At 37.7% G+C, this 144,179-nt stretch overlaps 3 protein-coding genes across 3 annotated transcripts; 2 read left to right on the top strand and 1 right to left on the bottom strand.

Annotated features, from left to right (window-relative positions):
* The first annotated feature begins 32,052 nt into the window (after positions 1-32,052).
* Positions 32,053-104,629, top strand: LOC149933224 (kin of IRRE-like protein 3). The gene is made up of 12 exons (XM_090155295.1): positions 32,053-32,618; positions 74,415-74,762; positions 76,710-76,820; positions 87,137-87,343; positions 93,626-93,922; positions 95,314-95,604; positions 101,676-101,963; positions 102,085-102,393; positions 102,458-102,586; positions 103,745-103,772; positions 103,843-103,931; positions 104,080-104,629. Exons 1-12 carry the CDS (start codon positions 32,546-32,548, stop codon positions 104,100-104,102), a joined length of 2,193 nt encoding a protein of 730 aa, XP_090011421.1. The 5' UTR covers positions 32,053-32,545; the 3' UTR covers positions 104,103-104,629.
* A 15,856-nt stretch (positions 104,630-120,485) lies between these two features.
* On the bottom strand, positions 120,486-121,778 carry LOC149933223 (uncharacterized protein F54H12.2-like). The gene has a single exon (XM_090157243.1). The coding sequence runs from the start codon at positions 121,776-121,778 to the stop codon at positions 120,486-120,488; it is 1,293 nt and encodes a 430-aa protein (XP_090013369.1).
* Positions 121,779-133,131: 11,353 nt separating this feature from the next.
* LOC149933222 (uncharacterized) lies at positions 133,132-133,953 on the top strand. The gene is made up of 4 exons (XM_090157242.1): positions 133,132-133,148; positions 133,209-133,706; positions 133,768-133,845; positions 133,908-133,953. Exons 2-4 carry the CDS (start codon positions 133,525-133,527, stop codon positions 133,951-133,953), a joined length of 306 nt encoding a protein of 101 aa, XP_090013368.1. The 5' UTR covers positions 133,132-133,148; positions 133,209-133,524.
* Positions 133,954-144,179: the final 10,226 nt, after the last annotated feature.

Here is a 144,179-nt window from a genome sequence, read left to right as displayed (position 1 = left end):
AACGATTACGGCGGTTATACGAAACGATTACAGCTATTTTAAAACGATTACGGAACGAATACGGCGGTTATACGAAACGATTACAGCTATTTTAAAAAGATTACGGAACGATTACAGCGGTTATACGAAACGATTACAGCGGTTATACGAAACGATTAGAGCTATTTTAAAACGATTACGGAACGATTACGGCGGTTATACGAAACGACTACAGCTATTTTAAAACGATTACGGAACAATTACGGCGGTTATACGAAACGATTACAGCTATTTTAAAACGATTACGGAACGTTTATGGCGGTTATACGAAACGATTACAGCTATTTTAAAACGATTACGGCGGTTATACGAAACGATTACAGCTATTTTAAAACGATTACGGAACGATTACTGCGGTTATACGAAACGATCACAGCTATTTTAAAACGATTACTGTGGTTCCGAAACGATTAAAGCTATTTTAAAGCGATTAAAGAGATTACGGAAAATTTACGGATGTAAGTGATTAAGAGCGAGTACAGCGAGTGCAGTGTTTACAGACCTATTTCTTAAATGATTAAGGTGCAATTTCGGGGAATACAGAGTGATAAAAAAGCGATTACAGAACGACTAGAGCAGTTACAAAATGATTACGGTGAGTATAGCTGACAATTGTGAGTTCACTAAACAAATACAAGTGATTACCTTAATTACTTTAGCCATAGTAGGACATCCCCTGAGAAAAGTGTATTTTCTTGAAATTTCTGATAGTTGAAATTGTAACAGAATAGGGTACAGTTTGGATGCCAGTGGTCGACACGCAACAGCGGTGTTAAGAGCGCATACCTGGAACTTGGTGGTTGGGGCTCAAATAAAACATTATCCCTCTTAGATTTCCCAAACGCCACTGATATATAAAGTGCCCATCAAAACCATTTTACGCAGTAAAGGTAGATCTAAATTACACCACTGTATTTTTGGCTCCTCGTGACTCCGATTAAGTATTGAAATTGATGAATTTGTGAACTCCTTTGGAAATACACAGTTGCTGCTCCGACGGTTTAACTCCTGTTTTGATTAAAATCGGTGGTGCCGTTTAAGCTCTGTTTAGAGCGGGATCTAAAGAGCACTATAAAAAATAACCACTTAACTTGAGATATAGTCTTCGGGTAACTCTAGCCGCAGCTACAATTCCTTCGGGAAATTTGTCCGCCAATCGTGGTGGCAGACAATGTAGCCGACGAATTTCCCAAAGGAATTGTAGTTAGCGCAACCATCATTAGGTGGCCTCGTTACTACCAGCTGAAAAAAAAAGTCAGGATTTAGTGCCGGGAGTTTTTCCGACACTCGGCTTTGAATATTTCATTTCGTTTGTTGAAGTTTCCTTTTTGGCTAATTTATTTTACTTTGAACTCTCCTTTTGCGAACCTAGCTCGAGGAAAGTTTCGGGCTCTCTCGCGTAAAGCATTCCGTGTTGGTTTCGAAGATCCTTCGAGGAATTATCGGCGGGAGGAGGCGGTTAGTATTTGGGAAAACGAGTTTATTATTAACCCAGATATTGTCAGGCGGCCTTACTCTTTTATACCGGAGCTATAAAAGTCAATTTTCTTCGCAACCAAACGTTAGACGCGCGCCAAGGAAGCACGGGGGGTTGAGGAGGGAGCCGGGGGAGCCTTATCATTATCACTTCAGCGGACTCTCTTGGCCCAACGAAGCGTGGCCCCGCGCGTTCAAAAGGGAAAACCCCGCCATTCGGAGCGGCCCACCGGAGAGAGAGAGGGGGCTTTAATGCCAATAATGGGCTTTTCCGAAAAGGGGTTCCTACGTGTTCGAGGCTGGGAAACTTTAATGATCACATCAGAAAAGTCTTTATGAACGAGCCAAGCGTAACAGTGGCCGATAAGGGCCCCAACGCGGCTCCTCTTCCTCCCGGGCCCCCGTGTACCCTCCGCAAAGATCAAAGACTGCAGCTGGAAAAGAAATAAGGTCGCTATCGACTCTATCGATAAGTATCAATACGAATCGTATCTTCGCTGACTGATCGTGTGCTGAGTACCTACATGAGCTTTCCGTGGCTATGGTGTATTTTCTCGCTAATAGAAAATATAATCACCAGCCGACGGATTCGTAGATACATTCAAAGTGACAAAACTCACTGTCCATCACGTGACGATAGCCTGACCCTCAAAGTTAAAACCATTCTGTGACACTTTAAGTCCTAGGGATTTGTGTGTATTGGTTTCACCAAAAGTGGCATAATTACCAAAAGTGTGACAATCCCTGTACTTTCGTATGCTAAAGGTTTAATGAACGCTCGACTCGAGATCGACCACATAAAAGACTATTTATTGTCGCCTTTCTGGATCTTTTTTTAGTCTATGGTATTATATCGTAGGTAGATGGCGATAGCATCTCCACAGAACGACGAAAAATCAAAAGTACACTAACTTTGACCAGTGCTACTTAGTTCCTCCGTTCCTCACTACGAGGCGTTATTGGTTGGTTTTAACTTCCTTCCCTCCCCAAGGCATGCTTTCCCTTCTCCCCTCCCAACTTGTATTTCGCTCGTAACATTCATTCAGAAATAGGTCTGATTGACACACTTTTGGTAGTTATGTCACTTTTGGTTTCACGTACAGTGCTGCCGATGCCGCCGATGCCGTACATAACTCTATACCAGTTAGGGTTATAAATTTCAATTACATTTACCGGCCTCGGTATCCCAATAATTTTATTTTTTTAAATCTGAGCCCAAGAAATTAATAAATTTCCCATTTAAGTGGTTTTCGCGATTTTCGACTTTAAATCTACACCCTTTTTAAATTAAGATCGACTTGGTTGAAAATTAAATTTTTAGTTTTCGGTTTCATTTAGAAATTTTAATTTTAAGTGAGATTTCTGGCCAATTCGCGGGACCTCATAACCCGCGTACGCACTACTGTGATATATGAATTTTGTAACAATTGATACTGGCGCCATCTAATTCCACAGCTAAGGTGGTGCCTTGGGTATTAGCCTAGCTGATTATTATTTATTTATTTATTTATTAATTTTCGATAAAGTTCCTTTGGGGATTATTAAGTTGGTGTACAAGATGATTGAAAATTTGTTTAAATTTGTATTTAATATTTAAAATAAAGTTCTAACATCGGGGGGATTGTGTACTTAAATGTTAGTGATATCTTGTTATCTTTTGTTTTAGTTAGCTTACTAAGTTTTCTTATTTCGCATCACACTCAGTTTGAATAGACTTTTCTTTAAAGCCTGTAAGAAATCTTTCCTTAGAACGAATTTTAGGTCAATTTTTGCCGTCCATAATAATAACATTACAGTAACGTCGTTAGATTTATCACCTTTATTTTTGGCAATCTTATAACGGGTCTTATACTCTCTCAGTTTTCGGTTCTCCCTGCCTCTTACATTTCTGCCAGAAAAGCATATTTTAACTATCGAATTTCCGATTTGTGGCGCCCTTCGAAATACAATACCCCTAGGAATATAAAACCCCCACAATGGCAGTATATCCTCGGAAAATCCCTGTCGGCCCTCTTTTCAACTTTGGTGTGTGACCACCCAACTGCGAGAGTTAGGGGGAGGGGAATAAATACATATTAACCCACTTCCTTTCCCCCCAAGCGCCTCTCCCCCCTGGAAGATCTATCGACCATTTCTATTTCTCATATCTCCACAATACTCTCGGCTTGGTCGTTTTGGAAAAAGTCAAAATCGCGGGGCCTAAAAGTGAGAGTGGCTCGTGTTCTTTTTGGTTTTCCCGGGTGGTCGAAGCGGGTGCCGTTAATTCATTTAAGGCTAATTGCGGCGGAGAGAGCTCCGTTTAGGAATTGAGTCCCCCTCCGCCGTTTCGCGATTAAACTGGACTATGATCGTCTTTCTGTAGGCATATAATCCAAAACAGGCGCGGTGATGGTTTTTTAATTAAATTAAGCGGAACAATACATTATCGCGAGTGCGCTGGACGCGAAAGGCACCACTGATGTCTATCGTGATCATTAAATTACCCTTAAACGTCGCTCCTCCCAGCAGGGCTCTCAAGAATTAGTCTTCCTACAACGACGGACACACCGCCACAGTCCGCCGCCCAAATTCGTATCTACTCGCAGTTTTGCTTTTCGAGACGATGCTTGCCTTAAAAAGGCCACTCGTTTTGTCCATTAGCTCCCCCAGAATTAGGCTCTACCGTTATTATTTTCTGTTTTGATCTTTGGTCTGACGTAACGTAAAGAAGAGACACACCGTTGATCTGACTTTAAGTTAAATAAGCCTTAATGCGTGCCCAACTGGTTTCTATTTATGGCTTGAAATAATGCGGCGAAAGCTACGGATTAATTCAAACGCTTTTTGGTGGGAGGACTGGTAGAAACGCTGAAGAAGTGGGCCCCAAATTTAAAACAAGAAGGTTACGTTACTTTGGCCAATTGTAACCTGCCTATATGGTAAAGCAGAGAGCTTAAGCTGCCTACGCTCGAACGCGAAAGTCTAAGCTTTGACAGCGCATTGGATACGTTTCATAAGTGTTACCTCGGCAAGGGTATCAATGCTTTTTGAAATTACAATTTAAAATTTAGAATTACTTTGCTTAACCTCTCCATTTCCAAATTCTAAAATCGTCTAATTTTACAAATTACTCAACACGATAAGGGAAGTGAGGGGGGTTGTATAAGCGTTATTAAATATTACAGGGAGGAAGTGGTTCATTGTTATGTAACGTAACATATCCTAGTTTTATACCTTAAACTTAAATTATCAATTAGTTGTTGAAATTGCGATGTAATACTTTAAAAGAGTATTATATAAAATTTTGGTTGTTAAGCTTTGTGTTATAATAGGCCTTCTATAAAGTAACATTGGCCTTCTGGTTTTGCTGGTGCTGCTGCGTCACGGGTGACGTATGTGTTACGGGTGAAGCATCGATGACGTTTCACTACGAAAAGCACTGGACATAAGAGTAAATTCGACGAGGTACCCTGTTTTTAAGCATAAACTGAACTGAACTATTACGTATTTCGTGATGAATGAGCTACTTAAAAACCAGTTCAGCAAGCGTAGCTTATTCAATAGAAAGGCCTATTTTGAAATATAATTACGAGATCGTAGTTATCACTAAACTTATCATTGTATCGTCACTTTTGTTAGGCCTTTGAAGCATAAAAATTAAAGTCGTAACCGAGAGGCCTAACCACTTCCTAAAAATGTGTACACCCATTACAGGAATATTGAACTGAGTGCTAAATTTGTAATCCAATACGGCAGCAACAAAATTAACTGTAAGTGCGATGTACTTTATCGCTGTAGCTATAACTCCTAACAACTTTAAGGGGCTGACCTAATACCCTGTAGTGTGGTTCTTTGAATCTACCGTCAGGTGATTGTCTGAGTCTACAACGAGTGCCACGAACGACGTATATATTGGTAGATTCTTCGATTACTAGGTGTTTTTGGTTAATGAAGATACAAGACGAAAATATTTCTCGTTTGAATATGTCTTAAGTTAAATTAAAGTTAAATTTTGTGCAACTTTCCAATTAAAAAGTGGGTTGGCGCCGTGGTAGGAACTTTTGCCTCGCAGCCAAAGGAGCCAGGTTCGATCCCTGTTTGTGGCACTGGGTGAGGACTCGGAAAAATTCCTTCTGGGTTGAGTTTGCAAGTTATCTCCCCACTGGTTAAAGGGGGTATTCCCTCGAGTCCTAACTTTAATAGTCAGTGTAGGGAGCTGTTGGCTCCCGTGGCACGAAGGGCTTGCTATACCACCCTCCTACGCAGTATAACCCTGCCACCTGAATTAATATCAATAAACGTCACTAGGAGGCTTGGGCCTAAGGTACACTCTACAAATCACCCTGTTCAGTAACATAAGCCAGATTGATAGATCACCCTGTTCTTTAATATACTCCAGTTTTATAAATCACCCTGTCCATTAACAAACAGCAAGCTTTATAAAGTCACCCTGTCTATTAATAAACGCCCATTCTATTGGAGTAAAATCATTTATAACGCTTTCTGGCTTCAGCCTTCGACCGCCGTAAAAAACAATTTTTGTCAACATACTTAATGAAATGGCATTAGAGAAAAGTCGCATGATGACTTAGGCCTAAGGTGGTGCCTTGGGTATTAGCCTAGCTGATTATTATTATTATTATTATTATTATCTTCTCGTCATAATTGTGCGACTCACGAAGCCAAGAAACTCGGGAAACTTTTGGAGGTTCAGGATACAATTAACGCGCTAAAAACGATACCTAAAGTTAAATTAAATAAATGTGTGTCTTTTCAAACAGTTGGTTTATTGTCTGTGAAAATAAATGTTGTAAATTATGTAGCACAAAATAAATTTTTATTTATGTAATTGGCCTTTGATGAAACACGTGAAACTAGCGATTTAACCAACCAGGTCTTTGAATCCATTTTGCGGCGACAACTTCACTTTAAAGGGAAATACCTAATCAGTCAATTCAATTTCTGTAGAGCAACGGTCTTTCAATTTACCGACTCTCATTCAAACCCGTGAGGAACGTGTTAAAACAAGTGGCGTCTCTAGGACCTGGATGGTACGATAGATGTCGTTTTCGGCAGCTCCTCCAACCGATTGGTTTAGAGTTCCAATAACTTAATAACTTAAGTATATTTGCGTCGCTTTATAGTCCTATTAGCTCGGATTTAACACGTTCACCGTTTTATGACCGAGGCTTGGCGTAAAATTTTAATCGTAAATTGTAATAATTATCTTTTCGATGGGATAAAAAAGCTTTAAATATGAAAAGTTACACACCTAAATTAAATTTGTAAACAGAAATTTTAATACATTAAGTATTTTGAAAGATTTAAGAGTAATTTTTTCAACGTTTAAATCAAGATAAACTTAAAATATTTCGATCTGCAGCTACGATAGAGGGCGATACTTTTAGTAGACTTTGTGTATGAGTTTTTGTAGTCACCACGTTTACAAATGTAAACGTTTTGGGTAAAATTTTGGAATGGCTGCTATTAGCAATAAATAAATGAGAGCCAAAACATAATAGAATATATATTTTCAGGAGCTCGAGTGAACATTAATGTCGTTTATGAACTAGTTGTTGAATAAAATATATAAATATCAGTAATAAAAAATAAAAGTTAGCGTTTTAATTATAAACCCCAAAATATTTTTCTAATATTACTTTTGTTAATTTAAAATATGGTGCTGGTTATAAATAACTTTACTTTCTTTGTTTTTATTATGTTAAAATACATCCGAATATATTTCCTCTTGAAACTATTTATTATCCTCTCAAATACCGGTCCCTTCATATGTCTTGGACCTTGGCTGGTGCTTTGGGTATTAGCTTACCTAATTATTATTATTATTATTAAATCACTAAGCATTAACAACCTAAGAGTAATTTACCACTAACAAGGAGACGACCCGAGGTGTAACCCACCGATTTCGTTCAAACTCGGGGGATTGGTAGACCTTCATGTAACTTGAAAAATCCTAAAGGGAATTTATTCAATGGGTAAGGGTTTTGCCATGGCAACGAAAAATGTTTTTGACAACATAAAATTGAAATTTTTCCTATTTAAGCCATATCGGTTCATTTTCACCCATTTGGTTCAAATTGATCAAAATGTGATCAATTTTGATTTTTTTCGTCAATTTTTAATTTTTTTTTTAATTTTGGTATTTTAAAACTTTTCAATTTTTTTAAATCTTTCACAGGGGTTGGGACCCTTGGAATTGGTCCAAATCCCATGTTATTTTCAATGGGAAAATTTCCATTTTATGTTGTCAAAACATTTTTCGTTGCCATAGTAAAACCGTTGCCATTGAATAAATTCCCTTTAGGATTTTTCAAGTTCCATGAAGGTCTACCAATCCCCCGAGTTTGAACAAAATCGGTGTGTAACACCTCAGGTCGTCTCCTTGTAAGAAAAACCCATTACAACGCTTTATTAATAGCTCTGTCCATTAATTATGAAAAATATATCAACCACCCAATAAAATAATTCAATCACCCTGTCCTTTACCATAATTAGTGCACTAAGCCTTAAAAAACGAAGAATAATTCTACCACAAAGAATAATTAGCTACAACGCTTCCTAAATCGCCCATCTATTGGGAACAATATTCTAATATCGCTGTACATTAACTTGATAAGCAGACAATAACTACCTAAGGTACATTTTTACCCAAAGCAGTGCTTTCTCAACAACCTGAAGAATTAAAAACAATCTCGAACACCCCGTCATTCATCCTGTGAAAAATCAATTTTGTCAAGCACCAAAAGTAACACTTAAGAGCTAATAGAAAAATAAATTACAACGTTTTCTTAATAAACACGTCCGTTGATAGCAGCACATCATTAAAGCCATCAAGTTCTAAACTTCTACCTCCGATGAAAAAAATAGTTCAAATACGCAGTAAACGCCAATAATAGTGAAATGGCGTTAGATATACTGTATTTGATTAATAAATCAGGAAATTGGAGGTACCGTAGCTAGCTAGTATTTGCTACCCGATCGCGGAAATATTCGGGCAGCTTACTGGCAAACGTCTAAGCCCTTGATCGCCAAATTAAAAAAACCATGTTGGAAAAACGAAAATGGCAAGTGTTCACGTTTTGATAAAATGGCAGCAAGGAGGGGGGGAGTTTCTATCACCCATTTCACCATTTGACCCTATCGGGTAAGGAGTTTAGTATATAATTCGGCGAAAACATAAATGTAAACACTGCCAAAGTCCTCCCACCACCACCAATCAATATTGCACTATCGATTGACGTATAATTTACCATTTTAACCGTAACGGTTGAATAGTTAAGCGAAGTACGCCGCTAGTAATAGCAAAATCGGAGAAAATTACAATAAAGTGGGCAACTGTCCAACTTCTGGTCCCTAAAATGAATATATCGAGAGTCTGAAATGCTCTATCGATTTCCATTTTAACCCTTACGGTTGAAGATTTATTTCACATACGGCGGCGGTGGCTAGGTAGTAGGTACCATATGAAAATAGTACAACAAATCCCTATGGGATTTTGTTTGTTGGAAGACATAATTTTGATACTCAGTTTTGGGTTTATTTTTATTGAATAACAGGTTTTTGGAATTTTTACTTTTGAAGACTTTTAATCACATTTTTTTATGAAATAAGTCTCTTGTACTCGTTTTCATGAAGTTATGAATTTCGGCGGCGGAGTGGTTAGCACTTTCGCCTCGCAGAAAAAGAGCCGGGTTCAATCACCACTTGTGGCACTGGCTGAAAACGCAGAATAAGCCCTTCTGCGTTAAGTTTGCAAGTTATCAACCACTGCTTAAAGGGGTTCTCCCTCGAGTTCTTCGGTTTCCCCTTTCCATAAATAATTGTTGTGGTTAACTGTAATAGCAGAAGTTCATAATAAACCCCTTCGGGGGGAAGTATTCCATTTCTCATTGAACCCATGTTATTTTGATGATACATCATTCCGCGGGCGCATTCCATTGGTTCTTAGTATTATGACGTATTTTGAAGAAAAAAAAGTAGTACCGGCTCACCGGGCGGCCTTGGGGTTTTTGGACTTTAAAATTAAAATGGCGTCTTTAGACGGAGCTGGAGGCAACAATTATAAATTGATTTACTGTTTTTCCATATAAATTAAATTGACAAGGTACCAACACAGCAAAAATTGGTCGGACCGACAGTTGGCGAAGAGTGCATCGCCGACTTTTCCTTTTTGCTATCCACTGGAGAGTCGCGAATGTCACAGTCCCCCGACTGCCCAGAACGACGTCGGCCCGACGGCATTGAGTAAATGTTGGGGCGACTTTTTCCAATAAAAAGTTGTCTCGACGATTTAGCGTAATTAATTATGGGTTGACTTTTTTAACGCTGATTAATTTATTCAACTGCAAAAATGAATGACAATTTCTTAGTTCTTTAGGCATACACACGAGAAAATCTTAAATTATTACAATTTTTTTAAAGAAACATTTTCTATAGACACTAGGCCGTATAATAAAAGGCAAATTAATGTAATCAACGTATAATTGGTTAATATTTTCATTAAGCAGTTAGTTATATTGGGTACGTCACGAATGTGTTGGAATTTCGTCACCGGTGCTTTTTCCTTGGTTATATAAACTTCCATATCTCTCTGGGAAATACAGGTTACCCTAGCTATTCTTAAATAAATTTAGATTTATTTGTTATGTTAAACCGAAAATTAATGATTTAATTGCAAAGGATATGGCAAAGTGAAATTCTCTTTACCATGTCATACGCATTTAAAGTCATTAATTTTTGCAGTTGAATAAATGAATCAGCGTTAAAAAAGTCAACCCATTAATTACGCTAAATCGTCGGGACAACTTTTTTTTTGGAAAAAGTCGCCCCAACATTTACAGTAAGCCGTCGGGCCAACCATTGATTAGGTTTACATTACAATTACACTAAACTGCCGGACCGACCAATTTGTGGGTAGGCCCAACTAAAACACACAGACGTCAGGCAGACTCATTTCTGGAAGGTTGGCCCAAATTTTACTCAATGCCGTCGGGCCAACGTCTTTCTGGGCAGTCGGGCGACTCTCCAGTGGATAGCAAAAAGGAAAAGTCGGTCGGACCAATTTTTGTTGTGTGGGATATCTATCGACTTTTAATGCTTTTATCCCAGGTGGCCGAGATGCGTAGGAGGATGGTGGCAAGCCCTTCATGCCACGTGAGCCAACAGCTCCCTACACTGACTATTACTGCTAACCTCTACAAATTTTTATGGAACGGGGAAACCAAATAACTAGTGGAAAAACCGCTCTAACCAGTGGGGAGAGATATGGTTTTTAATATTTTATTTTATATTTAATATTTAATAAGATAACACTCATTTTCGACCAAATTCTTCTATCGTTAATATAGTGTGCTTATTAACTTAATGTACAAAGTAATTCAAAATTTGTTCAAATTTAAATTTAATAACAAGATATACTTACTACATCGGTCACCGGTGTGGTAGTGTACTCAAATGCCCATGGCAATTTGTTCTTGTTTCATGAGATATGCAACGAATCATACAACCCCCATACAATGTATCGAGATAATGATATTTTTTATTTGTTTTAAGTCATAAATCAGAAAGGTTATAGCTAGATATGGTCAAAAAGGTGACGAGACAACGATGACATATTTCACCTAAATGGCAATTATGATTCTTGTTTCACAGCTTCCCTAATGAAGAAACAAGACTGTGCCCAACTATAAAAAAATATCAAAGACGGTTCATCCATACAACGGCCCGGGTGGCTCTTTAACGGTACAAGTACCATCAGGTGTTTGGATCGCGACAAGTACATACCATTATAGGTGTTTAACCGTGTTTTCATCGCGACAAGTACCATCAGGTGTTTGGATCGAGACAAGTTCCATCATATGTTTTTAAAGGTACAAGTATCATCAAGTGTTTTGAACTGTCATGGCTAGGCATACACTGTTAAAAAAAAAAGGTTTTTAGAAGGTACGGAAAAAAACCACTTGGTTTGTTTGGGTACCTTTTTGGGATTTTGGCCCTTTCCGTTTTATCGGGGGGTTCCGACAGTTCCTAATAAGGTGCTTTCGCTAGAAAAGGTGTTTAATGAAGCTTTTTTGTTGGTTTTCTGGTCAAAAGAGTTCCAAAAAATACCTTTCAACGTTATGTAGGGGTAAAACACCAAGGGGGAACGAGATATTCACTGGGGACGAACATCGGACTCTGCTGATGCCTTATTGTTTCGGGGAATGTCCACGCGTAACTTGTAGATGCACCGCTAAGAAGGTCGTTTATTTTCGCACTTTGTTCGCCAAACGCCCATTTCATTTGAGCTCGTTTGAATTCGGAAAACTAAGACTCAACGTAACTTAAAGTAATTTTTTTTAAATTAAATCTGCCACATTATTTCTGTTATACTTTTAATGTGTCTTACAGTTTATGATAAATTGAACGTTATCGCCATCAAAGGCAAATTTACATTTAATGGTAAGTTTGTGGAATGGAAGGCTATTAATGAATTTGTTTTTATGTTTTCCTACAATATGTATTGTTTCCGAGGGGTGAAATAAACAAGCTGACCATGTGGTACTATACATTTTTAAAATTCGAAACTAGAAATGTGCTAGAGCTAACATTGAACGAGTTTTCTATGATTGTCTGTCAGAAAACATTAATGAAAAACAAACAATTACTTACTTTTTACCGATTAGTAGACGAAATATAGCTACCAAAAATTATTTTCAACATTTAAAGTCGATTAAACTAAATCATTATTGAGTATTTGCTTCCTATGTACTACAAATAAATGAATTTGATGTCAACAATCTACACACCGTTTATATACACCCTGGATAGGCCCCTTGGTACCCGCGACGTCTTGTTTGTCAAAATTAACGCCTCAAAAACAATGCGGCCAGCGAAAATAAGTAAAACATGGAGCTTCATAGAACCTTCCAGTCTAATTATATTTTATCTATGGGGTATGCTTCGAACAACTTGGGTGGAATAGGACGGTTAGGCGAAAACAATAATTAAGTGGAATAATAATATGGAACCCGAATTGTCCCGCAATGGATTGGGCGGGGGATTCTAGTGAAATGTTAAAAGGGTCATTATGCTAATCGTAGGTGGCGCTTTTTGAAAATTTCAGTTGGTGCTTCGCAAGGATTTTGGGCAGTGATCTTTTTCCAGAAAAGAAAATATTCGAGTATATTTTACCATTGAGATCAAAAATCTTTAAACTTACAGAAAAATCGCAGCTTTTGAAGTATTAAATATACAGCTAGATGCAAAAAAAAGATTTCGTTTCAGAGGAGAAGTTAGCTGGTAAATACATCATTTTTGTATTTATTTTTGATAACCTCTACTTAGTTTAGAAAACCGGTACGTTGACTTAAGTGTAATTAGTAATGAAAATGCCAATAAGCTTTATAAGTTATGCCGTATTTTAATTAAAAGGCATGAATATGTAAATCAATATGTAAATATGGTTTTTACTCAAAATGAATTTCTTTAAGTACTAGTATCTGACTTTGGAACTATGGTTGTGAACTGTTTTCCTGATAAAATCAAAGCAGTAGTAGTCTGATTTCTATACGGTTTTACAGTTGGTAGAAAATAGGCCTGCCATATATTCTTTGCCGGAAATAACAGACTTGGAAAAGGGTTTAATATATAATTTTGAAATTCCTTTCAACCTTTTTTTGTGAATTTTCATTTCCCATTTAATTAGGGATGTTATGATATTTTATCGGTTTAGAAATGGACGTCAGTGCCTACTTGCTTCTTCTACCATTCTTTTTCAAGGAAGATCCAACCTTTCTCTTTATTTTCAGCGTAAGCTGTTCAATTAATTGCATTTAACAGTTAGAAGTTAACATACTTCTTATATAGGAACCAACTGAAGATCATGAGAATTCAGTTTTGTTTTGCAAGGAGAAGAATATTTGGAAAAACCAACAAAAATGTTGTTGGAAAGAGAGATTTTCAACGCCGGAAGTGTAGTTAAAGGCTTTGTTGTTATTTTCATTTCATTTTATGTTTTCGGGATTGTGTATAGCCCCAAACTACGAAAAACATTCACATTTGTTCAAAAAGTGATTTTGAAAAATCAGCCTTCGCTTTATAAAATTACAGTACCTGTAAAAAATGTCGTAAACAAGCTTTTTGTTTAGTTGTTTGGTATTTACCTGGAAATAAATTCAATTTATAAGCATTTGGTGTTTTTTGGATTTCGATATAGTTTTTAGGTCTTATCCTGGGTAAGAAAGGGAAAAAAAAGGTTTATTTTACCCCAAAAATGGTTCTAATAAATACCTTATGGTATGAAAGTATATCATAATAAGTAAACTAAAATGCCTTGTGAAGGATTAAATGTTCCTATAGAGGTTTAATTTAACTAAAAAGGAGATATATAAACCTTAAAATGGTATTTAAATACCATAAATGGTTCGCCGGAAACCATTTAAGGAACTAATATATTACCCAGGAGGTTAATTTTAATCCCGAAAGAGTCCCAATAAATACCCAAAAGTAGTATGGGCAAGAACCATAAGTAGGAAATATAAAAACCTCTTGAGGCACTATGAAGGTCTCAAGAAGGTTCTTTAATCCTCCAAAAAGGATCTAATAAATACCTTATGGTATGGAAATATATCATAATAAGTAAACTAAAATGCCTTGTGTAGGATTACATAGTTCCTAAAAAGGTTTAATTTAACTCTGAAAAAGGAGCGATATAAAACCTTAAAATTGTATTTAAAGACCATAAATGGTTCGCCTGAAAACCGTTTTAGGAACTGAAATATTACCCAGGAGGTTAATTTTAATCCCGAAAATATACTAATAAATACCTACAAATAGTATGGAAAAGCACCATAAATAGGAAATATAAAAACCTCTTTATGTACTAAGAAGGTCCCAAGAAGGTTTTTTAACTCTCCAAATGTGGGATTATTTAATACCACGAGGTATACCAAAATACCTTACCAATGAGGTGTTTTTCAGTACCAATATCAAAAAGTATGCAAAAGTACCTTACCAATGAGGTATTTTCCAGTACCAATATAAAAAGGTTTATTTTCATACTCTAAAAGGTAGCTATGTGGATGCATTCGAAAATACCTTTGTGGGTATGAAAAGCTACTTTTATTTTTAACAGTGTAATGATTAGTTTGCTAGTGGTAAAACAAGTAAATAGGGTTAATTAAATTAATTTTCAATGTAATTTAATCATTTTAATGTTAACGGTACTATTATTATTGTGGTGGTGGTTGAGTATTTGATACGTGACTTCGGAGGTGGAGATCTTTCGAATTGTTACTCTTTTTTCCGAGGAGGCGGTATCGATAAAGTCATTTTTTACGTAAAGTAATTTGCGATTGACCCCTTAAGCGTAGTTTTCGCTGAGTATAACGCAAGAGCGAGTGCTAGAAATTAAGAATTTTGTTTTGCGGGAAATCCGCTATCGAACACGGAAACTTCCTGGTAGGTGTCCTATTCTTATGGATTTGCATGGGGTGCGACATTTCTTTAATCATTTTTAATTTCTTGCTAATGACTTTACTCAGCACCGTAACCAGGATTGGATTTCAGGGTGGGCACGCAATGGAAAAAAATAAAAAATAAATAAAAAATTGTACATACAACCATACGGTTCAGGGTGGGCACGGCCCGACCGCCCCCCCCCCCCTGGTTACGGCCCTTTACTTCGAAAATACTTTTAACGAAAAAGCTTCTCTTTTTCGCAACTCAACTAAATTTTAATGAGCTTTTTTAGACAATTTTGTAGCCACGTGGTGTCTGACAAAAATCTTTTATTGGTCACTGCTCAAAATTTATTGTTAGTGTTGTTGAAAAATACAAAACGCAAAAGGTGTCAAAGTGCGGCAACACGGAAGAGACAAGCGGTAGTAACCCAAAGCGAACAAAACTTTGGCTTGGTGAAAACGGCCTATTCACATGAACCAAATTTTGGCAAAACATTGTTGACCAACACGGGTTTCTTTGAGTAAATGGGGTGAACGTTTTCAGTGTCCGATAAATTTTGTGACCGAGGCTTAACTCCAATTTCTTTAACATAATAATATTCATACACATCCTTTTGATCCACAGCTTTCTACATGTATTTATACTTTGGTTGAAATACCTTTATTAATGTCAACGTTCATATTTTTTAAGATAAGATTTTTTCTTTTAAAAATTAAGCTAACGTTTAAATTCTGAGCATCGATTCATTTAGCGTGTGAACAAAACCCCAACGAGATTTACCAACTTGAGTCGAAAACTTTGTCCATCAACAAAGTTGGCTGAACGTTTCGGCTCGAGTGAATAGGCCTCCACATTTACAACACCACCAGTGGAGTAACTAGAAAAATTTATCAATATGGGGAAATAGAACCCACCATACTTATGCTCCAGACAGTTCACTTGACATGGTGGTCGGTGCGTCATGAATTTATTTCACCCATGGTGCATTGGCCTACGTACTCCAAGGTAAGCCACTGAACACGCGATAACCATTTTCTTTGGATCTAAATGTATGTTTATTTTTAACGGCAGACGCCTATATGTACCCTACCACAACATTTTTGATATATATCAGGCTGCCAATTCCGCGTAATATCGAAACTGCGGCCTATTTTATTTAATAAAAGCAAGCACATACTAGAGTAGTAAACGGGCGCTCCAGGGTGTATGTTGGTTGCGGGAGAAGATCGAATATTGTGTACTCGTGCATCGAGTGTTTCTCTTATTAAATAACGTTTTTCTCTGGAATTGGCTTGTTTTATTTCCGTGTCGCGTCCAATAAATCCCTCTCCCCGCCGACGCCACTCTCGACCTCGCTTCCTCGCATCGAAAGAAATGGATCGATTGCTGGTGCAGTCTCCCTCTCACTCGCTCCACTTTGAACTCGGAAGCTAGTTTTGGACGTTATGTTCCCGGAATCAAAGAGTTTTTGGTATCTGTGCTCGGAAAACTAAAAGTCGACCATGTCAAAGATATATATATATATATATCACTAGACTCTCAACGGAGGTTAAGTACGTCTCCAGAATAGCTCTTTTTTACTGGTGCAAAATTTTGCGTTCATTATTGACATTTTGAAACAAGCTTAACCGGTTCTTGGTATGTTACGACATACAAATATAATTTTTGTTAAGTAGTTTTGGAAATAAACATACAAAATATTTCTATTGAGGATTGCTAAAGCTTGTTCAATTCAATTTACTATACGCCAATATTCGCTTGATTTCTAAAGTATATAAATCAAACGCGATTTTGACACGGTCATGTAGATATGAAACAATTTACAATGGAATCTTTTATGGCTGTTCGTCCATGGCAAATTTAAGGTTGAAAACTCGTTGCATTTGTAAAGGGGTTTTTATTTCTGAAGGTGAAATCTAAATATCAATGCACGCTTTCAATAGAGATCTGAGCCATCTCCCGGCAAAAATGTAAACTCTTCTTGCTCAATTTTTGTTTTCTTACGTACCAAAATAGCGTCGTTCGCGTGCAAAAAGCAAACGAAACAGAGCGTAGAAGTTTGGCTGAGATGATTTTAAAGTCAATTGAACGCGTGTGCTAAATGCAAGAAAAACGTATCTCAAATAAATGGGACTTCGCGTTCAGTTAGTGAACTTACTAAGATTTAGTTGAATCCACGATACCACTATTGGACCGAGCGAGTTTGTATCGAGGCGAGATGTTTAAAAGCTGATGTGAGAAGATACTACACTTTAAAATTAGGTAATAGTCATTTATTTCATTTTTTTAAAGCATCTTACATAATTACGACAAAGCAAGGAAACACGTATAAATAAATAAATAAAGTATTGATCAAATTCAAATCTCTTTGGAAAAATCAAACGTTGGTTATATCGTCAGGACAAAAAAAGAACTCCAAAAATTAAAGGAATAGCTTTACTCGTTCGGCCAACGAAAAGAGTACCAAAACGGGCAAGTTTGATATGAGTTGTTTTCGCTCTGAGTGCAAATAGCGTACATATATCCTTGTCTGAACGGCAATTTTCTAAACTGGGTTTCCGATATTCCCCTTTTTTCATATTTGACGTACCGCGCGGGAAAAGAAAACATATTACAAGAGGGGTTACTCGGTAAATTAGAGCAGAGCCGCTCGTTGCTAGAACACGGCTATAGCGCGGTGACTTTCGATTTATTAGATTCTTATAGATTATCGGCTTTTCTAAAAGCCTCTGTACGGACAGCGCGGTCGCGCTCTCAGAGTTCGCGTTGTTCAACTATGATAGAACGCTACGCCGTATATACCTCCGCTAAACTACACGTATTAAGGTTGAATTCCCATTGACTCTCGCCATTGTTTTCGGTTGGGCGCGATAGAATGTATATAGCTTATAAATTCGACGTTGATTGGATTAGCTTATCCGTGTATGTAGTGTATCCGGTTTAAACGCGAGCGAAACTTTGGTGATAGCTTGCTTCGTTGAAACTTTGACGCGGACGCTACGTGCCGTCACTCAAAATGGCAGGTATGATAAAAGTGAAATTGCTGTAATATATAGTAATAGACCCTTCAATAAAACCGATTCAGCAATTCGCTAGGAAGTAGGTTGCTGTTTATATGACCCTTACCGCTCGAACTTAAAGAGGTTTGGAAAAGGCTAATGTCAACGCGAGATGTTAGGGCTAAAACCTGGCTTTCACCTCACGACGGCGAACTTCGACCTTGTTAGGCCTAATACAATATTTTTGCGTCCACGTTCACTATCGTGGCGTTTTTACCCACGTGGAAGCCAGCCTTAATGCTTAATTTTTCCACTAGCGCGCGTACCGCCGCTAATATTAACTTTGAGACATAGAAACGTTTTTGGGCGCGTAAAGACAAATACATTAGGTGAAAACTATTCGTAAGTCCGGAACCATTTAAAGAACTGATTCGGATCCAGCTATTGGGACGTCACCAAAACGTCCCGGACAGTTCAGAACTTGTTGTACGAATAGTCGGAAATTCCATCCTAAAAGCACGTATTAACTAGTCTAAAAAACTATTGAAGACGAATTTAATAGAGCTCAGCCTTGGGTTCTAGGTGGTACGCGCTTTTGAGTAAGCAATGCTCGGACAGTCCCGAACGATAGACTGCGCAAGAACAGCTCGAGCGGTTCGGGACTGGCGAATATTTTTCACCTATTATGACGCGTTATACACTCTTTTATATCCTTATTTGTGAGAGCTGCCATTTTTTTTTAAATAGAGCTAATACATAAGGCACCACCTTCGACCACATAAGCAATGTTGCTTGTGCGTGATCAAGTAACAGGTGGCCGGGTTACAATGCGTAGGAAGGTGGTGGCAAGCCCTTCATGCCACGCGAGTCATCAGCTCCCTACACTAACTATTACCGTTAACTTCAGCAAGTTTTTATGGGAAGGGGAAACCGAAGATCTTGGGGAAAAACCCCTTAAACCAGTGGGGAGAGAACTAACAAACCCTGCGCAGAAGAAGTGGTTCCAGATTTTCACCCAGTGCCACTAGCTGGGATCAAACCCGGCTCCTCTTGCAGCGAGGCGAAAGTGCTAACCACTCCGCCACCCCACCATTACAGGTCTGTTTTCAAATATTGCGTGCAAGACCGCTTCACGCGGTCAAGTGCCTTATTTTGACAGATAAGGCACTGCTTAGTTGTTTATTGCGGAGGTTATCACCGAAAAATATTGGGGTCATCGGTAAAGAAAGCGTTGTAGGTTCTTTTTAAACAAAATGTCGTTAAAAGACCTTAAATTTTTCTGACTGCAACACAGCTAACTCACCAACGTATTGAAATTTTCGAAATAAGTTAAACACTTTTGAAGAACCTACCTATAAATGAAACTTATACATATATAATTTTGTATCGTACTTTTCTAAGCCTCGGGCTAAATTTTATTCTGAAATCTGATTCCAAGAACGAACAGGCTGACGGCGATGATAAAAACGAGGGGCTAACCACTTCCCGTAATCGGTGTACACCTTAACTGTAATGATTACGTAATCTTCTGTACTCATTCGTAATCCCGTTGTAGCGCTAGGGTATCCCTACCTATACCTAATCAATAATAATAATTCGAAATTTGGAATAACTACATTCGTCGAACAAAGACTCTGGCCCGGGGAACCGCGTCACTTTCTCTATTGGGGTGAGCGATATAATTATTAAGGTTGTCTAGGGGATTTATTATTGATAAATTAAGGTCAGTTATGGTGTTTAGGGGTAAGCTTAAAATAGAAATTACAACTGGTTGAGGTTTGCCATGGAAATAAAACATTTAATAATAACACTAAAACAGATAATAAAAGCATTGCCAATTTACAAGAATACTATAGACAATAATTATTAGGGTAGTCGACTACCTTCGTCATAGACGGATAAACAAAAGTTCCCATTAACGGGTTACTTAAAACGTACGGGTCAATAAACACATGATAAGAGTAAAATAATAAATATTTATAAAATAAAAATATACAGAACGATTTTACGGCATTGTCCGGCGATCCGAAGACTCGCTGTTAGTGACGATAGTTTCGCATTAGCGTTGGTTGCTGAGATGGTCCGATATATGGTCGCACATTGCGCGTCGAAATTTTGTGTAGCGCGGCGAAGCCCCGATCTCACGATACATTTTCCGATCGCGGTCCTTAGTACACGGTTACCGTTTTCGAAGACATTTTTTGACTCTCTCTCCAACAAAATTTTGAAGTCCCGGTTTTAAGGTCGGAGGTCACGTGGTCCTTGTTGAACGTTCTTCGTTCGGACCAATCCTGACCGTTCACAAGAATCCCGCGCTTGGAACTTTTTCCAATGACCCACCGTGGGAGCGACCACGGTGTCGCGCACCATCAAAGGGGTGACCCGCACATCGTTCCAAAAATATTTAGGACGCGAGATGGCGCCAGAGTGGCGGCCATCATAAATTAACGAAGTTCAGCAGAACTAACAATACCAAAAGAAAATCCGTTGACAGGGCGATACCAATTATATTTTCGCCCTGCCGAATGGGTAGTGGGATTTCCACGAACCCTCGCAAAATATAAAATATGGCAAAAGGAATATATTGACAACAATATAGGCAAACCTCAACGGGAAAATATGAAGCACTGGGTCTTCACCGTTTAACGCTAACGAAGGGGGGAACACTATAAGCCCAATAAAGTCGGTGCCGCGGCTCGACATAGATAAGGAAAGTGGAAGGGGACAATGGCCAGTAGTCCCCGAACGACTTTCAATAAGAAGGGGGGGGGGGGTAGAAAGGAAGGGGTAAGCTCATTAGCCTGTCACCTGGACGACCGGCGTCCCGGTAGGTAGATGAGTTCGCGGAAGACAATTCGTAAACAGAGCCATAAATTTAGGATTGTAAGAAATGTTTTAAAAAAAATCATCTGACCTTCTAAATAAGAATACTTAATAATTTTAGCGTTACACCGTAATCATTTGTAATATTCGTACTCATCTGTAATCACCCGTAATCATTATGAAATCACGCGCACTCATCTGTAATCACCCGTAATCATTATGAAATCACGCGCACTCATCTGTAATCACCCGTAATCATTATGAAATCACGCGCACTCATCTGTAATCACATGTAATCATTTTTAATAGCGCGTAATCATCTGTAATCACAAGTATTCATTGGAATTCTTCCGTACTCAATTACTCATCTGTAACAATTTTAAAGTTTTGAGTTGTCTGTGTACTCATCGTAATCATTCTGTACTCATCGTAAGCATGTGTACTCATCGTAAGCATGTGTACTCATCGTTAGCATGTGTACTCATCGTTATCATTCTGTACTCATCGTAATCATTCTGTACTCATCGTAATTATTCTGTACTCATCGTAATCATTCTGTACTCATCGTAATTATTCTGTACTCATCGTAATTATTCTGTACTCATCGTAATTATTCTGTACTCATCGTAATTATTCTGTACTCATCGTAATTATTCTGTACTCATCGTAATTATTCTGTACTCATCGTAATTATTCTGTACTCATCGTAATTATTCTGTACTCATCGTAATCATTCTGTACTCATTGTAATTATTCTATACTCATCGTAATCATTCTGTACTCATCGTAAGCATGTGTACTCATCGTTAGCATGTGTACTCATCGTTATCATTCTGTACTCATCGTAATCATTCTGTACTCATCGTTAGCATGTGTACTCATCGTTAGCATGTGTACTCATCGTTATCATTCTGTACTCATCGTAAGCATGTGTACTCATCGTAAGCATGTGTACTCATAGTTATCATGTGTTCTCATCTGTACTCATTAATGATTACGTAACCTGTGTACAGGCAAATTCTTACTGGTTAGCCCGTCGGATAAAAATTTATTCCTTTAGTATAGATTACGATTTGGATTTTTTTTAGATTATTTTTTTCCTCCGGTTTTTAAACACGAACCATTACGTACGGATTTAATCGGAATTTTCGTGGAACAATCCTCGTGGGAGCACATTTTCAGTTCCGTTGTTAGCAAAGTTTTCCGTATTCGGGAATGCTAGCTGATTAACTAAATAGCGTAAAACTCTGTCCCTGGCTTTCGTCCTACGTGACGCGTGTAAACCCGCCACACCACGTTCCTGTCACCATCTCTAAATTTCACTTAATATTTTGGTAACGCGTTACCGTTACTGGCGTAATAAACCCCGAATCTTTTAGCCCTTTTAGCGCACGTGGCTAATGTAAAAGTTGGAATATGGTAACGATAAAATATCGTTATTTCCCGTGATTTTCGTCCCTCTCTTACAACTGGCCAAATATACGATTCTCGTAAAAGCGCGGCCAGCCTCAAGTCGGACATTTCCTAATTGCCACCAGGAGGCAGGAGGCCGCGTATTAGTTTTAATTTAGGCCGCCAGTAATGGAGAGGGAAGGGACGCTCGCTGTAAAATAATAAAATGGGGGCTGAACCCCGCAAAAGTGGCCTTTGGACAATTTCGCATTTTCTTAGCGCTCGCCTCGAAGGTTTGCCGGAAGAGGAGAGGGATTTATATAATTTATTTCGTGTTAGAGGCGGGAGGTTTGTTTTGACATTTTGTTGTCCTTTAAATATACCGTTTCGTCCTTTCGCGGTGGCGACGCGCGTTAGCCCCGCTTCCCCATCGAGCAGCGCCACCGGGCGCGGGACGCCGAAACTTGACAGGGCCCGTAATATTTCTTCGCTAAGGTTTCGCCTCCCCGCGAAGACTTCCTCGTCCGCTGTTCCGTCGCTATGATAGCGGCGCGGGCTCTCCCTTCTCCTGGTCGTTTTTGCGCTCGAGAAATCTATTTCCTCTTTTGTTTCCAGGAAGAATTTGAGGCCGCTGCAGGGAGCTTATGTTTGTGGACGGTGGAGCGCGGTTTCTCATTCCTTTTGCTCTCTGTCTCTGGCTCGCTTCTTTAACGGATACAAATATCGGGGTCGTTCGACTGCCAACCCGCGCGTTTTGTCGTCTTCGCGCTTCCGAAACTTTTAGTCGAGACCCTCTTTTTTTGATAAGAAATGGCGCACGCACGCCTGGTCGGTCTCTAGGGTGAGACGTCTATAGGTCTCTATATAACCGCGCCTCTTTTTTCTTTATAATTTTTCGCTTTCTCGGGAATTCCAAACGTGTGTGTCGAGCTAGGAATCAATGGTTTCGGATCGTTGCTCAATGACATATTGAGGCTCTCTTGTTATCGAAAGGCTTACTAGATTTATGGTCATTGGCGGAAACCTAACCGCTAGTTTCGACGCTGTAAAAATACGAAGGAGACGGAAATACGAGATGGTGGTCGAATGGGATGTACCGTTGCTAAGGGGTTGTTAAGGTCATGGATCTCGCGAATTGACACGTCTCGTACAGATAGTTTCACCACGCTGAATTTCTTTGAAAAACGAATATTTCTCGACTTACCCTTTTGGTTAGCGTTTCTGGGAAACCAAGCTTTCTCTATATTTTCACGAGATAGGGACGACTTAGATACCAAAAAATATCCGATACCGTAATCTTCAAGTAGTATGGAAAAGTAACTTGATTTGTCCTTTTTGAGTGCGCTGTCTTTATTGAACTTCTTCGGAAGGAGCAATTTTGGTTGTCGTGTCATCTTCCGGATTTCATTGTTTTTCAAGGAATTAAATTAAAGTGGTTCTGTCCACTTCACAGCATCTTCTTTCGGCCGGCCTAACTTCCTTAGAACGGTTGTGGAATCTGTGATACGGTTTTACAACTAACTGTGAACTTGCTTTTTTTCTTATCTCCGTAAGTACTGGTGCCTGCCACTTAAGGCACCACCTTAGGCCTAAGTCAGGTGGTCGGGTTATAATGCTGCGTAGGAGGGTGATGGCAAGCCCTTCATGCCACGCCAACAGCTCCCTACATTAACCTCAACAGGCTTTTATGGAAGGGGAAACCCATTAAACCAGCGGGGAGATAACTTGCAAACTCAACGCGGAAGGAGTTTTCCCGAGTTTTCACTCAATTTTTAATTGTTGATCTTCATATACTATTTCGTCGAAGTTAAATTAGTAATAATTTAAAATCTATTAAGAAAATATTTCCATTTTAGACCCGTAATTCTCTTAAAAATTTCTTTAAAATCGACGTTTTAAGTCACACTTGATATTCATAGCGTCTTATAGATTATGTTTTTAAATTATAATAGACACGTAACAAGTTTTATTTTTTAATTTGCTTATTTTTCAGGTGGAGATAGAATTAATTATTAAAGACGATGTTTCGAAGTGAGCACCTTCTTACACGCCTCTGGCTAGAGACAATTTATTTGAGTTGAATTCTAACAGGCGATGGTGAGGGAGTCCTTACCCCATCTAATGGCAGAAAGATTTATTAAAAAATTAACAGGGTTTATAATTAAGAGAACTTCCTCGGTTGAATTATTAAATTCAACTTTTCCGAAAGGATTCGTTTTTATTCTTCATCAAATAAACCGAAATTTAATGGTACATTTTTCATGATTTAAAATTGTACAAACTTTAATGGTCTCTTGGCTATGGTAGCAAGTTGATTATCGAAACGGCTCTCTTATTAATTTATCTACCCAACATCCAATTTTTCAATACGTCCTACATAGATAATATTTACATTATTTATGGTACATTTTAGACGTTTTTCAGTTTCTTCTTAAATTACGAATTGCTTATTTTAGAGTTGTTAATTTTCCGGAAAAATAAAAAATTGAAACATAAATTACTTTTTAAGGGGTGGTTTTGAGTATAAACATTCACCAATAATTTTCCCGAATTTTGTAGATTTCGTAAAATAACGCCAAATATCAGTAATTTGTTTACCCATGGTTAGTGGGGGAAACGTTAAGTTTAAACTAGTCTAGAGGTTTAGTTTTACTTTTAGATTCGAAAAAATGAGGCGAAAATGCCGCTTTATTTAAATTTGCAAACAATATTAGACTAATCATGGAATGGAAACTTTTTTGATTTTTTTCGGAAAAATACGGAACATTTTCCGGAAAAAAGGCCTCGGTCATTTTCCGGAATATTTTCCGACTTACAACACTAGTTTATTTTATAGCGAAATTCCATAGAGCCTTTTCATTTTACAATTGAGGCACGACACCTTTATTCGCAAAATTAGTTGTTCTATCCCTGCGTGAAAACATGTGATTGAGGAACCAAATATTTATGTTAGCATCGTCTGTTTTCGTTATTCCGAAATAAGCCGCGTTCACACATACCGTCTGCAACGTTGCGAGTGCTCCCGCAACGTTTGTATCCCGTAGTGTGAACAGTTACCGTTCACGGGCCCAGTTTGGCAGCGATTCGTGACGTCATCGAGCGGGTTTTTGTGAACCATGAGCCCTATTTTTTACAAAAATCGTCAATCATGAATTTATTTTTCACCAAATAAAACGTTTATGCCTTTTTTAGAAGAAAATATCCCGTAACTTTTTGTCTATTTGTTTAAAAAATACAACAGATTTCTTCTGGGTGCATTCATTTTGAATTATAATGTTTTGAAACGTCACTCAAATGCGTGAGCGGACGAACTTCTAATTATATTTCTATACAACGTATGCCTAATTTTCTTCAAAACTCACTGGAAATCAAACGTGTGAACAAACAGTTTTCCAAACGCTACGAATCGCAGCGAGATCGAAACGAGGCAAAACGTTTCCGAGGGTACGTGTGAACGTGGCTATTAAGTGCTTTATCGTTATTCGACGCGGAAGCGTTCTCCACGCCTGCGTCTGCTTCTCTTTTGGAGCGACTCCTTGTTTCTCCTCACGCCTGCCTTCTATCTTTGGGCCCTCGTTCGCTGGAACAGAAAGATTTAATTAAACGTATATTTGGCTTCTTCAGCCTTTTGATGTTTTTACAGGTAGCTATAACGCTTTAGCAGCAATTAGCCTTTCGTTGACGTTTTCACTCTTATTTTTCGTCTTCTTGTTTTTGTCGCTTCAGCTCATCAGCTATGTTAGGCTTACTTTTACTAATTGCGTTTGCTAAAGACGCTAAATTATTTCCCTAATTCAAAATAAGGCTATCGTACGACGCATCCATATGATAACAATTTTGTAAATAAACCAATAATTTCCAATAAAGAATTCGATCATTAATTGTAAAATATGTAAAAGAACAAACTTCGTGCGCATATCGGAGAGCATTTCTCAAGCATTCTTAGCTCTAGAGTGTGTTCCAATATCGCCGAGGAAGTCTTTAACTAGAAGTTACAGAAAAGACAACGCCTTCTTGTTTACATTTGTATTTGCGTCGCTTACAAAGTACAAATTCTGGGTCAATTAAATTAAATACTTGAAATAACGAAATTACACTAACAATGTAAGAAACCAAATTTCATAAGCATTTGAATCGGTGTTTCTATAAAATAAATCAATAAAAAAATTAAATGTATAAAATGTCTTTACCCGCGTCACGAGCTTAAGCTTTTTAGTGCTTTATTGGCACGCGCGTTTCGCACGTCGACTTCAAATACCAAAATCTTTATCGACTCGAGCGCGCGCTCTCTATCTTCAATAACTTTAGCTAGTGACGTAGAAAAAACATTTACACGTGACCTAACGTATTTTATAGAAACACCTATTGCGCACTCGCTGGAGACAAACTATCGAGTTTTTTATTTAGATAATTTATTATTACATTTTTAGTTAGAATAAATAAAGCTTCCTTTGCTAAAGCAATTATTTGTATGAGGTTTCGCCAAAAATAGCGTCAAGACATTATACGTGTATTAACTACTGAACTAAAAATTTGTGAAAACTATTTCAAGAACTATATATACAACGAAAAAATGTTTTCGACGGATTGGAATTACATAGCCCATTTTTTAAATGTAAACCGGTGATTTGGACAGTTTAATAAACCCAAACCTAAATAGAGGGAGAAAGTCTTGGACATGGTCCGGCTAGCACGACGAGATGTTAGAGGGCAAATTATTGGTTTGATTTCGATTCTCTTCCCCATCTCTGTTTAAGGGAGTTTATAAAAATGTGAACTCCACCGCGGTAAAAAGTAGTTCTCTTATTTTTTAGCCTTTTATAAGTCAAAATTAAACTTATAAAAATTTACAAAATTACATTATACAACATTAAACGCCGTTAATTCTTTCCGCTGCTAAACATTTGAGATTAAATTAAAAAAATTTAGTATTATCACCTATAATATTTTTAAGAAAACAGCGCATGTTTGCGTCGATTCTAATGGCTCTTATAATAATAATCAGCTAGGCTAATACCCAAGGCATCACTTTAAGGCCAAGTCATCTAGCGACTTATAATGCCTTTAAACCGGTGGCCGGGTTAAAATGCGTAGGAAGGTGGTGAAAAGCCCTGCAGGCCACGCGAGCCAACAGCTCCCTACGCCGACTCTAACCTCTACAAGTTTAAATGGAAAGGGGAAACCGAAGAACTAGGAGGAGAACCCCTCTTACCAGTGGGGAGTGAATATGCAAACTCTTCGCGGAAGGAGTGGGGCAGAGTTTTTCACCCAGTACCACAAGCTGGAATCGAACCCGGCTCCTCATGCTGCGAGGCGAAAGTTCTAACCACTCCGCCACGTATTCCCGAGCTCCTTTACAAACGTGTCAATCACAAGGAATACTCAAATACTCCCCCTGTTTACTTTTGATAAACCTTAGTCCTTGAAAGAAAAAAATTCTGGCACTCGATCGATCACAAAGTTAAAGCGAATTTACTTTTAATAAATACGTCGCCGATTGTATATTCGCGTCAAAAATCGGCGCATTTTCGCTAAATCTTTCTCTTGTTTGTAAAAAGTGCGCGTATAAGCTGAGAAGCTGGGTCACCGAGCGACTTTGAAGGCGCGGAAGAGCCCAAATCCCCGCCTAATTTAAATTCGCATCTATCTTCATCCTCCTTTTTAAGTCTCCACGGAACAGAAAAAAGAGAAACCAGGTTGAAAAGGAAAAAAGGTAACAACGCAAAAAGGGAAAGCCCGTCCGCAGGAAAAAAAGGGGAAGAAAAATGTAGTTCCCTCGTTTTCTTTTCTTCTTTTTTACGTAAACGTATCGTCCGTTATGGGGAGTATAGCGTAGGTAGGAAGATGGAGTAACCTTATACGGGCGTCGGAACGGTCGGCCCATAGACGTATCATCCACCGCGTGTAAAATGTCCGAGCTGGAAGGGTTGAAAATCGAGACGCGCATAAAAGGAGAAACTCGTTGGGCCGAGAATTTTCCGTAGCGGAACGACGTTTCTCGTAGGAGGAGTGCCCCCTGCCGACATCCCTTTTTTTAAGTAGATTATCGTCTTGTATCTGGGGTTCTTACTTTTTCCTCTATAGTGGTCTTCTCTTTTGACTGAACTGAGGGGCGTCGAGACTCTCTGCGCTCGAGTCCCTTCTAGCGTAATATTTCTGGGGCGCATCGCGAAACCTTTTTGCCGCTGCATATATTTCTATACGACTCTTTCGCCATGAATTTGGTCAAGATGGCCGCTACGATATAAAGGCGTCGCGGGTTGCGGGGTCGGGGAATGAAGCCGTCGCCTTCCGCTATAGAGAAGGCGACGTTACCTATATCGAAAGATAAACCTACCGGTACGTCAAGGTTCCCATCCTCCTCCCACTTGCCTATTTTTTTCTTCTCTCGCTGATATAGTTTTCTTAAGCGGATCGAGTGCGCGAGTCGACGAGATGGACAAGGAGATCGATCTACTATATATATATACGCGATTTTTTTTCTTTCACTATCCCCTATTTCTCTATTTTCTCTTATCCCATAAAAGTTCATGGAAAATGCATTTTTTCTCGTCTCTCTTTACTTAGGTAAGCGCGTTTTCGGAAATTTCCTTCCGATGGCTTTATCAGAGTTTATCCTGGAATATTTATGATTATTCGATGATTTCGATACAGGCCTCCGCGAACGTGAAAGCGTTCTGGATATGTTTTCACGTTCCGAAATGTCGATTTCATCGTTTCGTAGAACCAGCGAGGCGATCTACACGCGTACTGGAAAAAGGGAATTACTAAGGGGAGTACATTGTATATTCCATTCGTGTCGACGTATATTCTTTTGACGTGACTTTGACGAGAAAATGGTTTTTGCCTTTTGATACTTTCGCGATGATATCTGGTTGCGTTTTAAAGCGAGTTCGTAACGTGGCTCGTGTCGTGTTACAACGCGATGGGGACGACGTTTATCTGATCCGACGACTCTATATATCCCGCTTGAGCTATGTCGCTAGCTTGTCATCTAAGGCTATGACTCTCTTCAAATACTTATAATGCCGTTAAGAATTTATTTACTCCTAAAAGAACAAATTACAGCCAGTTAATACTTTAATCTCCTAATTTTTTTAACTTTATTTCAAAGTCTGACTGTTTAAATAAGAAAATAATTATTTTAATGTTCTTTATAGCTAAGTTTTCTTATAAGTCTTCTTAACTGGATTAAAACGCCTTCCGCGAAATGAGTGTTAGGAGTATAGCCGAGTGCTTTCGGAGACTTTAAAGCCATTTAAAAGAATTTATTTCGGGAAAACCGAGGGGAAAATATCCATTAGCAACACCCAAAGTTCCGGGTAAACGACATAACGCTATACTCTTAGAAATATTGGTTCAAAATTGGACTAAAAATGATCGAAAAGGTTGTTATTGAAACAGCGTATTTTTATCAATACTACGCAAACAATTATTTCAAACATTAGATCATCTTTTAGTTCATAACTGTATGATTTTTTTGTGTAAAAATGGGTAGATTTTTATTATACAAAGGACCTAATTAAAACGTTCAATATATGTTGTTAAAATGTGCAATATTAAAGTGCTTTTATTTAATAGCAATTTCTAAAGCGTTAAATATCAGCTGTTTATATGTATAATATTGAGGCTTTAATTGTGCAGCGTTGTTGTTCTCTCGTAAGCTACCTCTGGAGTTACAGTTATATTTAAAACTGATCTCCATAACATTAGTTTGGTGTAAAGAGTGTCGTGGAATACAAAATGATGTGCCCATACTAGGAATAGATCTGCACGCTGACAAAATATGAAAAATTTGATGTTGCAACGTAAGAACTACACACAGTATAGGTTAAATATTGTCGATTAAAATATATTTTGTTAGAAATCCCGTAAATCAAGAAATTTAAACTTGTAATTTGTAAATTTTTTAATTAATATTTAATATGGGTGTGTTTGCCAATGTTCATTTAAAGAAAAAGGCAAAACATATTTAAACTGAGTCTAAAATGACTATTCCATAAAAACTTGTATAAGGTTAACGGTAATAGTGAGTGTAGGGAGCTGTTGGCTAGCGTGGCATGAAGGGCTTGCCACCACCCTCCTACGCATTGTAACCCGCCTGTTTAAGGCATTAAAAGTCGCTAGATGGCTTGGGTTTAAAGTGATGCCTTGGGTATTAGCCTAACTGATTGTTATTATAAGAGCTTTTAGAATCGCCGCAAACACGCGCTGTTTTCTTAAAAATATTCCAGGAGATTATAGGTGATAATACTAAATGCCCTATCAGTTTTAATTTAATCTCAAATGTTTAATGTTGTATAATGTAATTCTGTAAATGTTTTTAAGTTTAATTTTGACTTATAAAAGGCTAAAAAATAAGAGAACTACTTTTTACCGCGGTGGAGTTCACATTTTTATAAACTCCCTTGAACAGAGATGGGGAAGAGAAGCGAAATCAAACCAATAATTTGCCCTCTAACATCTCGTCGTGCTAGTCGGACCACGTCCTAGACTTTCTCCCTTTATTTAGTTTTGGGTTTATTAAACTGTCCAAATCACCGGTTTACATTTAAAAAATGGGCTATGTATAGTTCCAATCCGTCCAAAACATTTTTTCGGAGCATATATAGTTCTTGAAATAGATTTAACAAATTTTTAGTTGAGTACTTAATACACGTATAATGTCTTGAAGCTAGTTTTGTGCCTTGGGTATTAGCCTAGCTAATTATTATTATTACTATTATTATTATTATTATTATAATTATTATTATTATTTAGAACTATTTAATTTACGGGAGACTAGAACTGGGGAAAACGCTTATAATCGAAAAATAAACGTTGGCAAAGAGATTAGATACGGATATTAGGTACCAATATTGATCAAGTTTTATAAAATGGTATAAAACACTTTTTTCTTAGAGTTTTAGATGAATTTAGCGTACATGGTGAAGACATTCCCGTGTCTACGTGTCATTTAGGGTCACCAGCGACAGGACTCACAGAGCTCACCAACGGATGGGTTTATAACTCTCGCGACGACGGTGTTGCAATTATATTCCTCAATTTTGAATACCTCCATTGTAAAAGCAATCGTTTTGACAAATTTGGAGCGTTTTACCCCAAAAAACAGTGAAATAACCAAATTTGTTATGCAAGAAAATTTGTTATTTATAAAATTCCAATTCCGAAGCGCTTCAGACTATGTTGACCAAGAGGACGTGTGACTGATTTTGCGACATACTAGAAACACCCGATCGTATAGAAACTGTACATAGATTATATGGATAATTTATAATCGAATAAATGGTATGTTAAATTATTTAAAACATAAAACCTACTTTTACATAAGTAATTGATAGAATACAATATTAAATTGGGAATAAATTAATAAAATAGTAACAGTTATAGACGGTAGCCTCGAAGTTATTATAAGCAATGTTCGGAATGATAATAGAAATCCATTTTGTTTTAGATTATGGCGATTTAAATGCGTAAAGCTTTTGATTCCGTCTTTAATTTTCTATATTGTCTTTCTGTTGATAAACTGGAACCGAGTAAACAAAATGGAAACCCGCTAAAGCCAATGCCGACGCAAGATGCGGGAAAAACAGGCATCAAGAAATAGGAGTAAAAGTTTATAGGAAATAATCTTAGATGGAAGGAAAAAGAATCGTAGCGAGCGAGCGAGAGAGAGAGAGAGAGAGAGAGAGAGAAAATATAAGGGTTGAGTAGAAAAAAGAGATCTGTCGTAACCCGTCAGATGGCAATAGCGTTTGGAAAGAGCCGGGGCTGTCCTCCGGACATCGATTGGAGGCAAAGACTGTTCTAGACGGATGTGCATACAAGCGCTATAAAAGCACTCCTCCGTGTAATACTCCGAGTCAGAGAGAAGCCTTTCTCAGCCCCGGATATAGTGGTTGTCCGCCCGCGAGCCCGCCGTTACTCCAATTCCTTCGCTCGCTGACTGTAACCCGGTGGGGTCTCGGCTCGGTTCGCGTCCTGGCGTCGGACAATGGGCAACTCGGGCCTCTGGCCGGCCTGGGATAAATCAAGGCACCGTCGGTTACGAGCGAGATTGGGCCCCCGCGAAGGCAAACTCCCGCGCTAATAATATCGCGCGTGCCACCGAGGAATAAAAAAAGGAGAGCCTAAAGAGATAGCCGCCTCTATAAAAAGTGACACGGGGGCTAAATTAGCCAACAGCGGCGAACGGCGGAGGAATGCCACCTCGAATTCTCTTCGCCGTTAAGTGGAAGAGGCTTTCTTCGCTACTAACGGCGACTGCGAAAAGGAAATAGAGCGGAAACGAGCTAAAATGTGTTCCGTAGTATCCCGCGCTGCCAAATAGCCCTCACATTGTCTGTTGTCGGATTCAGTGCTCGTCTCGCGAGATGTACAATGAGAGTTTCGAGTTCTTTTTAACCTTCAGGATATTTTGGATTAGCGTCGTACTCTCGCAGTCAGGTAAGCGCTCATTTTCTCCCCTTCAACTAGACGCGATCAGTCGGAGCTATTTAGTTGATTACCTCTCCTTACGCGGCTTCGTCCGATAATCGATGCGCCGTAATCGATAATGGTTTATCGTAATGGGACTCCGCGTGGCGCGCGACACGAGCCCGCGCGTTCTCGATCGGATCCTCCGAATCGGATTCTTTGGACCCTCCCCATACCCGCTTCCTGGCCCGATCGCTGTTGCGTTAATACTACACGTTCCCGCCGATGTTGCCTATCGTGTTACGGTTAATAGCTGACTTTCGATTCTCACGTTCTATAATTACGCCTTGTCCGCTCTGGATACCGATAGTATCACGTAAGGCGGAAGTTTGATTCTTCGGGTTTTCATACTCTCGGAATGTATAGTCGGTTTGAAAGCATTCCCCGCGTATTGGTTTTCACACTTCAAAATGTCGAGGATTTATTCGTAATAGATATTGATTATTAATCCCAATATTTTTTTTATCAAGCTCATGGGTACGCGGGGAATTGTTAACTGAATTTAGGATCCTAAGCAAAAACTCAACAAATGACTCCAAAAATAATTTAAGCCATTTTTAACCAGTACTATTACTGAAAGGACAACATTTCGTGAAAAATAAACCAATTCGCTAAAAACAAAGTAAACCAAAGCTCGATTCCGGGCCCAAACCAATTCCCTAGTAAAGTTCTTTCAACCAATAGGATAGTAGGTTAAAAACCGTTCGATGAGTCCTCGCGCAAACTATACGCCGAAAACCAATTTTCGAACAGATCTAACGCAAACTATTTGCTCGTGGAATTATTCAAGCAGTACCTGCTCTCGAGGGTACAATCATGAACCCAGTTTTGAGCCATCTTAAATTCGTCTGCCATAGATTTTAGTCTAGTCAATACGTACTTTTAGGATGGAATTTCAGACTATTTCAGTCGGGTAGGGGTCACGTTGTCGGTTAGAGGTCGTGGTCGGTTAGTGCGCATCTGGCCGACTCAATGCCGATTAACATGTTTGCTTTAAATATACATCGCAGCTGTGCCGACTATAATTTGAGCAGCTGTTAATTATTAAGCACAAGTTGTCAAAAGCTGGTTGACCCGGCGCCACTTCAGTAGCTTACCTAGTCCGATTTGTAGTCGGACATCAGTCTTGCTGTCAGGTAAAAGTGCGTGGCACACCGGCCGAGATGACTGTAATATAATTTATTGTATTATTTTAAATATCCCGCGTTTAATAAGAAATTGTTCGTAAATAAATAATACAATAAAGGATATTACAGTGACATGGCGATTGGCTTGCGCATATGCACTGCATATCCTTCTTTGGTGGCCGGGTTGACAGTAATCAGCGCTGTTTCTTTGCCTTGATCATTTCGGTAAAATATTTCTACAGTAAAGGCTGGTTTTCACTAGATTAAAAACGCTACCGCGGTGAGAGTCGACGCAAAAATATTACATTAGGCCTAACGGAAATTTTTCGCGTTGACGTTCACCGTCGTGGCGTTTTTGCCCTTAGGAAAACCAGCCTTAAGGGAAATCGTCCACCGTCACTTGGACTATTGAATTGAAATATTCTAATGGAGGATAAATAACCGATTTGAAGAGAGCACGAGCCTGTCTTTCCCAACGGCTGCCGTGGTACGGAGAGTAGGCAAGTGGGATTCCAGTTTTCACTAGATATTCGTTGATTGGGCTAGTTTTAATTAAATGTTCAGTTTGAATTTGGATGAATATTATGTTAATGTTTAAATTATCACCAGCAGCACAAGATGGTCCAAAATTGGCAGCCTACCAAAATTCGGCCTTTTTAAAATGTCTATTTATTGTCGAAATTCGGTCAGAATTTTGTTAATCCGTGACAGTTGGTACGTCAGCAGTACCAAACCGTCGGGCCAACGTCGAAGGTAAAAGGTTACCCTACTAGTCGGCAAATTGTCAGATTTCACTCTGGTCGACTATCCAGAAAATAGTAGGTTCGACATTCTGCCAACAATTAAGTTATATATAATTATATTTACCCATGATATAATGCTTTAACCGACATAATATTGCTGTCCCTACGTATGGTCCGACTGTCTTAGACGTTGGATAAACGTTACATATACTTGTAAAATAGTGGTAGGTCGGATAATATACAACCGTTGGCGAGTACGAAACCCAAAGTGGTACCTAGTTTATACTGCTAATTGAACGATCTTTTAAATAGTCGACCATGAATCGAAAAATAGCCGGTGCTCTGTATGAAAAAACTATATTCATGGTCGACTGTTATCTGACCAAATGTTTGACTATCAAACACAGAAAAAGGTCGCTATTTTAAGATTTCATGAGCGATTTTGAACTATTGTTTAAAAAAATTATTTTCTGAGTTCTATTCGTTAAAAGGGATACAAATAATTAATTATAATGAATTAATTTTAGTTAAAATTTCGTGGTGTACGTTCCTCACATTCATTTACTTAGGTTAGTTGGGAAGAAATATAGTTAATGAAGATCGGTCTTAGAAATATTTATCTGTTGGTTTTTATAACTTAACGTTTTCCAGACCAGGGCATTAAGGTTCATTTTTGGTGATCTTAACGCGAATGTTTAGTAATATCAATAAGATCGTTCAATTACCATTGTAAACTAAGAAGCGGTAGGGGTATATTATCATACCTACCATTATTTCACAAGTAAATGTAACGTTGGTCCAACGTCGAAAACAGTCGGGCCGACATTGTAGTCCAGGAAACAGATAGCCTTTTTTGACGTAACCGTCGGATTCGGTCCGGCCAAGGTTTTTTGATTGATTCTGATATTTTCGAGGGCGCTGATCACGAATCTGTTGGGTTCCAGAGCCAGAAAGTTGGGCATTTTAAGTTATGACGTCATCAAGATGGCCGCCGGTACCATAACACTAAACGGGATTTACCCTCAGAACGCCTTGTCCGAATATTACGTTTAAGGTGTCATTTGATAGATATTGGACTTTTCATATCACAGTTTTAATGCATCACCAATATCAATCACTAGGGGGCAGTGTGATATTTTTTAAGCCCTTAATGTTGATTTTTGCAAAGAATATAGGCTTGTAATATCTCATTTAAAAGCATTTTACGACCTCTAAGTCATTTCGATGCGGTTAAGTTAATATCTGCCAATAGGGGGCACTGTGATAATTTTAAAGCCCTTAATGCTGATTGCTTCAAACAATACTCAGGCTTGTAATACCCTATTTAAATATATATCAATTAGGTGGCACCGTAATATGTTGAGATTCCATATATATATATACAAAATAATTGTTTGTTTTTTTTGTGGGAAGAGTATAAAGGTTTTAAAAACTTGTCGAGGTTAACGGTAAGAGTTAGTGTAGGGAGCTGTTGGCTCGATCTCGTGGCATGCAGGGCTTGCCACCACCCTCCTACACATTGTAACCCGACCACCTGAATTAATGGCTTCAAAAGTCGCTTGGTGACTTAGGCCTAAGGTGGTGCCTTGGGTATTAGCCTAGCTGATTATTATTTTATTATTTTTTTAACCTTTAGCTACCCCACAATTTCACAAAGAACAAACTTGCAACCTAAGACGCCAACGTTTCATACCCGAGAGAAATATATTGTTGACAAGCTTCTGTTACGTTCTGGTGTAGAATAGAAATTTGATCTTGGGGCGTTCCACTTTTTGGACCTTTATTTAGGCCAGGATTTTAGTTGAAAATCTGCCATTGTACTGAAATGGCCGAATCTACTTGCGGATTTTACTGGTAGCTTCCTTAATGGGTTTTACGGGCTATAAAAAGAGAGTATGCACTATGGAAGCTTCAAAGAAATCGGTAAAAATTGGAGACATGAGAAAAGGTAGGAAATCGTAGTTTCCAAGTTGGCAGTTTTTACAAGCGATAAATTAAATGAGATTAATGTGGAACTGGTTGATGGTAACAAAGCTCTTTATCATATTTCATGGCCAAAACTTGGTACTGTTTCTGACCTTGCTTCCAAGATATGTCAATATGTGAACGACTATCAATTTTTTTTTGTAATTTTCGATAAATATAAGAAAGGGTCCATTAAATATCACGAAAGAGCTTGCCAAAGCAACATATTTTGACAAGGGACACGGTACTTCCCCTAGAGAAATGATCATGAAAAGTGATGATATCAAACGTCAGTTAATTACAGCCATCTGTAATTCTAACGACGAAACTAAAGTTTGCCTTATTGGAGAATGGAGAGGAACAATGTTTATTCCAACACGAAGAGGCCGATGTCACAAAGCTATCTCCTTAAACTCAACAACGAAGGAAGAACTCATTTTCAAGCTAAATCGGACCAATATTTTCCTTCTGCTAATTTATTTTGTTTGGAAATACCAAATAAGCTCCACAGTGTCGATGAAGATAATTGACGGACAAATAATTGATGTAAAGAAGACCGTTTCAGTATTGGGATATATTTTGCTCTTTTTGCCCTTCCACGCTTTGACCCGGTGCGATTCCGTTTTTAGGGAAGGTCGGTTGCCTTAAAAGATTTTTTTTCAAATCGAAACTAGATCTTTCCCCAATTTGCGACGAGATGGCCTCGAAAGAAAATTACACAAAAGCGGGTACAGCTTTCATGGTAAATTTGTACGGTCGAAGCCAAGGGACTTAGATGACCTAATTTTTAGCCGGAGGAAAGACCCACCGAAGATTAAATCTCTTCCACCAACGAATGAAGCTACAGTTCACCACATAAAATGGGCTCGCCTTGAAGTTTTGACTTGGTTTGTCGCGGATCCTCAAAATTATAAATTGGAAAATTTGGGTGGCAAATTTTGGTACATCAGCTGTAGCCCCTGAAGGGTTGCTGAAAGTTGTTGCTTCTTGCTCTTGCCAATCTAAAAACATATGCTTAGGAAAACGATGTAACTAATTATTCTGGCCTATCGTGTAAGTCTTATTGCAAATTTGAAGGGGCGATAACTGTCAAAATAAATACTCAGTTAATCCAGTTGTTGTAGAATTTGACGATGATAAAGACGAAAACTGATAAATATGTCATTTGAATATATATTTTTACACATATGTTATTTGTATAACAGCTCCCCTAGTGGAATACATTTATAATTTAGGGGTATTTTTTAGTATTGTGCCGACCAAGGGATCGCAAAATTCTTTAAAATACGATATTACAAGCCTACATATTATTTCTACGAATCACAGTTAAGGGCTTAAAATCATCCCAGTGCCCCCTAGTGGCAGTTATGAATAACTTATTAATTTAACAGCATCGAAATGACTTAGAGGTCGTAAAATGCTTTTAAATGAGATATTACAAACCTATATTCTTTGCAAGAATCAACATTAAGGGCTTAAAAATATCACACTGGCCCCCTGGTGATAGATATTGGCGATTCATGAAAACTGTAATAAAAAAAGTCTAATATCTATCAAAAGACTCCTTAAACGTAATATTCGGACAAGGCGTTCTGGGGGTAAATCCCGTTTAGTGTTATAGTACAGGTGGCCATCTTGATGACGTCGTAATTTAAAATGCCCAACTTTCTCGCTCTGGCACCCAACAGATTCGTGATCAGCGCCTTCGAAAATACCAGAATCGTTCAAAACACCTTTGCCGGACTGAATCCGACGGTTCAACCCTCTGTCTCCTGGACTATTATCTATATATTGGCTAACAGTCAACGTTCGGTACACACCGACGGAGGCATGTGCCATTAGATCAAAGGTAAATCCAACAGTCAGCCAAAGGTTGGCCCTCACATTTAAGGTGCAATCTAGCCAACTTATATTGCCGAACGTCGGCCACTGTGACATTTAACTCGGTCGAACCGACCGTACACCGACCATCAGACCAACCTTTTTTTTTAAGGTATTTGGCTCGACGATTTGATGCTGTCGGGGTATATATAGGTTGCATAGAGACTATGTATCTGTCGGTAATGCAACTATATATAGGTCGGCATGGCAACTATATCGGTCGGAATGGCTAATATTTTTAGGTCGGTAAGATGACTATTTACTGATCGAGAAAGTGGCTAAATAATGGTAGGGCCGCCTACAAGAAGTCATAAGCTAACAAGTAAGTATTGACAGTAAAGCTTTTTTATGGGTAGGCCATCAGTTCCCTCCCGGCCAACTAGAAAACAGCCAGTCAGCGCACTGGGACATTTCGGATAGTTTGCCGACTACGACCCGACCAATTTTTGCTACAGTCCAGGACGTTTTGGTGACGTCATAGCTCAGTCCAAATCAGTTCTTTGAACGGTTCCGGACTTACGAATAGTTTTCACCTATTATATAAAATTTGCTAGGTCACGTGATTAAACTGATTATGTTAGATTTATTGTAATATTATAGATGATAACTCGTTTTAATTTAATTTTAGTTTAGTGACTTTGTGCAAAATTACGCGAGCCAATTGATATTAAAATATTGAAAAGCGCGTGCTAACAAAAATACCACTTTCATACATGTTTTTGTCTATATCATATTATAAAAAGAGCTTTTCTCAGATAACAGAAGTTTGCTTAAACTGACCCGACCAAAAATTATAATAAATCAAATATCAGATTACCCGCATTTACAGTTAGATATTATGAGGTTAGTTGATATTGGTCATAATACAAACCAAATATTTTAAACCCGAAACTAATCGAAATTCGTTGTAAGCCGACGAACAGAATGTGAGCAGATTCCAGACGCCTCACAGCTATCGATTTTACATATTAAACGTCAGCTAACTGAACCTGGTCATAATAATTAAAGAAGTTTGAGATCAGATTGCGGGGTGAAGTAAATATTAAAATTAGACTGATCTGACTAACAAGGAGACGACCCGAGGTGATAATCACCGATTCTGTTCAAAGTCGGGTATAATGTACACCTCTATGTAACTTGGAAAACCTGCAAGGGAAAAGTTGCGACGGGCTTTCGTTTTGCCATGGCAACCGAAAACGTTTTTGACACCATGATTTGGAATTATTTCCATTGAAAATAACATGGGAATCTGAAGGATTTTAACCTTTTAAAAAATGAAAAATTTTGAAAATTTCAAAAACGTTAAAAATACATATAAATTGATTTTAAAAATTTAATTTAATCAAGTTTAAATGCAATTTGGTCAATTGGGGGACCCTTAAAATCGTTCGGATTCCCATGTTATTTTCAATGGAAAAAAATCCAAATCATGTTGTCAAAAACCTTTTCGGTTGCCATGGCAAAACGAAACCCTGTCGCAACTTTTCCCTTGCAGGTTTTTCAAGTTACATGGAGGTGTACATTATACCCGACTTTGAACAAAATCAGTGATTATCACCTCGGGTAAGTAAGTGATTATCTTCAGACATCTGAAAATTACGGCCCGAATAACACTAAAACAGCATTTGCGAAACAATAATTTATGTCAATTTAATAGTTGGTTAAAGCATGACTGATACTTCATGGTATTTTTAATTTTATTAAAAACAGTTAAAATTTACATGTTTCCGAAGCTTTCGGGTTCGAGACCCCTCGTCAAGCGGTATTTTGAGAACTGAATAATAATAATAATAATTAAAATTATTCAGTTCTCAAAATACCGCTTGACGAGGGGTCTCGAACCCGAAAGCTTCGGAAACATGTAAATTTTAACTGTTTTTAATAAAATTAAAAATACCATGAAGTATCAGTCATGCTTTAACCAACTATTAAATTAATATTTTAAACCATGGTAACTAAATTTTTTAACTTATACGAATAATTTATGTTACTCCACTGCGATCTGTTTCCGTAGATTGTGTTCAAAATTATCACAAAACATAACGAGGTAGACGAATAGTTTTAGCCTGATATATAAGCCTTGTTTTCATTGAAGTTATTTTAACAAAAGCCGCGACCAAAAATTCTAAAGTACGCGGGACACACGACTTTCTAACCTGCCTGCTGAAAAATGTAAGGCTCTCTCGACAAAAACCGACAAATATGAAATTTTGTTTATACATTCGACGCATCTAGTCCCTCATAGAATGCCCGGCACTCCTGACTTTCGCGAAGGCAAAATATGCAAATATTCTATAAATATTATTTATTCCATTTACATATAAATGGAAATTGTCGCGCGTGAAGAACAAATTTGGAATATTGTCGAATCCTTTATTTATGATTATCGCTCCCCGGTGACGGGCCATCTCGATCGTCCAAACACCTCGACTGTCATTATTTATAATCGTGGCAAAGCGATATTTGAAAATATTACTCTCTGTATATTTTAAGGCCGCTCTCGTTAGTCGGAATGTTTCGAAGAAATAATTTATAGAGCAAGTTTCAAATTATTCGTTACCGCCTTAATTTTGTTATTAAACGAAGCGGTTACTTTTAAAATGCCCAAATATAAAGATTCGTTGCTTCCCGTTTCGTAGTTAATTAGAAATAATTAGTAGAACGCCAAATCAATTGGAATTTTAGCGTGGTAATTGACGACAATGACTACACTTTATTTATCATTGACCGATATCGCCAACGTACAGTTGAGGCTTGCATACCAAATGTAGATGTTACTGATTCCGTGGCCGATTCCAAAAATCTCCTATAGAACCGTGAGATTCTACTAATGAATTTTGTAAGCGGGTGCTTTCATGGTTTTAAAAACACGCGCGTGCTAAAATGACATCGCCATATCTACAAAGGCAGGAATCCATACCTCAACTTGGAATGCTTACCGCGGCAGATTTTCGTCTCGATGTGGCTGACGGTTTTTTTGACGTCACTATGTTAACTTAACAAACAACTACGTGAGAGGAGAGCGCGCACATTTTTTTTCTCGTAGTAGGGGCCAAAGCCATCAGAGTCATCTTACCATAAGCGATACGTCAGGATAAGCATTCCAAGTATGGTTTCCTGATGATCTTGGTAGGATAGTGGGAACTATATAATTTACCAGATGCAGTGGGGAAAATTAAGTCAATGACTTTACAAACTAGGCGCCATAAAATTATAATTCAAAATAAAATCCACAGTGGGGCCAAGAATTGATCTATTTATAGAGAGAATGTTTATGTTCCGTCAGTCGCGACGCATCATGAACCAGGGGAATCAACTAAAGGGGGGAGGAAATGGAAGACGTCATATTTAGGGAGCCAATAATGCGCCGCCTGGAGTTGATTGAATTTGAAGGGGAGGGGCCAGGTTCTTATCCTAGAGCTGCAACGGCAGCGAAGGGAAAAATCGACGGAATATAAACATTATCTCTATAAATAGATCAATTCTTGGTGGGGCGCTGCACGTAAATTTAATTTTCATATTACATAAACTTAACGACGGTATTTCATCAGGTGAGTTACATTTTCGGAAAGCCCATCATCAAATGAACGAGAAAAATATAAAGTAGTTAAGTTTCTATTCCGAAAATCTTTTAGCAACTAACTCTTTAAATCAATTTCTTTACTCCGCGTTAATTTTCAATTGGAGTACATACGCGCTCTTTCAACCTTTTGTTACGTGTCGGAGGCCTTAATTTAAACAAAAGCTCGATGCTTTCGCCATTGCGCCCAATGACTCTTTATGCAAATGAAACACGTATATGGCGTGACGAGTGCTTAGTTAAATACCATCGGGATATTTTTATAATTGATTAGGCAAATATACGAATGCTCACTTATAAATATTATTATATGCAAATTTGATAGTGTTGCCAACGAGCGTTTTAATTGATTCGCTTTACGAGCAGTTTTTGTAGGAATCTTGTGTGCCATTGTAATCTGCATTGTAATATCCAAATTGAAGCCAGTACAGTTTTCTACAAACATTTATGATATACAATAGTTACACCATAAGTAGCGTAATACTTCTAAGTATGACATTCGGAAATTCTTTTACTTCATCCTTTCTTCACAGCGACGCTAAAAATTTTCTAAATAGCGCCACGCCGTAGCGACGCCATGAACTAATCTAACCCAATTTCCGTGAACGTGATATTCCGGGAATTTGGCGCGCGATTTTGAACACCACCATTTTTAGGCTTAATGCGTATTTAGCCGCACTATGGTTACGCAACAGACGAATTGACTGAATTTGAACTCTGACTCCTTTTGGATGACTAATAGAAAAATTCAAATCACAAAGAGGGTTAAACTTCCGGGCTTAAGCGTTGCTAGTCGTTTTACTGATTTATCTTTGGTGAAGAAAGGATGTAGTAAGAAAAAATGCACGAGTAAAGCTATTCTTCGGGGTATTATGTTACTTATGGTTATACCAAGAATGAATTTATTTATGCTTGAAGAGAATGACTTATTATGACTACCTCGAGTCGATCAAATAAACGAATATATTTATTTTTGGTAAGAGCATGAAGGGGATTAACTAAATATTCTCTCTTCATAGTCATTCTACCTATATACGCATAAATTAATAATGTTTTGGTTATAATTTTTGCCAGTATGGACTAAAAGGTTTGTGGAGGGACTCACTAATTTCAATGTGGTTATATATGGCTAAAATCACCTTGGACAAACGTAGCGGCTCTCGAAGCAATTTTTTCCATATTTTTTATGTACGAAAAAACTTTGAGCTTTTTGTAGAGGCTATACAAAAATTTAGGGTTGACAAGTTTTAAACAATATGTTTAAAACAAATTTTTTTAAAAAAACACAATATGTTTATAACAAATTTAAAAAAAAACACAATATGTTTAAAACGTTTTAAACAAACTGTTTTAAACATGATTTTACATGCTCTTAGAAGGCTTTTTCAAGTAATGAGGCTATGGCAAGAAGAAAGGTAGAGGTCTTGATAATAAAGAGTTTGATTAATATTTCTGCTACGAATTTGGCTCTATTTTAAAGACTATATATATTGTTTTATTGAACTCCAGAGATTCTAGTTTTTTTCAGCATAAAATTCATGAAGTCTTTCGTAACGTTGTGAAGTAATATATTTTTCTATACGCCATATGTTGGTGCATTTCGATAGTCACATTATGAAGAATATTCATGATGCCCTAAAATTTTAAAATTATAGACACTAGCAGAAGCTTATAGTACAACCATTTTGGGTGGGAGAGAGTATCTAATTTAACTACTCGTTTTTTATTTAACATCCTTTTGACGAGTTGTGACTCTCTGTCGTCCAAGTTTAAATAGACCAAATAAAATAAGTAAAAAATAGTACGTCCATAAACACTTTTTCCTTTTTCCAGCGCATTTACGTGATAATTATAATTATAATTATAATTATAATTATAATTATAATTAGAATCCAAAAAGGAGAGTTATATAAAAACGTCCTGATTCAGATAGTACACCGATGCTATCAAACAAGAGTAGAATCTACGTTTCCCAAAAAGAATCTACGGAACAGGGAGTTAGACACTTTTCCTGCAGTTGGAGTTTATAATCTTCTGGATATACTTATTGAACTTAGGTGCTTCTACGATTTTTCATTAATTCAGATGATTAAATTTACGGATTTTATTGGTCTTAGCCTACGTTCTTATCCGGTTTGATTCACTTATGAAACGTGTCTACCCAAGAACAGAAGAATATTTTTACACTGTCAGGCTTTGATTAAATTGTTTAAATTGAAAACTAACCTTTTCACTGTTATTCCTGATATCTCCTATTATACTTATATAACGTAGCTGAAAGCTATGACGACGTAGAGGGCTAATAAATCTATCGCTAGCCCACCTTAAAATACTACTTTCTCTAAAAATGTATCCTTCTATTGATAAGTAAGTATGAAGAAGAGTTAAAAACGTGTTTTAAACAACGCTTTTTAAATGTTTTTTTACGGTTTTTTAGTTAAAATTAAAATTGTGTTTTAAACAATAAAAAACAGTGTTTTTGTTCTTTTAAAAAAACACAGATTTTGCCAACCCTGGAAAAATCTACAAGCGAATCTATAATGAGTTCAGATACAAAAGCAAATTGTTTAAGCGGGTGAAGTGGAGTATTTTACGGTGATGCTTCGGTTTTAAGGCAATATCGATGAAATATCCGCGTAGCCTTTAAAAACTGCCTCGTTCACGGTGGTAACGAAGCTACTTGGGTCGTGATTTCGAAAGCCAAAATCGGGCCAAAAATAACATTCGGAAAAATTCCAAAAATGAAATCCTTTTGTCAGATATATTTTCTCTTTTAACCCCGACAATTCATTATATTTGGAACATTAATTATCCGAGAGGGTTGAAATAAAACCCCTTTTTTCGCTACATACACCCGGGGAAAAAATGTATATACGCGAAGAATACGACGCGAAAGACTTAAAGTGGCAAAAAAAGAAGAGAGGAAACTGCTATTGTTTACGAAGAGGCAAAAATAAAGGCTGGGAGGAAAGGGTCCCGAAATATGCCGTTAAAATAATGGGGAGTCTTTTGTTTCAAAGGCTCGTTTATTTGCTCCTTTTTCCTACGCCCCACCTTAAAAAAAAGCGACGGCGCTAGAAGTGAAGTGCCCTGGGACGTCTGCCCACCCGCCCGCCCCCGGAGATTGAGTACCCTTCTCTGGAAGCCCCCTATAATTGACCACTACGCCGTTTTGCCAAAACCTTTATTCGAGCGGCTAAGCGTCCCCGCGCGCGTCCAGTCGATAGGATAGCGACGGACTGAGCCCGGACTAAAGGGTGAGAACGACCAAAACACCAGATCGATTTGAAATTTGAAACGTACCGAAAAAATCCTTGGAGCCAACGAGACCAAACCGAAGAGGGTGAAGCTGAAAAAGGGAGGCCGGCAGCGCGTGAAATGGTTGCCTTAGACTCTGTTGCTAATCTGCTGAAATTCCTCGCTATCAGATAAAACACGTGAGAGATGTCTAAACTTCCGAATTATCGGAAAACCATCTTTTTATATCTATCTCCACCCCGATTTTTTTCTTACGGTACGCTCACGTTTTCGGTGAACAACCCCGTTTCGATTGATATTGTAACGCCCGTTGTAGCCGTCGTCGCTTTGATTTGAATCTTCCATTATCCTTAGTACGCGTACGTGACGCGATAAAGTTAGTGCCCCATAATTCTAACAATAAGTGATGCCATGTCGTCAAAATAAAATTTCCGTCACAGGGTCCTAAAATTTCCCTTTTTGACCAAAACTTTCGCTAAATTTGCCAAAACCCTAAGAACTATAACATTTGTATAAAAATTTTATTTATTTGCCTTTAGAAAGTGATATTGAATAGTAAACTATATACGCACCCAATTCATCTTAATGAAAAAGATTCATTTCTAAATAATAAGTTATAATGAATGGTTAAATCAGATATAAGTCATAACTGGTTAAACCAACATCGTATTCAGACGTTAGGCCTAATTTAAAACTATGAGGAATAAAACTAATTAATTGCCACCACTCCGTCAATAACCCGAATCTCATTCCGGCGTGTCTTGTAGCAGACGAGTCGTCGAAAAGAAGACTAAGGACCTGTTGCAAAAGTCTGCTTTGCTAGAATCGCATATGTTAAATTCTATGGGCTAGCACTTTCGCTAGGGCTTTTGCAACAGGCCCAAAATTGCAGGGGTTCCAGGTCAATCGAAGACATTAAGCTTTCTTGCTAAGGTTACTCTCTATTCATATTTTCTTCAAAATAAATCAATTATTTTAAATATTGTGATTAATTAGATTAGTAGCTTCACTTTAAAATCTCCCTACGTCGAATTTCCCTAGTTTTTGCAAATTGTTGGTCTGATTTCCCTTTTCCCTTTTGGGATTTTTAGGGGTTAAATTTTCCCTCGACTTGGCATCACTGCCCACAATAAATAAATATGAATAAAGATAAATATTGGTTGCTAAACTTGACTGCCTCATTTTTATTTTTCCGTAAGATTTTATAATTATATGATTTTATTGGATTTCTGATATTTTTGTGGTATTTGTTAATTTTTTTATTTTAAATAATAGTTCCCAAAATTCTTTTTCCTCCGGGACTATGAGGATCTTGATTTTATTTTTAGTTTTTAGATGATTATTTTGTGATTTCTCAAATTATCGGATATTATTTTGGCTTATTTTCTTTAAATTTCGTCCGTTTACTTCGAACTTTAAAAAATCTCAAGATTTTCAGTATCCAATATTATTTTTGGATTTACCAGGAGCTTACAAGTTCCAATACTACGAAATCTTCGTATACATGACGGTAAGGAAAATAGCTCCTCTATATGAGTCGTATTACCAACTTTTATGTCCTACTCGCCAATCTACACAGTTAGAAAAAAGGGTTTCCATGGGTTTTATTAGGGTTTGCTTTGGGTTTAAAAAAGGTTTAGGAAAAAATTATAAACCCTTAAGGTTTGTTTTGGCAACTTGCATGGTTTGAAAAGGGTTTAAATGTTTAAAGGAAACCCCTATAGGTCAATGGAAAACCCTTAGGATTCCAATTTAAGAACCTATAGAAAAAAAAAATAATTTATCACTTTTTAAAACCCTTTTGAAACCCTGCACGTTTTAAACTATCTCACGACATCTACGCCAAAATTTGATATCAAGCCGTATAATAATTTCATAAAACGTAAAGGAAGACGGACTTTCCCCAAAATGGTTTCTCTAAACATCGTTGCAATCATACATCTTTTCATGGTTCTGTGGTAAAACGCCTGCCTGTCGTGCTAGAGGGCTTGGGTTCGAAACGCGCCCGTTGCAAGCGCCAAAGTTTGTTATCAAGCCGTAAATTAAATTATTTATTTGTAATTTAATCTATAAATACAGAAAGTGCTCATTTTGAAGCCTTGTGGGTGTGAAAATTTCTGTTAAAGGGTTTTGGAGGGTTTGAATTTGGGGAATATTTTTTAAGAACCTTGGGGGTTTATAATCAAACTCTTTTTTCTAACTGTGTAGTATGATGTAAAATTTATCTATCGTATAAACATGATCCCAACGAGCATTTTATATTGAATTTCCGTCACTTTTGAATGCCCACTTAGAACTTAGCCATCTTGTTGGTAAGTTTCTCCATTGGCAAAGGCTTATATCTGTGTTTGTCCGTAAACTAGGAAAATCGAAATTCCATGGCGCGGGCTCCGGTGTTTTTTTTTAAAGGGTGAATTGTCGGACAAAAAGGAGATATAACGCGTCGATCTTTCACCGTACTTACACGAGCGAAACGAAGTGGTCTGGGTTAATGGGTTCCTCTCTCTACTCCCTTTCTCTATTTGGCAAATGACCCGAAGGAGGCGTGGAGTGAGCCGACCCTAATAACGCGAGCCCCAGTCATTTAGTCCGCGCGCCACCAGCCACCAGCCACTGATACAAAGTTAAATATCGTCGCGTATCCCTCCCGCGACGTATAAAACAGAGTTAGGGCTGCTGGGGAGAGCGGGAATTCGGATCGCGGCGACTTCTGAGAGGGGATATTGGGCTCCTGACAAAACCAGCAAGATTTGCCGAAGCGAGTATTAATCGTTTTCACTTCGTTTCTCACATTTTATCGCTCCGCGGGGTGTGCTACGCTGCCCAGCGCGGACTTTCTTCTTGCCAACGTTTCATCCGACGAATCTTCTCTCTTCGGTAAACCATGAGGGGAAGATTCGCGGAGGGGCAAAAAGAGATGACCGAAGGGAAAAAAGAGACAGAGCGCCGAACGGAATTAAGCGCCTACGCCACCATTTTCTTCTTTTAGCCAAAGAGCGATAGTATTTATCTGCCTCTACCCCCCTCCTCTACCTCGCGTTTGTATAATGTTCACGTGTTTATTCCCTTCTTTTGGAATGCCACGGATTGATAAAACTAGGGCAGTTTTGGGTAAACCTTACTCGATTCAGAAATCGATCTATGAAGAATTTCATACAGCTGTTTCTACGAATAGGTAGGAAGATAAAGTAAAATACCTCGAACGAATCAGACTTTTTCCAAGCGAATCTTAAGTCTAACATTTATAGAGATTCTGGTCGTTGTGCCGACAGCGAAAGTTAATTATTTCGATTTCAAAGCTATTGAAAGATTTATCCGTTCTTACATTTTGCGATTCTTGAACTAATTTAATTTTACTAAATCAAATTCTTTCCTTCTTTGGCGCAAATTCGGTTTGCCAAAAAATATATATTTTATTAAAAGTCTATTTAAATATTTACATGACTCTCGGGTTGAAAATAACTTAAGTTTCAAAGTAACATACCGTTTGAATTAGTAACGACTTAATAACATAATGGCACTCTGAGACTCTACATTTGAGAAAAACTTTAAAATATTATTGTTGACTTATTTAAATTAACCTATATTTTATAAGTTATTCAGTGTGTAAAAAAAATCTACTTGGTATGCAGGTCTATAAACCTTCTAGATCTAAGAGTGGAGTACCGTTCTCACGCCAATTTATGATACCATAAGTGTATAATATTGTTACATAAGTGTAACACTTCCTATTCTTCACATGCAAAAGTTTTACTGACAGCTATTCGCAAGACAGACTGCATTATGGGCTTCGTCGCCGTTTTGCCACACGTAGCCTTTGACAGCGCCTCGCTAGGGTGATATTTTCTTCTTGTGATGACGTCGCTTTGTTACTAGCTCTCAGTAAAATATTCCCGAAAGTGACAAACTTATGGGACAATATTATAGACTTATGGTGTTACATATATGAAGTTGGAATTTTGGGAACTTATGATTTTTTAACGCAAGCTTCCAAATATTGTCACTAGGTGGTAGAGTCCTGAACTAAGAATTTTGTTATTTTAAGTACTCAAAATAATAATTTTAGCGAAAACATTTTTGCCCTACTAGCGCCTGTACAAGTGTTCCACACGCAGTACTTCTGTGTTCAGGAAGAAGTTAATTTACAGGGTTTTGTACCACTACCGCCATCTATAGGATTGTGCATAGAGTAGTGTTGACAAAGCAATACACCGACATTTCGATGTAATTTAACGATTATAAACGATAACGTAACGATATCCTCACGCTCAAGATCTTAGACACGTACTTCAGCGTGGAAATCGAAAGTGAAACAATTTTATAATCGACGCTCCATCATTTTTCTGTCTAGTGTGAACCCAACTTAAAACAATGTGTAAAGACGCAACCACATAATATCTTTTATTCCTTCAGGCAGTAGAAGAAAAGTTAATTCATTGTGTTATAATTCTCTATGTTTCTATATAAAGACTCGTTTTCACTTGGGGGAAAAAGCTAAGACGGCTCTTTGCGCGGTCCGCGTGTTTTTCCCCAGTGAAAACTATCATTTGGACATTAGCCGCGTCTGCCGCGGTGGATTTATTCGCTGAGCCATTTTCTATTTTGGTCGCGCGTTAAGGTTTCAGGAGGGAATAAACTTTCAGGCGGGGTTTCTTGTTGGTCGCGTTCCACCGGTGTGCGTCCGAAATAACTTATTCATGGGACAATTTCTTAGACAGGCCCCGAATCTCGACTCTTTCTCGAAAAACGAAAATTTTGTAAATAGAAATAGAAATAGAATTCATTCGTGAAGTCGAAAAGAGCGTACACGAAAACCGCAAACGATCCGAAACGCAAACGCCCTCGTATTGATTAAAAATACAAATTGTAGTCAGGCGGAATAGGCAGGCCACGAGCGACCAGACAGCTTCCGTAGATGTTGGACTTTCCGTTTACGTCAGTTCTCTCGAAGCAAATTTGAAAATGGATTCGGCGAAATAATATATTTGGGTCGTTTTCATTAACTTGAAATGAAATCGCCGACTAGAAATAATAGACCGATATCGCTTATACGCGCCGTTTTGCGAAGCGTGGTATACCTACTCTTCGCTACGAAACAGTCGACTCGGGAGCGGTTAGCGACGGTAGCCGAAAGTTTCGAGCACTTCCGTCTCGTTAAGGAATTGATCCGAGCTCGCTGTTTAGAGGGGCAGCCAAGTGATGTCGGCGAGGAGAACAATGGATTTTCTTTTTCTCGTTATTAGAGTCGGTTTTTGGCGAAGGGCGGAAAACCATTCCCGAAGACGAATATGTTAGATATATCACCGACCGGAAAAAAGCCTTTCTACTCCACGCGTTAGACGGAATAGAAGAGGAAAAAATAACCGTTGCCTCTACTCGATTTTATTCTTCCGCGGTGTTGAGGGGGCCAAAGTCCCATTTGTTTCGTTTTGACACGCCGTCGACGACGTTTCGGTGTAAAACGTCATCCGCTCTACCCTGCCTTTGAGGCCTGACTTCCTTCTTGACCAAATTGGTCCTTAAATCTTCTTAGTGTTTTTTTTCTCTTCTCGCGGTTATTTGGACTTTTAACGCTTTTTCGTGGGTCACAATTTCAAACCTCGAGAATTTAATAATTTAAAAAGCAATTGCAAGCGACGGATTGAAAATCGGACTATGGCTCTAAATGCCTTTTCAAGAATGATTTTTGAATTTTTTTTTACGTATTTTTCACTTGGCTAGCTAAGCAAATAATTTGATTTCTAAATAGGTAGCGTGTACTCCTTTCGTCAAACGCCTAATATTTATAGCCTCCAAGATTTAAATCTACGCACTAATATAATTGAAAATTAATTCTTTGTTTGATATAAACAGTCGATGCCAAAATTTTGGCTCTGGAACAACACCACCTAATATCAACGAACATACATCATATATTATTCCGAATTTTATCGTTTGAACCTCACGCGGTTGGCCAGAAATTAGAGAGATTTAGCGCTACACGACCGAACGTGAAAGTCCACTCTTCCACGAGGCTATAGTCCAAACGCGTAGCTGGCTCCGGCGGAAGCCTAGACCATCGCGATCAGAGGCGTGGTGCTTAAACTGTCTATAGGGACACGTAATCAAATATGTATAAATTATCGGCAGCGCCAGCGGAGAGTGTGCGTACGAGATCGGCTTCCGGAATAAAAGGGTAAATAAAGTCAGTCATAAATCGCAAATACAACTCCATTGTTTACCTAATAAGGAAGCCCGAATTTTGTCTATTTGATTTTCTCCCCGATCGCTAGGGGTCGTTGTCTGAAGATCTCTATACATTTATAGGCTCAGTTCGTAAAAGCGGATGACGCGTTGCTATTGGAAAGGGAAAGGGAAAGAGAGAGAGAGAGAGAGAGAGAGAGAGAGAGAGAGAGAAAGAAAGAGTGTGAGCGAGAGACAGAGAGAGAGAGAGAGAAAGAAAGAGTGTGAGCGAGAGAGAAATAGAGAGAGAGAGAGAGAGAGAGAGAGAGAGAGAGAGAGAGAGAGAGAGAGAGAGAGAGAGAGAGAGAGAGAGAGAGAGAGAGAGGTAAATTATCCGGAGCAGGTGGCGGGTCAGTCGAGCAGAAGAAACAAAGGACATCGGGAGACGTCAATACGCGCGTCAAAGATATTGAATCGATTGCAAAGCCATCAGGCATGCACGCGGACATCTTCCCGGCTCTTTAGTTATCGATTCCTTTGGGCAAAAGCCCGTTTCTCGTTCGACTTAAGATAACGAGCTCATCTGTTGTCATCATTACGTAAAACGAAGGCTCCAAAAGCCGACGTCGCCGCTCCAAAGTAAGCTCGTGGACAAAATCGTTGGCTACGCTAGACACTCCTCGCGTCGGAAAGTGGTGGCGAAAAGGGTCAATCGGCCATACCCGCCTCCCAGGCCGTTTCGGGCTCTTAGGCCCGCGGCCTACCCGGCCGTTTGAAGGCAAAGAGTGATTGATAGCCGATCAACGAAAGAGGGGGAGGGCTACAACCTTTATATAGACTGTCTTTTTTTGGGGGCGCTGGGATGGGAGGGCTAGCGGGGAAAGAGGTTTTCGCGGGGGTTGGAAAAGGTACCGGAAGAATCGCGAGCTCGTATTTTTCTCGTTATCGGCCCTCCGACGTTGCCGCTTGATTCATCCAGTTCCAAAATAAATGTATGGTAAAACGTGTATTTGGCCCGAATAATGCGTGTTTACCCGGAACTCTCTTTCCGAAAAGACCATTAGTACGCGAGGAAAGGCGCGTATACCTCCTCCCTTTGAGTGTAAAAAATATCCTACAGGGCGGACTTCCTCGGAAACACTTATACAAATATATAGAATCACTCCTTTATAACGTCTTTTCCTTATTTTTTTCCTTGCAGAGGAACGTTTTGAACCGAAATTAACGAATAATTCATTTTAAGAATGTTTGGGTAAAATACTAAATAATTCATATTCCAAATATCTTCGTAAGTGTCCCATTTTCGGTGGTTTATTTGAACAGAGTCTCGAGTATTTGTAGACTCTGTTTATAGCTAGCCTTTTCCAGAAATTAAATTTTATACTTTTAAAAGGAGTAATCGATGTAAACGAAGAAGTTCAACGTTATTTTTCATTAAAACAAATTCAGGATATATCAAGCGCTCCTCAAAAACTCTCTTTGACTAGAGATGAATGAAACAAAAATATTGGAAAATGGTCTTATTTGGAGGCAAAAATGATGATGGAAAAACGTAGTAAACGCTAAGTTGAAATTTTACAATTAGTAGTAAATTAATAAAAAAATGCGAATTTTACACCTACTGTTAAGTATTCCACCTCCCTCCAAATGAAATGATTTGATGAGATATACATAGTTTGCATCCCTACGTCATCAATGACGCAGTTCCAAGTATAGATATATGCACCAAAAATAAATATGTAAGTTGAGCAAGAATGAACGTTTCAATGCCGCCATTTGCTGGTGTAGATTTCTTAGTAAAAAGCGGGGGTTAACAGTGTCAATCGTCTGTTTGCAGATTTTAATTATTTTCAAACGATTAAGAAATTAGATTCACGTTAAAAATGGTTATCTGCCTGGTTAATAATTGTTGGAGTAGTTCAATTACAAAGGGAGAGCGAAAATTATTTATTTTATTCGATAGCGAAGGTAATTGTAAAAGGGATCACCGCAAAGGCCTAACTTTTCCAACTTCTTTTCGTAGATATTTCTGTCGTAATTTGATATTTTATTTAAATAACCCGGGTTTAGAATCTTATCTGGCTTTGTTTAGAAATTTTAAAGCATAAATCTAATCTTCATATTTCGTTTTGTCGCTTCGACGACATTACCAACAAAATGGCTACCTATTTAGTAGCTACGAGCGAAATGGTTTGAATTTTCAACCCCGCTCTCAGTTTCCATGGAGACCATAGGCCCCTCCTTATATGCAAACTATGTATACAATTAAATTTAACAACTTACAATCCAAAGTTAAGTAAATTAAATTAAAAAAATTAATTATCTCGAATTTAAAAAATTGCGTTTACTAGGTTTTATCACGGGATAGCCGAGTGGATCCACTTGCTTTCTCACTGACGCATTATTATTATTAATTATAATAATTAATAATTAATTATTATTATTAAATATAGTTTCAAATGGTTCTTTACTCGAGACATTTTAATATCGCGGAACTATAAAGTGCACTTTTAAAAGTGATGTTTATTTTCGAATAATTCAAGGCTCAATTATATGTACGTAACTTATAGCTCTAGTATGTTGTTCGCCTACACACCTTTAATTGGACTTTGGAAAATTAGAAGTAGCGTTTGTTTACAGTTGCGAATTCTCGATAATGTATTTATTTACACTTTGGGAGAATAAATATCTTCTTCCCCCACTTCACGGTCTGCCAGTTAACTCCTACCTTTTTAAAGAAAATCAAATTAGTATGGTATCTCATTGGTGTTCTAAAACTTACGTGTTCCAACGCGATTTAAACACAGGCGGGAAGCAGAACATGGTGCCCGTGGAAAGTCAAAACATATCCTTGAAACTCTTGTGCACTTTTTAAATTTCGTTGTTGTTTCGTTTATCTTAAAATAAGTATATTTGTGCAAGTCGCTAAAATTCCTTTATTTATCATTAATTTTAACCAAACTTTAAAACTTGAGTCTTTACAATTGTTAAGTCCAAGGGGTTTTACCTTGAGTTCTTCGGTTTCCCCTTTCTATAAAGATTTGTAGAGGTTAACGGTAATAGTTAGTGTAGGGAGCTGTTGGCTCGCGTGGCATGAAGGGCTGGCCACCACCCTCCTACGCATTGTAACCCGGCCACCTGAATTAATGGCTTTAAAAGTCGCTAGATGACTTGGGCTCAAGGTGGTGCCTTGGGTATTAGCATCGCTGATTATATTTTATATTTTTAATCTGGTTCAAAATATTTTAGGCTAGCTGCATATTTTAAATAACGATATTATTTTGATAGTATTGTGCAACATAGCTTGAGCAAACGAAGCACAGTGTAGAACAATTGAACACAATGAACTGGATTGGCAATTCCAAAGGAGTTTTGAAATTTTTCCGGATTTCTATTATTTGGCAGGATTTGTGGATTTTTAAATAGATCCGATAGCGTGTTTAGCAGTGGCGCACCCAGGATTTTTTTAGGGAGAAAAAACACATTATTATTTTAGAGAGATGGTTGACCGACCTTTTTTCATAGTATAGAGTTAATAAATTCAGTGACGAATTGTTTAGAATGATTTATATTGTGGATTTGGTAATGCTTTTGTTTAAAGATTTGGATATTGTTTTCGCGGCTTTCATTGATCCGTAATTTTTGATAAACCAAAAATATTTTTCAATAGAATTTCGAGCGTGGCAGCATTTATGGTCGGTCCCCTTTGATGCATCATCTGTCATAGAAAACACAACTAAAAGTGGGAGCGCGGGAAAACGAAACCCCTTACTCGGCGCTCTGCCTTTAGATGAAATATTATTTTTCAAAAATAATGAATCCAATAAAGGAATACAAATAACAAATATTGCAAATTTGAATAAGGTAATCGTTCGACTTAGAAATATATATTATTTTACGTCATCGATTTTTTTTCATCGTTTCGATAGGAAATATTTTATTCATTTTTACGGGTCTACAATTATGGTCGATGAAATATGTTAAGGGACTTAATGTTTATCGCCGAATACTGGTCTTTTATTCGAAATCATAGAATCCATAGTCCATTTCGGACAAACGTGGCAGCACTGCAGTCTATATATATCATGTGACGTTAGAATAAGTATGGCTTATTCTTGTAGCGTTTAAGAGAGTTTAAAGTAAAGCCTATCGTAAAACGCTCTAAAGATTTCTTAGTTCACGTTATAGACTACGTACCATCATAAGTGTCTTTGAAAAAGATAAGTGTGACACTTCTTATTCTCCCGGACCTAATTTTTTTATTGATGGTTTGATTCGGCCGTGACCATTTAAATAATTACCCGGCTAAGAACTGAGGAAGAAGCTTCTTATTAAATTAAAAAATATATATTTATACAAAGTCATCTATTTTGTAGGTGCGAAAAATTACTACACTTTGATGTTATCCAAATAATAAATTAACATAAACGCGTTTTTTTCTCGTGATTATCAATGAAAGGTAGCAGGGCTTGTAGAGACATTTTGGGCCCCGGGGCAAAAAATTTCATCGCTGTATGGAGTGCCGAGTTTCCTCTTCAGGAACTTCCGATAACGCAATCGCTTCACGACAAACTATCGCTACCCGCAATCGTTCGGTGTCATACTTATTTGCAATTTGTTACTTACGGTGTCACGTATATTTTTTTTTATAAAAGTCACTTATTGGTTTTTCACTTGGAACATTTTCTAAGCTAGTGGTATATTTGTATATTTTGGTAATGATCAATCTCTCTGTATTCGTGGCTCGTATCCGGGCCGAGAGGGCCTCTTTCGCGAAGCCCCTGTAGGCCGCTTAGTGGCAGGCTTGTCTTTTCCGCCACGGACTATTAATAAAAATGATTAATTCTTGGCAATACTCAACACAATTTTCCGCTTTATCAATTAGTCCCTAGCGCTAGAAATAATTGGAAGAGTGGTGGTGGGGAATATACATTCACGTTGAAATTCAATCTCGAGCGCCCCTCCCGGCGATTCACCACAACTCGAATCCCCCCCACCATCGTTTCACCTCTCCTCCCCTCTTCGCTAAATTAAATTTAACAAGAGGGCCCCGAGCTAATTATCTCCGCCTCGATTTTATTGTTTGAAAGTAGACGGCGAATGCTATAGTTTCACTTATATATCTCTAAGCGAACAGCGCACAAACGCGCGAATCAGTTTAATACGCGCCTCGCTATAGATAATTTATAAAACGTGAGAGTTTCGGAAGAGGCTTGGGTGTGGTTTGGTAAATTGTCGTTCGTGACTTTAAATAGCAAACCAATAAAACCACGTAAGAGTTCGGGAAAATAAGAAAAACACAATACTTATTAATGACTGCACTATATTTTATAATTTTATATTTCCGACTTGGTAAGTTGAGTCTACGATACGACTATTGGGTCGGGGAATATAATAATCAGCTAGGCTAGGCTAATACCAAAGGAACCAACTTAGGCCTAAGTCATCAAGCTACTTTTAAAGCCATTAATCCAGGTGGCCAGGTTAAAATGTATCGCATAGATCGATTGAATTTTAATGGTAGGTGAAAAAGTATTACACTTATTATAAAATTTAAAAAAATTAATTTATTTTGTAGATGCGAAAAATTACTACACTTTGATATTAGATAAACGAAGAAGCTTAAAATACAGGTTAAGCATATCCTCTTGAACGTGTAGAGGAACATATCAGTGTAGACATAACTTCATTGTGTACAATTTAATATCGCACAACGTATCCCCTACACACATGTCGTGTTAAATTTTAAAAAAACAACAATCTACATCAAATTCATAAAGTTTTGATTTTTCGTGACTTAATACATTTCATGTCGTTATTTCTAATGGTGAGTTTTTCGCGATGTCCCGCCTAGGCTACCGCCACCATTTTGGAAAATGTCAGCCCAAATTCATACAAACCGGTGTAACGTTTTCGTATCAATGATACGAGCTCCGGACCTGTTCCATTCGATTTTTACGGATATGGACATTAGAAAATACTGATGTTTGTTTAAAAAATTATTTAAGTACCAGGGATATAAACAATTTTCACCCCAAAATGCGAAAGTTCCGAAAAACAAGCCTCCCAAAAAATATTTCGATTCTGCTAGTATAGACTACCTTCGTTTCGGTCGTTCGGTCCGCCAATTAGGCGCGTGCCTTCCACTTGGCAGCTTTCGAGGCGAGAGCCAACATCCCTAGTAGCGCAATTCGGCCCTACTTACGGGTTTCCATCATTTTTAATGAACGCCGTGTCCTACGTGGCCTAAATTAGGATTTAGCGAGGGAAAAGTGATGGCCGTTAGTTATATTATGGCCTACGTTATGCCATGTATCTTTCATAATCCAGACGCGCGATTCTATTCCGATCGTTAGGAATTAATGAGTCAAAGTTAGCGGCAGGTCATATTTCAATTATAAAACTTGAACGATCGGAAGAGAATCGTGGACCTGATCTAGCGCGTGAACATATTTTTCATTAAACTTCGGAAATCGACTGATCATCAACTATCTAAATGTTCAAATAGCCGCGCTAGGGGAGGGGAGGGTGGAAAATAGCTACTTCTGCCCCTAAGCCCATTAAACCCACCCAAAAATCAAAGTTTGTTAGTTACGTTGTGACCAACTAGTTTTACAAACTGGGGAAAATGCGTGTGATACAGGGAGGAGTGGAGTATTAATTCCCGATAAGAGCGTGCCATCTAGGAGCAACACACACAAGGAGAACGCAGCTATCCTTTAACCACGCTCACGCAGTGTTGTGTACAAATTTCATTGGATGAACCTTAACGCTGAACGTTTTACGGGCGGAGGGAAAGACAATTTCCTAATTTTCCCCTTCCGACGGCAACAGGCGCTGAAGCATCTAACGAATGAAAATTGTACACAAGAAAATCATTTATTGATGACCCCTGAAAGATTGTGGTCAACTTAAAACTAATATTGAAATTTGAATTTTAAATAAGGCGTCGACTTGCTTTCTTTAAATTTTCTAAAATACAAAATTGAAATTCGTTAATTTGAACTTAGCGATCTTTAAATAAAATCTGCTCTTTGACCTTTAATTTTTAATTTTAATATTTTTCATGAAACAAGAAGCTTTTACGTATATTTAGATGATGCGGCTAAAATTACGTCATTTTAATAAACGAAAGTGTTACGCAAGTAGCGCCGTTCTTTAAGTCAAAACCTGGGTTGTCCAGATTAAAAGAAAAGTGATTAAAAAGTGTTTTAAATAGCCATTTAAAAACTCCAATTTGTTTGAAACGTTTTAAGCTGCTTAACGAAAATTTTAAATTGAGTTTTAAAATAGGTTTTTAATATTTTTTAAATTGATTTAAAATAGTTTAAAACCGTAAATCGTTTTATCCGCTACTTGACGAAACCTAGTCAAGTAGACCTAATAATATTTAAAGGGGAACGGCCAAGCTTCTCCAAATATGGCCTTATTTCCGTATCAAAAGATTAACAAGACGTTCAATATACTAACACGTACCTTTTTTGTCTTGAAAAAAAAAGCTTTTGGCCGAAAAAGTTAAAACGAAAAATAACGCCAGGTGTTTGGGTTTGAATTTTCGCGCATCTTAGGGGCTGCCGCCAGCGCCCCTAATCCCGTATGAGCGATTTGCGAACTACCCTAACTTTTAAAATCGTGCAATTTTGGCTTAGGTCTACGTTGTTTTTCTGTCTCACCGACTTCTCACCAGGTGTCGCGGCGGACGCGCTCTTTTCGATTTCCCGAAATTTCTTTATTTTTTTAAAAATTAACCACTCAATATTTTTTGATGAGGTTTTCGCCATAAATTTTAGTTTTTAATGGGCTATAGGGCTATCTAACTGGTTAAAGCTTGACCGTTCCCCTTTAATACTACCAAAATATTGAACTAACTATAGACACCAGAACCTGCATTTAAACCAGACGTTATATTGTCATTTTATATGTGGAGCTATACTATTTATGAATGGGCTTATCAAAGACTAAATAGATACTAACAAACTATCTTAAATATAATATTACCCCACATAATATTCCATCTTCCCCCGACAATATTGTTCAGGTCCAATTTATATTTTAAGAATTTTAGCTTTGCATTTTTGTATGAAGAATATTTTTGTACTAGACCTCAGCATTGAGCTGGGTTCCACCCTGTTATAAAAGGGATTACTTATCGTTAGTTTTGTAAGACGGACAATTTTCCTCGGAAAATTACCGAGGCCTTTATTCCGGAAAATTTTCCGTATTTTTCCGTAAAAAATAAAAAGGTGTTCATTCCATGATTAGTCTAATATATTGTTTGGAAATTTAAATAAAGCGGCATTTTCGCATCATTTTTTAGAATCTAAAAGTAAAACTCAACCTCTAGACTAGTTTGAACTGATTAACAATGTAACACTATTAATGTTTTGTAGTATGTTTACTGATATTAGACATTTTATATCGATAAAAAGTTATTTTTCCGATATAAGGAAAAGTTTCCGCAATTCGAAAAATTTTCTGGAAATTTTTCCGCATTATATTTTTTCGGAAAATTAACAACACTACTTATTGTAATATAACTCAATAAATATTCATTCAATCATTGCTGCAAACCCAAACTCTTAAATAATAATAATATAAAAATTTGTACTAAAATCTTTGAAAAATAAGAAACGAATGTTTTCCAGTAATGCTTTTAGACCAAATCTTTGCTTGGAAACATATATAATTTTACTAGAGTCCTTTATATATAGTATGATATATATTATATAATAAAATACAGTAAAATATAATATAATAAAAAACTGCCTGAATTCGGAAAATAAACGCAATAACAAATGATATCTATATAGCGTTAGAGCCATACTTTATGATATATTCGGAAATTACTTTACGTCAAAAGTAATATATATGATTCTCTTAAAAGTAGGTCAAAATTGGCCGCGGTATATCAGCCTGTAGCGATGTTTCAGACGGCGCGCACGGCTGCCCTGGGGAGAAGCTCCACCGTACTCGATAAAAATCTGAAAAACACTAGAGGCGCGTATATAATTTTTCCTTCAGGACTCCCTAATAATATTTCGCCCTGGTTTTTCGCTAATTAACGTTGAAAGACACAACAAGCCGCGTTTTGACTCTCTTTTTTCGGGCTATTTATTTTACGCCCGCCTTATTTTGACGCTATTTTCGTAATTGAAAGTTGAGAAAATTGCGTAGAAGAGGTAAAAATACGCGAATAAGTTTTCGGGATATTTGAAGGAGAACGCGTGATATTTTTGATTTTAAATAGATTATAGGTACGCCGCGCCCGTGACTCGGCAGCCGAGCACGGCCGCATCATTAGAAGCGCAAAGCGCGACGGAGTTCCATGATTGTCTCGCGTTATATACACTAATCATGGAAAAAAGTCCCGAGAATATATATATATATATATATATATATGGAGCGTCGAAATTCGAGTTTTTCGCGCGTCGCGAACCTAACACGTGGGCTTCTCGTTTAATGAGAATGGCCGGGTTTCGGCTCCACTGACAAAGAGCACGTTCCGATCTCGGGTCCCTCGTTCTTCGCCAGCTTTAATGGTTCCCCAATGCGACGTTGCCGCTAGCGAGTATGAGCCAAAAAAATTTGAACGCGAACGTTTGGTTTCCGCAAAGCGTCGGTGACGTTTCGTGGATCTAACTTGGTAGTATAGGACCGGAACAAAGCGAAGTTGCAACTGCGCAAAAAATGGCTTTTTTTTTAACTCGCTTACGCGGATTGTTCGGTATATAGAGTGAAATTTGGGTCCGGGTCGAGCCCGTTATTTGAATACCAACCAATTTACTCCATACTATAATATAGGTTACGTATTTCTGATGCGAATTATGTGGGTTATCATTATTTTTTCTTTCGGCTGGTTGATGGTTGGTTAGGTCGAATTACCAGAATAACTAATGTTTTCCTAAATGCACGCGTTTTATATATTAAAGAGTTTTTGTACCGCTGTAATACGCTTACCGCTTAGGCCTAACGAAAGGGTAGGCCTTTGATTTTATTTGTAAAGCTTACGAACAATTATTTAGTGTAACTTCCAATATCCTGAAATTATGGTAGAAATTTGCCAAACATTTTACATCATACAAAAGATTCGATTTCGAAAATGCGTAGCAATCTGAAATTATGAATCGGTTTTCGCTTTGGACAATAAGTTTAACTTAACTCTAATCAGGAATTCATACATCGTGCTCTAATCTAATGTAACATCCAACGGACTATGTTTCTGGTAGCTAGGAGCAATTGTTGCTCTTAGCTGGTAGTAACAAATTTATTACTGAACCAGTTTGAGTTTTTCTCTGAGGCCTGGGGTTAATGATATATGTCGAGAAAATAAAGACAAATAGTACTTTCAAATGTTGAAATTCTGTTTGGTTGATCTGATTCTTATTTCGCAATTGATCGAATATCGGTTAATCTATTTTATAGTACTTTTAGTTTCATTTTAGTGCCTTTGTTCTCGAGATTATTTATCTATAAAATAACGAGTAGGTTGGTGATGACCATATTTTAAATTCTGGTGCAGTAGATGATATTAGAAAAGATAGAATGATAGGATTAGTTTGGGGTTGAATTCTGTTACATCGTGGCTTCGGAATCCTCAACGACAAAGCTAGGATTCAAAATGCGTTTTTTGAAATCGATACCGGAAGTACGAACAATATAGATAGTAAAAGTTACTGGAACTCTGCGAAATAAATTTTCTAATTTCTTTTAATATTCGAAGTGGGTTTTTGAAAGTCGAAAGTTTTATGGGTCAGGGTTAGTTTAAGTTAGGTTAGGTTAGGTAAGGTAGTTTTTAATTACTGTTAGGTTTAGGTAAGGTTTAGTTTAAGTCCGGTTTCGTCAAAGGTTATAATTTAAGCTAGCTTTGGGAAAAGATATATTTAAGTTAGGTTTAGGTGATGTTAGATTAGATAACGTTCAGGTAACGTAAGCTTATAGGTTTGGGTTAGGTAATTCAAAATTAGGTTAGGTTATAGTTAAAAGCTTATATTAATTTTATATTCAACTAGGCTAAGTTAAGTTAGGTTTTAGATTATGTTAAGATAAAGATTTATTCAGGTTAAGTTTGGTTTATGGTTACGTTAGGTTACGCCTAGTTATGGGTTAACATACACATGGGTTATAATGAAGAAGACCAGACATCAAGTGTTCCAAATAGAAACATACAATCAAACCTTAATATAATAAGAGACGTGATTAACTATTTTAATAATTTCTCTGGCGAAAAACTAGCAATCGTCTCTTTAGACCAAACTAAAGCCTTCGATAGGGTTTCCCACGAATATTTATTTTCTATACTAGAACATATTAATATTGGATATACAATTACTAAATTTATAAAATCAACTTATAAACATGCTGAAGCACGTATTAAGATTAATAATACCATAACAGCTAATTTCCCTATAAAGAAAGGAATTCGTCAGGGAGACCCTTTATCCAGCTTCTTATTTGTGTTATCTCTCGAGCCATTTCTGTGCCATCTTAGAAAAGAACTCTATAGCCACAGCTTAAACCTACCATTTATACCACGCCCCTTAACAAACATGTCTTTCGCTGATGACTGTACACATTTTATTTCTACCGAACAGGGACTTAGGGTCCTACGTGATGAATGTGCCAAATACTCTAAATTTAGTAATGCTAAAATTAATTTGGATAAAAGTTGTGGATTATGGTTAGGTGTCTAGCGCCATCGAAGTGATACCCCCTTGGGTATTGAATGGAGCAATACCGAGATAAAAGTACTTGGGGTAAATTTTAATGTTGATAATGTTTGGCAAGACAATTTTTATGATGACGTGCAAAGAAAAATTACCGAGAGTTTGAATAACCATTTTGATTTGAAGCCGCGATTGTCTTTCAAAGCCCGCGCACAGTTGTGTAATATAGAAATCAGCAAGTATTATTATCACTTACCACTCTTAAAGCGACCAACACAGACTTCGGATAATATACTAAAAATGTGCCTAAACTATATTTGGGACTCTAGGAAACATTGGTCAAATAAAGATGTAGTTACGCAGACGATAACGGAGGGAGGCTTAGGTTAAAAAACCTTAGAAATTCAGTGGGAGTATTTTACAATAGCGAAATTTAAACGGTTACTATCTAATCAAAGTCACAGTGTAGAAATATATTTCTTAAAGCATTACCTTAGAAAAACAAACTACTACGAATTAGAAGCGGGCGTTTTTTGTTTACAAAATGTCGAAATGGATTATAAATTCCTACCACTTGTTTATGTAGATGTTTTTAAATTTTTGCAACAAATTGAATTAACTTTGTCAAAACCAATTAATCTACAACAGTTTGTGTATTTACCGATCCAGCATAACCCCTTTATTAAGGAAATTGATTTTAACAAGAAATGGTTCGAGCAAAAAATTATTTTTATACACCAAATTTTTAACATGGAGACAAAACAATGGTCCAACCCCTTTTTAAAGGGCGAATTAAATATTAGTGCTCCTACTCAGAGAGCACTAAACCGGGAGTTAAAAAATTTTGTTTCTGAGATTTCAAAAAGTTTTCCTTTGAACGAAATTTACAGCTGGGAAGAGGGTACTCCCGATCCCGCCTCGTACTATAACGATGTAAAAATAAAGGTTAACCAAGATCTAAAACAAATTATAGAATGTAAAAAAGACAATCTAAAAAATATTGTTCTTTCGAAAAACTCAAAAAAATTAAAAGATAACGCCCTAAATTTATTCCAACTAAATGAAAATGAAATTAAAATCAATTATAAATGTATATGGCTATATTATCTAACTGGAAAAGAATCTAATATACTATACAGAACTTTAAAGGGAAATTTAATTACCCCTAATGTCGCGCATAGAGTGTTTAACTTATCGCCGATGTGTCCCTTTGCTCAAAATCAAAAGGTGACCTGCAGCATATGTATATAGATTGCGAATTAACGAAGTGGTTATTAGAACAAATAACAAAATTAATTAAAAGTTTTAATAAGGAGTTTATTTTGAAAGAAATTGAATACTGGTATAACGATTATAAGAATCAGAAACATTCACAAGTAATCCAACTACTGTACAATATTGGAAAAATTATTGTATATTTCGCTTTTAACGAAGCCATGAATTTAGGGAATGCTAACATAAAAGAAAAAATTAGGGAAAGTTACTTAATAAAATTCTTGAGAATATGTACTTACCACCTAGAAATGGAAAAAAGAAATCAATGGAATTTGATAGAAATCATGATAGAAAGCAAAATATGTGATGTAGAAACCTGTGGTCAAATTTCACTTAATGAAATTTTTTGCAACTTGTTCGTCATTTAATATTGTTTTTTTTTTGTAAGATTGATCATTTGCATTTCTTAATTTGATTGTAAATATGTATATACCGTTTGTGATTTTTTTAATGTAAATTTTATAGTTTTACAATAAATGCCTATCTGTAAATCAGAAAGGCTTAAAAAAAATAAAATAAACAATGAATATATTGATCAATACAAATATGCAGTTAATGGAACAATTTAATAAAATATATTTTCAATTGGCACAACAAATGACCGCAAAATTTGTTTTAATATTATTCCCTTGAAACGAAAAAACCAATAGACCATTAAAAACTGGATATAAATTAAAAATTAAGAACTCTAGAAACAAATTTAAGTAAAAATAGGTAACCAAATGATAAAAATAATAATAATTTATATGTAAATTATATATAAGCCAAAGGGTATTAAAATTTATGGATTAAAACATTGCTTATTTAAGATAAATGTAAGCCTTGATATTTAAATTAATGACCAGTCTGTTGAAGAAATGTAACAAGATTCAATAATCCGTTGACTAAGGGTCTGGAGCCCGAAACATCACCAAATTTTAAATATAATTGGAATTTTCAATTTAAGGTTATATTCTATTAGAATTTAATTCAATTCTTTCATTATTTTCAAAAGATATTAGAATTTTTGATCATTTGCTTTTGCACCAAAAGAAAAAGTTTAATCATATTATTTGTGTTTTAACGTTTCTTCAATGCAACACATTTAACTCCAAAAATTCATTTCATTCATTATTAAATGGTATTATGTTAAATTAATAATAATTATTAATAATTAATATAATTAAATTATAATTGTATTACAATTATATTAAAATTATTCTAATAATTAATAAGTAATATAATTAAATTATAATTGTATTACAATTATATTAAAATTATTCTAATAATTAATAATTAATATAATTAAATTATAATTGTATTACAATTATATTAAAATTATTCTAATAATTAATAATTAATATAATTAAATTATAATTGTATTACAATTATATTAAAATTATTCTAATAATTAATAATTAATATAATTAAATTATAATTGTATTACAATTATATTAAAATTATTCTAATAATTAATAATTAATATAATTAAATTATAATTGTATTACAATTATATTAAAATTATTCTAATAATAAATAATTAATATAATTAAATTATAATTGTATTACAATTATATTAAAATTATTCTAATAATTAATAATTAATATAATTAAATTATAATTGTATTACAATTATATTAAAATTATATTAATAATTAATAATTAATATAATTAAATTATAATTGTATTACAATTATATTAAAATTATATTAATAATTAATATAATTAAATTATAATTGTATTACAATTATATTAAAATTATATTAATAATTAATATAATTAAATTATAATTGTGTTATAATTGTATTATAATTATATTAATAATTAATAATTAATATAATTAAATTATAATTGTGTTATAATTGTATTATAATTATATTAATAATTAATATAATTAAATTATAATTGTGTTATAATGGTATTATAATTTTATTAATAATTAATAATTGATATAATTAAATTTTAATTGTATTATAATTATATTAATAATTAATAATTAATATAATAAAATTATAATTGTATTATGATTATATTATAATTATATTAATAATTATATTAATAATTATATTAAAATTATTCTAATAATTAATAAGTAATATAATGAAATTATAATTGTATTACAATTATATTAAAATTATTCTAATAATTAATAATTAATATAATTAAATTATAATTGTATTACAATTATATTAAAATTATTCTAATAATTAATAATTAATATAATTAAATTATAATTGTATTACAATTATATTAAAATTATATTAATAATTAATATAATTAAATTATAATTGTGTTATAATTGTATTATAATTATATTAATAATGAATAATTAATATAATTAAATTATAATTGTGTTATAATTAAATTATAATTGTGTTATAATTGTATTATAATTATATTAATAATTAATATAATTAAATTATAATTGTGTTATAATGGTATTATAATTATATTAATAATTAATAATTGATATAATTAAATTTTAATTGTATTATAATTATATTAATAATTAATAATTAATATAATAAAATTATAATTGTATTATGATTATATTATAATTATATTAATAATTATATTAATAATTATATTAAAATTATTCTAATAATTAATAAGTAATATAATTAAATTATAATTGTATTACAATTATATTAAAATTATTCTAATAATTAATAATTAATATAATTAAATTATAATTGTATTACAATTATATTAAAATTATTCTAATAATTAATAATTAATATAATTAAATTATAATTGTATTACAATTATATTAAAATTATTCTAATAATTAATAATTAATATAATTAAATTATAATTGTATTACAATTATATTAAAATTATTCTAATAATTAATAATTAATATAATTAAATTATAATTGTATTACAATTATATTAAAATTATTCTAATAATTAATAATTAATATAATTAAATTATAATTGTATTACAATTATATTAAAATTATTCTAATAATTAATAATTAATATAATTAAATTATAATTGTATTACAATTATATTAAAATTATATTAATAATTAATAATTAATATAATTAAATTATAATTGTATTACAATTATATTAAAATTATATTAATAATTAATATAATTAAATTATAATTGTATTACAATTATATTAAAATTATATTAATAATTAATATAATTAAATTATAATTGTGTTATAATTGTATTATAATTATATTAATAATGAATAATTAATATAATTAAATTATAATTGTGTTATAATTGTATTATAATTATATTAATAATTAATATAATTAAATTATAATTGTGTTATAATGGTATTATAATTATATTAATAATTAATAATTGATATAATTAAATTTTAATTGTATTATAATTATATTAATAATTAATATAATAAAATTATAATTGTATTATGATTATATTATAATTATATTAATAATTATATTAATAATTATATTAATAATTAATAATTAATATAATTAAATTATAATTAAATTATGAGTATATTATAATTATATTAATAATTAATATAATTAAATTAAGTTAAATTATAATTATATTAATAATTAATAATTAAAATTAATACGATTAAATTGTAATTACATTAATAATTAATAATTAAAATTAATACGATTAAATTATAATTACATTAATAATTAATAATTAAAAATTAAAAATTAATATGATTAAATTAAATTATAATTAATTACCTCAAAAGCTCCTTACGTTCGAGCTTTATTTGGTCTCAGTAACCTTGGTTGACGAGTCTCATCCCCTACATTTGCCAAGTTCCAGGCCCCTAGGCTTAAGTCTACTCATCCTATTGGTGAATCTACCACTATATGGTTTGGTACGCAAACTCGTCAATATCTTTGTTTAAAATAATAGCTAGTTCTATATTTAATCGAGTTTCACAATGACTATTCATGTTTGAGATGTGGATTTTCCATTATTTGTACATTTATTTTAAAAAATTTAATAAAGCTTAAACCGGTTTTCATCGAATCTCTCTTGACAAAAGCCGCCAGGAAAAACTTAAACCATCGTTCATTGGAAGATACGGGAATTCTTGTTGCTTTCTTGGTGAAATTTAATATTGATATTCTGAGAAAATCTTAGGAAAGGGAAAAAAACTTAAAGGAACTTAGCTTTTACCTATCAAGTCGGATTAATACCAAATAATGGTTTCGTTAAAAGTTTAGTTTTGTTGTTATTGGGTCTCCCGCTCCGTGGCGCTGCACGTAGGTCACTGATAAAACAAAATTGAGTAAAATTTTTATATATCGAGTCTTAATTGACACCAAAATGGAAATAACGGCTTGGTAGTGTTAAAGGTTTAGTATGATTGTTTTTTTACGTATCTCGCTCCGTGGCGCTGCGCGTAGGTCACTGATAAAACAAAATGGAGTTACATTTTTATTTATCGAGTCGAAATCGACACCAAAATGGAAATAACGGTTTGATAGTGTTAAAGGTTTAGTATGATTGTTTTTTTACGTATCTCGCTCCGTGGCGCTGCGCGTAGGTCACTGATAAAACAAAATGGAGTTACATTTCTATATATCGAGTCGGAATCGACACCAAAATGGAAATAACGGCTTGGTAGTGTTAAAGGTTTAGTATGATTGTTTTTTTACGTATCTCGCTCCGTGGCGCTGCGCGTAGGTCACTGATAAAACAAAATGGAGTTACATTTTTATTTATCGAGTCGGAATCGACACCAAAATGGAAATAACGGTTTGGTAGTGTTAAAGGTTTAGTATGATTGTTTTTTTACCTATCTCGCTCCGTGGCGCTGCGCGTAGGTCACTGATAAAACAAAATGGAGTTACATTTCTATTTATCGAGTCGGAATCGACACCAAAATGGAAATAACGGTTTGGTAGTGTTAAAGGTTTAGTATGATTGTTTTTTTACGTATCTCGCTCCGTGGCGCTGCGCGTAGGTCACTGATAAAACAAAATGAAGTTACAATCTTGGTCAGCATTCGAAACTAAAATAAGGCGATATTCCTCGGCGCTTCTTCCTTTAATGGAAAACTTTACAATGAAACATTTACCGCACGGAGGCACGCATGCACCGGCTTAGAAGAAAATGAAGGTAAAAAGGGGAAACTTTCATTAGTTTAAGTGCAAATCTGCATTAATAAAAATTACCGTGGAACAGAGTTTCCGTGTGAAAAGAACTCTAGCGCGTCTATGCGGGGCTTAAATAAGAAATGCTCCAAGATTCCTTCTATCGAAGCGCACAGGCAGCGGCGCCTTTAATAGCCTCGAGCGATGGATTCGGGCTCGCCGACGCCAGCCCGAATAACATGGCGCGAACTGATTAACGATCATCGTGATGGGACTCCTTCTCCGTCACCCGACATTACGTCGAAAACAACGCTGCCAGGTAAAGTCCGCTTTCACTTACACTAACTCGATCGTAAAAAAACCGCGTCGTTGGATGATAAAAATTTCGACCTAAAACCAAATTTGACGTCGAGCGGGACCTTTTATAGCGATCCCTTTATTTAAAAAGTTACGAAACGCCATAGCCTCTAACCACCACTTATCCACCCGCACTACCACCCTTTTTGTTCATTTAAGGTAATGATAATTACGTAAGCCGGACGCGAAGTTTTTAATGGTGAAAAATGCGTAATTTTTTACAAAAAAGAATGATCTAATTTGGAGAGCCGAAGGTTGGCTGTCGTGTCCGAGTATAGGCGTATATAAATAAATTTAAGGAGTCGCGTGTCTAGCGGCATTAATCCGACTAAAAGCGGCTCGCAGGACGCGAGCGTATTTTCTTTGGCGCACGGAAGAAGCGAAACTAATGAATGCGCCGACTTTATGGGATGAATGCGCCCTCCATTTTACACCGAAAAAAATGAGGAAAAAGACAATGTGTTTCTTTTCGGAATTTGGGAATCCTCTCCTGACGTCCGTTCGTTTATTTTCGAATTAATCATGACTACGCCACTAAGTCTACGCGAAAGTTCATTTTTGCATTTGGAATATTAATGGAGGTGTCTGTCTATATTCAAAGATCCTGCTCTACCCACGTCTGTTTCCAGTCGATTTTATTTTATATTCTTTTTGGCGCATCGAATGCTATTAATTTTCGCGCCCTAGATAGGTTTACATATTTAAATGAACTGGGGAAAAGTAATGTTTCAGTCCTACTGTTAAATAACCTTGACTTGGCCATTTGACGCTGGTCTAATATATTACGTTTTTTAGTTTGAAATATGATAAGCTTAAGCCTACTTCATTCCTAATGCAGAGTTAACCAAACTCGACTATAAACTCGGTCATCAAAGGAAAAATACCATAGTTCATATTACACTTCCGTGTTTTTGGACTCGATGAATCCAATTTCTATTAAATACAGATTTATTTTATTTGTTTATCTAATTTGAATAGACACTATTTTGGACAACTACTTAAACTATTAAAATTATCCAAATTAATTATTCAATGATTTAATTTAAAAATGTATATTCTACGCAATAGTGAATGAAAATATACGGTCTATTTGATATTTCAAAATGGCAATTCTTGATCTCAAAAGTGGAATTTGCCTTATCCAACTTGTTCAAAATCCGTTAATTTTTAAAGCTTATATATAAATAAATAATTTAGTATTTGAAATTGCATTTGGTTTCTTAATACCCTATTATATTGAGAGCATAATGAAATTTCCATCCCTCTTAAAGATTCCACTTTGATTGGTCCCTGTCAGTCGCTCGTGTCTCGCCCAGAAATTTCACCGTAAAAGCAAAGCAGAACTTGGAACTGGCCCAATTTTAATTTCCAAGAAGCTCTATTTATTTATATTTATAAGACTAAGGCGCGGCCATCTATTGAGTGAAATCGAAAGTATATTAATAATAATTATAAAAATAATAAAATCCAAGGCACCACCTTAGGCCCAAGTCCTCTAGCGATCTTTAATGCATTTAAATCAGGTGACCTGGTTACAATCACTATAACCGTTAATCTTTACAAGTTTTTTATGGAAAGAGGGAAACCAAAGTACTCCAGGGAAAACCCATCAAACCAGTGGTGAGATAACTTGAAAACTCTACGCAATATATGGCGCTATGCAGTTGGGAAGATGAAGGGTTTCCGTTTGTGAGATAATCTTAGGTAATAGATCAGACTCTGAATTTGAAACGTTTTTGTTAAAACCACACATTGAATTAAATCCAATACAAGACCAAACATCATTTAACCATAAACAACTCGGTTGAAAACCCATCTAGACGATCGTTTTAACGCCAATAAGATTTCTGTTTCATCAGATTTAGTTAGTAACAAGCAAGCATTGAGATTGAAAAGATGAATAAGAGAATAGCCATATAAATTAAGTTATTTGACGCGACTAATTCGCCTCGCGACATTAAGACCACGTCCCTTTAATAGCGATACCTATCCGCGAAACTAAGTCGAGTCGCGAGACAATGCGCCATCAACGTAACGACGCAATGTGTCCATATCTCGTCGCGACAAAATATGATCCCATTCCATCGAGAGAGAGAGAGAGAGAGAGAGAGAGAGAGAGAGAGAGAGAGAGAGAGGGCCCGAAGGAATCCGCATTGGCAGCGTATACAGGGTGGTAGTATAGACTAAGAAACCTTTCTTAGTCTATGGTGGAAGCCTCAGCCGTGGTCCAGCCCTGGTACTTCTCCTAGTACAACAGAGTACTGCGGGTGGAACACTTCTACAGGCGCTGGTAGGCAAAAATAGACCAATAGGAGAATTAGAAGCGCATCTTCCAAATGCTTTTTCCGGATATTAGATAAAGATGCGCTTATAATTATCCCATTGGTCTATTTGTGGAATACCATATCCTGTAGAAGTGTTCGACCCGCAGCACTCTGGTGCACTAGGAAAAGTACCTAGGCTGGACCACGGCTGAGGCTTCCACCCTGTATTTCCCGAGTCTTGTTCCGGGCAGAAGCGGGCGTGCCATTACGGGGCTCTCGCGTCTTTTACGTTAATCGCGGTTTGTTTGCGGGATGGAATTTGAAATTAGGAGCCAGGGATCTATCGTCCTCCGTCTAATTGGTAAGTGAACTTGAACGAGGGGAGCGCGTCATTCCGTACAATCGCGGAAAGCCCGCGTCGATCTTCAAATCGATTTTTCGTTCATTATTGATCAACGCTATATCGGGTCTGTTTCGGTAAAAGGGGCATTGTTTAGCATCCTCACGCCGTAATGTAGACGAGACGGGTAGGTCTAAAATAGGCCAAACGCCTCTGGAAACGCTCCGTGAGCGTCTCTCGCCTCAATATGATCGAAGCGTATAGGAAACAAAGAGGGATACAATCCTCGACTCGGGGAATTCGCCATCAGCGATTCAACCACGAACTTCACTAGAAAAAAGAGAAGAAGGGGTTCGTATTTCTATCTCAATGGGAAGGTTTCTCGAAAACTTTAAGCAACATGGCGGCTTAGCTTCAAAGGCGGGACGTGATGGAGGAAAGAGAGATGACGCTAGCCTTCAGCCATAGGGACTATGACGTGACGTGAAAGGCGGCTGTAATAGTGGCCGCGGATGGATCGTGGATGGACTGGCAATAGCCCGAGGCGGCGGTGGTTGGGAGCTCGTTGTCCTCTATTAGGGTCAGCCAGAAAAACGGAGAAAGGAAATATATTTCGGCGCGCTTGGTTGGACATTTTTGAAAGGTGGCTGCCCTTACAGGGACGATAATTCGGTCCGCTTCCGAGAACTATACCCGCGAAGACTTCATAATCCTCGCTCTGTTATCTAGTGGCCCAATCGGGTTTATTTTCAACGCCGCCTTTTCACCGCGAGCGCTCATCACCTTTCTCGAATTTGGAAAAGGCGCTTTAAGCGACGTACCGGTAAAGCGCTCGACACATTTTCATCGCTCATTACTCGACCCTATATTCGTTATTTCCTAGTCAATTTTCGGACTTTATTTAAAAAAAAGGTTTAGGCTAAGGATAAAAATGTCAGAAATAATTTCAAACGTTTTATTATCGGACCAATAGTTGGTTTTATAAAATAAAAAATTGGTTTTTCCTAGTCAATTTTCAGACTTTATTAAAAAAAAGGTTTAGGCTAAGGATAAAAATGCCAGAAATAATTTCAAACGTTTTATTATCGGACCAATAGTTGGTTTTATAAAATAAAAAATTGGTTTTTCCTAGTCAATTTTCAGACTTTATTAAAAAAAAGGTTTAGGCTAAGGATAAAAATGTCAGAAATAATTTCAAACGTTTTATTATCGGACCAATAGTTGGTTTTATAAAATAACAAATTGGTTTTTCCTAGTCAATTTTCAGACTTTATTAAAAAAAAAGGTTTAGGCTAAGGATAAAAATGTCAGAAATAATTTCAAACGTTTTATTATTGGACCAATAGTTGGTTTTATAAAATAAAAAATTGGTTTTTCCTAGTCAATTTTCAGACTTTATTAAAAAAAAGGTTTAGGCTAAGGATAAAAATGTCAGAAATAATTTCAAACGTTTTATTATCGGACCAATAGTTGGTTTTATAAAATAAAAAATTGGTTTTTCCTAGTCAATTTTCAGACTTTATTAAAAAAAAGGTTTAGGCTAAGGATAAAAATGTCAGAAATAATTTCAAACGTTTTATTATCGGACCAATAGTTGGTTTTATAAAATAAAAAAATTGGTTTTTCCTAGTCAATTTTCAGACTTTATTAAAAAAAAGGTTTAGACTAAGGATAAAAATGTCAGAAATAATTTCAAACTTTGTATTATTGAACCAATAGTTGGTTTTATAAAATAAAAAATTGGTTTTTCGTAGTCAATTTTCAGACTTTATAAAAAAAAAGTTTTAGGCTAAGGATAAAAATGTCCGAAATTATTTCAAACGTTGTAGTATTGGACAAATTGTAAACATTTTTTTTAAAGTAACTTTTATTTATCATAGCGGGTTTTCATTTGGGCAGTTTTAATTAAAAAACTACGAACAAAACGACGAATGTTTTACGTTGAAGCTTTCCTCGCGTAAATTTTGAAGATTTGGAAGCCGAAACTGAATTTGCATTTTCCTTTTGGAAAGTGGTCGGATCACTTCGGTTTCGAAATTTGCTTATATCTTTTCATCTTTTGTTAAGCCGTGATGTTGGAAAGAAGTAATTTACAACCGAAAATGTTTATTTTCAGCGAGAGGAAGCTTTCACGAAACCATAACGGCCATAGCTGGAATGGAAAGCGGTCTGCCTTGCAACTTGACGTCTCCGACGCCCGACGATGACATCGCTCTGGTGCTGTGGTACAAGGACGAGTCGACGACGCCCATCTACAGCCTGGACAGCAGGCGTTCACCGGTGAAAGTGGCCAAGCACGTGGCCGCCGACGAATACGCGTCTCGAGCCTACCTGGAGACGCTGCAGTCGCCCTCCCTCTTGAAGCTGTCCCCGGTCTTGAAAGAGGACGAGGGCGACTACAAGTGCCGAGCCGATTTCAAGAACGCCAGGACCAGATACTCCTCGGTCACGCTTAGGGTTATAGGTAAGGGGAATTCGTTCGATCCGCCTTTTGTCTCTCGAATCTTGTACCTCCTAATATATTTTCAAATCGCGAGTTCCCGTCGCTGGTAACACGCTTGCCAATTAACCGGAGAGCTTCGAGTATTTTCTCGAGTTGTTCGAATATTCCGAGTTAGGCGCCGTTAGAGTACCTGGGGAAACGTTGCCAGTGTCGCGATTAGCTCGAGGTTTTCATTATACTAAGGCCATTGATGCGTAGAAATTTGAAATTTGTTTAAAGGGAGCGTATTCGAAGTTTCGCTATTTGATGTTGTATAGCCTTTGAAACGGGAAGCCAAATCCCTCGAGGTTCTAAATACGCGCGGCTGTAATAGAGACGTAGATAGCGGGAATAATATAGAATTAAAGCGCAGCTAGAGAAACATGTGTCCAAAATTAGCTTTAACCAGTACAAACATTTTTATAGCGCGAGGAAAAGTGACCAGGTATTTATCTCGTTAAAGTTTCAAGAAAAGAACTGAATAAAGTCATAATTTTGAACGGTTTTCACTACGTGGCTTGCAAGGCTTAAGAACTTTAAAAGCAATAATAAATCCAGATTTCGGTGACGTCAATTGAAGATTATTCACCGACTGTTCAGCGTTTTGGTCCCTAATTTCCATACTGGGCATATTATGATGAAATATATATATATATACATAAGCCAGCCTTTGGCTTCGCAGTTGTTGTTCAATAAATAATAAAATAAATATCTCAAAATTAGATACACTCTAAAATCTATATATAAAATAGCTACGACTTGTTTAAAACCCCTAGCATTTGTTAAACCTAACGGCAGGAATGTTAAATATGGAAGTTCATAATCTATTAAAATTTGTACATGACTTTTTTTAACCTCTTGATTTATTTTTGACTACACAAGGTTTCGATGCTCCTTCAAAATAATGGACAGTATAAATACAGGGTGTTTCAAAAGGTTATGCAAAAATTTTAAGGAGTGAGCTGAGAAGTATGCCTGTTTTTTTCTCATTTTCCTACGATGAGTTAAAAGAGCGCCCGAGAGCTTCAAAGTGTGGCTTACTAGCCCCTGGAAGTAGGCTGCAACCAGCACTAAACCAAGCAGGAAGGAAACGCGAACATTAAGGTTTGGATTCGTGTGATAGGTAAAAACAAATTTAGGTAACCAGCGTAAAAAGGTAACTTGAACAGAAATTGAAGTCCCTGCTGCTTGGTTTTCCGCTTGTTGCAGCCTACTCCCAGGGGCTAGTAGGCCACACTTTGAAGCTCTCTGGCGCTCTTTTAACTCATCGTAGGATAATGGGGAAAAAAACAGGCCAACCTCCTACAAATCCTTAAAATGTTTGTATAATCTTTTGATACACCCTGTATAAAATAATACCATAATACGAAATATAATAAGCAACAAATTTAAATAGTAAGGTCAAAAGTAAATAGAGGAGAAAGTCTTTCTTGTAGCTTCCAATGTGGTTGCTATGTTTTTAAACGCGCTGGAGCCAAATATTTACTTTTAATACGGTATTATTTTATAAATAACAATACGCTCTTTCGAACTCGTCTCAATTCCGAAGTCTAAAACCCTTTTAAATCAAAAATCCCCAAGTCAATAAGAAAGAGAATAAAATTAATGTCGTTAGATTAGCATCTCCCTTTTTATTCCCCTAACAAAGCCACATTTTTTTAATTCGTATTTCGCGACTCGGAGGTATTTTTTTGATACTAGGCGTCTCTGTCGGATTCGACTGGGCTCTTCTTACATCTTTAGGTAAATGAAAAAGCAACTTCCCTCGAGGCGGCACTCTTCCCTCTCTCTGCTAGATCCCTCTCATTTGTTTTTATAGTGGGGCTTCTCTCTTACTTACGGCCTCTATAAAACGGAACGTACATCCGAGATTAAAGGAGTTCCAGTCCACTTACTGGTTTTTTTCTATCTCTTCTCCTCGCGCTGCAGTTCCTCCAAAGACGCCAGTAATATCTGACGAATCCGGCGAAATACTTCAGAGTTTAATAGGGCCCTACAACGAAGGAGATCGCCTCAAGCTCATTTGCGAAACGACGGGCGGTAAGCCATTCTCTTTCTTCTCTATTTTCTCTTATAATATCTACGTAGTTTTCACTTAACCATCTGGATAAGTAATTTAGGTGCGAACAAGCGTTCTTTTTCATCTCTTTCCGCTTTATCTACTGCTCTGAATACTTTCCGAGAAAGACTCGCGGAGATGTTCCCATTGGAAATGCGCAATTTTGAGTTTAGTGTAAGCGTGAATAACGTCATACTATTAATTATAAAGACTCACGGAGATGTTCCCATTGGAAATGCGCAATTTTGAGTTTAGTGTAAGCGTGAATAACGTCATACTATTAATTATAAAGACTCACGGAGATGTTCCCATTGGAAATGCGCAATTTTGAGTTTAGTGTAAGCGTGAACAACGTCATACTATTAATTATAAAGACTCACGGAGATGTTCCCATTGGAAATGCGCGATTTTGAGTTTAGTGTAAGCGTGAATAACGTCATACTATTAATTATAAAGACTCACGGAGATGTTCCCATTGGAAATGCGCAATTTTGAGTTTAGTGTAAGCGTGAACAACGTCATACTATTAATTATAAAGACTCACGGAGATGTTCCCATTGGAAATGCGCGATTTTGAGTTTAGTGTAAGCGTGAATAACGTCATACTATTAATTATAAAGACTCACGGAGATGTTCCCATTGGAAATGCGCAATTTTGAGTTTAGTGTAAGCGTGAATAACGTCATACTATTAATTATAAAGACTCACGGAGATGTTCCCATTGGAAATGCGCAATTTTGAGTTTAGTGTAAGCGTGAATAACGTCATACTATTAATTATAAAGACTCACGGAGATGTTCCCATTGGAAATGCGCAATTTTGAGTTTAGTGTAAGCGTGAACAACGTCATACTATTAATTATAAAGACTCACGGAGATGTTCCCATTGGAAATGCGCAATTTTGAGTTTAGTGTAAGCGTGAACAACGTCATACTATTAATTATAAAGACTCACGGAGATGTTCCCATTGGAAATGCGCGATTTTGAGTTTAGTGTAAGCGTGAACAACGTCATACTATTAATTATAAAGACTCACGGAGATGTTCCCATTGGAAATGCGCAATTTTGAGTTTAGTGTAAGCGTGAACAACGTCATACTATTAATTATAAAGACTCACGGAGATGTTCCCATTGGAAATGCGCAATTTTGAGTTTAGTGTAAGCGTGAACAACGTCATACTATTAATTATAAAGACTCACGGAGATGTTCCCATTGGAAATGCGCGATTTTGAGTTTAGTGTAAGCGTGAACAACGTCATACTATTAATTATAAAGACTCACGGAGATGTTCCCATTGGAAATGCGCAATTTTGAGTTTAGTGTAAGCGTGAACAACGTCATACTATTAATTATAAAGACTCAAGTAGATGTTCCCATTGGAAATGCGCAATTTTGAGTTTAGAGTAAGCGTGAATAACGTCATACTATTAATGACAAAGACTCACGGAGATGCCCTTATGAAAATTTTCTGGGGTTTTCTAAAGGAAATTTAAATGTAAATATTTAAAGAGTTCCTTTAGATTATCCTAAAGAATATTTCGGAATATTGGCCCCTTTTTCTTAAGAAAAATATTGGGTTTTCCTATAGAATTTTATAAAGATTTTCTCTAGAAATACCCTTACATTTTTCGAAAGAATATCTTTAGAAATATTAGTGTACACATATTCTGGAATGTGAAGAAACGACCAAGGAAGTCATATTTAATTTAAATTAACGTGTTAATAAGTGTTTGGAAGTCAAACTCGAAAATAAACTCTTTCTTTGCGACATAAATTGTGTTCTAGAAGGAAATTAACTAGAAAAGCTGCGCAACGTTCAGAAATCTTTCACCGTTTTTTGTTTACGTAACTTGTAAAACAATGCAATCAATTCGCTTTTTTAGACAATTTCTATCAAATATTCGCAATTGTGTGCAGCAAATATGACCGAAAAACGTATCGATTGGCGAACAGCAACTAGACTTAAGGTCATAAGGCATACACATGTATTAAAAATTTCAAAGATAATAGACTAACTAAATTTAGAAATAAATTAAAAATAACACAAAATCGTAATTCAGGTGAATTATGAAATACCTTATTTTTTTCTACCTAAAGAAAAAATTAACGCCCTAAAAATATTTTCTAAAGATTTTTCTCAAGTTATCTATAGAAATATTTTACTAAACGTGTAGTAAGAAGTGTCTTTAAAAAATTCTATAGAAATTCTCTAGAATTTTTCACTAGACTTAGAAAACTTTACAACCCCTTAAAGCACTTTATAATGTTCTATAGATTGAGTTTAGTGTAAGCGTGAACAACGTAATACCATTAAGTATGATAAATTACTAATGATATTAAAGACTGACAACTAATATTGTAACGGTGCCCGAGAAATCGGCTATTTGAAATATTAAATCTGATCTCCTTCAAAAGTGAAAATTAAACTTATTTTGAAAATAAAACTATTGAATCGGATCATGAAATTTATATAGTTATTTTAGGATTTGACACCTCGAATTTCACTCGTTTTTAGTGCCATAAAACCAACCTGGAAGTAATCCCAAACTTTCGATTTCGCAAACGCTTTACAAAAGGCTGTCATTACGCGAAATCGCTCTGTGTCATACTTACGTTTATTATGTTACTTACGGTATATGCGTATTCTTATATACGACTGGGTTTTGCTCTGTTTTCCATAAGCATATTCATTTGGTTTCGTCTTTTTTGTAACGAAATGTATCAACATCAAAAGGCTCAAGCCAAACCAAATGTAAGTCATTTTTTTGGCGCCAGGTTTTACTCTCGAGAAACGTATTGATTTTGACGGGCTTAAGCTCTCTATTAAATAACGGTTCGAAATCGATCTGTCGCCTCGAAACAAATGTAATTCGTTTGATGTCGAGTTCTTTAACCTTTTCTCGGAGTGTTATTATCTTTTAAAATAGCCCCTAGTAAAGAGTTGAGATTTGAAAAATACGCTACTTCGAAATGACATTAATATACCAAAAATAGATTTTTATGACATCCCGACGGAGTGGCTTCTTCGAATTCGCCGCAACTTCAATCGGAGACTTTTTCTTCTAAAATATTTAAGTGACTTTTTCTTTGAACTGTTTTTAACGAAAGGCTTTGTCAAATATTTCAGATTATTTATTCTCGGAGACTGTTATATAATTCTGATTTTGGTAAAAACTCGAAAAGCGGCTTCATAAGAAAGTAGTTTGATTAATTAATTAATTAATGGAACTAGATATCTTTTTTAAATATTAATCCGATTTTAAGCGTAAAAAGTTTTTCATGCACACAGTAATTATTTTAAACATTTCTCGGGAACTTAAAACAATATTCTAAGCGTAATTTATTTGTAAAGGATATCCGGGGAATTAGAACAAGATGTCACGGACATTTGAGTACACACAATCCCCCCGATGTATTAAATATATTTTAAATATTGAATTTAAATTTGAACAAATTTTCAATCATCTTGTACATTAACTTAATTAACCCAAGAAGAATTTTATCGAAAAATTATTTTTTCGAATTACCGTGTTTTTGAAATAAGGTAGCGAACAGCTTAGGCCTAATTTAAATTAATTTTTTGACAAACCGAAATTTTCGAGTTACCCTGTTTTGGAAATAAGGTAGGAAAATGTGAACGAGTTTAGATGGCGGCTGTATCAATTGGTACGAAATTCAAATATTATGAGTCCCCCGCGAATTGACCAGAAATCTCACTTAAAATTAAAATTTCTTAATGAAACCGAAAACTTAGTTCAGAAATGATCAATTCTACCTAAAAATATAATATTCAACCATATTCCAGCGACCCTTTCTAAGCCTAATTCTTGGAGAGTTATATGGAAAACGGCGAGGGTCCAGTACACACAAATCCTTTAGGATTGTGTGTAAAAAGGGCATTAAACATGTTTTAAAATCGTTGTTAAAATTTTGGGAAAGGGATTTGGAAATTCAAAGTTATTTCAGAAATCAGAAACCGATTTTGAAATATCGGAGGTAATTTTAGTGCAGAGTTTTTGGTTTATCGAGATTTAGAAACTGATTTGCGCTTAGATTCATGGATTTTCAAATTGATTACAAGATCTCTAAAATCAATTTTATCTATAGTGTACTGGGTTTGTACGAATGGTGGACCCCTCGTATTATAGGTAACCACACAAGGTGAGATGTTTTAAGCTACATTTAAAGGGAGCCAAAATTTCTACAATTTCCACTGGAAAGCGCTTGAAATTGAGCATCATCGCATTGAAATCGGACTTTAATCTCATTTTTTCGTAATAATAACTTTCTTGAGATTTAAAACTATTAGAATGAAAATAATATTAAAAGCGGTGTTCCACGTTTAAAACTACCCCTTAAAGGGTCTCGCTAAAATCGAACTAGTTCTTTCGATATATTTTCTTACCTGTCAAGGTCACTTTGAAATTTTCACACAATTTTAAATCGGCTTATCGACATACAAGACATAAGAACAAAAGCTAAGAAGTTAGGCGTTGTCAATTTCTCACGGAACAAGTTGCGTATCGTAAATAATTACAAATTACAATTTTTCTTATTATTGTCCTAGGGTGTTTTTATTTGATCACCCCAGGCGTTTTGCACAAAACCTATATTATCTAGAATTGTGAAAGTTTAAGGATGTACACCATCGGGGAAGTTCGTTGTTATTTGTAAATTTCAGCAAAATCATGACTTTTTACGGTTTTGGATTTTTTATTTTTTTATCGCTAGATGGTAGACGAAAACTGTCAATGAACAAGTTGTAGATAATTCTCGAAAACCTCAAATGAAGTTGGTTTGGTCGGAATAGGTCAATTTATCATTGATATATTAGGTCATGGAAAATAGTAGTTGGCTTAAATCTAAATTGCAATTTTTGTACGACTGCTAGAAATGAAAGTTTTTTAAACTATTTTTTTTTATTGTTTATTAATTTTGAGAGAAAAAAAACAATTACAGTGTCCATCCCGAAAATTTCGAATTTCAAGGTAATATGGTTTTTGAGTCAAACTCTAACATTCTCGAAGTGCCTGGACTTAACGTCGAACTAATCCCGAAACGGAGCGAATCGTATTCTTAATTAGTTTTCTAAAACAAGAGAAGGCGGCGCCTACTGTACGAAGCAATCTTCCGAAATTTTCAATTTGCCTGATAAGTGTTGACAAGAGCCTATTTCGCTCCGAGGTAGGAAATTCTTCTAAGCGCGCTTTCGATCGGGCCCATTTCAAATTAGATTCATGTTCCCAGACGTAAATAAAGAATACGGGGTCGAGACACTGCTCAAAAGGCTGCCGGCTTTTCAAAGTTATTTAGACGAAACGAAAACAATTCGGGAAAGGCCCCGGAACTCCATTCCGACTAAATATTCCAATCGAGTGAACTTTATAGTTTTCATTAAAAGAAAGAAGTGTCTTAAAATAAAATTGAGCTAGTTCCGTCCCTACCGCGGCAGCACACCTTGCGAGAATCGTCGAAATTACGGAATACTATCTCCGTTTCCAGTCCGATGATCTTAAAAAAAATCCGTCGCAACTAAGGGGAGTTGTCTAGCTCTGGCTACAGAAAAAAAGAGTATAGAAGTGAAGGGAAATGAACCCATAGATCTTAATCAGCTATTCGGATATACGAGGGACTTCTCTTTATCCTTACAAGCGCGGCGGGAGCGGAGATCGCGAGAAAAGGGGCTCTTATTAGGCAGCCGCTTTATTTCCATTTTGTGAATTCTGGAAACGGAAGCCTCTTTCTCCTCCGAAGTTCGGATTTTATATTGTGCCATCTTTCCCCTCTTTTTAGCTTAGCCACTCGACTTGGTTGGGGTGGAACCCGTATAAACGGTATGGTAGCCGTCCTTGTCTTAACAGTTTTCGACGGCGAGTCAGTGTCACTTAAGAATGGCGAAAATTTAGCGGTAAAACTCGCGGGACTACCTGACTGTTATAAAGATTACTAGTTCAAGCTCGAAATATTAAACTGCGTCAGTGATTCTAATAAATTCACACCGGCTAGAGTGGTCCAACTTCGATTCCTCTCGCAATTTAGATCGACTTCTGCTTTAAAATTTTATACATTGGATCTATATGGATTGAATTCATAAGTTGACTTGATTAGCCAATGTAGGCTTAAAACTTGGACCGATAAACTACTAGACCCAAATCCTAAGCAAACACTCAATTCTTTATCGGCCACCAGCGCTCCCATCGAGAAAATCACGAAACGTTAGCTTAAGAAATTAGTTTTTCTTGTGACGTGTTCAATATTTGGGTGGAAATATTTCTTATATCTAACACCGTGGCGCTGCTCTAAGCTAGTTTCGGGTCCAGCAGTTTATTGGTGCAGGTTTCGCTTTATCGTAACGGATAACTTCAGATTATTACTAACGTTTCTGTGTCTTTAATTATAAATTATTTTGACTGCATAGTATTTTATGATTGTTGTTTTTTTTTAAAGTTTTTGGCTCTTTCTATAAAATAATATATGCGCATATATGAATAAAAAGTGTTACTTTTTGGAGCGCCCGCTTCCTAATATTTCCGTGTAGAGGGTCTCGTGCGTTTTCGCGCGAGCTCAACAAAATCAAAAATATGCGCGCGCTCTCTAACTTTAACTTCACGATGAATCTAACGTAATCACGTGTCCTCTCGTATTTTATACAAAGAGCTATCGCCACTGACTGTCGGTTAAAATTGAAACTAAGGGGTTAGCGACTCTAATTTTTTTTTCCGCTTCGCTCTGAAAAATTGTAGTCTTTGCTTTGTCATCTTTCAAAAACTTCGTTAGTTCCGTTTCATATCGTAGTTAGGTTTGCTTAAAGAACCTCATCCAATAGTTATTAAAATTGTCGAATAAATTACTTAAAATCATTTTAATTGTTAGATTTACTTAAAATAAATAATTATTATAAATATTATTTTTATTATTTTAAATAGCATCGTGACAAATTAAAGATACGGATCAGACTCGACTAAAAGTTTTGACTCAAAACCATTATATATCGAAACAAAAAAAAACGGGCCGGATCATCTATCGTAAATTCACGCTGTTAAATTTATTACTATAGTTAAGACACGTCCCACCTTAATTATGGGTACCGCTTGTTATATCACATTTCATACTGCTCTCCCAAATATTTATTTTATAAATATTGAAATTATAATATTGTTTAAGTTCTGGTAAAGAGTGTGTGAAATTCCATGATATCGGGCACGGCCTTCTTGTTTCACTTTCGCCTTATCCTCTCTGGTATCTATCCTGGCGAGCACTATTCCTGTAAATAGCTTTTATTCTGGCTGAGGCGATTTAGCTATAATCCCGCTCTTTGGAATCGAGAAAAGAAACTTCGCCTTTCTTCTAATCTGCGCGGATCCGGGAGTCGTCACGAACCCTTCTTTCTCTTCTCCACGGGCCATTTTCATTCGAGAAATTCTTAAGACCTTGACAATCGCTTTAAGCTCCCAAACTTGGAAGTATGATATATCAGCTACTACTATGACTGCCCCTCAGATATATTATACTATAGCTAGCCTTGTTTTGGAAAATACACCCTTTGCCTTATCTTTTCTTGGGGGTTTTTTTTTATAAGCTTTCTAGTTATATACGCTGGTATTTGTTTTATTCAGGCCACAAAACTCTGCATTTTATTTTATTTTTCTAGGAAACAGGGTTTGTTTACCTATTATTAATCAAATTCGAAAACAAAATAATCTTTGTTTTCAACCGAACAAACAGTATTTTCTTAGGTCACGAAGTATGATAATTTTAATTTTTGGTGTTAAAGGAAGCGTTAAGATTTTGCACATATCACATTTAAAACTTAAGCTACATATTAATTGATATAATAAAAGTGTATTAAATATTAAAATATGCTATTAAACGTTAAATGATGCTGCTATACATTAACTGATAAAAGATGCTCTTAAACATTAAAATGTGCTATTAATTATATAAACTATTAATTAAAAATGTGTTATTAATTATATAAACTGTTAATTAAAAATGTGCTATTAATTATATAAACTATTAATTAAAAATGTGCTATTAATTATATAAACTGTTAATTAAAAATGTGCTATTAATTATATAAACTGTTAATTAAAAATGTGCTATTAATTATATAAACTGTTAATTAAAAATGTCCTATTAATTATATAAACTTAATTAAAAATGTGCTATTAATTATATAAACTTAATTAAAAATGTGCTATTAATTATATAAACTGTTAATAAAAAATGTGCTATTAATTATATAAACTGTTAATTAAAAATGTGCTATTAATTGAGATATTAATTAACAGTGCAATAAATTGAATGAGCTATTAATTAAAAATGCACTAAATTGAATGAGCTATTACATAAAAATGCAATGAATTGAATGAGCTATTACATAAAAATGCAATAAATTAAATGAGCTATAAATTGAATGAGCTATAAATGAAATGAGCTATAAATGCAATGAGCTATAATTGCAATGAGCTATAAATGCAATGAGCTATAAATGCAATGAGCTATAAATGCAATGAGCTATAAATGCAATGAGCTATAAATGCAATGAGCTATAAATGAAATGAGCTTAAATGAAATGAGCTTAAATGAAATGAGAGCTCTATCAATGAAATGAGAGCTCTATCAATGAATTGAGAGCTCTATCAATGAATCGAGAGCTCTATCAATGAAATGAGAGCTCTATCAAGGAAATGAGAGCTCTATCAATGAAATGAGAGCTCTATCAATGAAATGAGAGCTCTATCAATGAAATGGGAGCTCTATCAATGAAATGAGAGCTCTATCAATGAAATGAGAGCTCTATCAATGAAATGAGAGCTCTATCAATGAAATGAGAGCTCTATCAATGAAATGAGAGCTCTATCAATGAAATGAGAGCTCTATCAATGAAATGAGAGCTCTATCAATGAAATGAGAGCTCTATCAATGAAATGAGAGCTCTATCAATGAAATGAGAGCTCTATCAATGAAATGAGAGCTCTATCAATGAAATGAGAGCTCTATCAATGAAATGAGAGCTCTATCAATGAAATTCGCGATTAATTAAATGCGTGAGTAAAAAATATGCTCTTATTGAAATAAGCTATTAATTATAATTAATTACTTGGAACAGGACGTACTCGTGCTTTCGTCCAACCGCCAGAAGAGAACGCTAATATCGCTCTGATTCCAAGTACTGGATTTACCTATCTGCTAAGAGCGCTACTGCACGGGGCCTTACCTTTTCCTTATACAGAGGAGGCACCTCGGACAGTTGCTTAAATTTCGAACTGAGCTTAGCCATATCTAAACTTTGAAATTACCGTATGAAAGAACAGTTTCATATTTTCAAAGACGTTTCCTCCATTCGGGAAGACGTAGAATTTCTTTTTAAAAGGTTTATTAAACAATTACAAGACGGATGCCTCTTTGAAATCCCAGTAGTAACGTACCAATGTTATTTTTATCAAAGGAGCGACTGAGGATGTAATTCGCGTATAAGTTTCAAAGTTTACCGCGGAGCTACGAAACTCTGTTTACCTCTCGGGTTGTTCCCTTTTCAATTTAGCCAAAGTCCTGACGACCCTGCGGGGATATAGGCTAGAGGAACGCGAGCGCTTCTCCGTTGCGGGTAATTTTGAGCTCCTACTAAATGAGGCGTGCCCTCCCTTCAGTCTTTCTGATGCATACTGCAGGGAGTAGAAACTTTCGACTGAACTAATTTCTCCGCGCTAGTTAGACACTCACCAAGTTCCACGACCATATTTTATCGATTTCCGGAATATGGTCGTCTCTAAATATCGCGCGGCTTGTCTCAATTTACGAGAAAATCTCTTTTACAAGATATTTCCCGAGGCGTGGCCTATCCGAAGTTTTTTGGAGCCAATTAGGAGAGCTGGTATGCGGGAAAAAAACAAACCGGGATTCAAAAGTTGTAAAGACGTTTTTAACGAAATCCTCGCGTCAGAGAAAACTTTCCCAAAAGGAGGACTAAAGTTCGCTAATAAGGGATCATTAATTTTATCGTCGCGGCGACGCTATAGTATATACTTTGCATATTGGAATTGGAGACTATAGCGAAACGGTCGCTGAGAGATAGTGTACGTCGAAATACGAACTGGGCTTCGTACTTAATGAGTGCGTTCAATCATAGAATTCTCGATGATCATTGCCCCTTTATATAGCCATTATCACTTCGGGTGTACTACCGGTACTTTCCGGGTCCTGAGGGATGCTGTTATCGGGACGATAATTACTAATGTTTTTCTTCTCTTCTCTCCCTGTTCGCTCCTGGCACTCTCTCTCGCTCTTTCAAAGGTGATCCATCGCCGTCGTTAACCTGGTGGCGTGAATCGGTCCTCTTGGACGAGAGTTACCGGCACTCTCCCCAGCAAGGCATTACGCGCAACGAGCTGGACATTCGAGTACTTCAGCGCCACGATCTGATGGCAGTCTTTAGTTGCAGAGCCAAAAATAACGTCATCACCGCCCCGATAACTTCCACAGTTACGGTCGATTTAAACTGTAAGTATCGCCACTCTCTCTCTCTCTCTCTCTCTCTCTCTCTCTCTCTCTCTCTCTCTCTCTCTCTCTCTCTCTCTCTCTCTCTCTCTCTCTCTCTCTCTCTCTCTCTCTCTCTCTCTCTCTCTCTCTCTCTCTCTCTCTCTCTCTCTCTCTCTCTCTCTCTCTCTCTCTCTCACTTGCCGCTCTTTATTTTCTCGCTCTCTAAATCTCTTTCCTAACTTCCTTTGAAATGTCCGTCCCGCTGACCCCCATCCAGATTGGGCGACCTTTCCTTATAAACCTTACTGGAAATAGCTATACGAAATTTCGAACTATAATTTGGTCTCTGTCAATCTTTCTAGAAGATGTGTTCCATAAAATTTGCTCCAACTTTGAAAAATCTTAAATGATCCGATCGGAGTGATTCCTCCGCCTATCGACAGATGGCGCCAATGTAGAATTGGCGAACGAATCAGTTGAAAAAGAATAACCACGTGACTGATTTCCATCTGATTTATTCGTACGCTGTCATATCATTTACACTACATGTAATGTGGCGTATTGAATTACTTTATCTAGAGTATTGTTCTTTAGGCATTTCGATATGTGTTAAGCGAGGGGTAAGACAGTCTCAGATTATCTGTACACCGAGTTCGTGCATTTAACACTGTTAAAGGTACATATTTTCAAGAGTTCGCGAGTTCCTTTTAGCACTGTCAAAGGTACGGCAGTGTACACCGAGTTCGCAGAGTGTCTCACCCCTCGGTGGTAAGTTTCTATTTTGAATCGTCAAAATTGTCATATGTGAAAACCATAAAATGTTTACGCGATTTGGAATCACCGCCATTGTCCTCTATCTTCAAAGATGACCACCACCAATAAATCGCTACAGTGTAATTGGAATTCATATTTTAAAAGTGAAATTAATTTTTGTATTTCAGAAAAATTCGTAGTTATAGATATATATACAATATGTGTAAATATCAGTGGTGTAGACAAGGGGAGGGTTTCCGTGTGTCTAGCTTTGGCTGTACTAAAATATAATCCCGTTCTCGACCCCTCTCAGGTATTTTACATAGTTTGAACCCCTCCCTTGAAGGAAATCTGGCTACGTCACTGGTAAAGATGTTATTTGTAGCGAGTATGCCCAACAGTCTTCTAATTGGAATCCAGTATGGGATATTTTGTTATTTAACTTCCTAACTGCAAATTTGTAGAACCTAATATTTTATTACATACAAATTAGGTAGCCAGCCGCGAGATGTGTGGTGCCGGAGTGGTTAGCTTTTTTGGTTTCGCAGCAAGAGGAGGCGGGTTCGATCCCAGCTTATGGCATTGGATGAAAACACGAAACAACTTCTTCCGCTTGGAGAATGTTAGATCAGTCCCCACTGTCTCAAGGGGTTCTTCGAATTAACCTTTCCTTAAAATATTGCTGAGGTTAATGATAGTAATAAGTGTAAGGCTCGCGTGGCATGAAGGGCTTTCCACCAGTACCCTATTCCGCAGTATAACCCGGCCGCTTGTGTTAATGACCTAGCTTACAATCATAATAAATATTATTACGTATACCACGAGATAAAATGCTTAACTCTGTATCCATCATCCAAGATTACTTTGAAAATGGTACATTAGATTTTTCAATGGATTTTGTACGGATACACAATCAAAATATATTTTTGTTGTATTTGACCATACTAAATTTATTATTTAGCGTTGCCAAACTGAGTTGCATAAAGTAGCGAGTACACTCTAAAAAAGGTTGGGTTAAATGGTACCCAAAATTTGTAAACTTTTACCCAAAACTATTGTAAATATTGCACCTATCCAAGTAGTTGGGCAAACCTTAAAATACCCAAATTGAGCAAAAACTATTACCCAAATGTGGGTCAGTCTAAAAATACCCAAAATTTCGGGTAATAAAATATTAACCCGAAAAATGGGTTATATTCAGAATAGCCCAAATTTTAAGGTTAAATTGTTAATTAAACCCAAATATCTTGGTAGTTTAAAACACCCAATTATATGGGTCGATTGAAAAAGTGGCCCAATTAAAAGAGCCATATATATATTTGAACCAAAGAACTGGGTTACTCTTATCAGAAATCAGATATATATTCATTCATGAAGTTAAAAATTCCACCATTCCTACTGTTAGTAACCATCACTTCAAGAAAAACACCAAATATGGTTTCAAAAAGCATTATATTTCTTGATTCGATAAATTATGAGGTAGATTTTCCAGAAATCAGATAAATATTCACTCGTGAGGATAGATATTCCACTATTCCCACTGTTACTATCCATAATACATCGAGGGTACCCTATATGTGAGTAGTACATTGCAATTTATAGTGAAGTTATTCACCTTTTATTGCATTTGAAAATCCAACGTTAAGAATTATATTAAAAGTCAAAATTCAGACAGAGATTCCAACAGGAGATCGATTTTGCCCTCTTGGGATTCATCTGCACTGCGTAGGAACTCTGGTCTTACTCGGAAGAAGCTGCCGATATCAGTAAACTAATATATATCCAGGGTTCCCTATATGTGAGCAATCCATTGAAATTTATAGTGATGTTATTCACCTGTTATTGGATGGCGGTCGCTATACAGCAGACAACATTTATGATCGAGCTTCTTTTGCAAATCCAACGTTAACAATTATATCAAAAGTCAAAATTTCAGGCAGAGAAAAGGGCGAAACTGGTCTACTGTTGGAATATCTGGCTGAAATTTTGACTTTTGTTACCAACCATAACTTCAAGAAAAAACCAAATATGGTATTCCGCTCAGTGGGGCTTCCTGACTGAATGAAACAAGATGATTTCCAAACTCAAGTGCACGCTCATTGTGGGAGATTTTCAAAAACAAGCGCTTTCAACTTTTGCTCACCTCTGATGTACCATGCTAACTTAACAAACGTGTTTTATACTACCAAATATAATAATCAGCTTTACGTCAATTTTAAGTAGGGCACTTTTAATCTTTGCTTTGATTAATTATTAACGGAATATAATAGTAATGGAGATTAAAAGTACTTGTTGCTTTAACAAAGCAAGAAGTTCAAAGAGCCAAATCTAAGGCTTATTAGGTGCTAAGGCTTATTACAACAGTCTGGGAAGCTGCTGGAGGAGAGGTGGAAACTTGACAACAGCCTAGATTTATGCAAATTAAATCTAATAATAATTAATTTCTTAGTTGGATCTAATTCCAAAAGCAATCGTAAGTAGGATGAATTAATTTACCCTTAAACAAAATCCTTCCAACGTCTGTCGCTAGTTTGTGAGGTGGGAAACGAATATTCGAAAAAGTGGGAAATCAATTTTATTTTATGAACCAGAAAGTTGAGAAGACGATCAAATTTCTTTTCCTACTTTGTGGACAGAAAATAATCCCAGCTGGGCTGGTGCTATTATCCATAAATAACCCAAAAGTATTGGTGAAACCCAGCTACCCAAAAAAGTAGTAACAACCTGAATTGGGTCAAAAGTGACTCAAAATGGGTCAAAAAATATTTTACCCAATATTTTTAACCCAATTGTTTTTAGAGTGTACCTAATCCGTTTGGCTAAAGAAATAAAACTAATACGCTTAAATACTTGTATATTACATAGTGCGTTAAAATGACTATCATATGTAGAGCTCGGGGAAACGGATAAAATAACCGCACCAAAATTTCAATTAATCAAAAACATTCTATTAGCTGTTTATTGATGGATATTATTCACGACTACTATACGATTTAATATGCGACAAATAAGTTTTTATTCGGATAATTTTCTGTTATGGATATAAAAGAAATTAACGTAAAATTTCCAATCCGAACGCCGAGCCCTAATCATATGGAATTCAAGATTAAGTTAAGCCTTTTATATAGTCGTATCATATCAGAATTAATTCCTTAATTAAGTTTTATTATGTGACGAAAGATAATTTTACTCGGATTTCATTAAAAATCTAAGATAATATCAATTTGTATTAAAAAGCTTAAATGGATTTTCCACTGAAAGTGAAAGGTAATTTCTTTAACGTAAAAAGTCCAACAAAATGGATCCAATATGACGGCTAATTGGGAATAATTGCTGGAATGATTCCAGAGACGTAGCAAAAAGGGTAGGAGCAGCCGCATTAGGACGTATTTTTTAAGATCATTCCTGAATGTCCTTTTGGTGATCCAGAAAATAACTTTAGGGACCTCGAAATCTCTCATACTAACATTGTTTGAGGGCAAAATTTATGGAACAAGAATATAGATATACATTCGTACCACTTCCGCTATTGTCCAATGCTTTGAGAAGTAGGTGAGGATTCGAACTAAAACTACCATGAGACCTCGGTATTTGCTACGACCCTTACTTTCAAAAAGGTTAATTAAAGCATTGGATAACAGAATAGGAAACGGTATAACGGATTAGTCGGCATTTTGTCTAGTCAGCTGTCAACTTAAAATTTTCTGGGTGGAAGAAGATTAAGGTGGAATAGGAATAACGTGAAAGGCGATTTTATATCAAAATTTTGGAACAAATGTTCGCGTAATTGGAATTGCCTGAAAACTGTTGGGTTATTCGCCCCATCAATCCACACCCAGGAGACCCCAGACCCTATTCTCATAATCCACGGGGGGGGGGGGGGGTAATTGAAATCGAAGCTGATAACGCCCCTCTTAACGTAACGCACCATTCGGACCGATCCGTCAATCAGTTTCAACAAATTTCCTATTCCTACTTAATTCGATTCCACCTTAATCCGATTAGAGCTTAGTTCGATTCCACCTTAATCCGATTAGAGCTTAGTTCGATTCCACCTTAATCGGATTATACCTTAGTTCAATTGCACCTTAGTTCGATTTCACCTTAATCAGATTATACCTTAATTCGATTCCACCTTAATTCGATTCCACCTTAATCCCATTACACATATAATTCCGATTCCTCTTAATTCCGATTCCACTTAATTCCGATTCCACTTAATTCCGATTCCACTTAATTCCGATTCCACTTAATTCCGATTCCACTTTTTTCCAATTCCTCTTAATTCCGTTCTACTTTTTTCCGATTCCTCTTAATTGCGATTAAAGGTAATTTCGATACCACATAATTTCGATTCCTCTGAATTAAGATAAAAGGTTATTTCGATTCCTCTGAATTAAGATAAAAGGTTATTTCGATTCCTCTTAATTACGATTAAAGGTAATTTCGATTCCTCTTAATTACGATTAAAGGTAATTTCGATTCCTCTTAATTACGATTAAAGATAATTTCGATTCCTCTTAATTACGATTAAAGATAATTTCGATTCCTCTTAATTACGATTAAAGATAATTTCGATTCCTCTTAATTACGATTAAAGATAATTTCGATTCCTCTTAATTACGATTAAAGATAATTTCGATTCCTCTTAATTACGATTAAAGATAATTTCGATTGTATTATTTTCCCTTTATGAGCCCCATCCATTTTATTCCGATTAAATCTTCCCATTCTACTCAGATCCATTTCCACTTTATTATCGTTCTATCTTTGTCCCATTCCACGGGAGTTCTATTCCGTGTTATCCTTATTTTGTTGATTAATTAATTTCCACCGAATTCCGGAATCCAAAATTTGGTTCGTAGCTTGAGAGCATTAATTGTGTTGGGAAATCGAACAATAGTTCTTTTTATAAACTAACGTGGCCTTCTTGTTGAAATGTTGCTCTTACGTCACAGTCTCTTACTTTGACAAGCCTACTAGCGCGCGCTACAGTCGCGAGGAATATAGCTTTTTCTATAGCGCGTGCAAATCGCTCGTGCGAGGAATACACTAATAAAGCTGGGTCTTGTGACGTAAGAGCAACATTTTAACAAGTTGGGCAAGACCACTTTTTATTTTATAAAATCAACTATTTCTAGCTACTTTCGAAGCCTCGAGCGACGTGGGAGGAATTGTACGTACGAAAAGTTTTGAAATGTTAAAGGGCCACACCGGCGTTTAAATTTGACCCGTTTCACGATCTAGTTTCCAGAATAGGATTGGTCGTATTTGGTACCACGTGCTAAATTGGGACGGAATTTTTCAATCGCCGCGCCGGTGTGGCCTTTTAAGTAGTATGAAAACTTTAGTGTCAAGTATCGGCTTAAAACATTCTACTCAAACTAAGCGCTTGGACTTAGTGATAAAATATTTATAAAACCCGAAATGTTTCCTTAGCAATTGTAATTGGTATCGCCTTAAGCCTCCGATTAATTATCAACCCCGCTGGTATTAAATTTAAACGTGTCGAAAGAGTCTGCCAATGTGATTTATCTCCGTGTCTGTCAGTTCGGCCGTTGGACGTAAAACTGGACTACGACGGGCACCCGTTGTCGGCGATGAAACCCATCGAGTTGATTTGTCGCACGACCGGATCGCGTCCCCCGGCGACTGTGACTTGGTACAAGGGCAAGTCCAAGTTGAAGTCGGCGAAAGACGCCATCTCCGCGGACGGCAACACGACCACCAGTGTCCTTCATTACGTTCCTTCGAGCGACGACCACTTGGAAAAGCTCATTTGCAAAGCCGAGAATTTGCTCATCCCCGGCAGCCAAATTGAAGACGACGTTGCCTTAGACATCTACTGTGAGTGTTGTTCCCCGAAAGGGTTAATCAGTTTTCACGTTCGCACTCTTTTTCGCGAAATAACGTTGCTTAATATCAAATTGAACGCGATTTTCATTCCTCGGTACGCTAGATTCAATTGGCAGCGAGTGCGGGTCAGGGCCCGAAGCGTTTCGAAAGGAACTCTTAGAGCTTTATTTGATTTCGAATCAACGAGTCCGTCTTATCTCGATTACGCGCTTAACTCGATAAAATTCGAACGAAGGCCGTGTTTCTCGAAATGCTATTCGTTCTCTACGCGATTAATTGTTTAAAGATTATTTCGTTTCCCAGAATGGAAATTTTCTCTAAACCGTAACGGTACTTAAAAGAATAGCTAATTCAGTCTACGCTCTTGGATCATTGTTTGGACTAATCGAATGATGGGTTTAACTTTATAGAGCTCTTCCGCCTTTTATTATGTATAGTCGGCGATTGCGGTATAATGAGGCTTCTTGCTATTACTATCTCGACGAAGTAAGGCACCACGCAAAAATATCGGGTGTTGCGCCCGACGTGAATTTATCGTCTGTCGAGTATAAATAACTATAACCTCCCATTTGTTCAAAGTTGTGGGAGAGAACGTAGCCAACAATTGCGTCTCCCCGAATCAAAATCCTGGAGATGCTGCTGACGCGTAAATGGCATCTAAGTTCCAAATAATTGAAATATATTTAATTAAGTTAAGCGACGAAATAATGAAATCATTCTTGAAGTGAAAGTCCTCCGCTCTGGGCGTTTTACGGTTTTCCGGTATACGCTCGACATTCCGACTTAAAAGGAGACCACCCGAGGTGGTTATCTCCGATTTGGTTCAAACTCGGGTGGTAAGTAGACCTTCATGTAACTTGAAAATCCCTAAAAGGGTGGACAAGAATGGGCTTTCGTTTTGCCATGGCAACCAAAAATATTTTCCGCAACTTAAAAACTGATTTTCTCTATGAAAATTAACATGGGAAAATCGAAGATTTTAAGGGTCCCCCCCCCCCCCCCCCTAACAATATTTTTCAAAAAATTAAAAAAGGTTCATCAATTAGATACATAATTCAGATCATGGCTAAATCTGATACATTTGGACCAATATACGTCAACTTTGGAAAATATGAGTAAATATACATATATTAGGTAAATACGAGTAATCAGTTTTTAAGTTGTGAAAAACATTTTTGGTTGCCATGGCAAAACTAAAGTCCATTCTTGTCCACCCTTTTAGGGATTTTAAAGTTACATGAAGGTCTACTTACCACCCACCAAATTGGAGATAAACACCTCGGGTAGTTTCCTTGTTAGTCAACCAGAATAGTATGCAAAAAGAGTTAAAAAAAACAGCGGAATAAACGTATTATTTTTTCTCTTTCCTCGCCGTTGATCAGATATTCCTAAAGTGTCGCTGCGATTGGGCAATAAACTGCGCCATAAGCACATTCAAGAAGGCAACGACGTGTATTTCGAGTGCAGCGTCCAGGCAAACCCTTTCATCGGTTACGTCGAATGGCTCTTCGAGGGTCAGGAGCTGGTGACCAACACCACCGCCGGAATCATTCTCAGCAACCAGTCGTTGGTGCTTCAAAATGTCCTGCGGGACAAGAGAGGACGTTACGTTTGCAAAGGACGGAACTCGGAGGGCGAGGGAACCAGCAATACCGTCACCCTGCGCGTGCAATGTAAGTCACTTTCCAACAATAACGTTGTTGCCTCGATTGCCTTAAGGCTAAAGAGTTTGTTCATAATTGAGTGGCGCCTTTGCCTTAAGGGTGAGGGGCTGTTTGCAATTTGAAGCTGATATCTAAGAAAAATACATTTTCGATATGTCAGGGTGGGTTTTCATAGAAAAGCTGACTTTTTAAATTTGCCGTTTAATTTGGGCTCGGCGTTCGGATAGGAATTTTTCCGTTCATTTCTTTTAAATCCATTTCCGAAAATTATCCGAATAAAAACTTATTTGTTGCATATTAAATCGTATAATAATATCCATAAATAAACAGTTAATCGAATTTTTTGATGATTAATTGTAATTTTGGCGGTTAATTTATCCGTTTCCTTGAGCTCTACGTGAAGTCTTAGAAAATATTACACAGGGTTCAATCATATAGTATTTTCTGTGTAATTTCTAAGTTTCCGCGTTTACTTTAATATGACAGCGTGAAGCCCGCGTTAGAAGGTTAATATTTTATAATTTTTTTAACGAATAAATTCAATTGAATTACAAACGTATTAAAGATATATGCAAAATACTTTTAGAAATTCAATAATTTGAAGTTTACCGAATGACGATATTCGCTGTAAACATGAGCAAAAGCGTGATCCGCGAAGCAGACAGCGCCGTCTTTCGGGGACTCTTCAATTTCAATAATGCGCCATCCAAGGTCGGCGAGACAGTTTCTCTCGTTAGTTCGCCGTAACATTAGTTCGGCCGCTGGTCATTAGTTATTTAATTCGCTACAATTCCGAGAGCTAGCTTCTCGATAAACTATGTAAAGGTCCTCCGCGAATATCATTAAGGAGTACACGTTCGGTACTTCCCTCTCTCTCCGCTATAAATGACGCGCGAGTCGGACGCGAGCCTGTTTGGGTCTCTTCGTGCCGGCGGACCCGGTTCTGCGGCGTTATCGTACGTACTTACTGGCTCAAACGGATGCCGAGTGAAATTAATGGTTGCTTTTTGCAGCGCCATTCCACGGTCTAGTCGCCCGTCAGCGCTCGATCCCCACTCTCGCGCTGTAATGGTAATGTCGATAGGAGGCTCGCCACTGTTAGATATATTTTGTTTCCTTGTGTACGTGGCCATTTAGAATTAGGGAGAAAGCGCCGAAAAAAGCGGAGCCCGACTCGAATTGAAATGAAGGCAAAAAGAGAGAACGTGAAGAAAATTAAATTGCCCTCATTTTGAAACTATATATACGAAACGAGTGCGGAGTTTTTGGGCGGAGAACGCAAAAACAAGCCCGATTCCGCGGTGGACGCGCTCTTTTTCGCGTTATTCCGTTTCGGATGGCACTCCAGAGGCCCCTTTCTCTCGAAACTATTGTTTTTCTGTCTTACCCTCGACAACGCGAATTACATCCGAATAAGCGAGTTTCGATATTATCTGACGCGTGAGCGGTTACGCTAATCGAAAGGAATCTCGAACTTGATGACGTCGTAGATACGTCATCGATGACGTTATCTTTAAGGCGCAACCATTATTGTCAAAAGTAGGGCTACGTTCAGCAGCAGTCAACGGAAAAAAACCCGATGGATTTGATATTTTCCACCCATGAGCTTTTTCGTCATAATGACGTTGTAAGTTGCTATACCCGAAATTAAAATTCTGTTCAGAAAAACACCGGTGTCAGCGGTGACTCAGCGGACTCACCGGTGAGCGTTTCTGAACGCAGCCTAGTATTACAAAATAATCTACTTTTAATAGTTTTTTTAAAGGTCGATAGATGGCGAACGCAAAGAAAACTATGACTAGGGTTTTGTTGTTTTTTAGTTTAATTTCAAATCAGTTGAATAGGGTTTAGAAATATATGCGTTTTAAAAAAAGCCACCCTACACATCCCCAGGGTTGACACTATTTGTATTTTTTGAAAATGAACAGACACAGTATTTGGGTAAAATACGATTCATTCTGTAAAACCGTTTTCAAATCAAGCTAAACAAACATAAGTAACAGTAAAAGACTTATTTCAAAACACGTTTTGAACTTGTCGTCATACTTATAAATAGTTCCACGAAGAAATTCATTCGCTTTAAAAGTTTTAAGACTATTCAGCTCTTACATATCACTTTACAGGGCATCACTGGGATTTTTTCGTTTATAGGATCTGATTACCTTACAGGAGCAAAAAAAAGCTTTATCCTGGTGTAATTTTATCGGGTTTTATTTCTTTTGTCATTTAATTTATCAGGCTGGTCGTTATTTGTTTTTTTTCGTTGGTGTGAAACATTTGCGAGGGCGGGTCCGGCTTGTTCGTATTATTTTTGGAAAGAAACGTCGGAGAATGAGAGAGAAAAAGGAGAATGAAGAGAAAAAACGGCAACCCAATTTCATTTCGTTCAAGTTGTTACCGGCACCGGAATACACGTTCATCTGTCATTTCTTTCTGCTTCATTTTAATAATGCACGAACATTTAATGAGGAGAATTCCTCTCGAGGCTACAGCTACATACGCCGTTTTAAATTAGACGTGCGAAATTGGTTTCGAGTCGCTAGGTGTCCCACTTTCCCGCCTACACCTTTTCTAACATTATAAAAGACTTTTATACCTTTTTCATTTCATCAATAGCGTGTATGTCTGTTGGGAACCAAACGTTAAGTACTGTCAGAGACATTGTGATTAAAAATGGAAAGCGTAGTTTGAACATTAAGAAATCAATTAATTCTATCGAATATTTATTTGTTGGACCCATTAATTATAGAGTGGGTAGTATTTCTTTAGACTTCAACGTACTCGCAACTTAGTAATAATTTTGTTTTCGGAAATTAGAACTTTTTCCAGTACAGCGAGTTTTTATTATCCCTTTCGTTAATTGGAAATTTTTTATTAAATCTATTTTATCTCAAAGTTATATTCCAATAGTTCTTAGACGGGTGGCTGGCTCTTGTTTTTTTTTAATTAAAAGCAATTTTATTCATTTATATACATGTATATGTATAGTTAATAAAATTATTATTTGTAAATCATTCGGAAGAGTAGTGCATGACGATTTAAATTTAGTGCTCGTTAATTCGTGTGAGCACGTGTTTAAAAATCATGTAAGTTTAGTTTATATTATAATAATAATCCTAACGGACGCACCAACGTTTACTCATAAAAATAGAGCAGCCTGACCTCTGCAAAACATTACATTGGTGACTGAGATCTGTTCGACTCCGAAAGGAAGCGCATCTCAACTATACGACAAAAACTATAACTGGAGCAAAACCCTCACTTCAAACGGGGACCTTTAAACAGACACTTTCATATGGACTTCTTCAAAATTTGTTATCAGCTTCGGGATTTTCCAACGTCTAAATTTTTAATTCTATCTACCTTCAACTAAACCTAAAAGTGAATGTTTTTTATCAACCTCAAAGTTTTCGGGACAACGTAGCAACCTGATAGGAAAAATATCTTTTACACTTCAACACTTTTGTCAACGCTTTAGAATCAACGATCTATTTCGAAAGAAATCCATGCTTTATACTATGCAGGAGACAAAGTACAAGACGTATTTGACATCCCCTTCCAGCACAAACGGGACTTCCCGCCCGGAGGCTTATGCTCTCACCATTCACGCTTAACTCTCGCTTTCCTCTACGATGAAACCCTATATACATTCGAGGTTTTTAAATTCCGAGAGTTGAAACAGAGTTAGTCCGATTAAATTTAAATCCGCCGACGCGCTGAAACCTTGGTCATTGCCAATGCGGACGCGGAAATATTACGAAATATCATATGACATTGTACTTCGAAATACCTCCGCAGACAAACCTTTCGAGAACCCAATATAACACTTGTCGAACTATTAGCTCTAGCGAGATCATTTGAACAGGCGGAAATTCATAAACTTAAATCAGCAACTACTTAAAAATCAGAGTAACGTACGAAAACAATCAACTTCAAGCCGTTTAGAGCTCCGCCACCGCTATCTTTGGACACATGGCATCCTTACCCTTCTCTGTATAACGAACGCCCGAATTCATTCAGATCTCAAGCTTATCAAACCAAATTCTTGCTTTGTCTGTAGTGGGCCATTTCCACACCCAAAAGGCAAATTCAGTTGCCCTACTTCAAATATAAACTGTCGCTGGTATGGAAGCTTTCTGCAGAACCAAACAGTACGAAACGGGAAATCAAATTACCAAATCGGAACTTAAGGTAAATAAATTTAATGATCCGGCTATACATCACCATGAAGAAGAAACTTCACATAATGACACTCAACACCCATACAAGGAAAACAACCGTTAACCCATCAAGAAATTGCAAACAGCAACCAATTCAACAATAGCCAAACCAGTCAAATATTCAGCAACAAAGCAAATGGCCTTGTTGTTGGATATCATTCTACTGATAGCGATCATTTTACCAAACAAGTCCTTTTTACAATTGACTCTCAAAATCACATAATTTAAAAAACAGCGTTTCCAAAGTTTTAATAATCGACAAACATCCGGATTGAAGTAGTAGTTACATTAATCAAACGTAAACTGGGACCAAGAGAATGAAGCTACGCTAAATTCCCAGAAGTAAAAATTGGAGGAACTAACGACGGAAAGTCACGGAGTTGAAAAGGCTTAGAACATCTTTAAGTAAACATGAACGATGGAAAAAGAATATAGCTGCTATTAGACCTTAGGCCCAAGTCATCGAGCGACTTTTAATGCTCTTTCAAATCTCTGCAAAACTTTATTTTATTAAGGAATGTAATTTCCTGGGTATATATGACAAATGAACATCATTTTAGTTTTAAAAATTATTATAAACATTCTAAAATAAATCAAAAGGTAAATTTTTCAATATCTGTTTCTTGGATGATCTCAACTCCTCAATGCTACCTTCAAACTGATAAAATTACAAAGAATACTTTTATTTTATTAATCTATAATTGAATACTGACAGACATACATGAATATCCTTATCATTTCTACAATCTAGATCTAAGATGGATTGGCCTTTGACTCAGTCGACGAAAGTCATTACTAAATTTAGCAGGCAAAGAGAATGACTTGTTATTCTTACAAAAATAATTGTACCTTGTTACTCCTCAACAAATTTGGGAACCATAAATATTTTCACTTACTCTGGTTCAATCAAGAAATCAGTAATAAAATGTCACGGAATAAAACTTGGCTATAAAACATTGCAAAAGCATTGTGAACAACGTCACAAGAACGAAGCTCCTCCTTTCGTAGTATAACTATGGATTGACTAACTAGCTCGGCTAAACGATGTACCTCAACGCGGAAATGATGTTAGCAATATGTTTCGGAAGCCACCCAGCGGAAATGGGTGGTTTTCTGTAGCAACATAAAAAGAAACCATGATTATGAATAGAGATATCGCTTGATGTGGAAATGTGGAACTGGAACTCTGTGTAGATTTCTACCACTTCAGGTCATCCCAATTCCAATTCAGTCAATCCGAAAAGATAGAAAATGTAGATTCAAGCTCTCATAAAACACGCTTAGATTTAAAATTTCAAAATATTAGGTATATGAAATGAAGTGAGTGTTTTCGGTAACAAACTTTATGCTTTTTTTCAATAACCTATCGTTATTTTGATAAAGTAACTTAAGTAGCCGTTAGTTTTCATTTTAAAAGCATTTTTAGTTTCACAAAGCCTTGGCTTCATATGATAAAAAAGCGAGCGGAGAAGAAAAGGTTCTCAGAGTTTCCCGAAGCTGCTATAGGGTGGCGCTTTCAAAGTTTTGATGTAGTAAAACTTAAAACCAATAGGTATTCTGTTACTTATGGTTTTTTTGCAAAGGAATTCTAAAACATATAACTTATTCCTAGAAATAATATAATTTTAAAACGTCATTTGTCCGAAATTATCATTTCGAAGGATATTCTGGGTTGGTTACCTTGACTTTGTCTTTTTCAAAAGGATGTAGCTGACAAACATTAAGAAGGGGCTGGTGATCAAATTAACTATTCATTTTGATTAGCAAAAATGTTGGAGACTACTGTAGCACAGTCAAATGCTAGAACCGATTTATCTTTCTAACGTGCGGATTAATTGTATTTCGATATGGCTCTTGCAGATAGTCCCTTATGCAAAAGCGAACAAAGGATAAGGTACGGGGCGGCTATGGGCGAGACAATCACCGTCTCCTGCGAAGTGGAAGCCGATCCAATGGCCGTCAAATTCTATTGGCTTTTCAACCGTACCACTCCACCGTTGGACTCGATTTCCTTCGCCAGCGAAGGCACCAAGTCAGTCGCGTCCTACCACGTGGCCAACGAAGAGAACTACGGTTCCCTGTATTGCTGGGCTTCAAACAACGTGGGCACCCAATCTCAGCCATGCCAGTTCGCCATTTTCCAAGCAGGTAGTTAGTTCGTTAACCTTTTGACGCTAGCCTGCGTAGATTCCGTAGGCTGTGGTATAGTGTCTTTCCAAAACATTCAAAACGTTTGCATGACGAATTTCTTACTTTATCACGTCTTCAGGACCACCAGATCCAGTCTTCAATTGCTCAGTGACCAACCAAACGAATATGTGTTTTACCGTGGAGTGCCTGCACAACACAATAAACGAGGCCGCAATCTCAGTGTATTACCTGATGGAATTGTACGACAATCATTGGAAGCGATTGTACTTGAACGAATCGTCTGGCACGCCGTCGTTCCGCGCGTGCAAACTGCCTCCCGGAACCCGCTTCATCGTCGTCCTGTTTGCCGTTAATGCCAAGGGTAGGAGCGAATCCGTCACCATCCACACTGGCACCCAAGCCCCTTACGAGAGTTTCGCCCAAACAAGTAAGTTCGAGGTCAGACGATTCACCAATCTTCGTCACACATAACCTTCTTTGGATTTGTTCAGATGAACAATGGAAGGTCATTTTCAGTCCCACACTCCTAGTGTTGATGTCCGTCATCGCGGTTCTAGTGACCATCGCAGTGACCTTCGTCGTGATGATCAAGGTTAAAGAAAACTACATGAGAAAGAAAGGTAAAAATTTAGTATATAATGAACATTATATAATTATAATTTCTTATAAATAAAGTAGCGCTATAAAAAACACATTTAAGTTAGGCCTAAAAAAGAACTTTTATTTTGTAAACGCAACTATTATCAAACTTTATTCGACACCTACAATCTAAAGCCCCGTCACTGAAAACGTCCGCGTTGTTTTTTCTGGTAAAGGTCAATGTTTTGTTAATTTACCAGGGCTCAGATTGTATGGACGTCTCTATTAATACAGACATAAAACTAGGGCTAGACTATACTAGGCCTGAGAGAACTAAAACTCGAATACGTGAAACTAGATCTCCTAAGTCGTTTGAAAACTCAACAAAGCCGAATTTAGTCTATGTGAATTTTCAATAGTGGCACCGACGTACATCGACATACGCTCCCCATTTTTCGTATTTCTCGCGCCCTTTTGAAAAACTAGCTTTAGGTCTTTGACAAATTGCTTATTTTGAAGGCTATCTTGTTATCCGCTTTTCCAGCTGCCTACATTTGGTAGGTCTATTATATGAGTTGTAAACGAATAACATTATGATCAATAGCCCTAAAGATTCAGTGTCTCTGTGGTAGGTTCTCAATTCGTTCTAAGCTAATTAATAAAAAATTACCTTTGAAGAAAGAACCACTTACCTACAGTTCATTCAACATAGTGAACAAAAACTTTAATGTAAGGTTACAGTCCCATTTAAAACGGTGGTTAACGTTTATTTTTGAGTAGGATTTTTTCGACCCTTTGGAAACGTACACTATGACTAATAGCTGTAAAAGGATAATTTGCAAAACCCATATTTCAATCATATCTAACACTGGGAGTAAAATTGTACCAAAAATATTTCGATTTTGCTATTTCCTTTAAGAGATTAATTTTAGATTTTGAATGATAAATACGTGAGTTATATCATTGTTAAATCGAAATTAAACGAATCGTTTAGGCATATCTCTGTGATGTTTACAAACGATGACAATTAACGCGTTTACATATTAAGGGTTTCTGGTATACCAGGAAAATGTAATGTATGCACTTCGAATATGAGGATCAACACAACCACCTATGTCCTCCTCAAACATTCCAAGCCTATACATATATTGTTTCCTGGTTACGGGTATTTGTAAAATAACCGCTTTGTTTTTTATCAGCCGCCAAAACCCACACGGAAGACAAAAAGTAAGCGTTTTAATTCTAAATTGAATGATATTTTGTTTCCGTCGAAAAGTTATTTCTGCTCACAATTCAGAATGGAGAAACTGTTGCAAAAAGACCAAGGAGGCATTTGCAAAAGCGTAAGCATTGGATTGGACGAGAAATGCCCCGACATTATATCTGGTAGGTGTAACTATGGCGTAACGCCGTAACTCAATCCCAGAACCTTTTCACGCCACCACTTACCCGTAATTTTACCCGACTTCTGCAATAGTATGTTGGCTGTGTTAACAAAGGCGCGTATTGTGTTTCTTTCCCTCGCGTAACCCAGGACCAGTGTACGCATCGGTATGAAACAATTCGACGGAACCTCAAAACGCGGGCTGGTCAAAAAGCCAACCAAAGCTAACGCAGTATTAAGTAATAGACGAGTAAAATTAACGCGAAAAACGGAAAGAATATAAAACAAACCATAACGAGACAAACTCGGTGGTGACGGCTCCGATAGAACTTTCCATCTAACGTTGGACGGTCTTCCGTTGGAAAGGTTGCAGCGTGAACGGTGTCAAAGCGATGGATGAAACGACCAAGGACTCTAAAGAAGCTTTAACGGGACATTTCGTGTATACGTGTATCTTCTGGTTAATTCGACGCTGCGTGACTGACTTTCATCAAACGGGATATTATTATACGTACATTTTTATTATCGCTCGAGATGGACTATAATTTGATTCATTTTCGTCCCACCGAAATGTAGATCTATACGAAAGGCGTACGCGTTTTTACGTTCTGTCCCTTCCCCGAAATTACTCGCTACTGATATATCTACCGTTATGTTCCAAAGAAATGAAACGAGCACGAACGCACGGTCAATCGCGACTTCGTTGATGGTGGTAACATCGTGTTATTTTGGTTATTAAATGCCGGATGCGAGTTGTCCGGGAACTATATAGGTATTGCGTCTTTATTCGCGAAGGGGTCTACGATTTACATCGAGCCACGGACTTTATAAATATAAATCAGATTGGACAACGAATACATTTTTGACAACAATAGTGGGTATTTACTTTTCAAAAAACCAAGGGATATTGGGACACGAAAGGGAAACGAGGACCATCAACCTGACCCGGTTCCGGTCCGGCTGTTTTGAAAGAGAATCGAATTTATATTGCAGCTAATTGGCATCCATTTTAATCAAGATTCAATTCAGGCACGTATCATGGATATGGGACTGTGGAGATTGCCAACCCTATCATCCCGTACTTTGTAGCGCATGTTCGTCCGCTTTAGATTTTTCTTGACACTCTTTTCCACAGACGATTGCCATCTATGTTTACGATATGTGATTAAAAAGCGGACGGATATTTGCAACAAAATATGCGAGGGTGGTACCCGAATGCATTCTTGTTTGTATGAGATTGGAAAAGGCTTCGAACCTCCAGAGAGCGCCACGTTAAGGAAATTTACATAACTTCAACATACATTTTTTTCATACTTAAAATAACTCACGGACATAGTCAATGGTTTCTATGTCAGAGTGTAGAAGAACGTTACGAATCAGCTTAATTGTTGGACAATGATCAAACTAAAGCTTGAAACCTACGTATTCTCGGTTACCTAGAGAGACGCAGTAGTTGTAAACCGATTAGCGAAAAGTCATTACTAGCTCTTCAAATTTATTCTGTTTCTGGACACACTAACCCTTTCAGTATCTAACAAACATTTTGCCCCTCGTTAGAAATGTTATATTTTATGACTTAAGGACCGAGTTGTACAAAGGATTCAATAGCGCGGTTATTTCATCATCTATGACGGCTAATTTATTGGGAAATTTGTTGATTGTCTTCTAATGTCCTCCAGCTCAGTGACTCGTATTTTTGACAAAGAAGTTAATGATAACGCGTCTATTGGCGACGAATACTTTCGTTATTATAAGCTTAATTGTTTAATTTTATCTACTACACTAAAATAGAAGTTTTATTCGGTTCGTTTGCCTATACGTTATCGGTCATTAAACTAAATATCAAACGGGCTCGAATGAAAATTTCCTCATTTTATAGTCCTTTTTGGAAGACGCGTTGGCCAATCAGTTCGGGGCTCTGGTGTACGCCACCCTGCGCCGCTGGTCCTTTATAGGACGTGCTGCCAGACAGTGATTTCGGGCACGACAAGGAGGAATATGGCTTTTCGAAGGGGCCTCGCAACTTCCTTAATTAAATTAACCGGAACATTAGCGCCAAAGTAATTTCGCCGTTGCTCGTTAAATGTCTCCTAATAACTAACGAGAGAGAGCGGTTCAGGCTCCGTCAGCTCATAAACATTTCGTATTACTTTTCTACTCGTTTCTTTGTTGAGAAATATTATTAGTTTGGCCAGCTAGCCTCATTTCAGATTAGCCAGAGTTCTTTCAAAACCAGAATTTTCTAGATAATAGTCAAAAGTTTGTTTTCTTCGCTATTATCAAGAACGCATTAAAGTGTATTAATTATTATTGTTGTAAGTAGTAGCTCCTGTATTTTTCAAATTAGCATTTTTATCTGCCAATCAGACGCTTTATGATTTATATTAGAAATTAGACGAAAATACAGCAGCTTATGATACGTATAGCTCCATGTAAACTTAAAACGATAATTACGATCATTTCAAATTGAAAGCAATCTCAAATAGTTCTAAGATCCTTTAATAAAGTAAGACTGTAAGAGCAAAACTAGCCTTTTCGCTTTAAATATTACTGGATTTTCAGCTGATTAGCCGACAAATGGGTATTACAAAACACAAAACATCTACTTAGGAGACGGAAATCCAAGTGGGTTTTGACCAGAGCCTAAAATAGTGGACATTTCTGGCAGTTTTACGCAGTTCTAAAACTTGGATTTTCAGTTCTAAAATCGGATTTGGGCAGTGCTATTTATCATGAATTTATCGCAAAAAAGTATGAAAAATTTAAAATACCTGATTACCTCAGGGAAGATGTTTAACAAACGCAGCCAATTTTGCTGAACTAAGTTACTTATTTGCAGCCCTTTTCTCTCATAATTCTGTCAAAATATTCGTCTGCTACAAATTCTAAATTCCAACTGCTTATTTAAACCCCTGGTTTTGACCAGGGTTGGACATAAGGATATTTTTTTTGTAGTCAGCCTGACAAGTGAGCCTCCTATTCTAATTTATTTTAGCAGTCACTGACTAGTGGGGGTAAATAAAGAGGTATAAAAACAAGAAGGACAGCCAACATTTTGCTTTACCCGAGTTTATTATCAACTTTGGCGGATCAATTTTTTTTTAAATAAAATGGGATTGATGAATGATGAATTTATGATACGCCATATTCGCCATTATTTCTGAATATTTAAGTAAAGTTTTCACTAGTCAAATTGACTAGTGAGCCCCCAGATTTTTATTAAATTTTAGTAGTTAAATGCCGTGACTAGTGCCTTATGTCCAACCCTGGTTTTGACGATTAGCCGCTGAACAGCCCAACAGACAAGGACCATCGTTGGACTTTATTGAAAACTATATAAAACTCGCGGAGTTAAAAAAAAGTAAAAAAGAACGTTTTATTTGGTAAATAGTAGCCGGGTGTTGGTTTACGGGGCTCTCGAATCGAATATTATAGCGACAGAAACTAAGATTAAAGTAACTCCATGATTAAATAATGAGTGTGTTTTATAGAGTAACACTTGATAATAGTGAAATAGATGACATCCAAGCGGCTTATCTGTTTTATCATAAGCCTATCATAATGTCCCCATAAGCAAAGGTCTACCATAAAGGCACATGTTAACGGCGTTGTCCTGAAGATAAGAAAAATGACGTACGACGATAGGGCAGTAGCGCCATCTTTGTCTTCAAAATTTCTACATCTAAAATATTATCTTAATTGGTAGAGCAGCAGCCACACAAAACGCGTCGAAATCTCAAATCTGAAAAATAAATACCTTCAGAAACCGCAGTTCTCTTATTTCTAAAAGCCCGTTTTATGTTCTGATGAATCATTTTGCCGCGATAAGTGTTACTTTTAAGTTTTCAAGCGATAAAATTGTGAATAAGCCTTGGCTACGGTGCTAAGGGCTCGTGGCCGTTCGCGCACACCTTCTGCGCAATCATCATGCAACGCGCGAAATTCATTTAGGGAAATGCCTAGTTGAGAACATAACCACTAGGAGGTCCAGATTTTGAATACCTCTATGTCTTAATAACGTTTATGTGATCGTCAAAAATTTGGACTAGACCTTATGGGGACCTTATGATAGGCTTATGGTTTTTTCAGATAACACCAAACTTTCAACTGTGTCAAAATGATATTAACCCATTTTTAACCATATGCGGATAGCAGCACTGTAATCCGAATAAAAATTTAAAAATTCATCAGTTAATTCATTAATAATTTAAACGAATTAATAATATATTTTTAATCCACGATATCAAATCAGAATGTAGGTCTTGGTGTTCGGATAGAAAATTTTCGTTCATTTCTTTTATATCCATATCCGAAAATTATCCGAATAAAAACGTATTTGTTGACCATTAAAACGTATAATGGTCGTGAATAATATCCATAAATAAACAGTTAATCAAATTTTTTATGATTAATTGAAATTTTGGAGGTTAATTTATCCTTTTCCCCGAGCTCTATGTAAACGTTACGTTTACTTTACGTGTGGTAATACTTTTTAAAAAGGTCGCTTTTGTCCAAAAAATCCCTTCCTATAAATGATTTTATTTAGAAATAAGGTTGCGTAGTAATGTTATAAAATCTGCATCAAACATACTAACAAGGAGGCATCCCGAAGTGTAACCCACCGATTTTTTTCAAACTCTGGGGATTGGTAGACGTTCATGAATCATGAAAAATCCTAAAGGGAATTTATTCAATGGGCAACCGTTTTGCCATGGCAACGAAAAATGTTTTTGACAACACAAAATAAAAAATTTTCCCATTGAGAATAACATGGGATTTTGACCTAAAATTGATCAAAAGTTGATCAATTTTGATGTTTTTATTGTCAATTTTTATTTATTTTTTCTTTTTTGGGCATTTTCGAAGTTTTGAAATTTGTTTAAATTTTTCACAGGGGGGCCCTAGGAATCGGTCAGAATCCCATGTTATTTTCAATGGGAAAATTTCAATTTTTTGTTGTCAAAAACATTTTTTGTTGCCATGGCAAAACAGTTGCCCATTGAATAAATTACCTTTAGGATTTTTCATCATACATGAACGTCTACCAATCCCCCGAGTTTGAACAAAATCGGTGGGTTACACTTCGGGATGTCTCCTTGTAAGATATTAGATATCGAGATAAGGCTGGCCGATTTTATCTGATCAGATAATTATTAAAGGATGTGAACGTGTTTTCTTCGCTATTTTATGTCTGTAAATCAAGAGTACGAGAAGCGGATAACAGATATTCCTTAATAGTTAGAAATGGAAACCACTAAATTCCACCAGAAGCTACTCGTGTCGCTTGAATATTGCACTTTTTGGCATTCCGACTGTTCGGTTTCCTTCCGAACTCGCCGTCCATAAAATCGTAAAAGCTCTCGATTTTATAGAAGCGGGGCCGAAGCTCAGTGTCGTAGTAAAAACGAAAAGGGCCAATATAATTGAACTAAGAGTTCTATCGAATGGGCCTTTGCGAGGGTCGGATCCCGCTCGCCCACGCTGGTATAGATATATTTATTTCGTAGACATTTGGGGGCCGATACGACGTCGTTTCGAGTGGCTTTCTGTGGTTTTTTGGTCGGGATTATTCGTACTCGAAAGGCTTAGTTTAACTACCACGGCCTATAAATAGTGGCATGGACGCCCGAATCTCGTCCTCGTTTATAACCCACTTTGTTTTTTACGACTTTCTCACGGGGTGGCGCTGTTACCATTAGCCCTATACCTATCCCCTTAGAAAGAATACCAATTCCGGAACCCCTTTTTTCGATCCAAAAAGCCAAAAGGAAGATGGTCCGTTCCGAGGTAGACGCTCTCTACGGCCGGCCATGTCTGCGGAAGAATGGCTGGCGGCGAAGTTTTCCTTCCCGCGACTCACGCGTCCCTATATTTTTGAGAAACTGGCCATTTAGCCCTTAAGCTATGAATTTATTTTGGGATAAAAAGCGAATTTTATAGTTTCAAAGCCGTGATTCATGGCCACTTTTAACGCCCTCGCGCCATTTGCCGACTCCGAAGAATTTTGAAATGCCCAGCCTATATAGAAAAGAGAGCTCGCCGAAAGAAAAATAATCATAATAAAAATAAACAAGCTATTTATTTTCGAAATATGGTTCGCTGTCGCCGTCAAAATCTCGTCTTCCCCCTCAAATGGACCTAATTTCGACGAATCTTTTTTCCTTTCTTACTGGCCGAGAAATTGACTCCATTTTCAAGCGCGTTTTCTTATTAAGAGGTGATAGATGTTTCTTAAAATAAAATGAATATAAAGTAGAAATATTAAATATAAAAAATATTATCTTGCGTCGCGAGACTGAGCTTAAGCAGCTGCGATTTGCAAACCAGCTAGAAACTCCGAAATTACGCTGGCGACTATATAGCTTTATCTAATAGATTTAATGAAATAGTGATGCAAAGCTACGTTAAATCAAGAAGGCCACGTTATTTTCATTATTTTGGGAATAAAATTAATAAGGAGACGTAATAAATATAAATGAATATATTTTTCGAAATTTAATTTCATTTTTTGAATTTAAACCTTTTTGTTTTACGTATCATAAATATTTTTTTTTGTCATTTGCCCTAACTAGAGTTACAATATTGGAGTTTGGAAATAGCGGTACAAATACGTAGCAGACAGTAATCTTAGTAAGCATCTATTTTTTTATTACGACAACTTCCTCGTGGTCCGTGCTCTGATAAAAAGGCTTAATAATAATCAGCTAGGCTAATACCCAAGGCACCACCTTAGGTCTAAGTCATCTAGCGACTTATAATGCTTTTAAACAGGTGGCCAGGTTACAACGCGTAGGAGGGTGGTGGCAAGCCCTTCATGCAACGCGAGCCAACAGCTCCCTACACTAACTATTACCGTTAACCTCTACAAGTTTTTATGGGAACTTGGGAAGGGAAAACCGAAGAACTTGGGGGACCAGTGGCGCCGATCCCATGGGGGGGGGGCGAAGCCCCCATTGGGAAAAATCAATGGGGGCTCTGCCCCCATTGGTAAAACCGCCGATGTTAAAGGCCATTTACTTTTAAGCAAGTTTATTAGTGAGCTTCAGCCCCCATTGGGAAAAAAAGCGATCGGCGCCACTGTGGGGGAGAACCCCTTTAACCAGTAGTATATGTTTCCAAAGCGACGGACACGCGAGCACCGAGCCATGCTACACAATAACATTCAAATTGAGATATCGCAAAAACGACGGCTCGTAGGATTATTTTCCATTCGGCCTTTTTGGTAAGGAAGTGCTTAACCTTTAGTATTGTTATATATTGTATAGCTCTAAATTCTTTACGAAGCACACAAAAATTTGCCCAGGTTTGCCAATTTTCTTAAAGTTACTAGACTAATAGGATAAAGTTCCAAATTGGAGCTAAACGTCCTCGACGAGCAGATTTGAACTATACCTCTAGCTATATAATTCCCAACTCAATGGTTACTTTATAGAAAGGACTATTGAAACACAATTCGTCACAACGTGAACGTGCCGGTTTCCACGACAATTTTCTAAGCCGTCGCAGACACCTACTTGAAAACTTTCAGATCGTGGCGCTTAAACAATGTATTGCCATCTCCCAAAATTTAATGCGTGAAGGCTCACTGCTCGTTCAAAAATTTTCAAGTGCAACAGTTGAAAGTTTGTCTAGAAACACTTAAGTTTAAAAACCGTCTACTATTTTAACACACATTTAGTGGTCGGGTATTAAGGCAGATGGCGCTTTATATGGTAAGCTATAAGCGTATTGGAGCTAATGGGATATTTTGGATTTATTTTTCTCAAATTATTATAGACTATGACACCTTCAGCGTCTGGTTAAGGGATCATACGTAGCTACCACCCTCCCGATAGCCAAATGAATTAACAATAACCTTTATTGGGATACCTGGGACCTAATTTTAACTCGTTCGCTAGCCATAACGATCAATAATAGGGAAACGATCGTGGTTTTTAGTTACGACCGAGTTTGAATAAGGTCTCGGAATTTGAAATCTAAGCCTTTTATAAAATAAATTATTACGCTATGTAGGTACCTATGGAGATATTGCCACCGGCCATAAAATCTGGTTAAGTCGGTCATGAGGCTGAAGAGTATTATTAACCAAATTCTCTTAACCAAAAATTAATTGTAAACCTTTAAAAATAATTGTTCGTAGAAACGCTTATGTAACTATTTAATCGATATTTTAGAGATAAAATCAATAGGAAAAGAATACAATTAGGGAACGTAAATAATCTGATCCCACCCTGTCATGGCGACTAGCACGCGACAACCTAATACGTGGCGCCATCCCTAGATTAATTTCTGAACTATTAATTTGAGAAGCTTTCTGCCAAATAGTAGCTCGGCGACGAATCTCGAGATGGCGCTAGTGTAATGACTCGAATTAACAATAGGTTGAATCTCTAGTATACATTATTGCTGGGATAAATCCCTCGAGTTCAAACAAATCTTTTAAAATGTCTTTAAAACACCTCTTTGTATGTAAAGTGTAATTATCCATTGTCGATACTGTGTTTAGTTTATCTTCGAAAGTTTAGTCTATGGGGAAATTAATTAGAGTGAAATTAGTTCTAGTTTTAAAAGCCCAGAAGTGCTGGTAAAATCTTTCATTTTCAAGGACACTATTTTATCTTTTCTAAATATTGACCCTCGTACGAGGGGTCGGACACTTGCCATTATTTTGTACGGGATTTCAGGATTTCGTAGAGATTTTGGCAATTTTATCATTACTTGTTGAAGTGATTTTGGGATTTCAATGTTAATTTACCATAGAGAGAGTTAAAAGATTTTGCGATTTTAGACAAAGTGTACGGGATTTTGGTAAATGTCCGACCCCTCGCCCTCGTACGTAATGCTTAAACACGTACTATAGAATTAACTAGTGTTGTAAGTCGGAAAATTTTCCACCGAAAATGACCGAGGCCTATTTTCCGGAAAATTATCCGTATTTTCCAAAAAAAAATTAAAAAAGTTTTCATTCCATGATTAGTCTAATATATTGTTTGCAAATTTGAATAAAAAGGCATTTCCGTAAAACTAAACATCTAGACTAGTTTAAACTGATTAACAATGTAACACTAGTTATATTTTGTAGTATGTTTACTGACATAAATTACATTTTAACTTTTTACCGATATAAAATGTTTCATGTTTAAATTTTTTGTTTTTCCGATTTGCGGAAAAGTTTCCGCAATTCGGAAAATTTTCCGGAAAATTTTTCGCATTTTATTTTTCCGGAAAATTAACAACTCTAGAATAAACATTGTTAGCTTATATCGCATCGAAAGAATCTTATTAATAATATAAACGACAACGAATTTGCGTACTAAGAAAGCGCCGGTTTCCTCCGCCTCCAATTTAGGAGCAAAAAGGATCCTGTTAATTGGCGCGTTGATTCCACGAATAATATCTGAATATAGAAGATTGTTAAGTAGCTCCATTCAATGAAGAATACATTTACCTGACTCTCTCGCTTCTTAGGTACTCGTAATCCTTATTTCTCTCACCCAAATTATAAAATAAGCCTTCTCCGTATCCTACTATTTCGGGATGCCAGTAAGAGGATTTCGTTTCGTGGGATCGTTTCCAGGTTTATTTTTCGAGCGCGTAACATCGAAAGCGTTTTTTTAATACCGGTGAAGTCCTCTAATGTCATTTTTTCCCCGAAACTCATTATACGAAATGCTTTAGTGGCTCGAGAGTTATTTAAAAAAAAATTAAGAGCTTTTCTAGGAATTATAAAAAATAATTCATATCTTATCATTATTTTCGAAATTTTTTGCAGCAATGGTTCTTTTTTTTCGGTTTATAAATTTGTGGTTTAATACTATTTACTAGTGCTCGGAATTATTTATTCATTATCCACAAATTTTCCGATTTATTTAAAAAACGTTGGTAAAAAGAATATCATTTTAACTTATTTAATTATGTTTTTTACGCAACCGAGCATTTATTTGAATAAAAGTGGTATTTATTTAAATAATTGTTTGTTTTATTTAAATAATAGGCTTAATCACTTTCGATTATTTAAACATTTTACAATTTTTATTCAACTATTGGTTATTTAAATAAATATTATTTAAATATCGCCGAGCGTATTTTATTCATGGTTAAAAATTAATTGAATGCCGAGCACTACTATTTACACACAAAATCCATTTTACAAGATTATGTTTAATTGATGTAATATAATTTGGTGAAAGCCTTATCTTATGAGAAAAATATTATAAATAATTATGAAAAGAGTTTGTATGACCAGTAGTCACAAAGAACCCTCCGTAGTACTAATTTATGCAAGGTAGAACCTGGAACCACAAACTCTATCTTGATTTTAGGTCGAGAGCGTCATCTATTGAAAGAAATACGAAATATTATTCATTAGCATGGTTATTTAAATTAACTTTTATAAATATATTATTTTAAAAATAAGTTATATTTCTAATAGCGTATTAATTACATTTCATTAATATTACTTGTTTGTTTTATTTTAAATATGTAATTTTAATAATTAATAATCCACTTTAATAACACAGTAAAAACTATTTTTATTTACAAGTAAAATAAAAATATTAAAAAGCACTAATTACAGTACGAGCACGACTAGTTTCGCCTTATGTTAAGAGGCTTCATCAATCAAGTGGTTTTTAATTACTCGATCTATTAAGTTATACACAGGAGTCTTATTTATGGATATATTAATAGTAAAGAATGGTACTAAATTTATATTTAACATTGTCGTTACAGTATTTTCCAAAAGTACATTTAGAAGTAGTTTTGTATTTATGTCATTATTAATACTTTCAATTTCGGTTAATCAACTAATTGGAAGAACTATACACGAGATTGAGCCGATACGTCAATCAGTTCTTGACCGAATCTGTTTGCAGGAGGTGGCGTCGTAAGAATTAAAAGCTTTTTGAAACAAATACAAAACCAGATAACAAATAGATACAAATGTTTGAATCTTTACCTCTCTGAAGGGACTATGTCAATCACCGTGTCTGTCTATCTGTCTGTGGGTCCGTCTGTCTGTGCTACGAACGCGTACGCATTTTCGGGGCAAAGTGTAATCACTGCGTTTACAGTTTCTTGGAATTAGAGAAAAGCTTTCTCCAAAGCGCAAATTTTAAGTCATGCGTTAGTACCGGGCGAGATTCGAACCCAAGCTCTCATGTACGACAGGTGAGCGTTCTACCACAGAACCACGGATACACATTACGCGCCACTGAAAATTAGAAACTCTTCCGAGGAGAGGCATATTTTTTCTTGCCAACTTAATTGTTCTTTAAACGAAATGCTAATACGTAATCCACTTCTAAAAAGGTGCGTCATCCAACTGCAACGTTCCTCCGAGTTTCCGAAGTAGTGTCAACTATCAGAGTCCCTCGGAGGCTAGGATCATTTTAAACATTAGAATGCTGGCTGTTTCTTCTTCACGCCGTAACCCTAGATTCCCCTTTTGAGAAAAAAATCCAAAACAAAATCCTTTCGCCTTCCATTACTAATTCAGCGTGCATTACCTTTGAAGCTATCTGAGAATGTTTTGGCAGCAATCTGATGAGAGCGGTAAGACTGTAAAAGGAATTTCGAGATAAAGTAGCCAAACAAGACTGAATCTTGTTGGTCTATTCCGCTATAGACACTTAATTCAAAGTGACAAAAGCCTTCTCCCGTTTATTTTGGAAGGGATTTTGATCAATTGACTTTTTATAGATTTATTTGAAATGGGTGAGCGGTGAAAAAAGGAGTAAATCTAGAAACAGAATAGACGCCACTCTCTTTTATATTTTGACAGTAAGCAATCTAAGGCAAACGTATTTTTTTGCCAATGTTTAAGTCAAAACCCGCGAGAGACCGACGAGAATGGGGCTTCAATGGAAGACCTCTAAGGCGTTTCTCGCCCCCCTCCACTCACCCCTTTTTCCTTCGAAGACCTTCCTCGCAAGATTCCTTTTCACAGGCGGTCCATCTCCGTTAATGGAATACACGCTTTTTATATTGACACATTTTCTTTCCTCATCTCCGCGCCGGTACTAGTCCATAGACGTACTTCCATCCTCTCTTCCGACGGTGATATCGGAAGGATTCGGAATCGATTTTTCCGGCCACGAGCGCGTCAATAGAAAAAAAATACCGATTGTTGATGGTCGGTCAGACACAGCGCGTACAGGCAGAGAGAGGATGGAGAAATAGTAACGTTGGGCTGGCGCTGATGCCAGTCACTCGTCTCGCCCGTAACCGGCGAAAGAAAAACATTTTCCGGAGTAGCGAGAAATCCCTTTACCGACGTTTCTTCTATTATTAGAGAGCCCTTGCCTTCAAATTTTGTCGATTTTGCGCGGGCCTGCTGGCCGGTCTGTTATAGTTACATAGCCGCCGTCTAACAAAGGAGATCTCTCTCCGGCGGCGTGTTTTCGACCGCTACTCGATGATCGTTTTTGTAATTGGACCCAAAAAAATGAGAGAAATAGGCCTGGCCATAGATAAGCAAGATTATAGAGCGATTTTATAGATAAGCAGAATTATAGATAAGGTCTCGCATTTTTTATAGATAAGCAAAATTATGGAGCGATTTTTATAGAGCCACCGAATTTATAGATCCAAAATTATGGAGCGATTTTCATAGACTCACCGAATTTATAGATCCAAAATTATGGAGCCCTCTAACTTCACCTCATTTTATGGATACCTCCACTTACCTATCTTTTTTTACCTAAAATGTATTGGAAAAAAATAACGAGACGAATATTATACTAAATCATTTTTTATTACACTTTTCTGTACATGTTTTAATAAAATAGGCTGTAAAATATTATTAATTAGGGAGATTCTCCTTTTAAAATGGAAATTATTTAATAAGGAATAGTTAGTTCGATCTTCTACATCGAGGAAAAAGAAAGTTACGGGAACGAGATCAAATTTTACGCGATGTTGAGCATGAATGATTTTAAAAAGACGTTCCCGCAATAATAGTTTTTTGCAAATTTGCAATCGGGAAAAAGTCTCCCGTGTTCCAGAAAGGCATCGTCTTCCGCACCCCAATCTCCGATCTCACCACCGCAGAAAAAACACTTCACGTAGTCCGTAAAGTTTGTGTAGAAAAAACCCGCGTTGGTGAGTTCCATGTGGCACGGCTTCTCTAGCGGGAAACTGGTGAAAGTCTTCAACCGCTCGTCCGCATACCTCATAGGGCCTAGTTGGGCATCGTAGGTCTCCTGTAGCTTCGCGAACTCGAGCTTGGCGTACTCGCACTCGGGGAACAAGGCGGTGTGGCAATGTAAGGGGTTAGATCCCAGCTCCCAATCCCGCACCAGACCGTCGCACCAGAAGCAGATAGTGATATCCTTATGCCCTACGAAGAAGAAGCCCGCCTGAGCCAGTTCGAGAGTGTCCATATATTCCACCGGGAACTTTTTAAAACTAGCGACTCGTTTCGCCAGGGTATTCATTTTTTTAGAGGAAGTTAAAAATTTAGTCTGACACCTTCGTAAACTAGCGATCGAATGATTCCTACCGAACTAAAATCCCGGGGAAAAATCTCTAACTAGGGGGGAGAGAGACCCCGAATGAAGGAATTTCTCAAACCGTGAGAAAGTTGGGGAAAAGAGAGATTCACGCGGCCTCCAAAACCTATTATCCAATTGTGCAAAAATGTTTGGTTTCCAGTCGTTTCCGTTTTTCACCCTCTAAAATGTCAACCACCTCTTTTAAAAAACAGTATACTATGGCTTTCTCGGCAGTCGAAGAATAAGGTGGCTGGTTAGTTTCTACAATATCCTCGTCAGCTATAAAATGAGCTACGTTTCCACATTCTTCCCCTAATAGAAATTTACAATGGGGGAAATATTTCCTATGCTCACCGAAAGGACTATCGCCTTTTTCCCAAGCCATAAGTTCACCCTCACACGCGAAGCATTTAACGGAATCTTTATAATTTAAATAATAAAACCCAGCCCGAGCTAAGGCTCTACCATCTACGATATTAACAGGGAATCCCTTGTTAAACGAACGAATTCTCTCAAGCTCATGGCGCATAGGATTTAGCTCCGTCTCATCCGTCTGCTCTTTATCGTCTATCGGCAGTGTTAGGACGGGGACATTCCCCGTATTCTCGTCATTTACGAATTTACATAAGCGATTCTGCTCGATATGTTTCAGCAACGGGACGTCATTAGTCATCCACCCCTTGACGACCCTCTCGCAAGAGAAGCACATGACGTTATCAGTGTGCCCGGTGTAGAAAAAACCAGCTTTCGCTAGCTCCCTCGCGTTTAGAAACTTACATGGAAACCCTCTGAAACTAGCGATTCTATTTTTCTCAAAATGCATCTTTTTTAACGGAAGCCGAGTAAAAATGGTGTCTATCACCTTCGTCCGCGACCGATCGAATGATCCTTAGAACCGAGGCGGGAGGGTAAATCCCTCTTTCCATCTCTCGCTGAGGGGTGAACGGCCCCCCCTAAAAATAGTCTATTATCACGCGGCCCCTCTCGAATTCCTCGGGATAAATCTATTATTCCCCGGGCATGTCTAGACTTCGTCCTTCATCTAAGACTTCGACTATTTCGTTTAAAGAATCGTATATTAATCGTGATTCGGGGTAAGTCGAATAATTCAGCTGGTTGTCCTTTTCTACGATATCCTCAGCGGCTATTAAATGCTTTACATTTCCACTTCTTGCCCTCGAAATAAGAAATTTACAATGAGGAAAATTTTCCCAATGTTCCTCGAACGGACTATCTTCCTTATCCCAGTTCATTAGTTCCCCAGAACAGGAAAAGCATTTTACGCAATCTTTGAAATTCGTAAAAAAAAAAAACCAGCTTTGGATAAATGCCTAGCTTCCCTTAAAGGATCAATCGGCAAACCTTCCTTATTATTAATATTATTCTTAATATAATTATTATTAAATCCTCTAGTAAAGGAACGAATTCGCGCGATCTCGTATCGCATCGGCTTTGACCCTTCAAGCTCCATCGACAGGGCTGGGACATCCCCCGAAAAATCATTTCTTATGAACGGACAAAAGTTACACTCTTTTTCGTGTCTTAGTAACGGGACGTCGTCGGCCGTCCAGTCCTTGACGACACGCTGACAGGAGAAACACATTACGCTGTCCCGGTGACCGACGTAGAAAAAACCCGCTTTCGCTAGCTCCCTCACGTTTAAAAACTTACAGGGAAAACTCTTGAAACTAGCGATTCTGTTTTTCTCAAAATTCATCTTAAGAAAAAAAGCGTCTACCTCTTACTTCTCCGACTTCGGGAATGACTCGGGGAATGATCCGGTACTAGACGACTAAAAAACCTCGACTTTCTCTTTCCCCCATCCCCCCTTACGAGTTTAGACGTGTATGTTGAAAAAATAAAAACATAAATTCGAACGAAACATTTATTAACGCAAAGGAAGATATTACAAAAAATGATAACACTGAATATAAGAAAAATGATACGAAATGAAAATACGCGCGCGAATTGAGAAAATTACGTAATGGTTTTTTAAAAACATAAGAGTTCGAAAAATAATTAATTGTTTTTTTATAAAGAAAAGTTTTAAAAGAATCCTTCGTCTTCCTCGAAGAGCGGCGAGGGAGCCGTCTGGTGATGGGTCTCCAACCACTTGGCGAAGCGGCAGGCCTTCTCCCGCGCACAGAGAAGCGTCGGGCTCCCTCGCCGATGAAACCGACACCGATAGTTCTGGTCGATGCTGATGTCCTTGGCCTTGGGGCAACCGATTTCCCCGAGTTCGATCACCTCTTGGGGGATGAGTTTCCTGAGGACGTGACATTTCTCCTCTCCCTTGCAGTAAACGAATTCGGAGTCCTCGGTTAAGGCCTTGAGCCGATGTTCTAGCTCGATGTAAGGGGTATCGCCGTGGTTCCAGAGGTAACCGTTGATATGGGTAAAGACCCATTGATTTTGCCGGGCTACGTGGTGAGAAAGACCGCTACCGTGGTACGGAGGTTTAACGAATACACTTTTAACTAGGGGAAACTCCCCGACGAACGCGACGGCAACTTCTTTAACGACCGGTTCGTATTTCGCGCCGAGTAAGAATTCAAAATCGACAACTACCAGCGGTCTTTCCATGATGTTTCTGTTGGCTGATACCCCCTCTGACTCAAGGTAAGTTAAATCCGCTTCTTAAATAGGGTCTCCACGCGATTGTCATTACTCCATTGGTTCCTCGTGAACCTATCAGCGAAGGAGGTCAAACTCCGCCCCCTATAGCGATGTTCCAGATAGAGCACGCAGTATTGTCCGCAAACTTTGCTTCCCACGGCCTGTAGACGACGTCTATTGTAGAGTATTTTCGAGGAATTTTTTCTCAGGAACTTTTTTATCGTGGGGAGGGTCACCGGACGACCCGCCGAGTCAAAGTACCCGGCCCTCCTGAAAGCGTCTAGGTAAATAGCTACCCAATGAGTCCCGGGCCCATCGTGAGGATCGAGGTTAACGACCAGGGAGGCGGGGAAGGAAGGGATATATTCGGGGAGTCTATCGGAAGCAAAGGCACCTTGATACCCGGGTAAATGCCCGAGGATCTCGTTTATTTCTAACGTGTTCATTTTAATAATCAATCACCACGTTGCGGTCTTTGTCTATTTGCATTAAACTATGAAATTCCCCGTAAATAACGACCGAAACCGATTCAGTGAGCGGGGTTTCGAATCCCAACTCGATACGTAGCTGTCCCCGTCTTACGGGGTTCCAATGAGAGTTGTCACTCGCGGAAAGATCAGGCGTGATATCAAAGGCATATAGAGTATAGCCCCTCGGATATTCTGAGTGCGATATACTATTCCCATCATCTTTAAAGTGTATATTAGTCCCCGTAAACAAGGTGTAATATTCACGGGCAAATTGATTCTGGGAAAACTTGGGCTGGAGAGGTTTGCTCGGAACCGCGTCCGAATCAACGTAGAGAGATAAGAAATTTAACCCGAATGGTTGAAAGTTATAAGGATTTTTATGAAAATCGCCCGCGCAAGCCGTATGCGAGACTAGGCCGATAATAACGCGTTGAGGGAGCGGTCCCAGCCACACATTGTCGAGACTCGTATTTGAAACGCCGGTGAGCAGTACGTGGCTTTTCACTTCGGTTCGGGTAAAAGGGTACTTCGCTGTGGCGCCTAAGAGAGCGTTTTCGTGAGCCAGAATGATTTGAGGACTTATCTTGCATTTCCGTATTTCCAAAGTAGCGTCCGTTATAGCGATCTTAAAATTCCCCACGTTTAACGAGGGGTCTCCCATAAGGACAAAGGCCGTTTTACTCCTTGAAAGTCGGACTTTAATTTCCACCCCGCTTAGAAGGTATTTCGGAATGTTGAAAAGGTCGGCGTATATTGCCCCTACTAAGGAAATTTCCTTTGAATCCTTAATAGCTGCTTGACGAATCTTGCTCCCCGAGTTGGTAATTATATCGTCAAACTTTCCGGCAGCGTCTTTGGCGTAGAGACACGAAGTCAGGTGAGAAGTTTTAGCCTCGCCAGAATAGTTCAAGAGCGATTCTAAATAGGCTCGATATGAATATCGACTTGCCGAGGGCGTGATTAAATTGTCGTTCAAGTAGATTTCAATTTGATCGAAGAGACTATGCATTAGGTTATTACAAGTTGATAATTTAACGTCGGGGTCTAAATTAGCCCCATTCTCCCGCGTTACTTTACATTTAACGTGAAGGAGACTCATCGCGAGATCCGTATACTCGGGGCTTTTAGGGATACAAAATTCAATCTGGGAATCATCTCGTAGCGTAGAGATCGGTCGATAGAAAGTTGGAGTCGCGCTTTCGACGCTAGTTTGCACGGGGGTGACCGAGAACAGGTCCAATTCCGATTTCAAGGCTTCAACTTTGTACATTTTGGTTCTTTTTTAGTTGAGGGAAAAAATGTCACGAACGTGTTTCGTGGACTTCCGACGAGCTACTGCCCCGATTCTGCGTTTAACGGTCCTTTTTCTAGTTTTCCTCCTGCTCGTTGTTTTCTTCTTCTTGCTTCTCGTTTTAGTTCTCCTACGCTTTTTCCGCCCCGAACCGCTTTGTCCGGTTATCCCTTCTAGAGCTTCACCGAAACGTTTCCTCGCCGAAGATTTTATATTCTCACCCGCCACGGCGTCATTGAGAATTTTACTGCCGACCCCCAACGCTTGTTTTCCTATATACTTCGCCCCTCTAACTAAAAGAGGGGAGGCCCAGCGGAAGAGCCCCGAGAACAGACTTCCGAGACCGTGCCCTTTCTGATAAGCCGCTCCTTGATAGAAATTAGACCCCCCAGTTTGCGCTTGATTAAGATAATAATTTCTATAGGGACAGGACCCCCGCGCGTCGAGGACATCCGGCTTAGGCATCTTGTTTCCGTAGATGTAGTTTAACCGTCAGAGACCCGAAGGCAAATGGCGCCGGTTTCCCCTGAGGGTTCATTATATGTACTTGGATCGTGTCGAAATAGCGTTTGGAGACTCGCACGTAATGAGGCACGTCATAAATTTTCCCGACGTTATCTCCGAACGAGCCTTCTACGGGGACAATCCTAACGAGAGGAACGAGAGTGTCACCCACCATTTGATCTTCGACGATATTAGTATAAACGTAAAGTTGAGGGGGGATTTGAAAGCCTATAAGGGCCGGCCTAGCGCCCCGGTAACCCCTTTCCAAAGATTGAATCCCGGGATCGAAGCCCAATGTCATGGCTAGACCAAAATGAAATTGCACTAGTACGTTATGACGAAAGGGGCTTATTCGAACTCGGCGAGTGATCTCGTTATATTGAAGAGACGTCTTCATATCTTTAATAATTTCGTTTATTATCTTAATTAAATGTTCGATGGAAGAATAGTACCCTATGGGTACCCTATAAACGTGGGAGGTCCCTCTGGGTCTTCTAGGCTGAGCCGCGCATTCGGCGATCTGAGCTTCACCCGTAAGAGTTTCACCGTTTTTGGCGGCATCGAAAATCTGCTCCGTTTTTTTCCCTTTCGGATTTTTTTTCCCCGGCGTGGTAATTTTAAGTGTTATTCCCAAACTAGGTTGATCGGCTTGAGGCGGCTCTAGGTTTTTTTCGATGCTAGTCTCCGGTTCATTTTGCTTGACTTCGATTGGAGACGGGTTACATTCGACAGGAGGGATTTCGTCGACAACCATGAAAACGATAGTGTTTTGTCCCTCGAGGACGTTGAAGAACGCGCTAGTGTAATTTATCTCAGCTAGCCCGCACTCCCAAGACCCCGCCAATTCGACAGGTTTCGGTAACGCTGAGGTATAGGACGCCATCGTATTGTCGGCGTAAACCCGCATGCTAGCGTTTGAAGGTAATGTCAGATACATCTTTTTTCTTGACCCACGAGTTCGCGTTCGACGGATATCCTACGAAACTGACAAAGTATTCGACCTGATTTTTGCGTTTCCGAGACTTGAGAATTTTATCGATCTTGTATAGTCGAGGTTTAGCGACTAATTGCAGTTCTTCCTGATAGTAACGTCCCTTTATTCCCTCCCCCGTTAAATCTTCGATCGTGTAAAGGGGCGGGTCTAAATTTACGAGGCGGGTGATTTTAAAGACTTCCTTTGACCAGGTACCGGGGTAGGCTTTATCAAAGACCCCCCTGTATTTGCTGATACGACAAAAGTCACCGACTTTAAGTTTAGGTTGACGTCGGCTTTTCACGGGGATTTCCTTGTAAATTGTTTTAAATACTTTCAGAATATTTTCCGGTTTCACGTCTAGAGGTGACATTTTTATAGTGGAATGTTTAGTGGTATTGTAGCTATGAATTAAATCAGGGAGGACGTCCAAGTATCGATAGGTGTTATTAGCAGTGAAATATTTATACATTTTAGCCTTTAGCGTACGATTTAGTCGCTCGACCATACACGCTTTGATTGTATCGTTTTCGCTAGTAAAGAATTTAACTTTTTTACTTTTAAGGAAATCCTGATATTTTTTCCCCGTGAACTCCCCCCCTTTATCGGTTTGAACTTTAAGAGGCGTGAGATCCTCGAATATTTTCTCGGTCGCGGCGATTACGTCTTCGGCTTTCTTACTTTTTAAAGGGACTGCCCACGCGCGTCGCGAGAATGTATCGATACATACTAGTAGGTAATTAAAGCCGGAATTGTGTTCGGAAATGTCTCTCATGTCCGCCAAGTCCATTTGAAACTGGTCGCCAATATTAGTTACGAAAACCTTGCTCCTTTTAAATTTCCGATAGGCGGTCTTATGTAACGTGTACGATTCTTGCTTCGTTAACCATTTTTCTACCGTTTCCCGGGGAATACCTCTGTCTTTCACGGCCTGATAAAGTTTTTCCAATCCGTCGAAACTCGCGGGATGTTTTGGATCGTAATAAATTTTTTTCAAGACTGCCTCGGGGTTAGAAACTCTTCCCATATTGGTTGTTCCGTTTTCCTTTTTTTCGCGCCTCTATTGATAACCCCTTTCGATAAGTCCCGGGGTTTAAATTGGAGCGGAGTCCGAACGACCGATGCTTTTCTAGGTTTCGCCGAAAATGTAATTTTTTTCTTCTTTTTCACTCGCGGGATGGTTTTCTTGAATGATACCGTAGGCGTGAACAAGGCGTCGAACTCGTTCCAACCGGTGGGGGGAGGCGTTCGTTTTCTATTTATAGCCCCAACGGCGTAACTTACGAGCGTAGCGATATCTGACCCGGGCACGCGCGTTTGATCTATAAACAACTCGCCTTCACTCGACCACGAAACTTTATCGCCTAAGCTAATCAATCGGCTAATTAAGTCCTTCGCACTCGCTCTAAACTGAATCGGAACGAGATTTAAGAAGGCCGTGTCCTGCCCGGTTTCTTTTCTATTTTTTGGCTTCGTCGCTATATCCTTAATGTTTTGATATCGATGGAACATCTGCTCGAATAATTTAACTTTATCCCTAATGTCAAGATTGGAATTGAGTACGTCGGTCATGCTATTATTTAATTCATCCACGGAGGACCCTAACGGATGTGGAAACGAAAATTGAGGGGTATCTCGAGAGGGGATGAGAACATTTTTATTATTATTATTATTATTATTATTATTATTATTTTTTCCTAACGAGTCGAGGGGGACTAAGGCTAACTTTTGAGCGTACATTTTTTTTATTTCCTTAAGAACGACCTAAAATCCCACTGAGGGCTGAAATAACGGTGGGGATGAGAATACTTAGAATCCCGTGACCTTTTTGAACTAAAATTAATTTCTTCTTACGCCAGGCTACTTTTTTAGAGGCTACCTGTCTAATGAATTTCTTTTGTTTAGCTAGTTTTCGTTTCTGACAAGGGTTTAACTTTAAATTCCCTTTCAAAGTATTATCGCAGCATTCAGCAATAGCATCAATTAAGGGTTTTTTAGCGTGATGGAGAATAGCGCGTCGTTGTTTAAAATTTGATCTACCTAGGGCCGAGAGAAAATCTTTGTGTCCGGCAACCAGGGCCGGCATTTTCGAACTGGATAGGGACTTCTTCCTCTCCGCTGACTTTATACTCCCTACTTTTTTTTCTTAGGGATATAGACCATTTCGGTTTCGTCGGGGAAAATATCCGTTCTTAAACGGAAGTCATCGGGGCACTCCTGCCTATTGTCGATAAGAATATAGCCGTGAGGGCGTTTGGTCGCGTCGAGATAGGCCTCGATAGCGAAGCGGTAATTGGCGCCTCTAAGTTGACGGAATAATATAGCGGGTTGAAGTTGGTCACGAGGGTTCTTGAACAAAACCATGTAATTCGCGTTCAGCGAAATTTCGCGCGCATCCTTTGTTTTTGGGAAAATGTTCTGGGTTATAAATACGAAGCTTATATTACGGTGGTGAACGCCTTTCGTGAAGAAAGCTCCGATTTGACCATTGTTCTCGTTCATTAAATCGTCGGCGATGAGGAGAACGTGTTCGCCTTCTTCACCAGGGTAATCATCGAGATTGGGGACTCCTTCTCGGAACACTACGGAGTCTTTTAAAGTGTCATAAAGTGTTTGCCACTCGCTATAATGCCAAAATATTTTGGTCGGCGGGGGGGAAATCATTTCATCTTTATTTTTTATAATTCGCGCCATCAAAACGGACTTCCCGCTACCGCTCGGCCCGCTCAGAAGAGCGGAGAAAGGACCATACAGTGGTAACATGCTTTTATTAAATGAGGTCTCTAAGTTAAACTACATCGATATTTAAGAAACAAACCGTTCGGGTAAAAATAAAAAATATGAGTTTAGCGGTGTTATTTACTTAATACTGATGCTGCCATTTTAAGTGGGACTTATCGTCTAATATGAGTTACATTATAGGTTAATAGTTTTTAAAGCCATAACGACTTATCTTTCGAATATGATGGATAAAAACAGTTAATACCGAAACTTCGCGTATAAGGGTAATTAACCAATAATTCCTTTTACAGGCATTCTATAAACGGGTTATACCCGGATATTAGGATATGTTTTTTCATTCTGAACTAGTCATTTTTTTAAATATTATTCTTTATATCCGAACGGTAATGTTTCGAAATTATCGATAACGCGTAATTTATTGACAACTGGCCTATATTTTTTAACTTGCTTTACAGTTACCACTGTATGATCATTTAACCGACAAATATGATGCGGGATTTCGATTTCTTTCTCGAGAGTGGGCGCGTCTACATCGATTCCGAGCATCCCTTTCAACGAGTCCATAGAGATGGAATTTCTAGTGGAATAGTTCTGCCTGAGACCTTTAGCCTTGACGACCTCCTTAATTTCACCGGTATCGCGGTTGAGTACGCGGAAGGCGTAATTTTTCGGGCCGCCCGAGCAAAATTCGGTAATATGACAATTTGGACCAAATTCCGATAATTGATCCGTCATATTCCCAAGGAATGTTCCTTCCTGCACTAGCTTATTGCCATCGCGTGATCTATATATTAAACTATCAGTGTCGTGGTAAAGTATACTATCCCCTAGAGCCTCTAGATGAGTATAGAGCCTCATTCGGGCAAAAGCGGTGGTATAACAGGCTAAAACTACGTTTACATGGGCCAAAGCCGGATCGATTTCCTTGAGGTGTTCCCATTTGACAAGCAACGTCTTATCGTTTATCGCCAAGACACTTTTCCTTTCGATATTCGGGTCATTAAATAGTTTAAAGAATTGTTCTCGATCCTTAACGATCTCGGTTTTTACGAGGTTATTCCGTTGTCCCCACTTACCGTAAAAACTATTTAACATTAACTTCGCGACGGCACGTTTACCGGGGTTTAACGCGATCTTCGTGGGATCGAGTTTAACGCCTTCGTGGTCCTCGAAATCCGAGACGTATTTGTTTTTTTCGTCGGGGGTTGTGATCCCCACTGGAAACCCCGAAGCCTCGGCCTTCATTTTGTACATTGTCTTGATGTAGTCCGAAAACAAGCCTCCCTCCTGGGTCTCCTTGTTATACTGCGTTGTTTGATAATGCCAAGCTTCGTACATTTCAAGCACTTTGTAACCTCTGGAAACGGCTAGTTTCAGTTCGTCGGAAACGAATGTCCCCACGAATGCCCGCTCGGGATCGGAATGAGGACACCGTCCTTGAAATCTTAGACGTGCACATGTACCACATAAAACGAAAAGAAGTCGCGAATTACAGTGCATGGGTAGGATAGGGTGAAAAAGTCTAGGAGGGGCGAGAACGCGGCACTGAATTAACCCGTCTAGCGAATCGAGATCTCCTAAATCATCAGCGTCTAGTAAAACTTTAGGGTGACCGACGGGTATTCTATCTAGAAGGTTGACAGTCGGGTAAAGTGAAAGCATGTCGACGTTAAACGCGCGTTCATCGCCTTTGGCCTTGTAGTAAAGGACTGTCGCGTTAACTCTCCCTCCGAAAAACGCGTCTCGAGGATTCAAGGGTGAAATTATCATGGCGCGTACTTTTTCGAAAAACGCCTTATCCTTCGCTTGACGGCGAAGTTGGTAAAAATCACATTCCCAGATCTCTATAACGTTTTTCTTAAGTTTCCGGAGTTGAGCAACGACCCTGACTGTTTGTTGGTACCTGAGGTTGAACGTTTGTGAGGGATCTGACCATAGAGGTCTGTCTCTTCCCACTACTTGACAGCGAACGCACCCATGAAAATAGCAGCCCTGGAACATGTAAACGTCATTTCCGTCAAGACCGTCCACTTTAAATTTACCTACCATAGCCTCCCGCCCCCGCATAGCTGACACTATTCTTATTCCCCTGCGTTTTTCTTCCCAGGCGAGCCATTCAAAAGCCGCGGTTGATTGTCGGTCCCTATTTCTCATACCTCCGGGGGGGAGTATCCCTATCGTGTCAGGAATGAGAAAGCGTTTCCTAAAGACGTAATTGCAGGCGCCAGGGAGTGTGATGGCAGCGCGGAAAGGGTCAGTGTCGCAGATTTCCATGAATTCACGTCTAAACGTTGCGCATCCCAGTCGGAGTATATTGACATCCGCCGTGCAATACGAAATCGCGTCTTTTAGAAAGTCAAAGTGACCGCCCGCGGCTATTTGCTCCCCGTGCCATTTAAGAAGGGCCGCTCTTTCCTTTACCCCTAGATAGTTAGCCCCGTACGCTTCGAGGGGCGGAAATTTATCCCCCTTCTCGGTCGAATAATTAGTGGTTACGGGGTCAGCGGGATCGAAATTATTTTCGACAAAATTAAACAAAAGGTGAGGGAATCTACCCTTATCCATGGAAGGCCCTAGTCCAAACGTCTTCCTAAACGCGGCGAGTCCCATGGGGATGAACGAATAGGAATCGAGAAAATTGAAATTAAAACAGTTAAAGAAGAGAATTTTAGTCCCGTTTACTATCACGAAGGGCACAAAGGTCTCGTCGATTGAAAGAACGGCTTTGAAAACGAATTGGAGATCATAACATTTCGCGGCGTGAGCGAATAAGTAAATTTTTTTAATATCCGCTAAAGTTCTGATATAATCCACGAACTTTACCACAACATTTCCCCCGTAAAATATTTTTTGTCGCGAGCTAAAGCGGATGCACACCTCGCAATCGAAGTTGGAGTCTCGCTCGTCGATGCACGCGGGGCATACAATTTGGGATATTAGAAGAAACGGCTCATGCTCGAACGCCCCCTTTTTATTTACGTGTTGTTTATTCTGAATCGACTCGATGTCATAAAACACAAACAAATACGAAGGGACGCCCCCTAGTGCTAATCGTCGTTTGGTCATGTCAGGCTCGGGGTGGTCTTTAATTCGTTGGACGAAGCAAAGGTGAGGATGCGGCGCGTGCTTTTTACAAATACGACAGAAAACTTCCGAACAAGAATGGATAGTTTCCCTAGAGCGATAGTCCACGTATTTGTAACAGTCTTTGCACACTTTAACCTGACTACAGAGGGAGGGAACCGATTCGCGGTGGCTTTGGAAGCATTCCAGTCCCTGGAAGGAGCGAAAACAATCGGCGCATTTGACTAGCTCGCCGGAACATTTCTGATGTCTGAAACAGGATTTGCAGAAAATCGCGCATTTGTGCCGTTCCAATTTATCGTATCCGACCAAGCAGACGGAGCATGCATAATTAGTGGCGAAGAACGACGTCAATTTCGCGATTACGTCATAATGTTTCTGATTATAAATTAAATAAAGTTTATTTTCGGAGTTCCCCCCTTCCCCTTGGAATAAAACCCTAGGTCTGTCGTTATAAACCTCAAAAACGATTATTTGATAATCAGAGAGAATAAATTGGAAATGCACTAAACTCGTGAAAGCCCCGCATTCGCGTTTCGAAACGCCCGCCTCGACGCGTAACTCTTCGGCTTTTTCCCTTTGTTTTCGCGAAGAGGCCTTGTACAAAGCCTTATACTCCTGGAAATATTCTTTATTTCCGGGGTTTCGCGTCTTCTTTAAATACGCGATAGCAATAATTAATGCTCGCGGGAGACACAATGAGTCTTTGTTTTGGACTGAGATAAAACTTCTTTTATCGCGTATGTAATCGATATGCTTTTTAAGTCCGCGTCGCCTCAGAGATCCTCCGTGAGGTAATCTTACCACGTTTAACGTGAATAAAATTGGCGAGTTCCAGAAATCATCCCGCTCATCCAGATAGATCTCGCCTTCGAGTAAATCGAAAACATCACCGGGCTGGAGTTGCGATTTCTGGCGGAAAGAAATTTCGAGCACCCGCGCCGGGAAAACTTCCGAGGTACATGAAATTTGAACTTGGTCGTCATCGAGAAGTTGATCGAAAATAAAGGTCACGAACTGCGTAATCCCGAGCTCTACATCCGCGGTGAAGCGCACTTCAACGTATCTTCCAACGAGATTGAATAGCGGGTATTCTTTCGTTCCATCTTGAATAATTTCAAAATTCGCGGGTAGTTCCAGCTGAAGACCCTGGCCATCTTGTTGAACGGGCGGAGCCTCGATGACTTGAAGCGGAAGTGGCGGGGGCTGTAGATGATCCTCTTCTTGAAGAGCAGGAAGGTCTTCAGGTTGGGGTGCTTGAAGAGGCTGAGCGATATCCGGTTGATTACCTCCAGCTTGAATCGGGAGTGGTTGGTCGATCTCTAGTTCATCGAGTTGAAATGCTTGAGGCGGTGGAACGTCATCATCATCGTCCGCGGGGAGAGGCGATAAAAGAGGCGGAATATCTTCGTTCGAATACCAGTTAAATGATGAAATCGAACTTTCGCTATCCCACTTCAAGATTTTATGTGATGGCCCCGCTTGATCTAGAAAAGGATCCGGGATCTTACGCGGTGAAGACGAAAACACCGGGCATGGAGAATCGCCGCGAGAAAAAGCGTCTCTAATCAATATCGCGTTAGTGGAAGCCCCGGCTCCCGGTGAAACTTCCCCTGGAACCGTTAAATTAAGTGGTAGAAGCTGCGAGGAAGATCTCCTTTTTCTAGAATGAACTAGGTTATTAACGATTGGCCCCTCGTGAAATTCGGGCGTAATATTCAAATCGAGGGGTGGGGTTTCTACTTCCGGATTCAGACATCTAATTTTACGAGTAACGGCGTGGGTATGCGAATCGCCGCTAGAAACAGTCTCTCTAAGAAATACCGCGTTAGTTTGAGGGAAAGTCCCGGGTCGGCACGAATCTAAGCCTAAATCCGCTTCAGGAACCGAGTTATTATGGGTTAGAAGTTGTGAAAAAGATCGCCTTTTTCTAGAAGGAATTAGGTTATTAACGCTTGAACCCTCGTGAAATTCCGGCGAAATATTTTTCAAGTCGAGAAAAGTATCTACTTCCGGATTTAAAATTTTATTTTCCTCCTTATTAAAATAGTTAGCGCCGTCGACGCCAGATGGCGATAGCGCTCCTATATTTGGCGAGGCAAGGAGTGACTCTCGCCTCTCCTCCTCGCGCGCGGAGGCTTCCGGGGAAACGCTCGATATAGCTAGGCCACGTGTCGCGGGGCTGTCAGCTGGGAGTTTTGACGTCTCGTTTAAAGGGAATTCCGCTAACCAATTTTCTTCTTCAGACGGTAAAAATAAGTCGTCATTAAGCGAGTCTAAATTGTTTTCCGGGGCCCCCGTTTCATCATTGTTTTTAAAAATATTCGTTCCTTCAAGTTCAGCCCCGATTGTTTCTCTAATAATATCTTCTAGTAGAGAAGTCTTTGCGGGTTTAAGGTCCCGCCTTGAAGGACATTTATCGGGTGCGCTAGGGATAATATTTTCGAGGTCTACCGAATGTCCGCTGGTTTCGGCTTTGCCGTTAATTAGTATTGCTTTTTCAAGCTGCGAAAATTGCGAGAATAGGCTGGAGTGCCCCCATTCTGGGCTTTTTTCAGGGGAAAGTCGAGTAATTTCTAGAGGGGGCGTCGCGGGACTCGACCTGATTAGTAAAGTTTTTTCAAATTGTGAATATTCCGCTGGGAGTGAAAAATCGTCCGTAAATGTTTCGGAATTCGTCATCTCTTTTTCGGAGGTATTTAATCCGGGTGATTTTTCCGAAGGGTTAAAACATTTTATGAATTTTATCTCGTCACTCGAAGCGGAAGAGCTCTCGTTATCTGATATCTTTTCAACCGGGGACATCCATAAATTATTTGAGAACGGGAAATCGGCGTCTAACGAAATGTCATCAACGGGGGCGGGGTTAACCGGTAATTCACGTGGTTGAGTGACCGTTGGATCGTTTGGTTGGCTAGACCAATTATAATCGAAGTCGACATATTCCTCGAATTCGTTTAATACATCGCGTTGTTTCTCGCATTCAGCTAAGAAGGTCGGGGTTTTAATCTCGGATGGGACATTATCGATTAGCGATTCCAATTCTCTTAAATTATTACAATTTCGCGGGGCTAGAGGTATAAGTTTAAGGTAGTCAATAAGTTCAATAAAAACGCGTACCAATTCCAAATCTTTCAAACATTTAGGTAATTCACGCGGTAATTCGTGAGGGCAAAGGGTTAACGAAGTCAAATAGTAGAAGAACCGGTATAAGAAATCAAGGCTTACCGGGCGTGTATCCGATTTAAAATCGCGGAGTGCGTTAAGGAAATCTAGTTCCATATTTTTCGGTTAAAAAATTTCGAATGGGACTTTTTAATCGGGTCCCGGGTCTATTTATGGTCTCGCTTTTAAGACCCCCCCTTCCCATCGGGGGATGGTATTCCAGACATGAAGGGGGGTGGAAAAATGAATCCTGTCTATCCAAGTCGTAATATTATTCGGGTAAAATATTTCCCACGGTTTTTTGAAAAACAAGGTCATTACTCAGAATTTGAACCGCTCGTATTACGACCCTAGATTCATCGACAGCTTTCGTAAAATCTCGCTTTAGAAATAATAATCGTGACATTGTAAAAAAAATAACATTCCTGTCTTTTGTATTTTTCCCCGTTCGCTATAAAAATTCCTCCTTTTATTGAAAGTTAACCTTAAGTCGTAAACTCTCCGGTTGTATTCAATAACTCGGAGGCGATTTTATTTGGTGAGGAAAACTGTCTAGATTTCGTGACAATCTCTAGCGGTAAATTAAGCGTGGGTCCAATGAAACTCCTTAGATGGTTACCCCCAGAGGTCATCCGGGTTTCGACCCCGCCCCTTAAAATGACCGGTATATCTAGCCTCGCGAATTTACCGATAGTCAGAACAAGTCCAGTAAAAAAAATATGGCCTCCGGGAATTCCCGAAAACGCTGGTAAGTTTTTTCAAATTTTATTTCACTTGGTTATTTTAATTCTAACTTTTTAAATTTTATCTAGTCGTACACTCTCTTCATCATCCTCAGATTCCTCCTCTAGGGAAGAGTTGGAGGCTCTTACCTCTATTTCGTGAGTTTTTCGATATTTTATATATATTTTCGTTATTGTAATTTATATTTTTTTACCTAGTTATTCACCTGCAAGCCCCGTTCCTGGCTTTTCTCAATGGAACGATAACATTCTCCTTCCTTCGTCACCTGATGTGGTGATAATTTCTCCCGAGTAGGTTTTTTAAAAAATCTTTAACCCCTTTTTAAAAAAAATATCCTAAATCATTTTGTTTTTCTAAAGCCCGCTTTCATCATCTCCCTCATCGCCCCCGCTGGCTCTTTCACCACCGGCACTCCTTGCTCTCCCCGCCGTTATTCCGGGCGACCACCGTTATGTGGCGTCTTTAATCTCTTTGGCCGCCGTGTTACGCGGTGCATTTAATGCGACACGTAACATGGGCGACTCTCTTAGGCTTTTTTCGGTTGATCACCATGATCCGCCTTCCCTTCAAGCCACCGCTCTGGACTTCCAGGTGGTGGTCGATCTTGCCTGGGCGGCCCAGAACGCCGCGATTGCCCATGTCACCTCGGTGGTAGCGGGCGATTTCGCCGAGACGGCGTTCGCCGTGGACTTGGGGTATTTGATTTTTTAATTTTCAGATATAAATTAAGGCTTCTAACATTTTTTTCGAAATCAGTTTAATCGCGCCGCCGCCCATCCCTAATTTTCTTATCGACCCCGAAGTCGCCGTTCCTTCTCCTCCAATTATACCTTCGTAAGTTCGTTTTTTTAGAAAAAGTATATTTTTTTAAAAAACTAAATGTTTTTTTTTTACAGCTCTGACCTCCTCAATTCACCGCCTGTTTCGCCTCCTTGGATTTAAAAAACTTTATATTTTCTTTATATTTTCTTGTAAATTGTTTTTTCAATAAAAAATGTTTTTTCGAAAAAAGCGTCTTTTTAAATAAATCCTAGTAAGCTTATTTTTTGACATCTATTTCCACCATTTTACTCCTTTCTATGGAAAAAAAGTCGGGTATTGTCCCCTCGCCGTTTGGCCCGCGGCAGTTTCTACTTGCAGGTGTGGGTGATTCAACCCCTGCGGACACCCCCCTTCTCTCGACTTGCTCATTGTCATCTTTTTTTGACCGCTAGTGCTAGAATTCTCTGGCTTCATTTCCAAAAATGTCTTCCGACGAAGCGCAGCAAGAGTCAATGTAAGCTAAAATTTGGCCTATTTTTTATTTTACATTTCTTAAAAAATGATTTTCGTTAGTCCCGAAGTCGCGGAAAATAACGTCCCCCCTCCCCCCATTCCGGCGGCAGTGTAAGTTGAAATTGGTCAAATTTCTTTTACATTTCTTTAAAAAATATGTAAATATCATAGCCCCGCTGGAGGTCGAGGACGCCTCCAGATATTGCAACGGATGCTGGCGCGTAGGCTAGCTAATGGCCCCATCGGAGAAGCGTGAGTCGCATTTGGTCTAATTTTTTTACATTTCTTAAAAAATATGATTTTCATTAGTCGAGGACCACCCCCGCGAATTCCGGGGTACGGGCATGGTCGTCCTGTCCCGGTGAACGGGCCTGCCCTCCCCGTGCCGGGGTACGGGAGTGGCCGCCCCGTCATACCCGACCCGTAAGTTATTATCCTATAAAATATCGGTTATTTTTTAAATATATTTTTATCGTTAGCGGCTGTCAACTCCCCGGTGGGCGGGGCATCTTCCAATATCGTCGTTGCGTAAGAAGAAATTTAACTAATCTAAAATATTAATATTAATAATGAAAATAATATTTCTTTAGCCTACCGCGGAGTTACCGGACGTGGTCCTCGACGCGGTCCGGGCCATTCAAGCCGCGGCGCTGGTCGATGGGGCCGATTAATGTCTTGAGTATGTCTTACTTTTTTAATCGGTGCTCCGGAAATTTTATTAAAACCTATTTCTTTTTTCCAGGTAAATTTTTTTAAAAAATCAAATACTCGTTCTTATTCCACCTATAATTTTTTTGAAACAATCAGTGATGGAAGGGTAAAAAAGAAGCCCCCTAATATAGTTAGAAACCCCTTTAGTACTTCTTCTTTTTTTGAAATTTCAGCAGTATATTTCGGAATTTACTTAATAAAAAATCTTGCCCGGGCGCGATATATTTTTTCCCCGGGGTGCATGAGTCATCCGAGAGATATTAATACCGGGGGGAGCTCCCGGGTTTGCGTCATTTCGTATTCGGGTTTCGAAGCGTTAAGATGTCTTACGATTTGGGTAGCAGGAAACAAGATGCTAACTTTCAGCGGAAAATCAATTTTCGCTGGCGTTTAGGAAAAAATTCGTGTCTATCAATTGGCTTAAAAGGTGAGGACCTGGAAATATTCTTTTTCAACGACGTTACTTTCCAATCCTCGATATGCCTCCCGCCTGTAGCTTTTAATAAGATGTATCAAAATTGGTATCTCATTGAATCACATACTAGAGAAGTTGAGAAAAATAAATTTAGTCTCGAGCTTGCCAAAATTGGGGGTCGTACTTTTGAACTTTTAGCTAGTAAAGGAAACGTTACTCTTTTGGCTTATAAAAGTTTCGGGAAAAAAGAGGAATTCCAACTTGGGGAAGCGGGTATCCTAGCTTTAAATTTATGTATCCACGCCGTCGACAAACATTTGACTGAAATTGAGAAGGAGAGGCCCTGTATTGAAGCGATGTTCGAAGTTCTCAAACTTCACGTTCAACGCGTTGCCGGCTACCCTGACAGCGAAGATTTTGAAGAGATCCATTTCGGCCAAGGAGATTCTGATATATTTCAGGACGTAATGCGTAAATTTGGTTGTTATTCGAGTCCGTTCAATATTATAAGCGATTATACTAATCTAATTGAGAGGCGTAACCTGACATCTGCTCTTCAAGCGTATAATTTGTTCTTCTTGTGTTTTACTCAGTTACCTAGCCTGGTGTATTATCAAAATTAAAAAATGAAAAAAATATATGTCTTGTTATTCAACTAATATTAGGCAATTGAATGCGCGTCGACTTATTCCTACAAAAAAGAGCAACATTCTTGGCTTGCTATTGTCGGAAAAAAAGGGGGACCCCTGGCGCGTAGAAGTCAGCGGCTTTAACGGTCATTGTAAGTATCCATAAAAGGACGGGTGGTGAACGAGGCTCTGGCGCGTCGACTTATTCCTACAAAAAAAAGAGCGAGTGGCATTCTTGGCTTGCTATTGTCGGAAAAAAAGAGGGGGACCCATTGTAAGTATCCATAAAAGGACGGGTGGTGAACGAGGCTCTGTAAAAACGCCGGAGGCAAGGAAAAAAGGCGAGGTTAAGTACAGTGGCTCTATAAAAATCGCTCCATAATTTTGGTATCTATAAAAAATGGTATTATGGATAAAGGACCTTATCTATAATTCTGCTTATCTATAAAATCGCTCTATAATCTTGCTTATCTATGGCCAGGCCTATTTCTCTAAAATGGCCCTCTAATGAAAGTGGTATCCCATAAGAGAGGATTAGGGTTTCCCGACTAAGTCGATGAGTTTTGTTATTCTCGTTCGCTATCTCCATTTACTAAATCCGCTATTTTCTCTTCTTTGGTTCTTAATGGCCTGTTGCTCTAATGTTTTGGCACCCTAATCACCCTTATAGCTTAAAATAATTTACTTACAAGGAGACTACCCGAGATGGTTATCTCCGATTTCGTTCAAACTCGGGTGGTAAGTAGACCTTCATGTAACTTGAAAATTCCCAAAAGGGTGGATAAAAATGGGCTTTCGTTTTGCCATGGCAACCAAAAATGTTTTTCACAACTTAAAAACTGATTTTCTCTATGAAAATTAACATGGGAAAATCGAACAATATTTTTCAAAAAAAAATAAAAAAAGGTTCATCAATTAGATACATAATTCAGATCATGGCTAAATCTGGTACATTTGGACCAATATACGTCAATTTGGGTAAAAATAAGGAATATACATATATTGGGTAAATACGAGTAATCAGTTTTTAAGTTGTGAAAAGCATGTTTGGTTGCCATGGCAAAACGAAAGCCCATTCTTGTCCACCCTTTTAGGAATTTTCATGTTACATGAAGGTCTACTTACCACCCGAGTTTGAACAAAATTGGAGATAAATACCCCGGGTAGTCTCCTTGTTAGTGCAATATCTGAAAGAATCCGCGTATGAATTTTCATTGAAATATGGTTGTTTGTCAATCGAAACTACAAATTATTGACGTTTTACTATGGCACCTCGAGTGATAAGCATACTGCGCCAACGAAGTAACTAAGCTTCAAAATTTACGCGTTGAAATGCTATTCCGTTAAGTCAAGGAAAAATAGTATTTCATTTTAATTATCTTAATATCGCTAAATCTAATGTCCTCGTGATGAAAGGTCGTCATTAAATGAAAAACTCATTTAAAATAAATCTCTAAATTAATTTAAAAATATTTGAAACTGAGTTATTAAGTGAAATTGGCATCAGTAGCCTTTCTTGGTCAAAATCACGCTTGTAATATTTTAAGCTTTTCAACGGTACAAAGTCATACAACAAACATTTTTCTATGGTACTTGTTTTCACCCTTGATCTAATTCGATTATTCTTCATCATACTAAGCATCCTCATTAAATTTTTAACGTAACTCCGAATTTCATAGTTTTAAAGACTAAAGTATTAAGGTTCGACCGCTTTCAAATATTGAAGTTTTAAGTTTCGAAAAACGCGTGGTTAATCATTTGTCAGATTTTCAATTAGCGTGTGAAATATATTTCAATGAAATGGTACAACAGCGTGACACGAAGGATATGGGCCAGACATTACTCGTCTCCGCTCTGGGTACAATCGGACATCAGTACGCGAGTCAATTTATATCAGGCGATTTACCTTGGCGTCGTTGAGTCCGCAACGGCGAAGCGAAGAATTAATAAGGCTTTCAGTCGTGACTTCATAATTTATGGAGGTGTCCATAACGAAAACAAATGGGCCCCATTAAACCCCTCTACCCGTCTCGCTCTCACTCTTGGCTGCGTGGCTCTGGCGGTCATTAAGGTCAGATACCCCCTGCGCTAATGCCGCGTCTTTTGGTTCGTTCGTATACCGAGAGAGAATAATTCCTTTTTCACGCGCCCCCGAGAAAATCCTGGCAGCAATTTTCGGCTCGTCTTTATACGGGGCAGCTTCCCCTCGTTTCTCGCCTCTCCGCCCTCCGCGATGTCAGAGTTAATATTAATGGAGCCATTTTAGAGACCTTTTACTCATTCATGATCCCAACTAAACGCTCCACCGGTATTTTAACACCATTCCGCGAAATTCCGATCTCCTCTCTCCCCCGGATCAGTTCCTCAACTTCTTTCCTATCGTCATTCCCCCCCCCCCCCCCAAAGAAAGAGCAACTCTGTCTCTCTTTCCGCAAATTGTTCATCGGCGTCTCTTCGTTTCTTGGCAAATCGCCGATGAAATAACTGCAAATTATGACTCACGTATTTTTAATTGAGGGAATTTCAGAGTTTTTGTTCTTAATTCGCCAGTCAGTTTCTAAAGGGAAGTCACTTTCCAAATAATATTTTCGGACTATTCCTTTACTTCGCTGTTCGCTACTTGAAGTTGATAATGGATAAATACAGGTATGTTCAAATTGATGTCATTTTTGATATTTTCGATTAAATTTTTCTATTGAATTATGAAAATATTTTGTCAAAGTTTTTGTTATAATAATTTTAATAATTGATAATTTTTTTTATATATTTCTATCATGAATTGATTAATAAAATATTGAATTTTTTTAATTAAACCAATGTGATAATGGATTGGTCCGTAAAATTTTTTATGAAATTTTAAGGTTGTGAATAGGTTCTGTACTAAATACGTTTGATAACTAAAACTACGGCAAATACTGGAATTTTACAAACATTGGTGTTTACTGTAAAAACTGCATGCATTTACCATATTAAATACGTCTGGAATGAAGGTTAAATAAACAGCAATTCTCTGTAAATATAACTTTATCTTGCTGTATTTTTAAACAGCAGATTGTCCAGTAAATTTAACAGGAAGCATGACAATAAAAAAAAAACAGTCAGTGTTGGTTGTGAAATTAACAGCATTCTGCTGGCATCTATGCTGACCACAGCTTACTGTAAAATTTACAATAATATTTTTCTGTGTGTAGGGGCGCCAAAAATTAATTTTTCTATAAGTGATTTAAGTATATTGGATGATAAAATTAGCGAATAAGTAGATTAGTCCATTATGAAAATGATAATAAAGCTAAACCCTAAACAAATTTGAAGAAATTTAAAAACTTACTAATAGCTCGTACCGATAGGTCTTCGAGCGAACAAAAAGACGCGAAACTCGGACCAAATAGATCTTCGAGTGAAAAACTAAATTAAATTAAATAAAATAGCCAGAAATTCCAACGGTAGACCGGTGTCGTCCTATTTGGGACTCGTCAGTACCGTGCGGGAAATCTGGCTCGCGACTATAGAGAAACTAAGCCTAAACATTAAGTATATTGGGGCAAAGAATATAAAGCCCCAGGAATGGAAGGTGTAACTCCGTCTAGTGGAGCTTTTGTGCCTCTCGTTTTAAAGAGAGACCGGGTTGAGGTAATCGATTCCGGTTACTCTGATTTGCTCTGCCGGAAGTTTCTAGCGCAACCAAAAAACGCGGCCAATAATATCAATCCTTCCATTCCTGGGGCTTTATATTCTTTGATTGGGGCGGGCGAAATTTTTGCTAGCTACGGCCCCGAGTGTCTATGACGACAGCGGAGGCACGGGGTAAATCGAGCTTTTGAAACATCATTAGCTTGACTTGGAAATATAAAATAACTTTAATGAAGTCATATCGACACCGTATTTTCTTAAATTTTGCACCAACAAAAATTATTAACTGAGCTTTAAAATTTTAAACTCTAAGTTTTTTATTTTTCTTTTATTTCAGGATTGCCTAATGGCTTTTTATTGAATTTTCAAAATTAGTAGATGGTTTTTATTTACTTTATATTATAAGTAAGATAACATACATTAGTATGTCACCGAAAGATTTCCGTTAAGGATCGTACTCGGAAGTGTCGTAAAAGGAAACTCATAACTTCTCTTCGTTGGAAAAATTACTTCCAGGTTATTTTGATGGCGATAAATACGAACGGAAATTATCTTCAGTAATTCATCATAATTTTGAAAAAGTAAGTAGGGGGTTATTTTTACTTTTCAAAAACGTTTCAATTTTCCATAAAAAAAGTTTGGCTGTAGTTAATTAAGTGTCAGCTCCAAAGATCAGTGGCGTCGCCAGGATTTCAAAATTGGTGGCGCTTAAAGGGACTTACAAGGGAGGTGTGGGAGGTCGAAAGTCGATTCAAAAATCGTCACTGAAACGTACTCATAGTGTAACTTTGTAAATTGGACGAGCGGCGACCGAATGACGTATTTTAAATGGACTCCAACCCCCCACAGCTCTGCCTTAAAAGTCACTTTAAGCCATAAGCCCTGGTCAGGGGCGTCCCATTGAGGGAGATGGGGTAGCAGGGAAGCCCCCCTCCCAAAAAGATGAGGAAAGTTGAAGTATCGAGGCCGAATAAATGAAGTTTTTGGTGCCCTTTTTAAAAAAGCAATTTTTTTAAATCGAAGAAATTTTTGCCAAGTGAAAAATTCGGAAATTTTAGAAGGCACTTTCAGAAAATTTTAGGTGGCGCTTCGGAAATGTTTCAGTTGGCTCAAGCGCCTCCTTAAACAGCCTAGCGACGCCACTGTCAAAGATCACTAACGACAAGTGGAGAGTTGTCAGTCTTTAGCCACTTCATGATTAAAAAGTGCATTGGTGAAAAAGACAATCATAAGGATAATTAGCTTTATACTCGCGTCAATACTTTACTTACGTTTATACGAATATAGAGTATATAAAGTATAACACATTTTTTACGAAATCTTCGAAGTTTTGATTTGAAAGTAACGAACGCCTGTGAAAGGAAGAATCTTATCCGTTTGAAATTAAACTGTCAGGGTTTTGTAAGACTCGCTTGTCAGAACTTTGAAAGCGGAAACCCTTTGACTTTTCGATGACGAGGAATAAATGGAGAGCCGCGGAGTGAATGACGTTCCGAACTTAAAACCTCCGATCGCTTTAAGGACAAACTTTGAAAAAATCTTAACAACGAAGTTCTAAGAAGGCAGTCACGAGGTAAAATTTTTAAACGAGTGAATCTATTGAAACTCATTATGTAAATTTCGGTGATATTTTTAACGAGAGTCGCGCGATCGAAGCGGACGAAGGAGGAAATAGATATTTTAAATTATCGCGAGACAAAAAGAACGGGGTAACGAAATTTGGGAGGCAGGAGAAAGTCTGGTAATTATGTTTCGATACTAGCGTTAGCTCGAGTTAGGGGATGGATGGTGGGTATTCGGCTACGATAACACGCTACTAGCGGCATTGGTGAGCAATATGATCCGCTCTCGTGGATTTTTCGAGGCAACTCTTCTCTTCATCGATTTTCCGGTCGTTACTTTGAGCTCTTTCAGCGAGGTTCGTCCTCGGGGAGGCCAGTGGCTGCCCGGGTCAGAGGTTCGGGGGCTCTGAAGTTTTATTCGAAAAGTTGTCTTCTTAGTAAGTTGGTGGGTCGCGTATACTTCGACCGGAAACAATCCATTCTGGGCCTTGTCTCGGATGTAACTTTGATGCCTTACTTCTCTTAGACGGCCATCTTCTTTCTATTTTCCGGATTTTCAGGATTTTCTAGCTTTGGCTTCTTGCCGTGTCGTTCATCACGATTAAGAAAATATTATCTCTCTCTCTCTCGAAACAATATATTTATAAACCGGCCTTCTCCGTTCCGAGTGCATCTACATCCCATCAAGCAAAGGAAAGTGCCCCCTGTTTGCGGGACTTGGTCCAAATGTGACCCTCAATTCTAATATACACTCTACATGGCCAAGATATGTTTCATCAGGGTTATGGTCACTGAGACGAAATTGTGCCTCGAGCTTGATTTGAAGAATGCATCGCGACCTTATTGACCCAGTTTTTTACTCAACGTAAATTTCAACTATTGTCACATTTATGGTTAGCGCTTTACACTTATTACTAGAGTTTATTTTGAAATCAATTGCGTATTAAAGAATAGACAAATGACATCAACGCCAAGGAGGCGAAATTTTTAGGGGTGCCTAATCCTTGAACATTCATCTCTAATCTTTTAATCCTTCAAATAATCCTCTTCCTGGCCCGAGTTAAACGTACGCCAAATACTCTATGCCCTACTGCTCCAAAAATGTAAAATTTTTGATAATGGAAATCGGAAAATCTCGGAAAACAAATCAAGGTAAACTTCAAAATAAATTGCAGTAAGAATAACAGAGAGGAGATTCTAGGGAACGTCAAGTCCCTGAAGCCCTAACAGTCGACTTGACTTTATTTTAAGTCAATCTGATTTCGTACAATTCGATGCAAACCTTCTGATACCAGAGATACCAGAGTTATTTGCGCTAACAGCGCGAATTTACTTTTAACAGTGAACAAAGCTCCTTTGTGTCGAACAAGATGGGTAGTTTTTTTTTATTTGGTAAACAAACTGGCAGAACTGTTATAATTTGAATCAAAATTAAGTCCGTTCACAAAGAAAGAGGTTCGTTAGCTATTGCTTCGTGAAAGCGCCGTACTCGCCAATGTTTAAATACCGATTCCGAGAAGTTGGAAGTCTTTTTAGAATTATTTATTGGCTACAATCTTAACACGAATTAGGCTACGCTAACTGGCACTAGCTTTTAAGTCAAAAAGACTATTTATTTTTTTGCTTACGTTTAAGTGCCGCCTCGGCAACTCGAAGATTTATTGAGACCATAACCGTTGCAAAACGCTTCTTACTTAGACTAAATCAACTGGATTAGGAATAATGTCGTAGTCGTAACGTTGTTAGAAATGATGGTTTTGGCCTCGTTCGCAAACACCGATCACGCTTTTCCCTTCGCCCGCTTTTAGACTTGACTCGACTGGACATAACGACGCTTTCGATGATGGCGAATGGTGAGAACGCGGCTTTCCCCGCAGGACCGAGGGACAAAAAAAGGCTCGTCTCTAGAGTAAAGAAAATCTAAACAAATTATCCGCGGACAAAACGCTAGCTCGGGCCTCGTACGTGGCTATTGTGGCGCTGCTGTCGGTGTCTGGACGCGGAAGGTTTACGCCAAGCGGGGCTGCAATTTCTGAGGCGCTAGTTCCCATTTATTTTGACAGGTCACGCCGACAAAATCAAAACGAGAGTTGAAAAAAGTGCGCTATAAATTGCGGCCAAAAAACGCTTTTTATTTGACTGCGAATATACGGAGGCAGTCCTTTCGCTTTGAGGCTTAGAGCGGAACAAAAAGATCCCGGATCAAACGTAGGGTTTCGGTGCATGCATGAACGTTCTCTACGCGTAGTAGTGTTCAACTGGAAAAGTAATTCCCGCCCAAATAGCATTCCTCTTAGGACTATTTTGGCCGCCTCTCTCAATACTCTTTTCCGAGCTATGTTTACGGGTAATTCCTATTGTCAAAACAAATCTCGGTAGAGAAAGCCCACTCTGTGACAATGCTCTTTACAAAGTCGACGTATCAAAAATGTTACCGCGCTGGTAAATAAAAGAACCGAAGTGCCAGTACACTGAACTAATATTTATTAATTTAATTATAAGAAACGAATTCTCACTGGAATAATGGAAGTCACTGATTTTTCTTAGCTGTCTAACAAATCTAAAATAAATTCATACGAAATGTTAAGTTAATAAGAACCGACTATGGACTGCATTACAAAGAGTGATAAAATATGTAATGAAAAGGAAAAAAATCTAAACCCTAAACAAATTTTAAGAAATTAAAAAACTTACAAAGAAATCGTATCAATAGGTCTTCGAGGAAACATAAAGACGCGAATAAGTTAATACGGATTGATTTTTCGATTAAAATAGATAACAGGGTGTATCAAAAGGTTATGCAAACATTTTAAAGAAGTTGTAGGGGGTGAGTTGAGAAGTATGGCCGTTTTTTCCCCATTTTCCTACGATGAGTTAAAAGAGCGCCAGAGAGCTTCAAAGTGTGGCCTACTAGCCCCTGGAAGTAGGCTGCAACAAGAACAAAAC

Source organism: Leiobunum rupestre, chromosome 8 (genome assembly GCF_980474605.1).
Source record: "Leiobunum rupestre chromosome 8, qqLeiRupe1.1.hap1, whole genome shotgun sequence".
In the NCBI taxonomy this organism is placed as follows: domain Eukaryota; kingdom Metazoa; phylum Arthropoda; class Arachnida; order Opiliones; family Sclerosomatidae; genus Leiobunum; species Leiobunum rupestre.
This window is presented reverse-complemented; position numbering and strand designations above follow the sequence as displayed.

What these genes read in the sequence shown, in the direction of transcription:
- LOC149933223 (XM_090157243.1), bottom strand. Translation starts at nt 121,778, where the DNA reads ATGTACAAAGTTGAAGCCTTGAAATCGGAATTGGACCTGTTCTCGGTC.
- LOC149933222 (XM_090157242.1), top strand. Translation starts at nt 133,525, where the DNA reads ATGGGCGACTCTCTTAGGCTTTTTTCGGTTGATCACCATGATCCGCCT. An exon ending in GCGTTCGCCGTGGACTTGGG is followed by an intron (nt 133,707 to 133,767) that starts GTATTTGATTTT and finishes TTTCGAAATCAG; the next exon opens with TTTAATCGCGCCGCCGCCCA. An exon ending in TCTCCTCCAATTATACCTTC is followed by an intron (nt 133,846 to 133,907) that starts GTAAGTTCGTTT and finishes TTTTTTTTACAG; the next exon opens with CTCTGACCTCCTCAATTCAC.
- LOC149933224 (XM_090155295.1), top strand. Translation starts at nt 32,546, where the DNA reads ATGTACAATGAGAGTTTCGAGTTCTTTTTAACCTTCAGGATATTTTGG. An exon ending in CGTCGTACTCTCGCAGTCAG is followed by an intron (nt 32,619 to 74,414) that starts GTAAGCGCTCAT and finishes GTTTATTTTCAG; the next exon opens with CGAGAGGAAGCTTTCACGAA. An exon ending in CGTTGCCTTAGACATCTACT is followed by an intron (nt 93,923 to 95,313) that starts GTGAGTGTTGTT and finishes GCCGTTGATCAG; the next exon opens with ATATTCCTAAAGTGTCGCTG.